This window comes from Bos taurus, chromosome 4 (genome assembly GCF_002263795.3).
Source record: "Bos taurus isolate L1 Dominette 01449 registration number 42190680 breed Hereford chromosome 4, ARS-UCD2.0, whole genome shotgun sequence".
Taxonomy (NCBI): Eukaryota; Metazoa; Chordata; class Mammalia; order Artiodactyla; family Bovidae; genus Bos; species Bos taurus.
In genome coordinates, this window is record NC_037331.1 from 114,976,014 (window position 1) to 115,086,935 (window position 110,922).

The following is a 110,922-nucleotide window of genomic DNA, read 5'->3' on the forward strand; positions in this document are numbered from 1 at the left end:
TATTATATATTGGTATATTTAATCAGGTAAGAATATTTACATGTATGTTCATGAAGAATATTGGTTGACAGCTTTTCTTCTGTAATGTCTTGGTCTGGTTTTGGTAATAGAGTAATGCTGGCCTCATAGAATGAGTTGGGAAGTATTCCTTCGTTTTTGATCCTCTGGAAAATTTTGTATAGAATTACTATTATTTACTTATTCAATATTTGGTAGTACTCAAGTTGAAGTCTTACAAATGTAGGAAAAAATGTTGAAAGACTGAAATGTGCTCAAACGATTACTGGGTGTATCCTGTGTAGCTCATGCTTCTAGGCTATCTTTCTTTGTCGTTGAGCTGTTTTACAGCTTTGTAAACTGCAGAAAACTGATAATAATGCAATTAATTCTTCTTAACTTGAAACTCAAGTTAATCATTGCCCTGCATACAGATCTATTCTGCATATTCTATAAAATCATTTTTATATCATCTCCTGTTCTCTGAGTTATCCTTTGAGTCAGTTGTAACATTTTACTGGTTCCCCATTAGTTAAATAAAAGTTTTGACATATGTTCACTTTAGACTCACCCAGGAATAATAATTTATACCTTTAAAATAATAATCTTTTAAATTATCTTTTAATACAGGAGTGATGAGAGTTCATGGTATAGGCTTTGTTTAATCAAAGCATCATATAAGGTGGGTTAGTTGCTAATGATATAGGAAGTTGCTGCTGCTAAGTCGCTTCAGTCGTGTCTGACTCTGTGTAACCCCATAGACGGCAGCCCACCAGGCTCCCCCGTCCCTGGGATTCTCCAGGCGAGAACACTGGAGTAGGCTGCCATTTCCTTCTCCAATGCGTGAAAGTGAAAAGTGAAAGGGAAGTCGCTCAGTTTCGACCCCATGGACTGCAGCCCAGGCCCTCCGTCCATGGGATTTTCCAGGCAAGAGTACTGGAGTGGGTTGCCATTGCCTTCTCTGATATAGGAAGTTACTTACTATAAATTGTGAAGATGATGATATCAAGAGAAATATTATTTTAAGATGAAAGAGAGGATGGACATTTGTTTCCTCATCTCTAAAATGAGGTATAGCGTTAGTTGCTCAGTCATGTCCGACTCTTCGTGATCCTGTGGACTGGAACCCATCAGGCTCCTCTGTCCATGGGGTTTTCCAGGCAAGAATATTGGAGTGGGTTTCCATTTCCTTCTCCAAAAATGAGGTGTTGGGATAGGTAATTTCTAAGGTCTTTTCTCATTTTAACTATCCAACTCTGAATTGGTGATTTCATGATGAACTTATTTCAATTTCTAGAGTTCATTACTTGTTAAAATGGGATAGTGACATTTTCTGTACCCATCTCAAATAATCAAATAAGATAACAGATCTGAAGTGTTGAAAGTGCAATACAAATCTAGGGGGTTACCATTTGTGCCTCATGAAAAGCAAAGATAAACGTTCCCAAGCCTCACTCCCTCATTTTGGTCAACAGTTTAAAATTTTAAATCTTGTAATCTTCTAGGAAACCTGATTGAACTGATTTGAATTTAACTTTTTTTTTCATTGAAGAGTCATCATCTTAAAATTAATTCCATCCTCAGTTCAGTTCAGTTCAGTCGCTCAGTCGTGTCCGACTCCTTATGACCCCATGAATCGCAGCACGCCAGGCCTCCCTGTCCTTCACTATCTCCTGGAGTTCACTCAAACTCATGTCCATCGAGTCCGTGATGCCATCCAGCCATCTCATCCTCTGTCATCCCCTTCTCCTCCTGCCCCCAATCCCTCCCAGCATCAGAGTCTTTTCCAATGAATCAACTCTTTGCATGAGGTGGCCAAAGTACTGGAGTTTCAGCTTCAGCATCATTCCTTCCAAAGAACACCCAGGGCTGATCTCCTTTAGGATGGACTGGTTGGATCTCCTTGCAGTCCAAGGGACTCTCAAGAGTCTTCTCCAACACCACAGTTTAAAAGCATCAATTCTTTGGCACTCAGCCTTCTTCACAGTCCAACTCTCTCATCCATACATGACTACCAGAAAAACCATAGCCTTGACTAGATGGACCTTTGTTGGCAAAGTAATGCCTCTGCTTTTCAATATGCTATCTAGGTTGGTCATAACTTTTCTTCCAAGGAGTAAGCGTCTTTTAATTTCATGGCTGCAGTCACCATCTGCAGTGATTTTGGAGGTTTTAAATAATTATAGTAATATTGAATTCTAACACCAGAGGCTCTGAAGTGGTCTGAAAAGTCTGACTTAGCTCTGAAACGCAGGGGTTCCTGAGATGGCGGCCACTTTCATTTCGATGCTGCAATTACCTGGAATGTTATAGAATCCTTCAATACGTGGCAAGTCTCACCTCTCTTCACACTCAGTGCTGCCCATGAGCCAGGGAGGATGATCTGCCCATACCCTCAGCCACTGCCTTGTTCTGGTTCACCGTCCAAACACGTCCTGGAGGAGCATCAGCATGCCCAGCTTGGGTGAGGCAGAAGGCACACACAGCATCTGTGCAGGGCAAGGCAGGCAGACCGGGCACCTTTCTCTAGTGGAAAAAGACCAAATTTATAGTCTAGTCTGTGGTTTTGTTTTTGGCTGTGCCATGAAGCACATGGGCTCTTATTTTCCTGACCAGGGATGGAACTCTCGCCCCCTGTGGAAGACTGGAATCTTAACCACTGGACCACCAGGAAAGTCCCGTCTTTTTTATTTTTTAATTTTTCTATTTTATATTGGAATATAATTAATTTATAATGTTGTACGTATAATTAATTTATACTATTGCATTCATTTCAAGTATACTGCAAAGTGATTCAGTGATACGTATACACGTGCTCATCGCTCCGTGGTGTCTGACTTTTTGCGACCCCCAGGGACTGTGGCCCGCCAGACTCCTCTGTTCATGCAATTTTTCAGGCCAGAGTGGATGTCATTTCCTACTCCAGGGAATCTTCTCAACCCAGGGATCAAAGCTGAGTCTCTTGGGTCTCCTGCATTGGCAGGCGGATTCTTAACCACCAGGCCGCCTGGGAAGCATACATATACATGTATCTATTCTTTTTGGATTCTTTTCCCATATAGATTAGTCTGTGCTTTTAATAGCTGAAATCACATATGTATTCTCTTGTTTCCTAAGATTTAAAATGAAATTAGATTGGGTGATATTGGACTTTCCTGATGACTCAGATGATAAAGAATCCTGCCTGCAGGAGAACTCGGATTCGATCCCTGGGTTGGGGAGATCCCTTGGAGAAGGAAATGGCAACCTGTTCTAGTATTCTTGCCTGGGAAAATCCCATGGACAGAGGAGCTTGGCAGGCTACAGTCCATGGGGTCGCAGAGTCAGACACAACTGAGTGACTAACACTTTTACTTTTCAAGTTCTCTTCCAAGTGAAAGCTTAAAGAAAAATTTACTACGTGGGAAAAAGCTAGAAAGTATGTATTTTCACGTGTCTATTTATTCACATATCCACCCATTCACTGCTTAGGTGTTTTCGGTGTGCAGGGCACTATGCAAGCTGCACAACATGAGACACACACACACACACACAGACACACCCCCACACACACGTCTAAGGCTTTCAGGAGGTTATGGAAATTCTTCTCCCACCAGGGTGTGTGGGGGGGCAGGGGGAGTGCCTCAAAGATCTTTACTAGCCAGTGCTAGGGGAACTGCTAACCCATCAGTTAATTAATGAGCAATCGGCAAATGGCCTCCAGTGGGGGAAGCGTGACTTGGCTTCCAAATGCTAACTATTAGCCCCCTTACGGAGCTGAGACAGGGAGGGCCGATCACCCCAGGCTCCCAGACGAGCTGGCACACACACACCGCAAGGAGGCTGATTCTCATCTGCACCAGCGTGCTTGCCAGGTTTTAATCCGGTGAAATTAATGAGGACTTTCAAAGTGCAAGTTGGAATGATAAAATATTAACATTCATGTCATTGGTGATCTGTAGGTGTACTGAAATAGCCTGGGGTAGTTGTGGGGTCCTTGGCATGACTGGTACCTGGAGGCGGAGCTCTCTGATACCTTCCAGGTAAAGGCCGCTAGTAGACGCTCAGCGGCTCCACTTATTCCCCAAACTGGCCTTTGCCCTTTAACTTCCCCTTGCCTCTTCGCGTTCTTGCATTCGTCTCCCTCACCCCCGTCATGCTTCTCAGAAAGTAATGCTGTCTTGACACATCGGTCGCACACCTACAGCTGGAACCCTAACTGCGACATCTCCAGGAAAGCGTCTCATTCAATGCTCCAGTTGGTTCCTCCATCACCAACAAGACCCGGGACGATCCATTAACTGGGGGAAAAATTGTATTTCCTCTCAGCATGCATGTCCCATCACTAAATTCTCTGTGAAGATGATGCTCACAAAGAACTGGTTCATTTCCTTCCAGCTTTGTACACTGCATTTCCTAAACTAAGAAGTTGCCACTTCAGGCTCTTGCTGCAACTTTGGTCCTTCTGTCAAAACAAAGCACAAGGAGACCAGACCCCCACAGCTGTAACCTCCCCCCTTTCCCTGGTCCTCGTAGTTCAGGGCAGCATCCCTGGTGGTTCGGGGGAGGGTACTAGAACAACTGGCTAGCACGAGAACCAAACCAACTGAAGAGCATGTAACTGGGGACCGGAGTGTTAATGTGGCCTCCTCCCCAGGCGCCCCCTCAGTCACCCGTTTGGCTGTCTATTTCCCTCTACATCTTCGACTACACTTGGGTACCTTTGGTTCCTTCCTAGATAACGATTCAGAGTTTGCTCCTTATCTCTCATGGCCCAGTTGCCCACAAACACTTCAGAGGGATTTACCTCTCTTCCCAGGAGCAAGTATGCTTGTCCCTGAGCAGTTTCTAGATTTGCCTGTGGAGACTTCAGGGAAGATAAACATGGGTGTTTTGATACAAACGTGAGGTCCTGGGAGCTGTGATCTTAACAGTGACTGTGAACATTTCCTCTGGGTTTGGAAGGAGTGATGAAGGCTGGGGCTCTCACCAAGCTTGTGGGGCTGGCTCAGAGACCCAGCATGGGACCCCAAGAGTAGATCTGCTTTTGAAGACATCTTTCAGGGTGTTTCTTGGTCTTTAGAGTGCATCTGAATGTTCACATACATTATTGCTTGAGTGTAGTCTAAAATGGAAAAAAAGCTTGGAAATAACCTAAATGTCCCCAATAAAAAATAAGCTAAATTTATTATGGCCAACTTAGAGAAGACTCTAGGTGTTAGGCAGATGGCAGAAACTTGTGAGTGCGTGCATGCTAAGTCATTTCAGTTGGGTCCTACTCTTGTAACCCTATGACGGTAGCCTGCCAGGCTCCTCAGGCCGTGGGATTCTCCAGGCAAGAATACTGGAACGGGTTGCCATGCCCTCCTCCAGGGGATCTTCTCGACCCAGGGATGGAACCCTCGTCTCTTATGTCTCCTGCGTTGGCAGGTGGGTCCTTTACCACTAGTGCCGCCTGGCGCTAGTGGGAGAAAACTTGGGGAACCACCAAAAACAAAATAGCTAAAACACATAGTTTTAATGGCTGCATAATATCTCATTATATGAATATATTTTAGCTTATTTATCAGATTTTTATTTTTAAATAATAAGGTTGTTTTCAATTATATTTGCTATTATTAGTAATAACTTCAGCATTTTTATATATTATTTTCCACAGTTGAAAAAATATTTTGGATATAGTCTGAGAAGGGGAATTCCCAGATCAAAGGATAGGGATTTTTAAGGATCTAGAAATGGATTTCCAAGGTGCTATTCACATTTGCACTGACTTTCACTTCTACTATAGTACTTGAAAATTTAATTCCACTCTCCCCAAAATTATCATCTTGAATTGACTAAAAATGATGTTCCATATTATTATTTTTTAAATTAAATTTAATTTAGTTTTAAATTTTCTTTTCTTTTTTTTTGCAGTGCCACAAGGCATGCAGGAATTTAGTTCCCTGACCAGGGATTGAACCCTACTCCCTGCAATGGTAGCACAGAGTCTTAACCAGTGGATGGCCAGGAAGTCCCTGTTCCACAGCATTTAAATTTGTATTTCTGGCTTATCAGTTAGTCTCATTATTTTTAATGACTTTTTATGTACTTTCTGAGAATTGTCTGTTTACATACTGGGTTCATTTTTCTGAGTGTTTTTCCTATTAATTTATAAAAGCTTTTAAAAAATTATTTATTTCTATTTTTGGCTGCACTGGGTCTTCATTGCTACGCTGAGCCTTCCTGTAGCCTTGGCAAGCAGGGGCTACTTTCTAGCTGTGGTGTGTGGATTTCTCATTGTGATGGCTTCTCTCGTTGCAGGGCAGGGTGGCGAGGGCATGCGGGCTGCGGTACTGGGGCACACGGGCTCGGTAGTTGAAGCTCGTGGGCTCTAGAGCACAGGCTCAGTAGTTGTAGCACACAGGCTAAGTTGCCCCGAGGCAGATGGGATCTTCCGGACCAGGGATCGAACCAGGGTTCCCTGCATTGCAAGGTGGTTTCTTAACCACTGGGCTAACAGGGGAGCCCTATAAAAACTTTTCGCCGAGGCAATTTGTGCTACTGCACGCTGCCTAACCTGCCCACTGGTCTTTAGAAACCATTTGGTTCACTCGTAGCAAGTGACTACCGCCTTATCCCCACCAGCATGGTTGTAGTCCCAGCGTAAAGACCTGACAGCTTATGCTTGCACGAAGACCCTAAGCAAAGATCGCGAGCGACCAGAATGTGTTTCTCAAACAGTGGGAATAATAAATTACAATTCGTTTAAAATGTGCTCTGCTTGCATAGCTTGATATGTTAAACCTGAAAGAATCAATATCATAAATTTATTTTTTAAGCAGTGATGTAACAAATTTATTTTATTTGGACTCTGGGATTATGAGTAATCTACTGTCTCTGAAAAAGGATACAGTCCCAAAGCCACTCACTATAATTTTGTCAGATTCGACATCAGCAGGATATTTGGGGATGTTTATGTGTGATGAACCACCAAAAAGCAGGGCAAGAAAGAGCCTGGGCTGCCTATCTTCTCCATGAAGAGTAGGATATCTGAGACTCGGGAGCCACTTCAAGGCCTGGGACAGCACACGTGAATTACAGTGAAGGTGCTGGCCTCTGTGAAGATGCTGAGTTCTGCATGTGCATATATATATATATATATATATATATATATAGGCCCTGTGGCATGCAAGAACTTCCCCAACCAGGGATTGAACCGGTGCCCCCTCCATTCGAAGCAAGGAGTCTTAACCATTGGACTACCAGGGAAGTCAAGAGGTGCTTTCTGAACCAAAAAAAAAAAAGTGACTTCTTTAGGCAATGATTCAAAGACTCTGAAACTGATCTTTAAAAAAGGCCAGAGAGTAAACCACCCAGGGAGCCTGGAGTAATGACACCTCCTTTTCCTGCTCAGCTCCTGAGTTCCAAGCGTTGGCTGAAGCAGGTTTTCTGGCTTTTGCTGGGTGAGCTCATTTTTGCTAGTTGTAAACCTAACAGAAGATGCATAATACTTCCTGCTTCCTTTTTTTCCCTTTTTTGTTACACTTGATGAGCCAATATTTATAATTATTAACAAATAACTAAAACCCATAGTTTAGTTTTAACTGAAGTCTGTAGTTCACATTAGCTCCTCTGTGATGTGTATTCTATGCCTGTGCCAAGTGTAGAATGCCATGTATCCACTGTTATAGTATCATACAGAACGGTTTCACTGCCCTAAAAATCCCCTTTGTTCTGGGCACTTAGCATTCCCTCTCTCTTCCCGAATCCCTAGCAACCACTGATCTTTTTATGGTCACGAGTTTTGCCTTTTCCAGAATCTCACATAGTTGAAATTACACATGGGGAAGCTGTTTAAGATAGGTTTTTCCTACTTGGTAATATGTGGGCTTCCCAGGTGGCGCTGCTGGTAAAGAATCTGCCTGCCAATGCGGGAGACATGAGATGTGGGTTGGATCCCTGGGTCGGGAAGACCTGCTGGAGAAAGAAATGGCAACCTGCTCCAGTATTCTTGCCTAGCAGACTATTCTCGCCTGCCAGGCTACAGTCCATGGAGCCACAAAGAGTCAGACACTACTGAATGCACACACAGGCTTCCACCATGTCTTTTTTGTGGTTCATTACTTATTTACTTTTATCACTGAGTAATACTCCTTTGTATGGATGTACCATAGTTTATTCACCCACTGAAGGATATTTTGGTTGCCTCCAAGAATAAAGCTGCTATTCACATTCATATGCAGGTTTTTGTGTGGATTTAACTTTTCATCTCACTTGTGTGCACCCCAAGGAGTGTGACTGCTGGATCATAAGCGAAGAGTGTGTTTAGCTTTGTAAGAACAACCTGCCCGCCTTCCAAAGTGGCTGTGCCATTGTGCGTTCCCACAGTTCCCGCAGCTCCACTATCTGGCCAGCATTTTGTGCTCTCAGTATCTTGCTTTCTGGTTTTTCTTTCCATCATCCTATTTGGGCACATGATTACCAAAATAAAAATTTTCATGATTATAAAATCATGGAGCCAGCTTTTGCCTTGTCAATTTTTTTTCCTGAGTAAATATCATCATTTTACTCAGATCAAAAACCCCGGCATCAGGAATTTCCTGGCATGCCAGTGGTTAGGACTCTGAGCTTTCACTGCTGAGGGCGTGGGTTCAGTCTGTTTGGGGAACTAAGATCCTGCAAGCCTCATGGTTACAGACAAAAGAACCAAAACCAAAAACAACAAAAAAACAAACCCCAAAAAACTATGGCATCATTTCTGACTGAAGTTCGTTTTTCTCTCACATTCTACATAAAATCCTCGGCACAATATTACAAGGGCTTCCCTGGTGGCTCAGACAGTAAAGAATCCACCTGCAATGCAGGAGACCTAGGATTGAACCCCTGGGTCAGGAAGATCCCCTGGAGAAGGGAATGGTTACTCACTCCAGTATTCTTGCCTGGAGAATCCCACGGACAGAGGAGCCTGGCGGGCTGCAGTCTGTGGGGCTGAGTGCACGATGTCTCTTTTTCTGCCCTGCCACCAGCTGTCCGAGTCACTACCGCTCATCTTTCCTGTTGAGCTTGCTTCCTAGCCACTCCCATGCCAGTCCTGCTCCTGGGCATCTACGCTCTGCCACGTCGACTGACCTTCTAAAACGTGAGCCAAACAACGTGACTGCCCAGGCCCACACTCTCTAGTGCCTTCTGCTTATGGTTAACGTACAATCCTCAAATCCTTACCATGGCCCCCCAGACTTTCCATCAACCTCCCACCGCCCTCACTTTTGCTGATGAAGGCCTGCTACTCCTGGAGCATGTGAACCCATCAAACCCCACCCCACCGCCCCCGGTAGGCCTCTGCACTATCTGCTTCCTCTGCCCGGAAGGTTCTCTTCCCACGTATTTGCAAGATTCTCCAGCACTGCATCTAGGGTTCTGCTGAAATATCACCTCCTCAGAGATGTCTTCAGTTCAGTTCAGTTGCTCAGTCCTGTCCTCTGCCACCCCATGGACCGCAGCACGCCAGGCTTCCCTGTCCATCACCAACTCCCAGAGCTTACTCAAATTCATGTCCATCGAGTTAGTGATGCCATCCAACCATTTCATCCTCTGTCATCCCCTTCTCCTCCTGCCTTCAATCTTTCCCAGCATCAGGGTCTTTTCAGATGAGTCAGTTCTTCGCATCAGGTGGCCAAAGTATTGGAGTGTCAGCTTCAGCATCAGTCCTTCCAATGAACACCCAGGACTGACCTCCTTTAAGATGGACTGGTTGGATCTCCTTGCAGTCCAAGGACTCTCAAGAGTCTTCTCCAGCACCACAGTTCAAAAGCATCAATTCTTCACTAACCACATTATCTAAAACAGGAGTTCCCTGGTGGTCCAGTGACTAAGACTTCGTGCTCCCCATACAACAGGGGGCCTGAGTTCGATCCCTACTCAGGGAAACAGATTCCACACGCCACAGTGAAGATCCCATGTGCTGCAACTAAGACCTGGTGTGGCCAAATAAATAGAATAAAATAAAACAGCAATTTCAGGGAATTCCCTGGTGGTTCAGTGGCTGGGACTCGGTGTTTTAACACCTGAGGCTCCAGGTTCTGTTTAGATCCTGGTAGGGAAACTAAGATCCCGTAAGTTGTGTGGCTTGGCTAAAAAAATAGAGAACTAACTGAATTTTATTTTATTTTACGAAACAACTTTATTATCACCTGTCACCTCTCTCTTCTTTACTACAGCATTTGTTACCCTTGGACATCATATCATACACCTACTTGTTTATATATTTGCTATTATCTGTTTACTGCCAATCCGCCCCCTCTTCATCTGTTTACTCCTGTACCTACACGAGGTAGAACATCATCTGGCCATCTCATGTGCTCCATAAACTCAGGGCTAGTTGAATGAATTTCAGAAACTACTTATGATTTCCACTTTTAAGTCTGAGTGGATAGAAGCTGTGTCAGTCATGGAGTAAACTATGTGACAAGACAGATGATAAGAGAATTCCACTTCAAAGAACAACATCCAAATGTGGAAAGTCACGGGCAACGTGTGTGAAGAGGCATTAAGCAAGGCAGCAGCATTCAAGTAAGTAGGCAGCCAGAGAATCAAAAGGAGAAAGTCCACTGGAGAACCTTAAAGTTAGGAACTTTGTTTTAGATGATGTCAGCAAAGTGAAGTGGATTTAGAAGATTTAAGATAGTTTCATTGATGATGTTGCCATTGTCATCATTTTGCTTAAGAGAATCTGTTAAGTACTTATTTGTATACAGTGTTTTTCCATTTCACTATAAACACAAGCTAAAGCAATATAGCCAATAGAAAAACAAAATGAATTAGAATTACTAAATTGAGGGGGCAAAGGAATATAGAAAATTAGATTAATGCAGCAAAAGCCAGAAGGGAGAAAAGCAAAACTATAAAAAGCAAGATAAACACGAAACATGAAGATATTAAAAACCAGACTAGCCATATCAAGGATCATTAAAAATTTTAATAGATTAAATTCTATTAAAATTCCCTAAAAATACCAAGAATCTCAGATTGCATTAAAAAAAGCTATAAGCTTTTTACAAGACATACACTGAAATAGAAAACATGAAGATATTAAAAATCAGACCAAGTATATCGAGGATCATTAAAAATTTAAATAGACTAAGTAAAAAATTAAATAGACTAAATTCTATTAAAATACAAAAAAATCTTATATTGCATTTTAAAAAGTTATATGCATTTCATAAGAAGTACATCCAAAACAAAATTCCACAAGAAGGTTGAAAAGCCAGGGATGGATAAAGACAAGGAAAAACAAAGAAAGCAGGACGTACAAGGATTAATGGGACTAAAAACAAACACTTACACTAACAAAAGATATTCCACTACGAAGATATAACAATGATTCTTCATGAATTGAGCAACATAGCTTTAAAAATCATAAAGCAAAAATGATTTAGTATTCCTAGCAAAGAATACTAAAATTTGACAAGGCAATGACAAGTACAGACATCAAATCTTTAAAAAATTTAATAAGCTTGAAAACATAGATATGGTTTTTTCAAAAATTTTAGGAAAACATGAACTATTAAGTATAGAAAAAATTGAAAGTGTGGTCACAGATTTATCTCCACAAAATTCTCCAGCCAGGTTCATGTTATAATAGGTAAATTATCCATTAAATCTTCCAAAGTTATAGACACTATAATTTTTTTTGGTATTCAACTGTTTCAGATAATAGAAAAAAGAAAGAATTTCAATTCATTCTACAAGCCTAGTGAAACCTTGATCAAAAAATCGGCCAAAGATACAAAAAGGAGAGCTACAAACATAGAGGAGACTTGCCAGGTAGCTCAGTGGTAAAGAATCCACCGCCAACGCAGGAGATCCAGGTTTGATCACTGGGTTGGGAAGAGTCCCTTGGAAAAGGTAATGGCAACCCATTCCAGTATTCTTGCCTAGGAAATCCCATGGACGGAGGAGCCTGGTGGGCTACAGTCTACGGGGTCACAAAGAGTTGGACACAACTGATGAGGAATGCCAAGTAAAATATTAGTAAATAAAATCTACCAATCAATTAAAATATTAGTAAATACCATATGACTTCATTTATATGAGGAATCTAAAATATATAAATAAATAAAACAAATTAAGAAAGCAGAACAGAAACAGATTCACAGATATTGAGAATAAACTGGATACCAGAGAGGAGTGAAGTGGAAGGATAGGCAGAATAGGGGATCCAATACACAGAATAGGAAATATTGTCAATATTGTGACAAATTTAAATGGTGACAGATGGTAACTAGCTTATTGTGGTGATCACCTTGTAATGTATATAAATGTTGAATTGCTACGTTGTACACCTGAAATTAATATAACACTGTATGTCAATTATACTTCAATGGAAAACAAAAATAAAAAGATTAATATGTAGGGTGACATAAAATTGTGAAATCTACTACTGATTCACTGCATTAATAAAGAAAAGCAGAAAAACAAAAGTATTTCAATAGATTCAACAATCATTCCCGAAAAACACATAGTGAACCGTGAACTTCCAGATGTTCAAGCTGGATTTAGAAAAGGCAGAGGAACCAGAGATCAAATTGTCAACATCCACTAGGTCATAAAAAATCAAGAGAGCTCCAAAAAACATCTGCTTCATTGACTTTGCTAAAACCTTTAACTGTATGGATCAGAACAAACTATGGAAAATTCTTAAGAGATAGGAATACCAGACCACCTGACCTGCCTCCTGAGAAACCTACATGTAGGTCAAGAAGTAACAGTTTGAACTGGACATGGAACAACGGACTGGTTCCAAATTGGGAAAGGAGTACATCAAGGCTGTATATTGTCACTCTGTTTATTTAACTTATATGCAGAGTTCAGTTCAGTTCAGTCACTCAGTCGTGTCCGACTCTTTGCGACCCCATGAACTGCAGCACGCCAGGCCTCCCTGGCCATCACCATTTCCCGGAGTTCGCTCAAACTCACGTCCATCGAGTTGGTGATGCCATCCAGCCATCTCATCCTCTGTTGTCCCCTTCTCCTCCTGCCCCCAATCCCTCCCAGCATCAGAGTCTTTTCCAATGAGTCAACTCTTCACATGAGGTGGCCAGAGTACTGGAGTTTCAGCTTTAGCGTCATTCCTTCCAAAGAACACCCAGGGCTGATCTCCTTTAGGATAGACTGGTTGGATCTCCTTGCAGTCCAAGGGACTCTCAAGAGTCTTCTCCAACACCACAGTTCAAAAGCATCAATTCTTTGGCACTCAGCTTTCTTCACAGTCCAACTCTCACATCCATACATGACCACTGGAAAAACCATAGCCTTGGCTAGATGGACCTTTGTTGGCAAAGTAATGTCTCTGCTTTTTAATATGCTATCTAAGTTGGTCATAACTTTTCTTCCAAGGAGTAAGCGTCATGCTAGGCTGGATGAAGGACAAGCTGGAATCAAGATTGCTGGAAGAAATATCAATAACCTCAGATATGCAGATGATACCACCCTTACGGCAGAAAGTGAAGAACTAAAGAGCCTCTTGGTGAAAATGAAAAAGGACAGTGAAAAAGCTGGCTTAAAACTCAACATTCAAAAAATGAAAACCATAGCATCCGATCCCTTTCCTTGAGGGCAAATAGATGGGGAAAAAGTGGAGACAGTAGCAGATTTCATTTTCTTGGGCTCCTAAATCACTGCAGACAGTGACTGCAGCCATGAAATTAAAAGACAGTTTTTTTGCTCTTTGGAAGAGAAGCTATGACAAACCTAGACAGCATGTTAAAAAGCAGAGACAGTACTTTGCCGACAAAGGTCCGTCTAGTCAGAGCTATGGTTTTTCCAGTAGTCATGTAGGGATGGGAGAGTTGGACCACAAAGAATACTAAGCACTGAAAAACTGATGCTTTTGAATTGTGGTGTGGAGAAGACTCTTGAGAGTCACTTGGACAGCAAGATCCAACCAGTCCATCCTAAAGGAAATCAGTCCTGAATATTCATTGGAAGGACTGGTGCTGAATCTGAAGCTCCAATACATCAGCTAGCTGATGCTAAGAGCCAACTCAGTGGAAGATTCTGATGCTGGAAAGATTGAGGGCAAGAGTTTAAAGGGGGCAACAGAGGATGAGATGGTTGGATGGCATCACTGAGCAAACTCAGGGAGATAATGAAGGACTGGGAAACCTGGCGTGCTGCAGTTTACAGGGTCGCAAAGAGTCAGGCACAACTTAGCGACTGAACAGCAACAAACCCAGGAATAGATAATTGATTAAAAAAAAAGTCAACACAAATGCCATACGTAAAGCTGAAAAAACCCTGCTAGGAACAAGGCAGGAGTGCTTGTCATGACTACGGCCATTATTTCGTTGCAGGACCAACTCCAACTGTAAAACAAAAAGAGGCAACAACAGCTACAGGAGGAAGTGACTTCTGTATCTTTATTGACATATGACATGATTGGCCATTTACAAAATCTGTGGAAATCCACTGAAAAACTAAGATTTTCAGGTAAAAAGATCACAGTAGGATAGCTAGTTATAAGTAAAAAAACATTAATAGTCATGAAAATAATAAAAATAAATTAGAAAATCTAATGGAAAAGAAGAATTGTATTCAATTGCAAAAACAAAACCCACAAAAAATATAAAATAAAGTATCTCTGAATAAGTGTAATGATAAGTATGTTACTTCTGTTACCTGTAACATGTGTGCTCAGTCATGTCCCACTCTTTGCAACTCCGTGGACTGGATCCCACCAGGCCCCTCTGTCCATGGGGATTCTCCAGGCAAGAATACTGAAGTGGGTTGTCATGCCCTCCTCCAGGGAAGATGACTGGAGTGGGTTGCCATTTCCCACTCAAGGGGATCTTCCTGACCCAGGGTTTGAACCTGAGCCTTCTGCGTCGGCAGGTGGGTTCTTTACCACTAGTACTACCTTGGAGGCATTACCTGTAAAGGAACTCTCTAAAACTTACTCAAGAACATGAAGAATACCTTTAAAAATGGTGATTTATTTTGTTTTCTAAACAAGAAGACTCATTATTAGGAAAATATTAATTACTTCCAAATTGTCCCATAAATTCAATGCCATTTTAAATAAAGTTCTAATTAATTTTTAATTGTGTCTTTATAAGTTGATTCTAAAGATTAATTGGAACAGCAGAGAGTGGAAGAACAGAAAAATACATTAAAAAAAACAGGAATGATGGCAGGGGAAACTTATCCTCCTAAATATCAAATTTAGTATAAAACTATGACAATGAAAACTGGCATAGGAAGAAATAAAGAATCACACAGAAGAAATTAGAAACAAGTCAGTTCACAGTAGGAACTTAGCATTTGATAAAGATTAAATTTGAATAATAAAAACAAAATTTCAAATTAGTGGGGAAAAGAAGGTGGACTCAAGCACTTTTTTCCCTTCTCTTTTTTAAAAAATTGAGGTATAACTGACATATAACATTATATCAGTTTCATGAAGTAAAGACTTAAACACTAAAAATAAAAATAAAACTGCAAGAACTTTCCTGGTGGTCCAACGGTTAGGACTCCGTGCTTTCACTGCGTGGGGTATGGGTTGGGTCCCTGGTCAGGGAAATAATATCCAGCAGGCTGCGAGGAGTGGCCAAAAAAAAATTTTTTTTTTTCTTTTTGTTTGGGGGTATAGGGAAGGCCCGGCTCCTGCAGGACACCACTCAGAAACCATAAAGAAAAGATTTTTAGATGTTGCTACAGAAAAAAAATTAAGCTCTGTTCAATGGGAGATACCATAAATAACGTTAAAAATGACAACCTGGGGGAGGACTTCCAGTTCAAGATGGTGGAGTAGAAGGACGTGCACTCATCTCCTCCTCTGCGAGTACAAAATCATAACTAGCTGTTGAACAGCCATGGACAGGAGGACGCTGGAACCTACCAAAAAAGATGCCCGGTGTCCAAAGACAAAGAACAGCCCACAGCAAGACGGCAGGAGGGGCATAATCACGATAAAATCAAATCCCGTACCCACCAGTGGGTGACCCACCAACTAGAGAGCAATAATACCACAGAAGTTCTCCCACTGTTGTGAAGGTTTGGAACCCAATGTCAGGCTTTTCCAGCCTGCAGACCCGACAAAGGGACTGGGAATCCCCAGGGAATCTGATCCTGAAGCCCAGGAGGATTTTACTACAAGACTTCCACAGGACTGGGGGAAACAGAGACTCCAGGCTTGGAAAGTGAAAGTGTAGTCGCTCAGTCATGTCCGACTCTTGGCGACTCCATGGACTGAGGGCACAAACAAAACCTTGCCTGCACCAAGATTCAGAGGAAGGAAGCAGTGACTCCACAGGAAGCGAACCAAACCTACCTGCTGGTGTTGGATGGTGTCCTGTGGAGGCTCGGGTCAGCAGGGGCTCACCACAGGGACGGGGGCACTGGCAGCAGCTGTCTGGGAAGGTCCCCTCTGGCACACTCTTGGAGGTCACCATTAACCCGACCAGAGAGCCCGTAGGCCCCAGGGCTGGGCCACCTCAGGCCAAAAAGCTACCAGGGAGGGAGCACAACCCCATCCATCAGCAGATCGTTGGATTAAAGCTTTACTGAGCAAGGCCCTGCCCAGGGCAAGACCCATTTTTTCCCACCACCAGTCCCTCCCATCAGGAAGCTTACACAAGCCTGTTAGCCTCCTCCCTCAGAGAGCAGACAGAAGAAGCAAGAAGAAGCACAATCCCACAGCGACTAAAACAAAACCATGTCACAAAAAGTTAATCAGCATGAAAAAGCAGAAAGTTAAGTATCAGATGAAGGGACAAGATAAAACCCCAAAAAACAACTAAATTAAGTGGAGGTAGGCAACCTTCCAAACAAGAATTCAGAAAAAATGATAGTGAATATGATTCAGGATCTCGGGAAACGAATGGAGGCAAAGATTGAGAAGATGCAAGAAATGTTTACCAAAGACCTATAAGAACTGGGACTTCCCTGGTGGCTCAGACAGTAAAGCGTCTACCTACAATATGTGAGACCCAGGTTCAATCCCTGGGTCAGAAAAATCTCCTAGAGGAGGAAATAGCAACCCACTCCAGCATTCTTGCCTGGAAAATCCCATGGACAGAGGAGCGTGGTAGGCTACAGTCCAAGGGGTCACAAAGAGTCGGACACAACTGAACGACTTCACTTTCACTTTATAAGAACTAAAGAACAAACAGAGATGAATAATATATACTAGAAGGAATTAGTAGCAGGATAACTGAGGTGGAAGCACAGATAAATTACCTGGAGGACAGAATGGTAGAAATCACCGATGCAGAACAGAATTTAGAAAAAAAGAATGAAAAGAAGACAGCCTAAGAGACCTCTGGGACAACATTAAATGCACCAACATTTGCATCATTGGGGTCCCAGGAGAAGAGAGAAAGAAAGGACCTGAGAAAATATTTGAAGAGATAATAGCTGAAAACTTCCCTAACATGGGAAAGGAAATAAACAGCGAAGTCCAGGCAGCACAGAGAGTCCCAGCCAGGATAAACCCAAAGAGGAACACACCCAGACACATAGTAATCAAACTGACAAAAATTAAAGATAGGGATAAAATATTAAAAGCAACAAGGGAAATATGACAAATAACGTATCAGGGAACTCCCATCAGGTTATCAGCTGATTTCTCAACAGAAACTCTACAAGCCAGAAGGGAATGGTATGACATATTTAAAGTGATGAAAGGGAAGAAACTTACAACCAAGAATACTCTACCCAGCAAGACTCTCCTTCAGATTTGATGGAGATATCAGAAGCTTTCCAGACAAGCAAAAGTTAAAAGAATTCAGCACCACCAAACCAGCTTTACAACATGCTAAAGGAAATCCTCTAGGCAGAAAACCAGAGAAAGAAAAGCCCTACCTATAGAAAATAAACCCAGAACAATTAAGAAAATGCTAATAGGATCATACATATTGATAACTACCTTAAATGTAAATGGATTAAATGCACCAATCAAAAGACACAGACTGGCTGAGCAGATGAAACTTGTGCATGCATGCACTTCCACTTACCACATCAGTCTGCTTGACCCCCTAAATTACACGTAATTATTTTATATTGTTGGGTTAATCATATTCCAATCATGGCTTGCAGTTGTAATTATTTATTTTTCATCTGGTTATTGATTGTGAAGACTGGTAAACATCTTTTACTATTGTGATTATGTACCTATTACTCCCTTAATACCACTGTATGCTCAGATGGTAAAGAATCCACCTGCAATGCGGGAGACCTGGGTTCGATCTCTGAATTGGGAAGATCCCCTGGAGAAGGGAAAGGCTACCCACTCCAGTATTCTGGACTGGAGAATTCCATGGACAGAGGAGCCTGGCAGGCTATACAATCCATGGGGTCACAAAGAGTCGGACACGACTGCTGCTGCTGCTGTTGCTGCTAAGTCGCTTCAGTCGTGTCCGACTCTGTGCGACCCCATAGACGGCAGCCCACCTGGCTCCCCCGTCCCTGGGATTCTCCAGGCAAGAACACTGGAGTGGGTTGCCACTTCCTTCTCCAATGTATGAAAGTGAAAGGTGAAAGTGAAGTCGCTCAGTTGTGTCTGACTCTTAGTGACCCCGTGGACTGCAGCCTCCCAGGCTCCTCCCATAGGATTTTCCAGGCAAAAGGACACGACTGAGCAACTTGTTAAAAAAATAAATCATGATTGGTCAACAGAAAAATGATAGAATTCTATATCATCAAAACTACCATTTAATAGAAAAACCTATAATCACTTTTTTAAAATTCAGATGCATATCAGAATTATCTTGGAAGTTTTTGAAAAATACAAATACCCAGGTATTCCTTTTTTTTTTTTTTTTGCCAGAGCTCCAGATATATTTCTAATGAGCAGCCATGTTTAAAAACAACTGGACAACATAATGAACTTTTACTTTTATCTAGTTTGTTTCACTTTTTCCATTTCATATTCAGTGCTCCCATTTCATTTAGTTTATGTTTTCCAATTTCTCCATCTTTTTTTTATGTTCTTTCTCAAGCCTTTATCAAGCATAGTAGGAAAGCTTTTGTATACATATATATAAATAATATGTATAATGTGTATGTTTTAGAAAACATGAATTTTTGCCTAACTAAAAAAATAATGACATTTTGATTCCACTTGTTTGATTTAGTATGAATAGATTGCTAGGTTTCTAACTTAAAAAATAGATACGCAACAAGTAACAAAAATTTACTGTTATCACAGGGAACTACAGTAAATGTCTTATAATAACCTATGATGGCAAAGAGATAAGCATTACTAAATTTAAGAAAATAGAATTCTTTTTTGTATGTGTAATTCAGTTACACGGACATGACTGACTGACTGAACTGAACTGATGATGGGAAATAATTTCAAAAATAAAATGTGTATAACTGAATTACACATACAAAAAAGAATTCTATTTTTTTAAATTTAGTAATGCTTATCTCTTTGCCAGTTTTTCTAAATGTCTTATGGACATCTAATAATGTAGGAGATACAAAATTTTAAATGTATTTGTGTAGGATATGATTAATATTAACTAAATATAAATCTATTATATTTAAATTATCAATGACATCCAAGATGCTCTTATTCTTTTTTCTGCACTTGATAAAATATTCTCAGAGAAATGTTAATATGTCTCACTATGAGTATATATTCTTTTCTTTTCCCTCATATTTATTCTGATTTTTGCTTTATGTATCTTTGTTTCTTTGTTATTAACAAGTGTAATGGTTTATGATGTCTATCTTCTTCAAGAACTGTACCTTTTATCATTAAAAATATTCATGTTTCATTTAAAGTAAATTAAATAATTAAAAAATTAAAACAAAAAGGTACATTGTATAGCTCAGGAAATTATAACCATTATTTTATAAAGAAAAAAAAAGTAGTTTTATTGTTCTAGAACTTCACATAAATAGAAAAATGCAGTATAAAAAAATGACCACCTAGGAAAAATATACAATGATTAAAAGATAATAATAGCCAAGATATAGTAACAAGGGTTACTATATGCCAGGAATTATGCTAAGTATTTTATATGAATTATCTAACTACAATTATTATTGATGGGTATGGTTACGATTTTGATCACTCCATTTTATAGGAGGGGAAACTGAGGCTTAGAAAGGTCACATGTCACATATATACTGAGAGGACTGATGTCTGTAATAGGTTGGGCTGTTCAGGACCCCATTCTTTTGTCCCATCACTCCTCAGACATTTGAATCGTTAGTTAATTAGAGTCTTGGCAGGCTACAGACTACGGAGCTGCAGAGTCAGGCACCACTAAGTGACTGAGAGCACGCACAGCACAAGCCTTGGAGCTACAGAAGAACGTTTTCCTGTTGGCATCGATGTTTCTGGGTACATACGGAAAACCTAACTCCAGAAGGATCAAACCAAGGTAACAGAGGTAAGCAGACCTGAAAGGTAAATGCAGAAGAGTCCTGCCTAATTGTCTGGGTCCTTGCATTCCCCTGCGCCAGAGTTTAGAGCTACTCTTGGACTCCCAATTAGGAGAGTCCAGGAGTTCACTCTTTTCTTAAGCTAATTTGATGGGTTGTCTGCCCTTGGCATACAATAACCACAGCACATAAAGACTCCACCTACTAATTAAGGAGGAAAAAGACAAATCAATAGTATAATGGGTAAAGCATGTGATTAGAAGCTCAATGAAGAAACAGCAGTGGAGGTTAATTCTGGAACTCCTATCTGGGGGGCCCATGCCTCTTTGCGGTGGAAGACTGGGTGCTATTTTATCTGCTCCTCTCGAGGTCTCGCCACTGCTAGATGCACACAGGACATCTATAGGTGGTGTCCAGCGGCTCTCTGGATATATAGCTGGTTTATCTTGGGATCATCTTATTTGGCTCCATCAAATAATCTTCCTTAGGAAATATGAGAAATCGTTAATGATACATTGTTCCTGGAATATCAAGGAACAGAGCAAAGATCCCCCCACCCCATTGGTTTCTGGCAGCCCCGTGGAGGTGCGGGCGGGAGTGTGCTTCAGGAGGGCTGGAGGTCATTAACCAGCCCCTTTCCACAGAGCCTGCCTGCCCTCCCACGTGGCCTGCCGTGGAGCCTGTAATGAAGCCGACAGCTCCTCGAGGCACGGTCTCTCCCCCTTAATGCATGGCTTCTTTGGAGCAGAATCAATTACAGAGTTTTATTTTATTCCATCTCTATAAAATGGTTGTGGAATGATGCTTCTTTTGTGTTGGGGGGAAAAAAAAAAAAACACCAACCCAGTCCCTGGATGGGAGATTGATTGATGTAAAGCAGAGAATTTGCAGCACAGATTGGGATCTGTGACAATTAACTGCAAAAGTTTATTGAAAACCTACTCTGTGCTCAGCATTATGGAGGACTCCCAAGTGAGTAGAAATCATTATTGCTTTCAGAGAGCATTCATTCTAGCTAGCTTGGGAGGGAAGCTAGGGGACAGAGGAGCGAGTGGCTGTCCCTGACTCACTGATAGAGAAGGCAAGGATGACCAAGGAGGCAAGTGAGGAGGGAACTGACCATGTGTCCTGGAACTGGAGATGCCAAAACCAGACACTTGTTGCTTTGGGACAGGAAGGAGGAAGTTTAAGATGAGTACAGTTGGGTATCGCTCCGTAGGAGACTAATACCAACCTGAATTCAATACAGCTTCATTTTGTCTCTTTAAACATAGTGCGTTGGACTAGAAGCAATGACAATCCATTAGACAGAATACCCATCATTCCCAGTTTACTAAAAGCAACCAGGGCTCCTTGGAAAACTATTAGTCCAGGCAAAGGGCAGAAAAGTTTCCAAGGCTAACAGAGACAAATAAAAAGGGTACAGAATAAGTTTGAAAAGCACCACTGAATAAATCTGAGATGATTAAGCATTTAAAAAACTAGGACTACTTTGGATTAAAACACATCAAACATATAAAAATCCAAAACTTTGTTCATAGTTACATTATGAGGTGGCTTAGGGAATCAATCTGATACAAGAGAAAGGAACCGAGTTATTTATCCTGCCTTAAAAAACACGAGGGGGGAATTCTTCTCTGTAAGAATCATGGCTAATATTAATACATGGCAAAGGAATGAAAAGATTAGAATGCCACCACTTAGTAACCCCAAATGAAAGAATCATTCTAGGCAAGGATTATTAATGTCTGCTGAAACTATCACGTAAAGTTAATGGGAGAACTTTGTGATGGACGCATCAGATTGACGACATTTGGACTCAGTGGTCAATCCTAACATCACTGAGATTGGACAGTTAGACATTTGTGCCTCCTGAGGAAGAAGTGATAGAACTTCATAGCACCACCTATGAAGTATTCTTGGGGAAAAAAACCCAAACCTAATTCTCATGAAGCTTCTAGATTTTACTGTGGATTTACAGAAAACATGGGGAAGACATGAAAGTACACCTTGAGGATATAACCTACCATATTTAAAATGTGAATTGTACAGAACAAATGGTCACCTCAATCACAACTATATACATCTGACTTTGACTAGATCCTTGAAGCAGACACATTCAATGGAATTATTAATTATTAGCTGTTCTGTTGAGTGTAGTAAATTTTGTGGCTATATTCCATATATATTAGAATCATACACTAAAGCACTTAGAAAAGAAGTCTGAGAGCTGCTTTAAAATATTCCAGTAAGCTGAGGAGCCCTGGGAGCACTGATGAACCGGGGCAGGGGGCCCAGGGTAGGGGGCAGTGATGTCCTGGACGGAGTGACGGTCCTCCCAAGCAGAAAGATCAAGTGGATTCTGGTGATCTGCCGAGGTCTGTGGGCCTCTCGAGCAAGTCTGTTCTGTTCTGGAAACCAAAAGGGTCCTTCTTCATCTCTGGAGACATGTCACTGCGCCACCCTGGTTTTCAGACTGTGCTGTCTCTACTGCTCAGAGGTTGGAAATCCATTATGAAGTCACTTTTCAGAATTTGGTCATCTGCATTTGTGTGAGGTGGTTGTGGGGATTTCTGTGGGTGGGTGGGGAGAAAAATTGTCATCCCTCTAAAATACCTATCATGAAAAAAACAGGACAGAATGTAAAGAAAAGAGAGGTGGCAGCTTTTATGAAAAAAGGAACAGAAGAACTGTGAACAAAGCTCACTTATTTCAAATAAACATGTATTAAGAAGTAAAAAAAAAAAAGCAACTACAATACAAACAAAAACGGAGATGGGAAATAAATGAAAAAGAATGGCAGCATGTAGAGTAGTATTTGATGGATGTATGGGCTTATTCCACTTCTGTGAATTTTTGATGATTTTCATGATAGAGCTTTTAAAAAATCCTGTTTCAGTCCCTCTATGAATTTCCGCTGTAGAGCAGGGTTATACAGTTCACCCCTTATCCTAAAGTATCTTTGGAGATAAAGTAATCCAAGCTTCTCAGTGCAGTTTTCCAAATAAAGATAACCCACCGATCCCCACACGTGCCGCAGTTTTGCCGGGCCGAGCCTCCGTGTGGAGCTCGGGACACAGAGGGTTAACAGCCGGTGCCCCGCAGCTGCGCGTGGGGCGTCCCCGCAGCTGCCAGCAATTAGGCTAGTTGGCAGTCCCCCCCAGACACTCCTGCTGCCTGATTAGGACTAATTGCTAGCCAGCATCTAGGTCCCGATCGATGAAATGGAAATCCATTAGGAAAAGGCGGTGCAGGAAGACACTGCCTTCTGGAGAGCGCGCGTACGCGGAGCTGTAGGCGTGTTTACTAGAGTTCACCGAGCGCGCCAAGGGAACCCCCACCCTGCCCGTGTTCCTGGGAAACTACACTATAAAAACACTCTCGTGGTTCCCTTTTGACCCCCGAAGAGAGCCTTCTTTCCCCCTTGATTTTGGTCTATCACTGAAAGAAACTTGTGTCCGCCAAGAATAGCCTCATGCGGGAGGTTTCTTGGAGATGCCGCATGCAGCCCGAGCGCGCAGCGGGCAGGAGTCCCCGGGAAGGGTTCCGCCCGGTGCGGGGTTTCAGCTGACCTCTGAAATTTACTCAAAATAGCTGTTCTGCATCAAGTAGATTCAGTTCTCAGACGCACTGGTAGCTACTGAAAAAACTCACTTTAGATCCTTGCCAGTTTGAAATTGTGTGACTGAGCACCAGAGGATGGCGGTTTTCATGGGAAGAATTTCAACTGACTACACGGCTGGGCTCCGAGAGTGCAAAGATTGTTAAGATCTGGTCCTGACACCCAAGGAAGCCTGTGATCTATGCGAATTCAAAAACAGACATCACAGAAAGGCTACTTAAACTGCTTATGAGAACGAAATAAGGAGGATTTTTAACCCAGCACTGTATTTTTTCACTTAATTGAAATTTTTGTTAAAATGAACCATACATATGCACAAGGAGTTTTGAGTTTTTACTTATTTGCAAGGATATTATAAATTCAAGGATATTATAATGAAGTCTGGATAGTATTATCTGAGAAAATACATTCCTGAGCTTACTTTAGGTACGTTTCACAAGCAGGACAAAAAGTCCTTGCTTATCTGGTATTCAGGAACTAAAAGTCCCTCCATGTATTGGACATGAAGACTAAATTCAAGCTGTGACTGTTTCTCCAGAAATAAAATGCCTCTTTTAAAAAGCTTATGAAAATCAGACAAGAGAATAACTACACTGTTATTTTCCAACTTGGTGCAGAGGCAAATTCTTAATCTTCTTGGACTGAATGCAAAAGTCTGAAAAGCATTAAAGAAAAACTCGTTTTTTTAAAAAAGATTACTATATGTTCTTAACTTATTTACCTCAAATATAATCTAGAACAACCTTTTAAAGCACTTCAGAGTATTCATTTGCTTTAAAATCAGATTCATTACAAGTGATCCATTTATTCAAGTCAGCAGCGACTCGTTTAAGTTGCTGTGCATATTTAATAATTAACTGCATTTCTGTTAAAACAATAATTCAGATGTTCCCAAAGCAGTACTGTATAGCTGTTTAATTTAGACTTGAGATGACTTCAAATGCCGTAACCATTTTATAAAGAAATCTTTAAACTTCCTAGAGGGCTTTGCACCACCCCCCGCCCCCAAGGACAAGTGCCACGGAAAGGGACAGAAAGATCCCAGGGGCAATGATCTGGGTTACACTGTTCAGTTATGTCTCTAAGGTAATCAACACTTTTCGTTTAGAAGACTTTCTGATAGGAGGGGATTCTTACCATTACTTTGTGTTGTTGAATCCGGACGAAATCACGCAGGACACTGAGAGTGACAGATAAGTCTCAGTGACTGGGTTCAGGGAGTCATCAAAAGAATAGAGCTTGTCAGTGACTGGCAAATTTACCTTTTTTAAGTACTATATTTTTTTTTTCAGAGAGTGTTTTCATAACAACTATATAGTAAGGAGACAAACTGCAAAGGAAATCAAATCTCATTTTTTAATACTTAGAACTCATACTCATTTGATCCCAAAGACCAGTATCACTGATTATATGGGCCCATAAACCTGGGAGAAGGGAAGGGCTGTGACCAAGACTACATAATTTACTAACAGTAGAGCTGGTCCCAGAATCAGATTCTCTGTTTCTAATCCATTGATCATCCTTTGCTATTCTTTTGACTTTGCTATTTTTTTCCCTAAATTTGTCTATTTCCTTTTTGTTTCCCATTCCCTATTTATCCTTTATCTCAGTTGGATGCTTTTAATTTCTCCCCTCTACTTTTTCTTCTCTTTTCCTTTCAGTTATGTAAATTTCCTGTAATCCAGAAATTGCTGCGAGTGTGCAGGTTCAGTGGATCAGTTGTGCCCAGCTCTTTGTGACCCCATGGACTGTAACCCACCAAACTCCTCTGTCCATGGAATTTTCCAGACAAGAATACTGGAGAGGGTTGCCATTTCCTACTCCAGGGAGCTTCCCAACCCACGGTCTCTTGTGTCTCCTGCATTGGTGAGTGAGTTCTTTACCACTGTGACACTCGGGAAGCCCAAGAAATTGCTGAGCTACCTGGAAGTCTGAGTATGAGAAGGTGCTGACAAAGCAGTGGGCAGACGTATCTGGTGTTACAGCCTTTGCTACCTCAAAACTGCGGGACGGTTTTCCCGTTTAGTAAGTAGAATCCCATTTTAGTAATTAGAATATCATTCAAACTTGATACATTTGATTGTGCCTAAGTTTTGTGCAGTTAACAAGGAAGAACTCTGAAATAAAAATCTAGATCCTAAGAGGTCTTGATCTTAAACGTTCATATTCTATTTTTACCTAACTTTTAAAGGAAGTTCTCCTACTGTAGGATTTGAGGAACTTGGGCAATCTCAGTGTGAAGTGGAGAATTCTGAATTCCAGCTGGTAGTTCAATTGCTCCCGTCTTAGGAGTACTTCTGGGCTTCCCTGGGGGCTCAGATAGTAAAGAGTCTGGTTGCAATGTGGGAGACCCAGGTTTGATCCCAGGGTGGGGAAGATCCCCTGGAGAAGGAAATGGCAACCCACTCCAGTATTCTTGCCTGGAGAATCCCATGGACAAGGGAGAATGGTGGGCTATAGTCCATGGGTCAAAGAGTCGAACACGACTGGGTGACTAACACTTTCTATACCTTCTTTCTTAGGAGTACTTCACCTTCCTTGGTAGAGCAGGACTTGCTGGCTATTTGTTATTCTGCTTTGGTTCCATTGTCCTTATTTGAACTCTTGTCATTCTAAGAATCCCAAAATCTTCCTTACAGCCCTGGTTTGATTTCCCAGTGAATAGGTCTCTAAACTTCAAAATATCCAAGCCAGTGTATGAAGTTAAGAGACAGCAGTAGACTCAGGAGTTAATGAGAAAAAAAGTATTAGAAAAATCACACTAAAGTCACAAAGCAGAGACCCTGGGACCAAGCCCTGGGTGCTTTCAGATAAACACAGAGTATCTGACTCCATCCTTGGAAAGGCAACTTCAACATCAAAAAACTGGAATCCTGGCAAAACACTCATCTTCCATGTTTGAGTATAAAGTGGAACACTTTAATAATTAGGTAATACCTTTCTACTGTTTAAACATTCTCACATGGTATACTTCTACTTTCTTTTTCAATAGCTTTATAGAAATATCATTCAATCATATAAAGTACAGAATTCAATGGACTTTAGTGTATTCACCAAGTTGTGCAACCATCACCACAAATCAATTTTACATTCTCACCAACCCAAAAAGAAAGTTCACACCCATTGGAAGTAACTTCCCATTTCCCACCCACACTCCACCCACAGGTCAATCACTAATATATATATTTTTTGGCTGTGCCACAAGCTTTCGGGATCTTCATTCCTGGGCCAGGCATCAAAAACAGACCCTCAGCAGTGAAAGTGCCAAGTCCTCCTATCTTATAGATTTGCACATTCTGGATATTTTATGCAAAGGAAATTATGTGACATGTAGCCTTTAGCAACAGGCTCCTTTCACTTAGCACTATGTTTTCAAGGTCCATCCAGTTTATAGCGTGTATCAGTACTATCCAAGAAAAGTTCATTCCTTCGCATTGTCAAGGAATAGTAAATCACATGGATATACCACAGCTTATTTATCCATTCATCAAGTTGATGGGTTGTTTCCATTTTTTGGCTATTATGAATAATGCTCCTAAAAACATTTGTGTGGGCTTCCCCAGTGACTCAGTGGTAAAGAATCCGCCTGCAGTGCAGGAGACGAGGAGGCAGACTCGGGTTCGATTCCTGGGTCAGGAAGATCCCCTGGAGAAGGAAATGGCAGCTCGCTCCAGTATTCTTACCTGGAGAATCCCATGGACTGCAGCTTGGTGGGCTGCAGTCCATGGGGTTGCAAAGAGTTGGACACGACTGAAGCTACTAAGCACAGCACACACAGCACACAAACATTTGCGTACACTTCTTTTTGTTTTTTCCAAAAAGTTATGTATTTTTTCTGTTTGGCTATGCTGGGTCTTTGTTACTGCCAGGGCGCTTCTCTAGTTGCAGAGAGTGGGGGCTGCTCTCAAGTTATGGGGCACAGGCTTCTCACTGCAGTGGCTCCTCCTGTTGCAGGGCATGGGCTCTAGGGTGCGTGGGCTTCAGCAGTTGCGGGTCACGGGTTCTAGGCTGTAGGCTTGGTAGTTGTGGTGAATGGGCTTAATTGCTCTGCAGCATGTGGGATCTCCCCAGATCAGGGATCGAATCTGTGTCTCCTGCATTGGCAGGTGGATTCTTTACCACTGAGCCACCAGGGGAGCCCTGTGTACAAGTTTTTCTGTGGACATATGTTTTTGTTTCTTATATTCTGAGGATTAGAATTAGAATAATCTTAGAATTGCTGTGTCCAGAGGATTGAACGAAGAGGACTATTTTGAAGATTTCACGTGTTTAAACATATGAATTGGTGAAAAATAACATGGTTATCCAACAGATGGACACAGCGAAACTTTTGTAGGTGATGAATATGTTTAATACCTATATTGTGGTGTTAATAATATGGGTTTATACAAATGTCCAACCAAACTGTATCCATTAATTGGCTCAGAAGTAAAGAATCTGCAGGAGCTGATGGAGGAGGTGTAGGAGCTGTAGGAGACACAGGTTCCATCCCTGGGTTGGGGAGATCCCCTGAAGGAGGGCATGGCAACCCACTCCAGTGTTCTTGCCTGGATAATCCCATGGACCCAGGAGCGTGACTGGCTACAGTCCATAGAGTTGAAGAGTTGGACAGGACTAAAGTGACTGAGTACACATGCACGCACAATGATGTACAATAATACCTCAATAAAGATGGAATAAAAAAAAAAAAAAGAGTTGCTGGGTCCTGACTGCAGCCATGAAATTAAAAGACACTTACTCCTTGGCAGGAAAGTTATGGCCAACCCAGACAGCATACTAAAAAGCAGAGCCATTACTTTGCCAACAAAGGTCCATCTAGTCAAAGTTATGGTTTTTCCAGTAGTCATGTATGGATGTGAGAGTTGGACTATAAAAAAAGCTGAGCACAGAAGAATTGATGCTTTTGAACTGTGGTGTTGGAGAACACTCTTGAGAATCCCTTGGACTGCAAGGAGATCCAACCAGTCCATCCTAAAGGAGATCAGTCCTAAGTGTTCATTGGAAGGACTGATGCTGAAGCTGAAACTCCAATACTTTGGCCACCTGATGCGAAGAGCTGACTCATTTGAAAAGACCCCTGATGCTGGGAAAGATTGAGGGCAGGAGGAGAAGGGGACGACAGAGGATGCAATGGTTGGATGGCATCACCGACTCAATGGATGTGGGTTTGGGTGGACTCCAGCAGTTGGTGATGGACAGGGAGGCCTGGCGTGCTACAGTCCATGGGGTCGCAGAGAGCTGGACATGACTGAACAACTGAACTGAACTGATAGAAACTCCCCGCTTAACCTTTTGAGGAACTCCAGAGTGTTCTCCACAGCAGACACAGCTCTTTACACCACCACCTACGATGGACAGTTTCCATTTTCTCCACATCCTCTACAACACCTGGATTATCTACTTTTCAACAGGATGAGAAGTGCCATCTCACAATGGTTTTTACTTGCGTTTCCTTGATAGATAATGACATTGAGCAGGTCTTCGTGAGATTATTAGCCAGTTTTTTTGAGAAACGTCCACTCAGATCCTTTGCCTATTTTTATCATTTAAATTTTTTAATTTGAAAGCAGCCTCTGTTTATTAACTGACCAGATTACAAAAATAATCACAGTAGATACCTTAGTTCATCCTTCTAATAAGCCTGTTGATCTGGTCTTCCCGATTGCCAGCATCTCTACCTTCTACAAAATGGGTGGTCTCTTCCTTCATTCCACCTCGTGGAGAAGACAACTTGAAGTGCCACAGGAAGTTGCACGCGTCTTTGAAACATTTTCCAACGGTACAGATCTCATGAATCTGATTCTCCATGCAGATGATGCCATCTTTGCCAAGAGATCGAGCAATCACTGTGTTATCTGTCAGGTCAATTCACTTCTTGTTGGTTTTGCCATAAGCACACTTGTAGATCAATTCATTTACTGACCGCAGGTCTGGGGACTCTCATGCAGTGTATGGTTCCACAGTTCTCAGCGTGGTAACTGAAGCGTTGCTGAGCTTCACACAGGTGCCACTGAAGATCTGACAGAGGCGAACAAGCTGCAATAACTTTCCAACCTTTCGGCAAATGCCACCAATACTTCTGATCCTTATGACAAGCGCCAGTTTGGATTCAGAGGGTACATAGATGTTGCTGGCTTTTCTTGCCATCCTAGCCATTCGAAACTTTTGCAGGTAATGGATATGATTACCTATATTCCTGTGATACCATCTGCCTGTATTCCTGTCATAATGCTTAGCTTTTTCATAGAACTTTTTCATAGATGAGCTTTCTCTTTGCTTTTCAAAGCATCTTTAGGGCAGACTTCTTTCTCAAGCTCTTGATCTTAAGCTCTGCAAAAATCTTTTATTTGATCTAAGGGTTTCTGGCATAGCAAAAACCTTCTTTTTCTTATCTTCTGAACCCTCCATGGTTCCAACCAGGAAAGAGCTGCTGCTCCCCCTCTTTTTTTTGGCTGCACCACAATGCATGTAGGGGATCTTAGTTTCCAGTGTGTGTGCGAAATCACGTCAGTCGTGTCTGACTCTTTGCGACCCTAGGGACTGTAGCCCAGCAGGCTCCTCTGTCCATGAGATTTTTCAGGCAGGAATACTGGAGTGGGTTGCCATGCCCTCATCTAGGGCATCTTCCCAAACCAGGGATCGAATTCACATCTCTTAAGTCATCTGCATTTGCAGGTGGGTTCTTTACCACTAGGGCCACCTGGGCCAGGGATCTAATCCGCATTCCCTGGGTGGCGGAAGCGCAGAGTCTTAACCACTGGACCACCAAGGAAGTCCCCAAAGAAGTCATTTTGACCTAAGTATGCCTGCAATTGATAACACATTTTAAAAAAATTATTTATTTTTGGCTTAGGCAGCAGCTGGGCTCTTTGCTGCGGCACGTGGGTTTCTCTCTAGTTGTGGCGCGTGGGCTCAGAAGCTGCATGCATGGGCTCAGTGGCTGCAGTGATGGGCTCAGCAGCTGCAGTGCATGGGCTCAGTGGCTGTAGTGATGGGCCCAGCGGCTGTGTGTGGGCTCAGTAGTCGTGGTGTGTGTGCTTAGTTGCCCCGTAGCATGTGGGATCTTAGGTCCCTGACCAGGGTTCAAACCCATGTCCCCTCCACTGGAAGATGGATTCTTAACCACTGGACCTCCAGGGAAGTCCCAGTAACATTTTTAATAGCAAATAAATTATCTAATTATTCTTGTGTTAAACAGTTCTTCAAATATTCAAGACCAGGCATCAAATCTCCCTTTGTTTCTTTTTAAAATTGATTAACCAGTTTCTTTAAATGAGGAAAGGTCTGAATCTCTAAACATCATAACCACTTCAAAAAAATGTCTCTCTAAATTAAATGCAAAAACCTAAATGTGATCCAAATAATTCAGTGTATGAGATTATTATTTTCAGTACAGAGGGATAGGAATTAAACAGATGGATAAACAGAGAAGTAAACATGGACACATAATTAGATTAATACCTTTCAAAAATATATTTACTCAAACTTCAGGGGGCAAAAGAGGAGAGGCAGTGAACATAACATTTAAAGATGGAATCTGGAGAACTCAGCTCTTCAACAAACTCATTTAAGTCTTTCAAAAACCTCTAGGTAAATGAAATGTGCCCCTCCCTTACTTGAGAAACAGGTGGGAGGTGAGTGTGAGAGAGGCCAGGAGAACAGTGCTCACTTTGCACTGACAGCAGCAGAAATGCAAACGGAACTTCTTTGGGTGTGTGGTCCTGGAGACCGTTTCAGTTACAGAATTCAGACCAGCATGTGAGGAGTGCTACCACAGGCACCGGATTGGGGAAAAAGTCTAGCCCAGGGCTTTTGTAGTCCATGAGAAGTAGACTGCCAACTTTTCTGGTAGGCCTTAGATTTAAATAAATGAGCTTCCCTGGTGGCTCAGATGCTAGAGAATCTGCAGGCAATGCAGGAGACTGGCTTTGATCACTGATTATGAAAATCCCCTGGAGAAGGAAATGGCAACCCACTCCAGTATTCTCGCCTGGAGAATTCCATGGACAGAGAGGCTGGCGGGCGACAGTCCATGGGATTGAAAAGAGTCAGATATGACGGAGTGACTAACACTCACTTTTTTTTTCATATTTAATTCAATTTACTAGTTGCTGTTCTTGGATAAATTATATAATTTCTGAATCTAGACTGCCAGAGGGTATTGTTTTCAGAAGCTTGCTTGGTGGGTTGAGTTCACTTCAGTTTAGTTGCTCAGTCATGTCTGACTCTTTGTGACCTCACAGACTGCAGCATGCCAGGCTTCCCTGTCCATCACTAACTCCCGGAGTTGACTCAAACTCATGTCCATCAAGTTGGTGATGCCATCCAACCATCTCATCCTCCGTCAGCCACTTCTCCTCCCACCTTCAATCCCTCCCAGCATCAGGATCTTTTCCATTGAGTCAGTCTTCGCATCAGGTGGCCAAAGTATTGGAGCTTCAGCATCAGCATCAGCCTGTCCTTCCAATGAACACTCAGGACTGATCTCCTTTAGGATGGACTGGTTGGATCTCCTTGCAGTCCAAGGGACTCTCAAGAGTCTTGTCCAATACCACAGTTCAAAAGCATCAATTCTTTGGTGCTCAGCGTTCCTAATCGTCCAACTCTCACATCCATACATGACTACTGGAAAAACCATATCTTTGACTAGGTGGACCTTTGTTGGCAAAGTAATGTCTCTGCTTTTAATATGCTGTCTAGGTTGATCATAACTTTTCTTCCAAAGAGAAAGCGTCTTTTAATTTCATGGCTGCAGTCACCATATGCAATGATTTTGGAACTCCAAATAATAAAGTCTGACACCATTTCCATTGTTTCCCCATCTATTTGCCGTGAAGTGATGGGACCAGATGCCATGATCTTAGTTTTCTGAATGTTGAATTTTAAGCCAACTTTTCACTCTCCTCTTTCATTTGCATCAAGAGGCTCTTTAGTTCTTCTTTACTTTCTGCCATACATAAGGGTGGTGTCATCTGCATATCTGAGGTTACTGATATTTCTCCCAGCAATCTTGATTCCAGGTTGTGCTTCTTCCAGCCCAGTGTTTCTCATGATGTACTCTGCATATAAGTTAAATAAGCAGGGTGAAAATATACAGCCTTGACGTACTCCTTTCCCTATATGGAACCAGTCCATTGTTCCATGTCCAGTTCTAACTGTTGCTTCCTGACCTGCATACAGGTTTCTCAAGAGTCAGGTCAGGTGGTCTGGTATTCCCATCTCTTTCAGAATTTTCCACAGTTTATTGTGATCCACACAGTCAAAGGCTTTGGCATAGTCAATAAAGCAGAAATAGATGTTTTTCTTTAGGGCTGTTTTTTCATTCTGTTGGCTTCTCTTCACTATTTCACACTAAAACATGTTTGAGGGGACTCCCTAGTGGTCCAATGGTTAATAAGATTCCCGCTTCCAAATGTAAGGAGCACAGTTTCAATCACTGGCTGGGGAACTAAGATGCCACATGCTGCACAGTGTGGCCAAGAAATTTAAAAGATAAAAGAACTTTAAAAAATATTTGAGATTTATATTTGAAGCCAGAATTTTAAAGGGCATCATGGATGTTTTCCATTTTGTATGTTACTATAGTATGGCTGGAGTTCTTGTCCAAATGAAAACCAGCAGATAACAATCCTCTGGTTACTATTCTCCAAGGATTCCCATTTTCCATATGAACAAAACCATACTGTGTGACAGAATTTTGTCTTGAAGTTTCATCACAGTAACTGCTATTAAATTTTACTAAGGGTTAGAGACAAATCCTTGCCCACAATGTAAAACATGCAACATTTTGTCTCGATAATCTCAGATGCGGTGGATTCTTGCCTGGGAGCATCTGATACTTCACTTCGTCATCTTGTTCCATTTTCCTGTCACAAACAGCTTATTATCAAAAAGGAAAGGAGTGAGTCCTATTTTGCGTTGGTGAAATGACAGGGATCCCTGGGAGGGAGGAGGCACAGTGGCCCCATGGGCTAGAACACCAAAAGAAGAAAAGGATAAAGAGCTTCAGGAAGAGGGTAGATTCTAGCGTAGCAATGAGGGGTCTGAAAGCCCCAGCTTCTCTAAGGCAATGATGATCACCGTGCAGCCCCAGGAGCACCACTAGGGAGCTTATTAAAAGGACCCACAAAATCAAAATCCACATTTTAACAAAATCCTCTGGTAATCTGTGTATACAGTAAAGTTTGAGGATCACTGGTTGAAAAATACCAAGAGTTTTATCCTTTTATGCCACAATACTCTTGCCTTACTTCAGAGCTCTTAGAGTCACCCTAAAATGCACCTGGACTCAGGAAGTACTTGGAAGGGGGTTCATGTCACAGAAGACAAAGTGGTCCCTTGTGCTGTCCCCGTGTTAGCTCACAGCTCACCCTAATGACTCAAGGTCAAAGAATTTTTAATCGAATCCCATGAGCAAAGCGTTGAGTTCGCCAAAAAGTAAGATGTTGAGGAAAAATCCAAACAAACCTTTTGATATGTGTTATGAAGGATGTGCACTCTTTAAAATCCTTAATTTTTATTACTGGGAGACAGGCTATCCTTAAAATAGGAAATAGTCTACATATTCTGTTAGATTCAACTCTAGTTCTCTGCCGTATTAGACTTCTTTAAGATTCTAACTGGCTCCATGAAAAGCAAGGCATGCTGCTTTAATAAATGCTTCCCTTAAACAAATGTAAAAATGCATGTTATTATATGGAATTAGATTTGTTCTCCCTGTGCGCATCCTGCTCTTCATTAGACGAGTCAAATTTAAATACTGCATCGAAAATTCTAGAGCAGTTTCCTAAGCTCTCTGCTCAGCAAGCACAACTCCAGCTCTGAGCACTGTTGTTGTTGTTCAGTCGCCCAGTCGTGTCTGACTCTTGCGACCCCATGGGGGCAGCACACCAGGCCTCTCTGTCCCTCACCGTCTCCCGAAGTTTGCCCAAGTTCATGTCCATTGCATCGGTGATGCCATCCAGCCATCTCAATGTCTGATGCCCTCCTCTCCTTCTGCCCTCAGTCTTTCCCAGCATCAGGGACTCTTTCAATGAGTTGGCTGTTTAAGCATAGTGCAGTATAAAGAAAACAGCAATAATGGCTGTGGAGAGTTTAAAAATGCCATACAGGAGACTGCATGCATTACTTCAGGATCTTCCAGAGGAATAACTGTATCATTTGCCAATGAACTTGGTTATCTCAGGGAAAAAAAGTCAGGCTATAGCACTTTTCTGCCTACACTGGCCAAGAGTAATCTGCTCTCCTGTGAACCCACCAACAGATACTGATTACTGAGCTGCTACTATATAACCAGGAGGTGCTAGTGGTAAAGAACTCGCAAGCCAATGCAGGAGACATTAAGAGACACAAGTCTGATCCCTGGGTGGGGAAGATCCCTTGGAGGAAAGCTGGACAACCCATCCCAGTATTCTCGCCTGGAGAATCCCAGGGACAGAGGCGAATTGTGGGCTACAGTCCATAGAGTCTCAAAGAGTTAGACATGATTAAAGCAACTTAGCGTGCACACACTATATAACCAACACTGTGAAAGATATAAAAGTGTGGGAAACAAAACTTGTTCCCCAGGAATTTATGGCCTAGACTGAGAGGAAAAACTAGATGCACATAAAAATAATGGTCAAGAGAGTATATAAGTCTCAAATGAGGACTACAAACAAGTGTGCAGAAGTTAACTTTGGTCTTGGGTGATCAGGGAAGCTTACAGAGCACACAGGATTTGACACGGCACTGAAGCTCAATCGAAGTTGAATAAAATGACAGAATTGATAGTTGGTTGGAATAAAATATTCTCCATCAGCCATAGGTCTCACAGTGATTTTCCCAAAAGAAACATTTCCTTGGGACTCTCATATCTGATTCTAAGGACCAAATGTGTTAGTCTCACTATGTTATTAACAATTCAACTAAAACAGCCCAACAACAAAATGATCATTTTTGGATGTTTGGATGATAATTTAGCTAATGGAGCTTTCTTTCTTTATCTGGCAAAATGTTCCCGTGTTATCTTCATTTCACCATCCTGATGGATATTTTACCTCCTGCTGCGGCCAAGCAGGACTCCAGTTGAAAATAACATGAAACCATGCAGCAACATCCCCACTTTTGCTGCAAGTTCACTGCATCCTCCAGGGCCATGCTCTTTACACACGGGGCTTAACAAATGTTGTTCGCAGATGGAGTCACAGAAAGAATGATTCTGTGCGGCTTTCTAGCCCATCTTTTCTAGGTTACAAGCAGAAAAAGTATTTAACAGTGAAAGAAGAAGGAGGGGGGGGAAAAAACAGACTGGGATCTGATTACCAGCTGACTTGCTTTTGTTTTTGTTAATAATAGTGTATTTTATTATTTACCGAGCAATCTAAACTACTTGGCAGCTACAGTAAAAATGAGGGGTCCTAAAATAATGCTGGAGAATAATTTTCAAAAGGCTAAAAAGATGATCTCATACCTGTATAAAATAAACATGTGGTGAATGATTTTATTCAACTCAGTTAATAAGGGAAATAGTAAAAGACTGGGGTTGAATTAGACTTGGAGGAGCTTAAGTATTTATAAATTTAAAAAGGAATGTTCGTATTGCTTAAGATACTAAGTTAGATGCAAAATTACTTAATGTCCTACAGGGCCACGGGCCACAGCCTAGAGGGTTATCCTTCCCACTGAACAGAAATCATCTGCATCTCTAACCAGACAGGAATACACATGTTAACCTCTGCTGCTATGGAGCTGTCAAATGACACTGTCAACAGACAGTTAAAGGAGCAATCTGGGCAGTGCACTGGAAGAACACCCAGAAACCTCCTCTCATGTCTCTAGCCTGAGTTTTGAATAATTGTCCTGACACTCGGAAGAGGCTCTCAAAAGGGAATGACAAATGCCCGACATCATACTAGAATAGCATGCAGATCTCACTAATGCATATGACATTGTACCAGTTAGAAAAGAACACTCTTAGGGCTGGTGTTCATTCTGTACAGTTTGAGGTAACATGACTTGATTTATGTAATGACAAGACTCAGAGACGTACGGCTCACAAAAATATGTTCCAGTGAATATTAATGAGCACAGAGGTCATCTACATGGCAGCCTTGGTGATCTGGAACCCAGTTGGGAACCAACCTACACATAAATTTAAAGGGCACTGAAGTCCAGTTTTAGAGTTAATTCTCACAGCCTTTCTCATATGGAGAGTACTGGACACAGTGATTTATTAGCAGAGAGGTGCTTTTAGAGAGGAATACATAATCCATAAGCACCCAGGGCCACTTAGTTACAGGCGGCAGCTCTCTAAACCTCTGAAGGTATCAATGTCTAATAGTAAAGTTCTACACATCATCTTTATAGAAGCATCAGTTATCAAAAACCCTAAACTGTTTTAATAAACTCTCCTAAAGAAAGTGTCAGTTAGTCAGTTCAGTTGCTCAGTCATGTCTGACTCTTTGCGACCCCATGAACTGCAGCACGCCAGCCCTCCCTGTCCACTGACTCCCAGAGTTCACTCAAACTCATGTCCATTGAGTCGATGATGCCATCCAACCATCTCATCCTCTGTCGTCCCCTTCTCCTCCTGCCCCCAATCCCTCCCATCATCAGGGTCTTCTCCAACACCACAGTTCAAAAGCATCAATTCTTCAGCGCTCAGCTTTCTTCACAGTCCAACTCTCACATCCATACATGACCACAGGAAAAACCATAGCCTTGACTAGACGGACCTTTGTTGGCAAAGTAATATCTCTACTTTTCAATATGCTATCTAGGTTGGTCATAACTTTCCTTCCAAGGAGTAAGCGTCTTTCAATTTCATGGCTGCAGTCACCATCTGCAGTGATTTTGGAGCCCCAAAAAATAAAGTCTGACACTGTTTCCACTGTTTCCCCATCTATTTGCCATGAAGTGATGGGACTAGATGCTGTGATCTTAGTTTTCTGAATCTTGAGCTTTAAGCCAACTTTTTCACTCTCCTCTTTCACTTTCATCAAGAGGCTTTTTAGTTCCTCTTCACTTTCTGCCATAAGGGTGGTGTCATCTGCATATCTGAGGTTATCGATATTTCTCCTGGCAATCTTGATTCCAGCTTGTGCTTCTTCCAGCCCAGCGTTTCTCACAATGTACTCTGCATAGAAGTTAAATAAGCAGGGTGACAATATACAGCCTTGACATACTCCTTTTCCTATTTGGAACCAGTCTGTTGTTCCATGCCCAGTTCTAACTGTTGCTTCCTGACCAGCATACAGGTTACTCAAGAGCCAGGTCAGGTGGTCTGGTATTCCCATCTCCTTCAGAATTTTCCAGTTTATTGTGATCCACACAGTCAAAGGCTTTGGCATAGTCAATAAAGCAAAAATAGATGTTTGTACAAATGTATAATTCAAAACAAATTCTGTGAAGAACAGTTTAAAGTGTAAATGTGTTGTTATTGAAAGAGCTAAGAAATCAATTCAACTCCCACTACTGAATATATGGGCTTCCCTTGTAGCTCAGTTGGTAAAGAATCTGCCTACAATGCAGGAGACCCGGGTTTGATTCCTGGGTTGGGAATATCTCCTGGAGAAGGAAATGGCAACCCACCCTAGTATTCTTGCCTGGAGAATCCCATGGACTGTAACCTGCAAGGCTCCTCTGTCTGTGGGGTCACAAGAGTCAGACATGACTTATCAACTAAATTACCACCACCACCACTGACTATATATTATGGGCAGGATACCTTACTGGGCCCTGAATTGTGCTAATAGGAATAAAATATTGTTCCTGCTTTCAAAAAGCTATGATTAGGGAGATGTGCAAACACATTTAATACAAGAAAGGCTGAATAAAGCATTAGTGCCCATGTAGAAACATGTAGGCGAGAAAGAGTCACTCAGGACTAAATTAGATGAAGTCACGGAAGACTTCATGGAGAAAGGAACATTTAGGTTGTGCCTTGAAGGATTTACTATCCATTTGACTGAAAAATTCTCTAAAAGGAATGACTGTGAATAAATGAAGGGTTGCTATTTTTTTTTCCTCAAAATAACTCCAATTATGTAGAAAAATACATGTGATATTATAAACAAAGATGAGTGACAAGTTGAGATAAAAACATGACAAAAGACAGACCTGTATCGTGGACGATTAACAAAAGAAACGGTACTGGCCAATGAACATCCAAAACTGTATTTGACCTTGCTAATAACCAGAGAAATGCACAGGAACATGAGATACCCTTTTGCAGAGAGCAGCATACAAAGATTAAAGCAGGAGACAATACTTGCAGTTGGCAAGTGTGCAAAGAAACCAGTGTCCTCATATACAGTTATTAAGAATTTAAACTGGTACAACCTTCCCTTTAGAATTTATTTCCACTGCAAAGGAGTTATCCTATGAAAATAATTACACAGTAGTACAAAGACTATATCTGCATGAATGTCACCAAAACACAAAACAATGTTTAAAAGGAGAAAGCAAAGAAATATCCAACAGTTGAGCACTGGTTGATAAATTATGGAACCATGAAATATCATGTGGCCTTAAAAATATAATCATAAAATTTAATGATGTGGAAAAAAATTACAAAATATTGAGGGGAAAAAAGTATGTTATAAAAGTCTATCAGTCAATATGGTCCTAGTTTTGATTTTAAAAATGAAACAAAAAAAGGATCTTTGTCTTCCTGTTCATCTCTAGGTTATACCTTTAGGTCTCATCTCTTAGATTTAACAATGATCTAATTCTAAGAAGATAGATTTTTCTTTCCTTATGAGAAACTCTGGAACAAACTAGTAAAATACTGCTTAAAAAAAAAAAAAACTATTATAATGCTTAAGAAAATCTTATAGAGTATATACACCAATAAAGCTTGCCACAGCATCCTAACAGAGTCAGCCTGGTCTCACAGGGTGTCTTCAGTATGTTGATATAAAGAACTGAGTCTAGGAGTAGTCCATTCATGGAGAGGAAGGGAAAATAACTTATAGAGCAGCTCACTTCCTTTCCTGAACTCCTGATCATTAGTCCTGAGTACACATTAAGGCACCTCAAGTGCCAGGTGGTGTTAGGTGGCCTCTTCAGGCAGTTACTGGGGAAGCACAGTTCCCAGTTACTGGCAGGCATAGCAGATGCTCTTCATTGTCAGGATGGTGGGTGGCGCTCCCTGATTTCCAGGGCTGTGGTGGCAGCATCTCTTACTGGGTCCACGACCACAGAGAACTATGAGCCACTGCTGGTGTTGCTCCATGTGTGTGTGTACGTGTGTGTGTGTGTGTGTGCAGGGGACAGGTAGCAGGTATGAGGTGAAACAGGCATGGCCACGCAGTTTGGTTCGTACAGAACAGAGTATGATACAGTCAACCGCTTGCACCACCTGGATCTACTCATATCCTCTTACGGTATCCAGATTGCGTCAGATGCCCTCACTTCCTCTCCAGAAGAAAACCAAGAATCATCTTAACGCTAGTAGTCACTCATTCCCTTGACGCACACCAAGATCCACTCCCTACTGCTGTAGCTCGCTCCGGGTGTGTAACTAGTGATGGTGTCATTTCCTACCCTATTCCAGACCGCCCTCCCTTTCACATGGCTCTTCTCTTGGGTGTGCAGTTTGTGGGATCTTAGATCCCCAACTAGGGACTGAACCCTGGGCCACAGCAACAGTGAGAGTGCTGAGTCCTAACTGCTGGACTGCCAGGGAATTCACTACTCTTTTTGTTTCACACACAAGAGATTAAATGATTTGCACAGAGTTAAGATTTAGTTGGCTGTAGTGCGTTAGAGAACCAGAGACTCCTGACACCTGAGAGACTTTCAACCAAAGATTCTGCTGTCCATAAATTTTATATATTCATTTCAACTTTAACCACACAATCCACGTATAATCTGAGTGAATATTTACTTAGTGCAGTCAAGATTCCTTTGTAATAAAAAAGTACCCTATATCTCTGGCATGAGTTAGATTTTTATTATCTATAATAAACTTAAATAGATGAATCTGTATTTGGTAATATTGTGTTTTGTTTTAAGTAAGATTAAGTGTATCCACCTATAAATGATTGGTATACTAATATGGATTTATTGAGGTGGGAGAGGCATCTGAGGTCATCGAGTTTGAAATATACAGAATAAATCAAGGCACCGTGAAGTAAATTGCCCCCAAATAGCCTTCAGAAAATTCTGAACCGTATTTGAAATGTCAAAGACATGAGTTATGTGGCTATCCATAAATATTTCTTAATCTTTTAAAAGGGATCCTTTAAGAAACTTCAAAATAAATGAATGAAATCCAATAATTTAAAACTCAAGTGCTGTTATTTCTACGAGATCTTGGATTATATGTTCATTTGTTCACTGGAAGAAAAATCACATTTTCATTTCTTATATTTTATTTATATTAGAGAGGGTACTTCAATATTAATTCAAATATCTATCTATTAAATGCAAAAATGTTAATGTAATATTAAAAATGAAATTTAAATGAAAGCAAGGGGTTATCACATTAAGGTTCCCATGGCAACTCTCACTACACTTTTCAGCTTCTGAATTGTAATATAGTCATTTATTACAGGCTCATATAAAATATAATTTTGCAAATATTTAAAGATGTATAGGCTAATTCATGTCAATTTAAGACTTCATATGTGATGTAATATATCAGGCTAAGAATACTCTAAATATTAACCCATATTCTTAATTTAGACATACTACATAAAACAGATGCAAACTTCCTAAATATTGAATGATTTGTTATTGAATAATTTGTGTTTTGAATAGCATTCACATGAATTATAGCATTTTGCAGTTCCCATCAGGGTTGAAATCTGAACTTTATGTTATGAAAATATGAATATAGACAGGGTCAAGTGCCCCTCTCTTTAGCTTAGCAAGAGTTTGAAATTACACATTACACATTTTGCCAGAGTAGGCCAAGTGTAAATTCATTAGTTCACACAAGTTAAAAGTACAGGAATTGAATGACGCAGATCAAACAATACTGTCGGAGCCTTCCTGGCTCTGCTGTTTCTGCAGCCTTCAGCAGTAAGTAGTGGACGAAGAACTCCAAACAGTAAACATCTGCTAACCAAGCAGTGTCTCTTTATTTATCTAAGGGAAAATGTGTATTACCTCAAAGCTACGTGTCTGCATCTTTTCCTACATCCTTAAACAATCTGAACATCCCTCGATGGGGCAGCTTAAGCAAGCAATGGTACCAGAGCTTTGACAATGACTTATCAGTACTGCTGCGGCACGGTGTCCACAGCGCACTGCCAAGTAAGCAGAGCAAGAACACGACCAGAGCGAAGCAAAACAAAGCCAAACGCTGCCTCACAGTGCGCACACACATGCGGAGAGAAGCCCAGAATGCGCTCCAAATACTAACAGTGGCCATCTCTGGATGGTGGGGTTATGACTGCTCTGTTTCTTGATAGTATTTTCTGAGTTTTTTCAAATGAATATAATTAGAAAATAAAGTGTACAGTGTAAATAAAGTAAGTACTCTCTGTTGTCAGTGTGAAGATACTGGTATTCTCCACTGAGAGCAGGAGTATAAACTGGAAAAAACCTCCTCGAGACATTTGATAACATAACATTGCAGTAAATATATTTCTAAATTCTATTTTTAAATATTCAGGAAATTGGAAGCACTCACATATTCAAGCATGATTAAATAATTGTGCATCTATAAGAGGAAATACTAAATACCATGTCATAGAATATTTCTGTGTGGAAATACTGTCGATAACATCAGGATGCCATTAGCTGCAAGCAATAAGAAACCCAGGCTCAAAAATCTCTGGGTAACCTCAGCAGTTGAACATACCCATTTACCTCCAATTCCTCCTGGAGCCGAAATACAGTGACAGAAAAGTGGGGGAGTAGCAATCCATAAAGACAAGGAGAGGGGAGGAGACAACAGCAACAGTTTTTGAGGCTAGAAAGCTGGGTGGGTGGGGGTACCCTGTGGACCAGTAACACAGGTGACAGAGAAAGCCAGGCAGGCAGTCCAGAAACAGGCCGATTCAGCCGTCAGAACTCAAAGTGCTCAGGAAATGAACACACCTGGAAAGTGGAAAACGTACTTGGGAAATGAGAAGAACCCAGGTCTCCCTCAGAAATCAAAACCTATTGCAGATTTTAGAGGCCAGCATCTCCCCACATCCAACCATCAGACTTTTACAGACTGTTGAGGCCTGAGCACCCTATTCCTATGCATTTGGGTGTATATGTTCTAACTACTGTAACCTATGAACACAAGTTATGAGATGCATTAAAAATGAACCTTAGTGGGCACTTCCCTGGTGCTCCAGCAGTTCAGACTCCACACTTCCACTGTGGGGGCAGGGGGGTGGTGGCCGGGTATGATCCCTGGTCGGCAAGCTAAGATCCCACATGCCTGAGATGCTGCCAAAAAAAAAAATATGGAACATCCCTAAATCTCATTTTGCCGTCCCCTTCTTTTTCTGACGTTAGCACACGTTTCGTTTTGTCTTTGAACCTTTTTTTCCCCCGCTCCTGCCACAACACACAACATGTGGGATCTTATTTCCCCTACCAGGGATGGAACCCACGCCCCATAGAGTGGATGTGCGACGCCCAACCACTGGACTGCCAGGGAAGTCCCTCTTTGAACCTTATTTTAAAAGAATCTCCAAATATAAACGCAGCAGTGTTCATGGCAGCATTATTCATGAAAAGTGAAAAGTATTAGTCTCATTTGACTCTTTGCAACCCCATGGACTGTAGCTTTCCAGGCTCTTCTGTCCGTGGGATTTTTCGGCAAGAAAACTGGGCTGGGTAACCACTCCCTTCTCCAGGAGCTCTTCCCAACCCAGGGATTGAACCCTGGTCTCCTGCATTGCAGGCATATTCTTTACCATCTGACCTAAGTGTTATTCATAGCAGCCCCAAATTGAAAGCAACCTAAATGTCAATCAACTGAAGGAATTTTTTAAATGGTATATACTTCTATAATAGAATATCATATGGCAATAAAAAGTAATGAAGGACTGACACTGCAACATTGAAAACGTTATCCTAAGTGACAGGAGCCTCAGAGAAGGCCACCGATTGTGCGATTCCATTTACAGGAAATGTCCAGAATAGGCAAACCTAGAGCCAGAAAGTAGACTAGTGGTTGCCAGGGGCTGGGGAGAGTGACTGACAGTGGATATGGAGTTTCTTGTTAGGGTGATGAAAATTTTCTAAAATTAAATAGCTGCAGAATTCTAAATATTAAACTAAAACCCACCAGAGTATACTCTAAATGAGTAAATTTTATGGTATGTGAATTATACCTCAATAAAGCTATCAAAAAAGGTATTTTGCTGAATGTATTCTTCTGCAGTCTTTTAAGAAAATTCAACACGATGCTTCTAAGATTTATCTGATGTTTATGTATCATGCAGTAGTGCATTCATTTTTAATGCTGTTGAGTGCTCCATAGTATCAATGCTACCATTTGCTTACTCATTCTGTAGTGAGTGAAAGTTTTACTTGACTCTAGCTCTTGCTGGTACAATGCTAATAGATGTATACATCTCTCCTGCTGTACGTGAGCAAGGATATATACCAGACTACAGAGATTTGTGTTTAACTTTATAAAACAATGCTACATTACTTTCCTAAGTGCTGTTCCATGTGGGTTTGCATTCCCACCAGTACTGAATTGGACTTCTTTTTATTGCCTGCCTTCTTCAGGGCTGTCATCCAGGTGTGTATGAAATGACACTTTACTGAGATCTTAACCTGCTTTTCCAATTACCAATGAGATTGAACTTCATTTCATATTTTTTCTGACTATTCCTGTTTCTCCTTTTGTGAAGTAAAGTGAAGTCGCTCAGTCGTATCTAACTCTGTGACCTCATGGACTGTAGCCTACCAGGCTCCTCTATCCATAGGATTTTCCAGATAAGAATACTGGAGAGGGTTGCCATTTCCTTCTCCAGGGGATCTTCCTGACCCAGGGATCCAACCCAGGTATTCCACATTGCAGGCAGACACTTTACCATCTAAGCCACCAGGGAAGCCCTTCTGTGAAATGCCTCCAAATGTTTTGCCTATTTTTCTATGCATTAATTTTTTCCTGATTGATTTGTGTGTACACCATATGTATGCTACTGCTGCTGCTGCTAAGTCACTTCAGTCGTGTCTGACTCTGTGCGACCCCATAGACGGTAGCCCACCAGGCTCCCCCGTCCCTGGGATTCTCCAGGCAAGAACACTGGAGTGGGTTGCCATTTCCTTCTCCAATGCATGAAAGTGAAAAGTGAAAGTGAAGTCGCTCAGTCCAGTCTGACTCTTCACTATCCCATGGACTGCAGCCCACCAGGTTCCTCCATCCATGGGATTTTCCAGGCAAGAGTACTGGAGTGGGGTGCCATTGCCTTCTTTGACAACATATGTATAAATGATTTATAATGAATTAGAAAAGCTAATGAACAGGAAAAATTATAATATGTATATTCATATATATATATATGCCATATATGTATATAATTTGGTTTGGGTATTAAACATGCTCTTTACATGGGTTTTACAAATACACTTTCAGTTTGTAGCTTTTCACTTTATCTTTCAGTGAATAAATGTTCAATTTTTTAAGTTTTTTATTGGAGTATAGTTGCTTTACAATGTTGTGTTAATTTCTGTCAAAGTTTTAATGTCAAAATTTTCTTTGTTATGGTTGATTGCTTTTTATGTCTATTTGAATAAGTATTTCCTTCTCCAAGATCACAAGTATATTCTCATAGTCTTCCCTAGTTTTTAATGTTTTGTTTTTACATTAAGGTCTTTAACCGCTGGAATGGGTTTCTAAATATTTTATACACACACACACACACACACACGATTCAGTTTTACTTTTTTCCATGTGTCAACTATCCTTACTGCCATGTGAAGAGTCCATCCTTCCCACAGTGATTTGCTACTTCTGACCTGTATTAAGCTCCATACATGGGTGGGTTTGTTGAGAACACCGGCACACTGATCAATTTTCTTTAATTGGCATCTGCCACAAGGGGTGGGGTTAGTTGACAGCCTCCACCTAAAGCATCTTCTGGATCAGCCGCGATTGAAGCAAGGTAGCGCCCCTCCTGTGCAGCTAACCAGGGCCTGAGCAGGGAGGGGACTAAGGCTGGCCCAATTGAGGACCTCTCTGCCATCTCTGCACCAGAGCTCGCTGTGGTCAGGCCAAGATTTTCTCAGGGTTGTGTGGCCAGTACCAAGCTCTCCCTGTCAGCCCTTCCTTCCCCCATGGGCATCAGACCGGCGGCACACTCTGAAGGCTACCCCCCGCCCCACACCCTAGCCACCTTCTCCTGCTCCTTCTCTTTATCCTTCACATCTTTTACTTCTAACCACATTTGGCATCTGTCTCCTGAAAGACCTGAACTGATACAAGGCTCTTGGCTATTCTTGGTTCCTTGCTCTACTAAATTTAAGAAATTAAGAATCATTTAAGTTCCAAAATGAAAAGGAAAAGTCAGGATTTTGACAGGAATTGCACGCGATTAATGTCTCAGTTGCAGAGCTGATGTCTATAACACCGAGTCTCTCACCTTACGAGCATGCCACCTCCCTCCACTCGTTTCAGTTTTCTTTAGCTTCTTTCAACATGTGCTGCTAAGTCGCTTCAGTCGTGTCCGACTCTGTGCAACCCCATAGACGGCCTCCTACCAGGCTCCTCTGTCCCTGGGATTCTCCAGGCAACAACACTGGAGTGGGTTGCCATTTCCTTCTCCAATGCATAAAAGTGAGCTTTGTGATTCTCTCCCAAAGGGGTTTGCGTATTTTTGTGAGATTTTTAAGGTATACTTTTAGTTACAGTTGATATTGTACACTTTCAAAATTCCATTTTTCTAATCCCGTTGCTGGTATTCAGAAAATATTTAAATGTTGATCTTATAACTAGCAATTTTGTTAAACTCAATTCTAACATCTCTTTATAGATGGCTTTTGGATTTCCATGTACACAACTGTACAATCTTACAATAATGACAATTTTATTTCTCCCTTAAGCCTTTTATTCATTTTCCTTGCCTTACTGTGCTGACCCTTTTCGTACAATATTTGAAGGGACAGTACCCATTTTTGACTTGTTCTTGATTTTAAAGAGACCACTTCTACTATTTCACTATGTAGGAATCTTTACAGTGGGCTTTTTGTAGCTACTTCTTATTCAAGGAAATTATCTTCTGGAGTTAATATTGTGAAAAGATGTTCAATTTTATTAAAAGCTTCTCTGTATCTACTTATGCACTCACATTTTTAAAACTTTAATCTGTTTGTGAGAAAATTACAGTGATTTATCAGGGAATAACTGAATTCTATCAAACACTTTTCTGCATTGTTATTGTAACTTTCCCCCCTTTAATCTAGTTTACATAGCAAACTTTACTGACATTCAAATGCTAGACCCGCCTTGTGACCCCGGAATAAACCAACTTGGCTGCGATACTATTTACCTTTCATTGAATTGTTTGTTGATTGTCTTTAGTGCCAAACAGTGGTTGGCCAAAGAGTTCTCTCAGTTTTTAAGTAAAAATAAGAGGCATAGTTTTCATTTTCACCAAGAACTGTATTGAACAACATGCTCTCACCACTGTGTGCCACTATCTTCTGCCATTTTTCAGGCAGCTTCATAATTCCATCTTCCCCAAGCTTTTTATCTTTTTGAATTGCGCCAGGTGCCTTTTAGAGTCTTCCAGGGAACTGAAATTTTTTTCCATTAAGAGAATTTTGCAAAGACCAAAATAAATTAATGAAGGAAGGAAGGAAGCAATCAGCCAAGCTTTCTAGTCAAGCTGTAACAGTTTCAGCCTGGTCATCAAAGAAAAATGCGGTCTTGCACTATCCTGATGGAAGATTATGTGTTTTCTATTGACTAATTTCAGATGTTTTACACGGACTGCTGCTTTCGGTTGGTCTAACTGGGAGGCATGCTTGTTGGAATTAGTCATTAGGTTTTCCAGAAGGAGCTCATGATAGAGGACTCCCTTCCACTCCCACAACATCACCTTCTCTGGATCTAGACTGGGCTTTGGTGTGGTTGGTGGTGGGTCATTTTGCCTGCTCCATTATCTTTTCCATTCACATTCTCACACGGTATCCATTTTTTTTTTTTATCGCTTGTCACAATTTGTTTTAAAAACGGAACATTTTCATTACATTTAAGTAGAGCATCCCTTGTGGAAAAACAAGTCAGAAAGGTTTTATTCCCTTAACTTGTGTGGAACCAAAACATCAAAGCAATTATCAACCAGGCTGGTGCAAACGATTTTCAATGCTTTTTGGATATTTTGAATATGTGGGCTCTCTCTTGAGTAGTATAATGTTGATGGTTCTCAATTAAAGTCTCGATTTGACCACTATCAACTTCAAACTGGTCAACCAACTGTGGAGCATCATCCAGCAAATTTCCAGCAGGAAACTGCAAACTGCACATTTAATCAGTCACACCACCTCCATACACGGCAAATTTTTTTCATTTCAGCTGTGCTTTTACCTCTCTTGAAATAATAAGCCATAATATGCCAAAAATATTGCTTTGTTTCTTCCATCTTCAATCTTAAAATGGCTACACAAATTTTTTTTTTTTTAATACATGGTCATATGACAGCTGTCACAATACAATCTAACAAAGTTGTTTTGCATGAAATTAAAGAAAACTAAGCACTAGACTGTGAAGTCAGGTGGGCCTTAGAAAGCATCACTACGAACAAAGCTAGTGGAGGTGATAGAATTCCAGTTGAGCTATTTCAAATTCTTAAAGATGATGCTATGAAAGTGCTACACTCAATATGCCAGCAAATTTGAAAACTCAGCAGTGGCCACAGGACTGGAAAAGGGCAGTTTTCATTCCAATTCCAAAGAAAGGTAATTCCAAAGAATGCTCAAACTACCACACAATTGCACTCATCTCATCTGCTAGTAAAGTAATGCTCAAAATTCTCCAAGCTGGGCTTCAGTAATATGTGAACCGTGAACTTCCAGATGTTCAAGCTGGTTTTAGAAAAGGCAAAGGAACCAGAGATCAAATTGCCCATATCCGCTGGATCATCAAAAAAGCAAGAGAGTTCCAGAAAAACATCTATTTCTGCTTTATTGACTATGCCAAAGCCTTTGACTGTTTGGATCACATTAAACTGTGGAAAATTCTGAAAGAGATGGGAATACCAGACCACCTGACCTGCCCCTTGAGAAACCTGTATGCAGGTCAGGAAGCAACAGTTAGAACTGGACATGGAACAATAGACTGGTTCCAAATAGGAAAAGGAGTCCGTCAAGGCTGTATATCTTTACCCTGCTTATTTAACTTATATGCAGAGTACATCATGAGAAATGCTGGGCTGGATGAAGCATAAGCTGGAATCAAGATTGCCAGGAGAAATATAAATAACTTCAGATATGCAGATGACACCAGCCTTATGGCAGAAAGTGAAGAAGAACTAAAGAACCTCTTGATCAAAGTGAAAAAAAGAGTGAAAAAGTTGGCTTAAACCTCAACATTCAGAAAACTAAGATCACAGCATCTGGTCCCATCACTTCAAAGTGACTGACTTTATTGTTCTGGGCTACAAAATCACTGCGGATGTTGACTGCAGCCATGAAATTAAAAGACGCTTGCCTCTTGGAAGCAAAGTTATGAGCAACCTGCTGCTGCTGCTGTCACATCAGTCGTGTCCGACTCTGTGTGACCCCATAGACGGCAGCCCACCAGGCTCCCCCGTCCCTGGGATTCTCCAGGCAAGAACACTGGAGTGGGTTGCCATCTCCTTCTCCAATGCATGAAAGTGAAAAGTGAAAGTGAAGTCGCTCAGTCGTGTCCGACAATTAGCAGCCCCATGGACTGCAGCCCACCAGGCTCCTCCGTCCATGGGATTTTCCAGGCAAGAGTACTGGAGTGGGGTGCCATTGCCTTCTCTGATTTGTATGTTAGTATTGTTTAATTGTGAATAGAACTTATGTGAATTGCTATTTAGAAATTAAATGTTTTTCTAAATTTGGAAGCTTTCTAGCTATCCTTTTTGTTGTTGACTTCTGACAACTGCACTATAATGAAGAAAAATTAGCTCCATATTGATTCTTTGAAATCTGATGTCTTCTCATAGCACATGATCAGTTTTCATAAATGTTCCTTTTGTATTCAAGATATGCATTCTCATTTTGTCTGTAGAGTTCTATGTATGTCCATGAGATCAAGTCTGAACTTGTGCTTAGATTCTCTACCTTTAACTAACGTTTTTAACTGATTGGTCTCCCACGTACATTAAAATATCTACTATGATGGTGATTGTTGATTTCTCCTTGTAGTTCTTGAAATTTCTGCTTTATGTTTTTGAAGTTATCTTACAAAGGACATATAAACTTAACCTTCTATCATTAGCAAGTGATCTTCATTAAAAAAAGAAAATATTACCATAGTTATAAAGTCTGCTTTCACAGCTCCTATCTTTCTAGTCTTTTTCATCTTTAGGCTCTCAACATTTCTGTATTTTTGTTTTAGATTTTTTTTTTTTAATTGGAGTAAAACCACTTTACACTGTTGTGTTAGTTTCTGCTCTACAACAAAGTGAATCAACTATTTGCTGTGTGCTGTGCTTAGTCGCTTAGCCATGTCTGACTCTTTGCAACCCCATGGACTGTAGCCTGCCAGGCTCCTCTGCCCATGGAATTCTCCAGGCCAGAATACTGGAGTGGGTTGCCATGCCCTCCTCCAGGGGATCTTCCCAACCCAGGGATCAAACCCAGGTGTCCCACACTGCAGGCAGATTCTTTACCAGCTGAGCCACCAGGGAAGCCCAGAATCAGCTATATGTACACATATATCCCCTCCCTCTTGAGCCTCCCACCCACCTCCCTAGTAGCATTTCTTTAAAAAGGACAGGGAAGATTATTAAAAATCTAGTCTAACGATCTAAGATTTCTCACAGAAGAGTGCAGCACATCTATAACCGGATTTACCTCAACCCCAGTATTTTGGGCTCATTTGTCCTATCCGCTTTTTCTCCTGTGTTTGTTCATATTTTGTTTTCCCCTTTGTTTCAACATATACTACTGGAGCACATATTAATTTTAGAGGCAGTTCTTCAAATTGTCAAGTTAAAACTTAAGTCTAAAGTTGGCCCATCTTTACTTTCCTTCAGAGTAATACAAGCCATTTAGACTGATGTAATTTCAGTTACCTACCTTACACATACTAGGCTTATAGGCAATGGGATAACTAGAATGTTTATATTGTTTTCTCCTCCCATAAATTAGACATTGTTTTACACTATCAATATTTCTTTAGATTTGCTCAAGGACTTACTATTTTCTCTACTCACTATTACTTCTTACATTTCAGACTTTGGGATAACATTCTTCCTCCATGAAGTCCACCTTTTAGAAGTTCCTTTAATGAGGCAATTTTTATGGTAAATTCTTAGTTTCTGTACATCTGAAAATGTCTGTTTCATCCTCATTCTTAGGTAATCCATACAGAAGAGTAGTCTGCATCAAAGTTTTCTGGAATTACATTAATGATCCAGCATTTGAGAGTTTAAAGCTGAAAGGAAGTGGTAAGGTAAGCAGTACATGGATTTTTGTATAGCATTTATCAGAAGAATGTCTGAAATATCTTTCAAACACATTTTTTGAAAACTAGATTCTCACAGTGATCTTCATATGGACTATTTTATGATCCCCCTTCTCTTTTAAACAAGGAAATGGAATAAATACCCTAAGTTCTGTACTCCCTCACCCCCGTTACTCTCCTGCTTCTACCCAGCATCGCGTTATCTGCCATCTGGGACTCGGGATGTGCTGCTTCCTTTGCTTTAATTTTTTTTTTTTAAACAAGTATTCATTTTTCTAGTGTTCAAGAAATCCCACCGGTATAATTTTTAGTTTAAAAGAATTTTTTATTAACCAGGATTCTTAATTCCTTCCAACATGTCAGATAACAAATCTTTTTAAGATAACTAAGTCTTTGGTCTGACACATTAATATATAATTGATAATTTAAGTTAATAATAAAAGTTCATTATTTTTTAATCATGTTCCTGAAGAATAAGTTATAAATCTGTGAATAACAGTCCATGAAATTAGCACTTCCTTTATACAGAGGAGAAATGGAAGCTCCTATCACAGTCAAGGCCAGAGTCCTGCTAAGAGTTGCTAAGTTTTTCATAAATGTGTGTAACACACATCCAGAGCTTGATAACGAAGGTAACAGAATTTTCACATCTCAACAGCTAAAAGGAGAAGTCCTCTCAAGTAGAGCAAGAGACTGTCACTCTTATTGATCACACACTCTTTATGGGGAGGAAAAATAAGCATATTCCCCCAACATACAAATATTTATAGATTAAGAAGAACTAAAAAGCCTCTTGATCAAAGTCAAAGAGGAGAGTGAAAAAGTTGGCTTAAAGCTCAATATTCAGGAAACTAAGATCATGGCATCTGGTCCCATCACTTCAAGGGAAATAGATGGGGAAACAGTGTCAGACTTTATTTTTTTGGGCTCCAAAATCACTGCAGATGGTGACTGCAGCCATGAAATTAAAAGACGCTTACTCCTTGGAAGGAAAGTTATGACCAACCTAGACAGCATATTATAAAGCAGAGACATTACTTTGCCAACAAAGGTCCGTCTAGTCAAGGCTATGGTTTTTCCAGTGGTCATGTATGGATGTGAGAGTTGGACTGTGAAAAAGGTGAGCGCCGAAGAATTGATGCTTTTGAACTGTGGAGTTGGAGAAGACTCTTGAAAGTCCCTTGGACTGCAAGGAGATCCAACCAGTCCATTCTAAAGGAGATCAGTCCTGGGTGTTCATTGGAAGGACTGATGCTAAAGCTGAAACTCCAGTACTTTGGCCATCTCATTCGAAGAACTGACTCATTGGAAAAGACTCTGATGCTGGGAGGGATTGGGGGGGCAGGAGGAAAAGGGGACAACAAAGGATGAGATGGCTGGATGGCATCACTGACTCGATGGACATGAGTTTGAGTAAACTCTGGGAGTTGGTGATGGACAGGGAGGCCTGGCGTGCTGCGATTCATGGGGTCGCAAAGAGTCAGACACGACTGAGCAACTGAACTGACTGAATTGAACTTACGTGTAACATGTACTACATGTAATAAAATACACAAGAATATAAAATGAAAAAGGAACTGTGGATAAAATATGGTAATAAAGTATATTAATAGCAAAATAACATTTATTGAGGGCACACAAGTGGGTGTGAATGACAGTAATATGATCCAATGTAATTTAACTTGATTAACAATTAGAATGCCATCATTTTAAATTCCATAATATGGCTGAAGAGCAAATACTGCACCTAGAAGGGCTGTTAGCCTGACGACTTTTTATTGCCTGCCGACAGTTTGGTTCCCCTCCAACTCACAACAAAAGCAGTCCCTCGACAAGGATTTTGTTTTTTAGGGGGAGAATCCCATGAGGCTGCATGAGAGTGGGGAAGTGAGAGGGAGGGTGGAAGGCAAGAAACACTGAGATAATGAGGAGATGGCTCCTACAGGGGCCACCTGAGAAACACCTTGGTTCTTACCAAGGGGTGAGGAGAGGCGTTACCAACCTACCAAGCCCTGGCCCTCACTGGTAAGGACTGCCCCGCCTGGCCCACACGCCGCCCAGCAGGCTCTGTGTCCAGATGACACTTGCAGAAGTCGCTGGGTTTGGGGAACTGCAGGTTCCCCAAAGCTGGAGGAGCTGCAGGTACAAACAGCATATGCTACATCTGCTATGCCTGCATTATGAAAATGATCTTTTAAGCCCTTACAGAGCAGCTTTGTTAGGTAAGTGAACATACAGTTAATTTTAACTGAACAGGTTACATTTAAATGATCACACCCTTGAGAACACCCGAGTCCATTGTTCTTTCCACTTTTCCTACAGGATACCTCAAAAATACAAGTGACATAAGGCAATCTGATATATGGGTTGAATGAGTGATAGGGTCAATTATCAAATATTGATATGACTCAATCCTTTCTTAGATTAGAATCTATGAATCAAGGTTCTAAATTTTTCTTGCTCCTTCACCGCAGGCTACCTTGTGTGCCCCTGGAGATGCATGCACCCCTTTCTGGCCATTACTAAACCAAGGAATATAAAGCCTCGTCCAGCTCTCAGCTGGCAACATTTCAATTCATTTCAGGGTATGTCTGACCTATTCTAAATGGGTAAGAAAACACAAGTAACGTGCAATTATACTATAGTTTTAGCATTTGCCTCTTACTTAACAAAGGTAGGAGGAGAAAGGGGTGACAGGACCAGATGGCTGGATGCCATCACAGAATTGATGGACACAAGTTTGAGCAAACTCCAGGAGATGGTGGACAGGGAGGCCTGGCGTGCTGTGGTCCATGGGGTCACAAACAGTTGAACATGACTGAGCGACTGAACAACAAACAACAAGTTACTTAACAAGAAAGATGAAAATTTCAACCTTCACAGAATTCTCTGAATGGGTATCTCATTTCCCCGTGATTTAACAATTATACAGAAACCCAACCACAATGCAGCTGTGTCCTGGGATTCGGTATAACAGATCAGAATGCTCTGACTTCCCGTAGTCTTGGATGTGAAAGGCAGATTGGGTAGGCTCCTTGCTTTCATCCTCTTTACAGAAATAACAGCTCCAGAGAAACATTTTCCAAGTTCACAGCTTCTTAAAGGAGTTACATATGAAAAATCAGAAAGGCGTTTCAACTTTCCTAAACAAGTATTTAACTGAGTTCCAGAAATGTGACACAAAGTTAGAAAACTCCATTTTATTTGGACTGAAATGTGTATCTTATTTATTTAGTTTTAAAACAACTTAATATAGTTTAACTATTATTGTTATCACTCTGAATAATCTTCAACAACCCAGGAACAGAACAGTCTAAGGTTCCAGTTTAAGAACTCCATTCTGTGTAGAAACGTGGTTATGTTAGATTGCCTTAGAGTTTAAAATTTTAGAATCAAATCATTTTAGCCTATTAAACACTTTTTAAAACTTGCATAACATCTGACAAAAGACTGTTTTATGATACACGTCAACAAAACTCAACACCACTTTCTCCAATAGTAAAAAAGTGTTTTTTTACATTGGTACTTTTTAAATGACGTGAAAGTAAAGAGAACTGGTTGCCGGCTCTGGAGTCATTTTGCTTGGAGAAGAGTATTCTGTGCTTCACCACCCGCTGCCACGCCTTACAGAGATAGGGCCTACAGTCCACATCCACGTCACTCAGGCAATTACGGGCGCAGGAAGGCCCTTCCTCCGGGTTTGAGGCTTTCTGCATTATACTTTGTGTTGTTGCAAAGAGAACCAACCGATACTCGTTTACAAGCTTCTCCAAGAGCTGAGAACACTTCCTCAGAGTAGACTCCTGCAGGTTAACACTTTCTCCTCCATTGACGCGGTCTATCCAATAAAAAGCTGACAGGCTATCCAAAATCAAAAGGCAGACAGAGGGATGCCTACAGAGCATCGTTTCCAGCGAGCACAGGGTGAGGAGTAACTGGGTGCTGCTACTGCAGTACACCAAAAACAACCGCCCAAGGCAGTGTTTGACCATCTCCTCAGAGCTCTGCGGCAGTCTATGCTCAAGGACCGTAACAAGCCGGAGCATATCAAAGTGGTAATCTGTATCAATAAACACAACTTCTACTTCCAGTCCACCTTCCGATTTTGGAAGTATACATCGTGCTGTCAAATGATAAAGCATTTCTGTTTTTCCTGTTCCTTCTGGACCATGAAATTCAAGAACATCACCTGTGTAAAATTTTAAAATGTCAGTCAACATGTAGCAGCACAATAATGACAGGATACAAAATGAAGTCTGCAAAAAATGTTTTTTATAAAGACATTTATGGAAAGTTTTCTCTTTTGAAAGAAAATCTAAACCCATTTGCCAAAAGGAATTTGTATATGCAAATACAAATAAAGACATTAAACATAAATCATTACATTTCACCTCTGAAAAAGGTGTTCGCTGTTAATTAGCACCAAGAAAATCTGACAAACAAAATGAGATGGTTGAAATGGGCCTATGGGCATCTCCTGGAGATGGGTCCTCATACATTCACAAGCGCTCTTACAGCACTGCGAATAAAGTGCCTTAGACCAAGCATCTTTTAAAAAGATACTGACTACTGGTACACAACATTTCTAGTCGTTAATTACCCAATATCTGGTTTCTCCTTTTTCTTTAAGTGTAAAACCCCACTTTGGGGGGAAAAGCAATGTGCACAGCTTAAAAGCGATTTTCCCAGTCTTCCTTGCAAAGAGAGGCCACCAGGTACCACAGTGTAGCCACAGGTGGACGTCTGCTGGGGTTTTCCAGTTGTGCTGTCCTGACATGGGCGCCACTTCTGCTCTGTTGCTCCCTTCTCGGAAGTGACAGCTATCTAGAAACAGCGAGGGCGACAGGTATACATCGCGGAGGGAAGGCCCTAAGGAGGACAGAGCAGGAAGACTGGAGGTGCCCAGGACGTGGATGACAATACAGAACCCTGCACAGCAGCCATGCGCAGCCTGCCTCCACACCAACATGAAGAACGAAGTCATGAGGCTGGGCTTCTGTTATGTGCAGCTGAAACACTCCCTAACAAGGGCTTCCCAGAGTGGCTGGCATTCTGGGTGGAAGGGCTCTTGACTGTGCATTTTCACACACACAGGCAGTAGGGCCCCCAGCCCTCAGGCCCTGAGTGCCAACTGCATCCGCAGGGGAAACACTCTGCACGTTTCCACACTGCCTTGAGTTGCTCTGTGCTATATGAATACCGCTCGACACCATTTCGTTCAAATGACACCTGCATTGTGAGTTATTTTCTGAGCATTATAAGTCAGGGTCAACTGTTCTGAAGACTCAAATCTCTTTCTTGGCAGGTTCGAGTCACTCTCGTTTACTGAGGACAGCACAAATAAAACACCTGGGGAAACTGTCCTGCCGCCAGACTTTCAAAATCCACTCACAACAGGGGCTTTTCAATTCTTGTCTATTTGCCATTCGCTTTATGGCTGAATAGTATAAGTGGAAACACCACGTTAAAAAGGTAGTTTCTTAGGCTCTGAATCAACTATAAGGTCTGTCTGAGAGTCCAGTTACTTTATTTCCTGTTATTACTAACAAACCATTGTATGTTGGAACACTCACAAATAATCTCTAAGAAATCTAGCAATCTGCCACCATACCATATTTAAGTAGTACAAAACTTCAGCCAATTTTCACTATAATCTTATATACAATTTGCAATTCAAATTTTTAATTAAAAAGATTCTCCCCGCCCCCATTCCCAAGATTTCAGCCTCAGAGAGTAAAATTATCTTCACATTAACAATTGTTCATGGATGCTCTTATAGTGACTAAAATTATGTTCAGTTATGTTCAACCCAGAAGTTCAGGTTACTCCCTCCTACCATATAGCTAAGGAAGAACTAAGTGGAAATCCTCCCCATGCCCCCAGATAAAACTCTTTTATCGCCCTATATTATAGAAAGAGAATAAACTACATCACTAGATGAAGGAACATTAACATTGAGCCAATATTAACAATAGGGAAGGAAAGCTGAAAACACAGATAAGCAAGGTTAATGGGAAAGTGGCTGTGAGGACGCAGTGGGCCACGAAGAGACGCAGTGGGGAGATAAACAAGCAGACCACACACATGCGCCTCTTTTTCCTAGGAACTTGGCCCACAAGGCTGAGGAGCAGCCATCAACACTTCCACAGGGCCTTCCAACTGAAAAAGGGAATCCTAATAATAACACTCAGAGGTAGGAAAAGCAAACTTTATCATCAATCATCATTACATTTACATGGTATGTCATCTCTGACGATTTACTTGGTAGATTTCCTGTTCACTACTTTAAGGTGAGGACTTGAATACTCTATCCCTAGTGCAAAGTACAGAATCTTTTGAATGCATTTCATCAGATTCTTTTCTTCTTAAGAACATCTTGAAAGAAATCTAAAAAATGAAAATGTAAGTTCTCATTCCATGCACAAAGTCAGTTTTGGAACACAGCATTTTGAAAGGGAGGAGGTGTGGCAGGGAGGCGCAGGTGGGGTGCGGCTTTGGTTAGCAGAGTGGGCAGGTGTGAAGGCCACTGACCGAGGCGTGGAATGAGGGGCCAACACCAGAGATAAGCCAGGACAGGAACCAATGGTCCAGGGCCAGTTCAGCCCCCGCCAGCTGCCCTGGGCCCAAGTGTGCTGATGCTTCATTTCTATCAAGTCTTCGGCCTCCTTCACTTACTCAGAAGGTAAGGGGAAACCTAGCGTAGTGACTTAAAAGTTCTCAAAGACAGGCTTGGAAGTGCCGTGTAAAGAAAGAAAAAACCAAAACTGAGTAGAGATTTTTAATCCACATATCACATAAATATTCTAACAAGAATTTAGCTTTCAAAATGGTATGTTAAGATGTATCTCTAGGTGTCAAAAATAAATATATCCTATGGCCACTAGGATTCAAGATTCATGACAGTAATAAGAGCTACACAGAAACAGAGAACAGAAAACTCTTCAGGGGAGTGGGAGTGAACCTAAAACTAAGACAGAGGCCGAAACTCAAGTCTCAGGACACATCCACAGCTAGAGAAGCCAGCATGAAGGCAGTTAAGACACAAATTTAATAGAAACATTACTAAATAATAGTAAATGCAGCAGAAAAGTTCTAAAAATTAAAAAATGGCAGGGGAGAGGTAAGGAACAGATCACCGAACTGTCGTGGAAATGTACAGTCTGCAAAAGCACCTTTAACATAAACATTATTTTATGAACCAAACTTTAAAAACAGAGATACTCAGTCTGAAACAGCACCACAGGGAGCAGTCACTATCTTTAGGTAAGAGCAGGATGGAAATCAGACTGGAGGAAGGGAGGCATACATGAGGAACCAGAAAAATAACAATGGTTTAGGCTCGTTTAATGGAGAAGGAAATGGCAACCCACTCCAGTGTTCTTGCCTGGAGAATCCCAGGAACGGCGGAGCCTGGTGGGCTGCCGTCTATGGGGTCGCACAGAGTCGGACACGACTGAAGCGACTTAGCAGCAGCAGCAGGCTCGTTTAAAGAGTAAAAATTCAACAGCAATTTCATGTGGCTGGAGAGTCAAATGAAGATAAGGTAAGAGAAATGTAACATATTCTGAAGCAACAGAGGAGGGACTCCGCAGGGAGCTAGAAACCCATGATATTGGTGAGACGGTAACTGTGAGACCTCTCCGGGTGTTTTCTGGAGTTCTCAGAACAGAGGGAAAATGAAAACTTTGCTAAGTATTTTCTTGGATAGAGAGGGGTGGTGCTCATAAACATTTTTTCAGTGTAATTCAAAAGAGTAAAGCTTTGAAAGCACTCTCCTACAAGATCTAACAAGGCTTTCTAAACCCATGCATTAATTGAGGAACAGCCAGTGTGGTGTGAATATGGATTCTTCAGAGCCCTGGTTCAGCATGAATGAAACTGAGGCAAAGTTTAAGGCTGTCTAATTGCCAACAAAGGTCCGTCTAGTCGAGGCTATGGTTTTTCCAGTGGTCATGTATGGATGTGAGAGTTGGACTGTGAAGAAGGCTGAGCGCCGAAGAATTGATGGTTTTGAACTGTGGTGTTGGAGAAGACTCTTGAGAGTCCCTTGGACTGCAAGGAGATCCAACCAGTCCATTCTGAAGGAGATCAGCCCTGGGATTTCTTTGGAAGGAATGATGCTAAAGCTGAAACTCCAGTATTTTGGCCACCTCATGCAAAGAGTTGACTCATTGGAAAAGACTGTGATGCTGGGAGGGATTGGGGGCAGGAGGAGAAGGGGTCAACAGAGGATGACATGGCTGGATGGCATCACTGACTCAATGGATGTGAGTCTGGGTGAACTGCGGGAGTTGGTGATGGACAGGGAGGCCTGGCGTGCTGCGATTCATGGGGTCTCGAAGAGTCGGACACGACTGAGCGACTGAACTGAACTGAAGAGACTATCAGGTAGGTAGAAGCACTCTTCCCCTTTTACAGATTAGTAGCAAAGTGGGGGGGGAAAGGGCATTTTTAACAACTGGGTGAGTAAAATCTGCCAACTTGGAAATTAAAGATGAATATGATCATTAACTTCTTGAACTAGATTCTCTACAAATATGTTTGTTTAATGATGAACTAAATTTCATTGATTTTTATAAACATTTACTACCTAATCATAAGATCAAAAATAATATTCAAACATAATGTTCTATAGAGAGACATGGTCCTTTTAACTGCATCTGAAACACTATCTTATAAGTTTCTGTGAGCTGTTAAGAGAAATCTTGCCCCAGTCCAGTCAAAGTATTGAGTATGACAACTGGTAGTTAAAGGAAAAACCCAAACCAAAAAAAAAAAAAAATTACCTCTACAGTTTGACAGTTGACAAGTTAAACTAAATCAGAAAATCTGGATGGTTTGGCCTTGATAGTTACTATCACAAATAGAATGCTGTAAGGGGTTTGGGTAACAGATTGTCAGAGTGAGTTTAAGAATCTAAAGAGCCTTCAAAATAAGGAAAAGAGAGAAAAGCCAAAAAATACATCCTCTAGGTACCAACTTACTTCTTTGGTGGCTCAGTCAGTAAAGAATCTACCTGTAATGCAGGAGACCTGGGTTTGATTTCTGGGTTGGGAAGATCCCCTGGAGGAGGGCATGGCAACCCACTTCAGTATTCTTGCCTGGAGAATCCCATGGGCAGAGGAGCCTGACGGGCTACAGTCCACGGGGTCTCAAAGGGTCAGACACGACTGAGCAATCATGTAAGAAATATGCTGAATTTGCAGAGCAATCACTATAGTGCTGAAGAGATAATGAGTTTGCATATGGTACTGAATAACTCCTATCCAAAAAAAGCATTAAAAACGTTTCACAACAGTACTGGAGATGCTTGTAACCCCTCAATCTCTTACTGCTTCAAAATGAACTTCCCTATAATACTCTGTTAAAGTGCTGTTGTTGATAAATAACCCTTATAATCCTAGTTTTATGTCTGCTGTTGCTCTAAAGAATATTCACCTAACCAGATATTTTTTTCCATCTAACTAGTTTTATAGCTCTAAGGTCTATCATAATTTTAAGTAAACTTTTTTGTTAGTGACTGAACATAATGGTTTTTTTTAAAGTTTCTATAAACATAACATTCAAATGTTTAAGCTATGCTTCGAATCCATGTTTTAATGTCAGTTCCATAAGGTTCAATGTAATAATATCCTTTCTGATAGAATAAAAAGATAGTTGAATCTTTTGTCTAATATGTTTGACCAAAATTTGTCATTTATTATTGACAGTTTAGAATTTTTTTGACTAACACATATGCTCTATAGGAAATACTAAAAGGAGTCCTTCAGGATGCATGAAAGGATAGCAGTAGACAGTAACTTAATTCCAAATGAGCAAATAAAGAACAGAGGTAAATATAACTATATAGGTAAATATAAGAGTTATGTGTGTTTTATATTTGTAATTATTTTTTCATGTGATTTAAGAAACAACTGCATTAAGTAATTTTAATTATTTTAACTAAGCAAAAATTTAAGTGTGAAGGGCATCTACTGTATAATACATAATTTATAACAGCAAGAGGAAGGGGACAGGAATGGAGCTATATGATAGCAAAGATTTTTTACAAAAAATATAGAAATTAAGACGGTATGTAGCCCAAACTAGACTGTTATAAATTAAGACGTTGATCGTAATCCTGAGGGTGATCATGAGGTAACTAACTCAAAAAAAGGTAAAAATAATGACAAGGAATTAAAATGATACACTAGAAAATATCTTTTTAACACAAAGTGAAAGTGTTAGTTGCTCAGTTCAGTTCAGTAGCTCAGTCGAAAGTGAAAGTGTTAGTTGCTCAGTTCAGTTCAGTAGCTCAGTCGTGTCCGACTCTTTGCAACCCCATGAATCGCAGCACGCCAGGCCTCCCTGTCCATCACCAACTCCCGCAGTTCACTCAGACTCACATCCATCGAGTCAGTGATGCCATCCAGCCATGTCATCCTCTGTTGACCCCTTCTCCTCCTGCCCCCAATCCCTCCCAGCATCACAGTCTTTTCCAATGTGTCAACTCTTCACATGAAGTGGCCAAAGTACTGGAGTTTCAGCTTAAGCATCATTCCCTCCAAAGAAATCCCAGGGCTGATCTCCTTCAGAATGGACTGGTTGGATCTCCTTGCAGTCCAAGGGACTCTCAAGAGTCTTCTCCAACACCACAGTTCAAAAGCATCAATTCTTCGGCACTCAGCTTTCTTCACAGTCCAACTCTCACATCCATACATGACCACTGGAAAAACCATAGCCTTGACTAGATGGACCTTTGTTGGCAAAGTAATGTCTCTGCTTTTTAATATGCTATCTAGGTTGGTCATAACTTTTCTTCCAAGGAGTAAGCGTCTTTTAATTTCATGGCTGCAGTCACCATCTGCAGTGATTTTGGAGCCCCAAAAAATAAAGTCTGACACTGTTTCCCCATCTATTTCCCATGAAGTGATGGGACCGGATGCCATGATCTTCGTTTTCTGAATGCTGAGCTTTAAGCCAACTTTTTCACTCTCCACTTTCACTTTCATCAAGAGGCTTTTTAGTTCCTCTTCACTTCCTGCTCAGTCAGGTCCAACTATTTTTTCTTTACTTTTTGTGTCCAACTCTTTGAGAACCCCATGGATGGCAGCCCACCAGGCTCCTCTGTCCATGGAATTCTCCAGGCAAGAATACTGGAGTGGGTTGCCATGCCCTTCAAGTGATCTTCCTGCCTTGGGGATCGAACCCAGGTCTCCTGAACTTCAGGCAGATTCTTTACCATGTGAGCCACCACTGAAGCCCATTTAACACAAAAGAAGACGGTAAAGGATGAATAGAGGAACAAAAGAGATGTAAGACACATATAAAACAGATAGCAGAATGGCAGCCATAAACCCTATCTCAACTAATAATAACAAATGGATTAAACAGTCCAAACAAAAGGCAGAGACTGACAAAAGGGAATAAAAAAACATGATCCAACTACAGGTTGTCTACAGCGGGCATACTTTATATCCCAAGTCACAAGGTTGATAGTAAAACAACAGAAGAAGAAATACTATGCAAACGTAACCAAGAGAGACCACAAGTGGCTAGCCTGTCATCAGACAAAATATATGTTAAGACAAAAAACTGTTATTAGAGACAAAGGACCTCTTTTTCACTGTGGTAAAAGACATAACATAAAATTTACCATCTTCATCATGCAGTTCAGTAGTGTTAAGTACATTCACACACCTGTGAAGCAGATCTCCAGAACTTTATCACCTCACAAAACTGAAAATCTGTACCCATTAAACGACAATTCTCTCTTTCCTCCCCAGCCCCTGGAAACCACCATTCCACTTTCTGTTTCTATGATCTGACTATTTTAGATACCCCATATAATATAGGGGATTCAGGAAGTATTTTTCTTTTTGTGACTGGCTTATTTCACTAAGCATGTCCTCAAGATTCATCCATGTTGTAGCATGTTTCAGAATTTCTTTCCTTTTGAAGGCTGAATAATATTCCATTCTATGTACAGACCACCTTTTTTTTTATCCATTCATCTGTTGATGAGCACTTTGGTTGCTTTCATCTTTGAGCAATTACTGTGAACAGTGCTGCTATGAACACAGGTATGCAAATAAATACCTATTCAATACCCTGCTTTTGATTCTTTTCGACTGTATACCCAGAAGTACAATGGTAGTTCTATATTTTACTTTTTGAGGAACCTTCAATCTGTTTTCCATAATGGCTGCACCATTATTATCCCATTTTTATGATCCCAACATTTTATGATCCCATCAATAGTGCACAATGGTACTAATCTGCTCCCCGCCTCACCAACACTTGTGAGTTTGTTATGACAGTAGCCATCTTAAAGGGTGTGAGACGACAAAGAGAAACATTTTATAATGATTAATAAGTCAACTCATTGATAAGCTATAATAATGATAATAAATATACATGTGCCCAACACTACATGAAACCCACAAAAACTGACAGACAGGGAGAAGCAGACAATTCACCAATAGTTGGAGACTAAAAGACTAAAATATCCAACTTTCAACAACAGACAGAACAACAAGACAGAAGATCAGCAAGGAAAAAAATACCTGAACAACACTAAAAGCCAACTAGAACTAAGAGACATCAATAAAACACCTGGCCCAGCTACAACAGAATGCACAGTCTTCTCAAGCACACGTAGGACATTCTCCAGGATGGACCATATGTTTGGCCAGAAAACACATCTCAATAAATTTAAACAGACTGAAATCACAGAAGTATGTTCTCTGATCAGAAAATAATGAAAACAGAAACCAGTTACAATAATACCAAAAGCCCTAAATCTTTTTGACCTTGGATTAGGCAATGGCTTCTTAGCTTTGATACTAAAGACAAGAGCAAGAAAAACTGGATAAATTGATGGACTTAATCAAAATTAGTAACTTTGTGCCTCGATGGAGAAAAGAAACTATAAAACAGGAGAAAATATCTGCAGATCACATATTTAATAAAGGCTTGTAGCTAAAATATATAAAGGACTCTTACACCTCAATAATAAAAAGACAGCCCAATTTTATAAATAGGCAAAAGATCTGATATTGCCCCAAATTACACACACAAACTGCCAAAAAGCACATGCAAAGATGCTTAACACCATTAGCCATTAGGGAAATGTAAATCAAAACCACAATGAGGTATCACTTCATTCTCACTGGGAAGGCTATAATCAAAAAGACAGACAATAGCTGTGTGCAGGACCTGGGTAGACTGGAACCAGGACACACTTCACTGACGCTGACAGGTGAAACGTGGGTTTCCCAACAGGCACTTTAAACAACAGCCTGGAAATTTTGCCAAAGGTTAAACACAGAGCTACCATACAACCCAGCAGCTCCTCTCATAGGTACTACCCAAGAAAACGGAAAATATTTCTCCAGAGAAAAACTTGTACTCAGGACGATCATGGCAGCATTATTCTTAATAACCAAAAAGTAGAAACAACCCAAATGGCCATCAACTGATGAATGGATTCAACAGAACATTAGTCAATAAAAAGGAACAGACTACTTGATGCATGCTACAGTATAATAAATCTTGAAAATATGAAGCAAAGTAGACATCAGTGACAAAAGACCATATACTGGATGGTTCCAACGACATGAAATGTCCAGAAAAGGCACATCACTGAGGCAGAAAGTAGATTAATAGGTGCCTAGAGCTAAGGGATACGAGAGGAATTGAGGAGTGACTACCAACAGGCATGGGTTTCTTTTGGGGGTGAAGAAAATGTTCTAGAATTGACTGTGCCAATAGACGCATAAGTGCAAACTGTACACTTGAGTGAATTGTATCTCTTTAAAGCTATTACAGTGGAAAAGAAAAACACACACACACACATCTAAGCACACCACCTTCTTTTTTAAGTTTTCCCTAGTGGAGAAGTGTTAGCAGAATAAGCGGCTATCATTTTCCCTATTGTAAAAATATTCACAGAACTACCAAGTACCTAAGAACTTTCCTGTGATCCTCAAACTTGTACGGAAACAAAAAATAAGTAACAAACTCCCACAGTTACTGTGCTGGGATAAGAGAGGTTTTTACACTGAAGACTTACTGAAGGTAAGCCAGGCTCCATCTCAGCTGGCAGACAACGAAGGTTAAAAAGTGTGCCGCCATCATCTCTGTCCCGGTTTTTAATTTCACGTTTAATCTATGTAGGCTCTTGCTAGAAGTATGAGTATGTACATGAATGTGTGTGTGTGGGTGTGTTAGTTGCTCAGTCGTATCCAACTCTTTGCAACCCCGTGGTCTGTAGCTCACCAGGCTCCTCTGTCTATGGAATTCTCCCAGACAAGAATACTGCAGTGGATTGCCTTTCCCTTCTCCAGGGGATCTTACCAACCCAGGGGTCAAACCTGGGTCTCCCACATTGCAGGCAGATTCTTTACCATCTGAGCCACCAGGGAAACCCATATATGGATATATGCAGGGGAAAAACTTGTCTTATAAAACTTCATTTATGACACTGTATTTTGGCTTGAGACTGTGTTTTTACCATGCACAGGTGACTCTTCATCAGCAAACAGATGTGGTTCTATCTCTTTCAAGGAACTTCTACCTTCCAGTCGGGCAAGGAGCTTGCAAAAGGCAGGAAAAAAAGAGAGAGAAGGAAAATTTATTATCTAAAAATTTAAAATCCAACATACACACACACACAACAAATCAAAATTTATACAATTTACCAAAAGTCTGTAAGAAACTTTTCACCAGCATTTTGAGGATTTGGAGGAAATTATGAAATAGAAAATATAATTTAGAAGAAAAGTTGTGTTCATTTACCCAGAATATACTTTATTTTTTACGTACCAAGTACTCTTGGTATAAAATGAGTCTCTGCCTTCAAAGAAGCCGATAGCATAGTTTGGGACACAGAATCAAACTAATTGCAAAGTATTTACCTTCCTTACTTGCTATAATTATCTTTCTCACTATGCCTACCACACTTGTCACACAGGTATCAGCTTTCATCTGTCCATTATAGTGCCAGCTCCTTATCTGGTGGAGGGGATGGGAAGGGAAGGGACAATGGAGAAAAACTCTCCCTGAGAAGCTCCAAATACTTGAATCTGTGAACAGGGCACATAGGCAGGCATACCTGGCAGATGCAACATCAGCCAAGATGAAAAGGTTATAAACAGCTGTGTGTAGGTAAACTGTAAGGAGATCTGAAATGCCAGAGCTTTCGGCACAAAACAGGCAGGACATAACGAAGTCCTAAAGAACAGAAGTCAGATCACAAAAGATCTTGGATGTCACCTTTATGAGTTTGCTCTCTGGTCTGTAGATTAGAGCAAGGGGTTTTCAGAAGCAATGAATAGACTTCCCTGGTTGTCCAGTGGTTAAGAATCTGCCTCCCAATGTAGGAGACATGGGTTCAATCCCAGGTCCGGGAAGATCCCACATGCCATGGAGCAACTAAGCACAGTTACTGAGCCTGCTTGCCTTAAAGCCTGTGCTCCGTAACGAGAAAAGCCTAAGCATTGCAGTGAAGAGCAGCCCCACTCACCACAACCGGAGAAAGTCCGTGCACTGCAACAAAGACCCAGCACAGCCAAAAGTAAATCATAAGTTTAAAAAAAAAAAAAGCAGCAATTTACAACAGTTAAGAGTAGACAGCTGGGACTTCAGAACCTGACCCACTAGATCCCTGGGCTTGAGGTTTCTCATAGGTAAAGGGAAGAAAAAACCAGTATTTCCTTCACAAGACTGCTAAGGATTCAACGTGTTTCAAGAGAAATTGATGCCTAGAGTGGTGGGGTGAGGGATTGGAGGCAGCTCAACCTCAGTTATTGGTGGGCTGACTATGTCCACATGACAAAGCCCCATAAAGACTCTGGACACCAAAGCTCAGGTGAGCTTCCTCGGCCAGCACACTGTCCTCGCTGCCGCTGGGGAAAGCTAGCACACTGCCCACACCCCACCAGGACAGGACAACCGGAAGCTCCTGTTGGGAATGCTGGATTTCGTCCCACTGTACCTCTTCCCTGGGCTGATTTCAATGTTTCCTTCTGCTGCAGCAAAATATAAGCGTGACTAAGCTTTCAGTGTATTCTGTAAGTCCTTCCAGCAAAATCACTAAACCTGAAGGTAGCCTTGGGAACCGCCAAACATGCAATTAATGTCTGAATGAGTGAGGGGGTGAGGACCTGGAACTCTGCAGACGGAGTCTTGGGGACTTCCCCCAACTTCACACACAAAGAAAGCACTTCTGCTGCAAACTCAAACGCAGTGGGTTTTCTCTAGGAAAAGCACTTGTGTGATTATATGAGATGGATACTTTTTCACAAAACACTTTTATTTGAAGAATGACTGACAAATTATGATTACACAAACTTGGGTAGATGTCAGACATCTTATTGAAAATGAAGGAAGTGAGCCTATCACTTTAAGGAAAAGTAACTGTCAGTATTTGTTGCCAATGATAAAATATGAATTTTGGAAAACTTTTATCTACTACTGTGAACTTGACAGCATCCCAATACTTAAGGTAGTGGTAAAATCACTGGTGATTTTAACAAATGTGATTTTGGGGGGCTAATTATTTAACAAATGTGTAAATACTTGGAAGATCTACATAACTCAGTGAACCACCATTTCCAAATGACCAATCACTGGGTAAAATTCACTCCCAGACAGTTTAAAGTTATAAGTCAATGGATTGTAACATATGAAAAGTTTACTGAAATAATTTCATATTCTACAATGCAATAACTTCACTACTTGTCAAGTTTTGGTATACTGTCAAGGAAGAATATCCACAATTGTCCAAAAATACTTCTTCCTTTTCCAGCTCTGTAAGAGCTGAGATGATCTTCACAAACTTTAACCAGAACAACACATAGTAATAGATTAGATACAGAAGGAGAGATGAGAACCCAGTTAACTTCACTCCTCACTACATTTTTTGTTTAGGAAAACATAGCTATTTTTCATAATAATACTTACACAAATAGGCAATATTAACAACATATAAAAGTCATCTGATGGGATGAAGGATCTTCCAAACCCAAGTATAAAATACCCTAAAAATTTGGCATAAACCTGACCATTACATAAATTTAAGTGAATGATGTCCAGATTTGAGGAGTTGAAAGAAGCAAGGTGTAATCAAACTAGAGCTTCAGAAGTGCAAAAAGTAAGTTAAGCCAAGGTACAAGGAATCCAACTAAATTCTGCTTGACGGGACACTTTAATTCCTTTAGGGAAGATGACCACGTCAGGCAAACAGAGTTTGGTGATGGCAGCTATTAAGATAATTAAACTATTTCTCTTGATTCTCTAAGCACCCTTTCTGAGCCCAAATTTCCTAATTGGGAAAGAATACACAGAGGACACAATCTTCATCTATTTGGCACATGCACTCAAATTGTAAATGAACCGTTTTTGCATTTGGTTTGTAAATCAGTATCTGCCAGGTTTTATCATCATAACAATACCTATCTAAAAACAACTACTATTTGTACTTGCTGTGGTATCAGTGGTACATAACTTCTATACATTATCTCTTTTAATTGTTACATTAACTCTATTTGTTATCATTCTGCTTCTCAGATGAGAAAATGAGTTAGGATTTCACTGAGACCTCTGCCTCCCAAAGCCTGGAGCTCTCCCCTGCGCTACAAAGCCTCGAAGTCTGCATCACTGGACACAGGGACAACGGGTTTGGACTTCCTCAGCGGAAGGTCAAACCAACCTAAGGTCCTGTCTAAACACTTACCTGGGCTCTCTCACCATCTCTCATAACACACCCTAACATCACAAGGATCCCCAAATATTTTCTTTCAACAGCAGAAAGAAAGGGGGTAATACTTAATTATACAAATATTCATTAGTAAACATTCCAGTTGAATATTTCCAGTAAATAGTCCAGTGAATAAGTTGCTGGGCATACATAGATACAACAGACACAGTTTCTATCCTCAAAAAATTGAATGGGGCAGAGTCAAAAGGTTAAAGAATTCAAGAAAGTATTGTAGGTGCTGTAACAGAAATGACATGGGGCTCTGTGAAGGCACTGAAAAGGGAGAGTGGATTCTAATCTGTGTGAGAGGCTACTTTAATTTTGAAAGAGACGTTCATTGATCAAGAAATGTCCTTTCCCTATACTCTCAAATGCTCTAAGGCCCAGACTATTGAATGAATGAAAACTCTATACATTCTTGAGGGCCACCTCCTTCCAGAAAGCTATTCCTATACTTCAGAACACATTACCAGTCTCCCTCATCTGGACGTAAGAGCTTAAAGGAGAGGGCTCTATCTTGGCTCACCACCAATTCCAAAATGCTTTACATCTGGCACAACCTTAGTAGCTGCTTGTTAAGATGAAGGTAAACAGGGCACAGGTAGGTAGAACTGGGCAAAGGCTGGAGTAAAAGGATCCTTAAACTATACAAATTTTTCTATGTTTGGACAACCTATGCAAAGTTCTACAAAAGCCTATGAGTATTCTTCAGTTCAGTCGCTCAGTCGTGTCCGACTCTTTGCGACCCCATGAATCGCAGCATGCCAGGCCTCCCTGTCCATCACCAGCTCCCGGAGTTCACCCAGACTCACAGTTATCGCTAAAGTTATTAATAGTCATTAACAAGAGTCTGTTTTATTGAACATATACCTTCAAGGTATATGTTTATTATATATGCTTATTAAGTAGAATATGTATCATAAAGATGCTTTAAAGCATCATTTTATTTTTATGGAGAAGCTTACACTAGAGCAGGAAGGGGAGCTTAAAGATCAAATTACCAGAAATGAATGATATTAAGGCAAACATGCATATGTAATTGTCATTTGGGTAAAGGCTCATTTCCCCTGACCTTTTGTGATGAAATCTGTTTGCAGATGGACCCAGCAGCAAGGTTTCAAACCAGTTAAGTGTGAAAGTCCATCTACAATCTAAACCAAATATTCACCCCCCTGCCCTATAACAGGCTTGGACTTTCATCTACAAACTGAATACAATTCTTAGTTTTCCTGCATATACAATATATAGAGGAAATTCACTCCAGGCAAATATGTGTAACTATAACACAGAGAGGGTTTCCCAGGTGGCTCAGCAATAAAGAATCCATCAGTCAATGCAGGGCATGCAGGTTCGATCCCTGGGTCACGAAGATCCCCTGAAGAAGAAATGGCAACCCACTCCAGTATTCTTGCCTGGGAAATCCCATGGATTGGTGGGCTATAGTCCACGTGACTGCAAAGAGTCAGACAGACACGACTTAGTGACTCAACAACACATAAAGAGATGAGCTGGAACGTGTAGGAAGGCAAGGAAACAGCACCTATGTTAACATGTATGTGATCAATGCAAAATGTGGCCCTTATCATGGAGTCCCTTAAATCAGAGGACTAATTCTTTTCATTTATGAAATCAGGCTCTTCTGCTACTTAGAAAATTCAACTGCCCTTCAGGGCAGAGTACTAGGCTTGGTTCTTCAATAAAGCTTTTGTCTAAATTACATGGAAAAGACAGCTGTTACTCAGACACTAAATAGTACAATTCCATTGTTTCTAGTATATTCCCTGAGAGCTGCTGCCTTTCACTAATATGTTTTAAAAAGCAATCATCCTATAAGAAAAATTTATTAAAAGTCAGGCGAAAATTACTATACATACCTAAGCAGCATTAATTTCTAGCAAAATAAAGACTAAATTTTAATTTATGACATTTCACAAATTAGTAATTTCATTAAATACACAGTTAAGATTTCACTAGGAAGTCATTATCAGACTGTGCTTCAAAATTTCACTTAGAAAAATCAACTATACACAAGACCTCAGAAAGAGACAACAAAGCATAGACTCAAAACTGCAGAAGCTTAACACTGGAGGAACTCCCTCCCCTGGCCTCCTGCCCCGTTTATGAGACTCCGCTGGAGAAACATGTGAGGTGCATTCTCCTATCCTCTTGTTCTCTCTTCCCCAGGGAAGGAGCGATTTTCCTAATGGATTATTTTAGACACGCACTGATCAGCCTGTGCCGGGGTCCTGACAGCTTGTCTGCACGAAGTGCACCTTCTGCCTTTCTAGTCTAAGACGGGTGCTTAGAAATGAGCATTTGGCAACATAAAGTTTGACGGTAACCTTGAGAAAAGCACTTAGTGGAAGATGGAAACAGAAGCCAGATGTTGTTTAGTAGCTAAGTCGTGTCCAGCTTTTGCGACCCCATGGACTGCAGCCCACCAGGCACCTCTGTCCATGGGATTTCCCAGGCAAGAATACTGGAATGGGTTGCCATTTCCTACTCCAGGGGATCTTTCTAACCCAGGGACCGAACCTGCATCGCACAGGTATTCTTTACTGAGTTACTAGGGAACACCTACTGAGCGCCTTCAGTGAGCTAAATACTGTTCTAAACACTGAGACTTGAAGAAATAAACTCAGCAGAGAACATCTGCAATCATGATTCTTAAATGGCGGGGGTGGGAGGTGGGAAGACAACACATGTACAATGTAAGATGTCAGATGTAAGTGTTCAGAGGGAGAAAAAGGTTAAATGGAATAAAATTACTAGTAGGAAGGACACCTCCCTGGTGGCTCAGTGGTTAGGAATCTGCTTGCCAATGCAGGGGACATGGGTTCAACCCTCGGCCTGAGAAGATCCCACATGCTGTGGGACAACTGAGCCTGTGCTCTAGGGCCGGTGAGCCGCAACCACTGAGGCCTGCACACTCTAGGGCCCACGTTCGGCAACAGGAGAAACCACCGCAGTGACTGACAGACAGCAGCCCCCACTTGCCCCAACCAGAGAAAGCCTGCACAATGCCACGAAGTCCCATTGTAGCCATAAACAAAAATAAATCTTAAAAAACAACAGTAGGAAGGACCTCCTCATACAAGTTGGCTTGTGAACACAAACGACGCAAGTGTGGAAGTGAGCCGTGTCACTTTCTGAGGGAGAAGTTATCTAGGCCGACTCAACAGGAACTGCAAAGGCTCTGAGGCTGAGGCAGATCTGGTACATTCAAGGAAGAGCAAGAACAGTGTGCCTGAAGAAGAGTCAGGGAGAGTGGGAGAGAAGATCACAAAGGCAGGAGAGGAGAGCTGAGGTTATGGGTGGGGCGGAAGGACAAATCACACAGTTTGCAAATCATATAAGAAACAGGATTCCAGGTTCTACTATGAATGATACAGGAACCTCTGGAAAGCTCTGGGCAGTAGAGTCTGCTTATGTTTTGAGTGGAGCATCGTGGACACTACGTGGAATATACATTAGAGGAAGTGTGAACAGGGTGAAGCAGAGACCAGTTAGGAGGTTAGTGCAGTCAAGCAGGTGATGGTTACTAGGAAGAGGAATGGCTGCAGGAAAGGTAGTGAAATGTAGTCAAATCCATGATAACACATTGAAGGTACAGAAGACAGAATGCACGAACGAATGTGGGCTGATATGAGAGGAAAAAGTGGATTCAAGAATGACTTCAAGGTTTTTGGCTTGAGCAAAAGGTAGAAAAAAATTAGTTCACCATTTAACAAGATAGGGAAGGCAGAGGAGGGAGCAGGCTGGGGCTGGGTGTACATGTGTGGTGGTACACCAAGGGCTCAATTTGGGGCAAGGCTTCTCCTATTTTCTTTGGATCCAGGAGTCAATCACGATGAACATGTTAAGTGTGGGAGGCCTATTAGACATCCATGTGGGTATCAAGAAGGTACTAGAACATATGTGGCTGGAATTCAGGCATAAGGTTGGGTTTGATAACAGGTATTTTGTTGAGACAAAGTGAATTAGCTAGGAAAGCACAGGTGGGATTGGGAGTCCACTTGAAGTTGATGGTTATAAATTTAAAAATGAAATCAGTCAGCCTGGTCGTGATTTTCCCTAGCAATATCCAGCTGAGTGGGTAGACAGTAAACAGTAGGAAGTAGGAAGTAGACAGCTGGGTTTAACCATGGTCAGGAAAGCAGTTCAGTTGTGTCTGACTCTTTGTGACCCCATGGACTGCAGCATGCCAGGCTTCCCTGTCCTTCACCAACTCGTGCAGCTTGCTCAAACTCATGTCCATTGAGTCAGTGATACCATCCAGCCATCTCATCCTCTGTCGTCCCCTTCTCCTCCTGCCCCCAATCCCTCCCAGCATCAGGGTCTTTTCCAATGAGTCAACTCTTCGCATGAGTGGCCAAAGTGTTGGAGTTTCAGCTTCAGCATCAGTCCTTCCAATGAACACCCAGGACTGATCTCCTTTAGGATGGACTGGTTGGATCTCCTTGCAGTCCAGGGGACTCTCAAGAGTCCTTCTTCAACTCTTCAAGCCACAGTTCAAAAGCATCAATTCTTCGGTGCTCAGCTTTCTTTATAGTCCAACTTTCACATCCATACATGACTGTCAGAAAAACCATAGCCTTGACTAGACGGACCTTTGTTAGCAAAGTAATGTCTCTGCATTTGTAGGTTAGGATGTAAAAAGACAAGAAATTGAAAGTACTCACAATGGAGTAATGGTAATAATGGAGCACTGATTCGGTTCTGGGTAAGAAGGGATGAAAAGAGAGAAGGGGATAGATGTTGTTCTATCACTGCAAGACCAATTATTATTATTTAAGAAACACTACTTGTCTTATGTAATATTTGCCTCTTGTGGCTCCACATGGGTCCACAACCCAGGCTTCAAGGCCCACCGAAGTGGCCCTCCTATGCGTTACAGCATGCGGGGCGTGGAGGGGTGTTGTTTGGCACACCGGTCCTCTTGTGCCTCTTTGACTGCCAGCAACAGCCAGCTATGGGCCCGACGCTCCAGTGCCATCTATTTTCAGGGCCAGTTGATTTGGCAGGTGAGTTGAACCTTTTCTAAGAAAAGAAAACCAGGGGATTTCCAGGTGGACCAATGGTTACAATTCGGTACTGTCACTGCCAAGGGCACAGGTCAAGCCCTGGTTACAGAACTAAGATCCTGTGTGCAGCACGGTACAGCCAAAAAATAAAGAAAACCAGGTACTACTATTAATAAATATTTATCAAGTGTTCACTGTGCAGGGAATACTGTGCTTAGTGGAAGGATATGCAGAAGTATAAGGACTCACCTTCTAGAAGTACAGCTGAAAGGGAACTGAGAAATCATCATCTATCCCCTCACTTTACAGCTAGAAGACAAGGCTTAATACGTGTGCTCAGCAGTGTCCCACTCTTTGCGGCCCATGGACTGCAGCCCGCCAGGCTTCTCTGTCCATGGAATTTTCCAGGCAAGAATACTGGAGTGAGTTGCCATTTCCTCCTCCAGGGGATCTTCCTGGCCTGGGGATCAAACCCCCATTCTTAGGTCTCCTGAGATGGAAGGCAGATTCTTTATCACTGGCACCACCTGGGCAGCCCCAAGGTTTAACAACTTATACAAAATCTCTCAGCTTGCTGCCAGCAGAGCCAAGACTAGAATCATGATCCAGCACTCTCCATCTCAGCCTCCAAAACAATGACATTGGGAAATTTCTGGCAGGGAATTCCCTAGTGGTCTAGTGGTTCATGTTCTTCACTTTCACTGTGGTGGCCTGGGTTCGATACCTGGTTGGAAAACCGTCCCACATGCTGAGCAGAGCAGCCAAAATACCAAAAAAAAAAAAAAAAAAGAGAGAGAATTTCTGGGAAACCTCACAAAAATCCACCTTGTATGCATGCTAATTGCTTCAGTCTTGTTCAACTTTTTTGCGACCCTATGGACTGTAGCCCTACAGACTCCTCTGTCCATGGGATTCTCCATGCAAGGATACTGGAGTGGGTTGCCATTTCCTCCTCCAGGGGATCTTCCCCACCCAGGGAGCAACCCTCATTGGCAGGTAGGTTCTTTACCACTAGCACCACCCTTGGGACATGATAATTGGGGTGGAGAGGTTTCCAACTTTTCACTTTGTACTACTGGAATGTTCTGCCATAAGCATGTAATACTTTAATAATAAATACAATAGAAACTATCATAATAAAATTAAAGAGAAGAAAGAGTATGTTGTGCATGTCAACCAAAACTGGACAGCAAATTTTTTTATCCCCTGGTTACTTTTACACTTAACGAATACTGGCATTTTTGAGAAAACTCAAAGTACGTCACTACTTAACAACTACGTGCAAATGCAGCCACTTGGTGGGTGATACCAAAATATCGCCAAAATCTCTTCTAATGTTCAGAGGATATAAAAGTAAAAATACCACTGCTACTGTTTGAAAGTAAGGTAAAGAACAGATTATCTACTGTAAATTGCATTCCAAGGTGTGTCTTCTTTAAATCAAGGGCTCACTACGTAAGTTTTCCACTTGCTCTCTCGCCTACCAGAGATTGCATCCCTGGAATCTGCTTAAAAAAAAAAAATCCTCTTTGCAACTTTTGTGTTTTTTTTAAGACCCTGTATGAAATGTCTTTTGCCTCCTAGTCACAAGATGTGGGGGAAAGTTAGCTATTTTATAATGTGGCTATTCTTGTGAATTAAAAAGTAGCTTATTTCAGTTTCTTGGGATAGTCTGTGACCTCAGATATCTTCCTCAACACAAGGACTCCAAGAAGAAGTTCGTGTAGTAGACTAATGTACTAAGAAAAGAAACAAAATCCAAATAAATTCAGCAACGGCCACAGGGTGCCCAGCACTTAAAAAAGAGGCTTGTTTAGTTGGTTTTGTTGACAAAAAGGAAAAAGAATAAGGAAGCATCCTCCCCACCCCCGCCCACCCTGTACTCCAAAGTAATTCTAGCAAGGCAATCTTGCTGAGGATCGCCAGACGGCTGGGGCAGGCAGACGATATGATGAATTTTTTGTTCAGTGATTTGACTGTACTGGGTTCTCAGTTTTTAGATGCTAGCCTTGTTCTGACTGCCAAAGTCATCTGAGTTTAACCTAGGATTCAAATTATCATTTCAATCAGTGAGCTTGTAACTGTGGCAGTTCTTATGGGGAGCGGCGCCTCCACTCTAAAGGAGCAAGGGTTGGCAAACAACGGCCAGCAGACCAAACCTTGATGTTTAAAAAACAAAAGGTTGGGACTTCCTTGGTTGCTTACTGATAAAAAAAAAAATCTGCCTGTCAATGCAGGAGACTTGGGTTCCATCCCTGGTCCAGCAAGACCCCACAGGCCGTGGAGCAACCAAGCCTGTGCGCCACAACTACCACGCCTGTGCTCTAGAGCCTGCAGACAACTACAAGGCCCACTTGCCACAGCTGTCTAAGCCTGCTGTGCGGTACAGGCCGCGCTCCAACAAGAGAAGCCTCAGCACCACAACCAGAGAGCAGCCCCCACTTGCCACAACTACGGAAAGCCAGTACAGCAATGAAGACCTGGCACCAAAAATAAGGTTCCCCAAAAGAACAAAAGGTTTATTGGAACAGAGCCACGCGCATTTGTTTACACGTCTCTGGCTGCCTTCACATTAAACAGCAGAGTTGAGTAGTCCTGACAGACGGAATGGCCCGCAAAACCTAAATACAGACTATCTGGACCTCCGCAGAAAGCTTGCTCATCAGTTTAGGGCAGTGCTACCCGTCCTCCCTCCTCGGTATAAAAGATCCTCCGTAACCTGCACTGCCTACTTTTCAGGGCTGACTTCCCAACAATGTGTCCGCACTAGCTTTGTTTGGCTTCAACTACAAAGAGCTACTTGCACTTCCCCTAAATCAGGGAGCATAAACGTGAGAGTCGCTCGGTTGTGTCTGACTCTTTGCGACCCCATGGGCTATACAGTACATGGAATTCTCTAGACCACAATACTGGAGTGGGTAGCCTTTCCCTTCTCCAGGGGATCTTCCCAACCCAGGGATCGAACCCAGATCTCCCGCATTGCAGGCAGATTCTTTACCCGCTGAGCCACCAGGGAAGCCCAAGAAGACTGGAGTGGGTAGCCTATCCTTTCTCCAGGGGATCTTCCCGACCCAGGAATCGAACCTGGGGTCTCCTGCAATGCAGGCGGGTTCTTTACCAACTGAGGTATCAGGGATGCCCAAAGGCAGAACCCACATACTTCCAACTCCCTGCCCCATGTCACCCCTTCCTTGCCAAGTCACCTTCAAAAGGTCCCTGAAACTTCCGCTGTCGCCTCCCCCTCCCAGTTAAGTCTTCCAGGTTGCCCAAGGTCCTGTAATTGGCGGTCAGCCTCCCTTCTCAGTTCTGCAACAGCGGAAGCTGTTTCCTGCTTGTAACTCTAGTTCTTTCACCCGCGGCTAACACATACGAAGTGCTTGATCCTTGCTGGTTCAATTCCTGAATAAATCCTTGCAGGCCTCACACTCACTGCTTGTGTGGCCCTGGATACTTGGGCTGGATATATATTGTAATAGCGAGGGCAGGACGCCATAAGCAAAGACGTACAGAACAGAAGGCGAAGGTGGCGCCACCTACTCAAACACCCCTGTTCTAGAAAAATCTATGAACGCTCAGCCAGGCGACACCCTGCTTTTCTTAGCCTCTCCTGCAAACCATGTTTGACTGCCGTGCACGGGTTTGGCCCATAACGTTAGAGACTAGACAGCTCCCATTTTACACGCAGTCGTGTACGCAGTGAGCCCTCTGAGGGCCCCAAGTCTCCGGGGGGCGCAAATTTGGGGGACGGGCACCAGGGTCGCCGGGGTCCGGGCCCCGCGCGCCTCCTCCTCCTGAGGCCCCGGGCCTCCCGCGCCCGCTGGCCTCCCGCGCCGACCCGCGGCCCTGTTCTCGTCTCCCTGGCTTTCACCCCGGCGCCTCTCACCTCCGTCCCAGATTCAGCCCTATGGAAGTCACTACACATCTCCCCGGAGGCTCGGCGCACCAGCCACTCAATCTTCCCGCCTACAGCGCCATTTACCGCCCGGCGTCTTCCCCTCAGCCAGTCAAAGACGCTAACCCTTTGACCCCGGCGTGACATGCGCACTGCACCCAGCCTACGGTGGGGCGCCGGCAGGCATGCGCAGTAGGGCGTTCTAGCATGCCGGTTCACTGACGTCAGACCCCCGTCTCCTAGGAGACTAGGAGACAGCTTGCTGCTGCTGCTGCTGCTGCTGCTGCTGCTGCTGCTGCTGCTAAGTCACTTCAGTCGTGTCCGACTCTGTGCGACCCCATAGACGGCAGCCCACCAGGCTCCCCCGTCCCTGGGATTCTCCAGGCAAGAACACTGGCGTGGGTTGCCATTTCCTTCTCCAATGCATGAAATTGAAAAGTGAAAGTGAAGTCGCTCAGTCGTGTCTGACCCTCAGCGACCCCATGGACTGCAGCCTACCAGGCTCCTCCGTCCATGGGATTTTCCAGGCAGGAGTACTGGAGTGGGGTGCCATTAGGGGGTTATTTTCCTCTCTCGTAAACTTCAATATGCTTTTGTTAAGTAAAACTAGCAGCGTGTGCGTGTGGTTCATGGTTGATTCTGAAAAAAAGTACATTAAATTTAAACGAATTTTTAAAAATGTACCAAGCCGACAGATTTATTGAGTTCATTTTGGAGGCAGAAGAATTCTATTAATAAGTTGCTATCAAGTGTCTATCCGTTAAGATGAATATTAGATGAGATGATAGAAAAATGGATGGATATTGAGTATTTGCTATTCTCCAGACCTTGTGCGGAGTCCTGGGAACAGAACAAAGAATAAGATACATGTCTGAATGGAGTTATTCTTGGACTTGCCTCGTGGCTCAGCTGGTGAAGAATCCGCCTGCAATTCGAGAGGTCTGAATTGGATCCCTGGGTTGGGAAGATACCCTGGAGAAGGGAACGGCTACCCACTGCAGTAATTCTGACCTGGAGAATTCCATGGACTGTACAGACCATGGAGTCGCAAAGAGTCCCGACAGGACTGAGGGACTTTCACTTTCACTGAATGAAGTTTACAGCATAGGAAAGTCATTTATTCCAATGTGTCCTTTAAAAAGTCACTTTCCAACAGCTGTATCTGTTGTTTGGTTGGGCAAAACTTTGAGGTTGGCACTCTCCATTCTCTTAATCTTATCCTTACACTTGCAGCTGTGTAATTAAGAAATGATTTTATAATAGTAATGATAGTTAACATTTACAGTGCCAGGCAGTCCTAAGGGCTTTAATATATAATAACTGATTTAATCCTCACAGTCCTGATGTGGGTATTGTAATAATCTGCATTGTACTGGTGAGGAGACTGAGGCATTTATTTTGGCCCATTTTACTGTGTTGTAATCATCCCTGGTGGCTCAGAGGTTAAAGCGTCTGCTTGTGATGTGGGAGACCCAGGTTCAATCCCTGGGTCGGGAAGATACCCTGGAGGAGGAAATGGCAACCCACTCCAGTATTCTTGCCTGGAGAATCCCATGGACAAGGAGCCTGGTAGGCTACAGTCCACAGGGTCGCAAACAGTCAGACACGACTGAGTGACTTCACTTCACTTCACTTCACTTCAATCATCATAGTGGTTGGGACATTAATAAGAAATAGGAAGCAAAGACCATGAATACAGTCAGTTCTTCAAAGAAACTTGGCTCTGAAGGAAGGAAATAACATGCTACATAGAAGAAACATATATATAGGATATAGGAAGAGTCTTTTAAGAAGGTAAAGCCTGGTTCATGTTTAAATGCTGATAGTTAAGAGCTGGTAGACATTTAATGGTTAGAGACACTGTATCTGAGGAAGGATAGTTGATGGAGTTGGACCGGAAGAAGAAGGAGGGTCTGGATATAAGAATCAGCTTTAGATGGGGGAGGGCATCTTCCACTGTGAGCAGGGAGCGGAATCAATAATAGGGGCAGACTATTCACAATAGCCAAGACATGGCAACACCTAAATGTCCACAGACAGGTAAAGAAGAGTTGGTATTCATCCCCACACACAATGGACTATTACTAAGCAATAGAGAAGAGTGAAATAATGCTATTTGCAGAAACAGGAATGAACCTAGAAATTATCCTACTAAGTGAAGTAGGTCAGACAGAAAAAGACCAATGATAACACTTATATGTGAAGTCTAAAATATGACACAAATGAATCTATCTATGAAACAGAAAACTAAGATCATGGCATCTGGTCCCATCACTTTATGGGAAATAGATGGGGAAACAGTGTCAGCTTTACTTTTTTGGGCTCCAAAATCACTGCAGATGGTGATTTCAGCCATGAAATTAAAAGACGCTTACTCCTTGGAAGGAAAGTTATGACCAACCTAGATGCCATATTAAAAAGCAGAGACATTACTTTGCCAACAAAGGTTCGTCTAGTCAAGGCTATGGTTTTTCCTGTGGTCATGTATGGATGTGAGAGTTGGACTGTGAAGAAAGCTGAGCACCGAAGAATTGATGCTTTTGAACTGTGGGGTTGGAGAAGACTCTCAAGAGTCCCTTGGACTGCAAGGAGATCCAACCAGTCCATCCTAAAGGAGATCAGTCCTGGGTGTTCATTGGAAGGACTGATGCTAAAGCTGAAGCTGAAACTCCAGTACTTTGGCTACCTCATGCGAAGAGTTGACTAATTGGAAAAGACCCTGATGCTGGGAGGAATTGGGGACAGGAGGAGAAGGGGAGGACAGAGGATGAGATGGTTGGATGGCATCACCGAGTCAATGGACATGAGTTTGGGTAAACTCCGGGAGTTGGTGATGGGCAGGGAGGCCTGGCGTGCTGCGATTCATGGGGTCGCAAAGAGACCGACATGACTGAGCAACTGAACTGAACTGAACTGATGAAACAGAAACAGATTTACAGACATAGAGAACAGACTTGTAGTTGCCAGGGGGCAATGGGGTGGGGGAGGGATGAATTGGGAGTCTGGGGTTAGCAGATGCAAACTATTATATATAGCATGGGCTTCCCTCATAGCTCAGCTGGTAAAGAATCTGCCTGCAATGCAGGAGACCCCAATTTGATTCCTGCGTCAGGAAGATCCCCTGGCTCCTCCAGTATTCGTGGGATTCCCTGGTGGCTCAGATGGTAAAGAATCCGCCTGCAATGTGGCAGACCTGGGTTCAGTCCTTGGGTTTGGAAATCCCCTGGAGAAAGGCATGGCAACCCACTCCAGTAGTCTTACCTGAAGAATACCCATAGAGGAGCTTGGTGGGCTACAGTCCATAGGGTTGCAAAGAGTCGGCCACGACTAAGCACAAGCCCAGCACATATACAGGACAAATACACGAGAGTGAAAAAGTTGGCTTAAAGATCAACATTCATATATCTACCTAAAGAAACTAAAGACCTATATATAGAAAACTATAAAACACTGGTGAAAGAAATCAAAGAGGACACTAATAGATGGAGAAATATACCATGTTCATGGATTGGAAGAATCAATATAGTGAAAATGAGTATACTACCCAAAGCAATTTATAGATTCAATGCAATCCCTATCAAGCTACCAACAGTATTCTTCACAGAACTAGAACAAATAATTTCACAATTTGTATGGAAATACAAAAAACCTCGAATAGCCAAAGCGATCTTGAGAAAGAAGAATGGAACTGGAGGTATCAACCTGCCTGACTTCAGGCTCTACTACAAAGCCACAGTTATCAAGACAGTATGGTACTGGCACAAAGACAGAAATATAGTCAATGGAACAAAATAGAAAGCCCAGAGATAAATCCACGCACATATGGACACCTGATCTTTGACAAAGGAGGCAAGAATATACAATGGATTAAAGACAATCTCTTTAACAAGTGGTGCTGGGAAATCTGGTCAACCACTTGTAAAAGAATGAAACTAGAACACTTTCTAACACCATACACAAAAATAAACTCAAAATGGATTAAAGGTCTAAACGTAAGACCAGAAACTATAAAACTCCTAGAGGAGAACATAGGCAAAACACTCTCTGACATACATCACAGCAGGATCCTCTATGACCCACCTCCCAGAATATTAGAAATAAAAGCAAAAATAAACAAATGGGACCTAATTAACCTTAAAAGCTTCTGCACATCAAAGGAAACTTTTAGCAAAGTGAAAAGACAGCCTTCAGAATGGGAGAAAATAATAGCAAATGAAGCAACTGACAAACAACTAATCTCAAAAATATACAAGCAACTCCTACAGCTCAACTCCAGAAAAATAAATGACCCAATCAAAAAATGGGCCAAAGAACTAAATAGACATTTCTCCAAAGAAGACATACAGAGGGCTAACAAACACATGAAAAGATGCTCAACATCACTCATTATCAGAGAAATGCAAATCAAAACCACCATGAGGTACCATTTCACACCAGTCAAAATGGCTGCGATCCAAAAGTCTACAAATAATAAATGCTGGAGAGGATGTGGAGAAAAGGGAACCCTCTTACACTGTTGGTGGGAATGCAAACTAGTACAGCCACTATGGAGAACAGTGTGGAGATTCCTTAAAAAACTGGAAATAGAACTGCCTTATGATCCAGCAATCTCACTGCTGGGCATACACACTGAGGAAACCAGAAGGGAAAGAGACACATGTACCCCAATGTTCATCGCAGCACTGTTTATAGTAGCCAGGACATGGAAGCAACCTAGATGTCCATCAGCAGATGAGTGGATAAGAAAGCAATGGTACATATACACAATGGAATATTACTCAGCCATTAAAAAGAAAACATTTGAATCAGTTCTAATGAGGTGGATGAAACTGGAGCCTATTATACAGAGTGAAGTAAGCCAGAAGGAAAAACACCAATACAGTATAATAACGCATATATATGGAATTTAGAAAGATGGTAACAATAACCCTGTGTACGAGACAGCAAAAGAAACACTGATGTATAGAACAGTCTTATGGACCCTATGGGAGAGGGAGAGGGTGGGAAGATTTGGGAGAATGGCATTGAAACATGTAAAATATCATGTACGAAATGAGATGCCAGTCCAGGTTCGATGCACGATACTGGATGCTTAGGGCTAGTGCACTGGGACGACCCAGAGGGATGGTATGGGGAGGGAGGAGGGAGGAGGGTTCAGGATGGGTAACACATGTATACCTGTGGCGGATTCATTTTGATATTTGGCAAAACTAATACAATTATGTAAAGTTTAAAAATAAAAAAAAATAAAAATAAAAGTTGGAATTAGAGTGAAAATGTGGACCTTGCTCTCAGGGCTCCCACAGACTGGAAGGATAGAAAGACCCTCAAATTGACAATTCTAGTGCAGTGAGGCAGGAACACAGATGAACGTTATGTCTGTGGTTTTGAACTTGCAGCCAAACACAGGCATCTAATCTGGACTGACTGCTGATGGGGGTTCTGATGAGGGCAGGGGAGAGCACTCTTCAAGCACTCCATCTCTCCTTGTTCTCTTAAATCATATTTGTAGTAGATTTCATACTTTCAATGATAAGCATTGAATTGAATTTGACTTATTTAAAAAGCAGCCCGTTTTTCTCACTGAACTCAGCCATAGGATAAGTTTGTACATAGAGGGTGTATAATTAAACATATATGAGTCCAATAAATTTGTCCTGAATATATCTTAGTGAAGTAAAAGAAATTAAAAAAAAAAAAGATCAACATTCAGAAAACTAAGATCATGGCATCTGGTCCCATCACTTCATGGGAAATAGATGGGGAAACAGTGGAAATAGTGTCAGACTTTATTTTGGGGGGCTCCAAAATCACTGCAGATGGTGACTGCAGCCATGAAATTAAAAGACGCTTACTTCTTAGAAGAAAAGCTATAACAAACCTAGACAGTGTATTAAAAAGCAGAGACATTAGTTTGCCCACAAAGGTCCATCTAATCAAAGCTATGGTTTTTCCAGTAGTCATGTATGGATGTGAGAGTTGGACTATAAAGAAAGCTGAGCACTGAAGAAGTGATGCTTTTGAACTGTAGTGTTGGAGAAGACTCTTGAGAGTCCCTTGGAAGATCAAACCTGTCAATCCTAAGTTGGCCACCTGATGTGAAGAGCCTACTCATTGGAAAAGACCCTGATACTGGGAAAGATTGAAGGCAGGAGAAGGGGACAGCAGAGGATGAGATAGTTGGATGGCATCACTGACTCAGTGGACATGAATTTGAGCAAGCTCCAGGAGATAGTGAAGGATAGGGAGGCCTGGCGTGCTGCAGTCCCTGGGGTCACAAAGAGTCCGACATGACTTATTGACTAAAAAACAACAGTAGTAGATTTACAGTGTTGTGTTACAATATCTGCTGTACAGAAAAGTCACTCAGTTATACATGTATACATACATTCTTTTTTATATTCTTTTCCCTTATGGTTTATCACAAGATATTGAATATAGTTCCCTGTGTTACACAAAAGGACACTGTTGCTTATCCATCCTGTATATGTCATCTGCATATCTGAGGCTATTGATATTTCTCCCAGCAATCTTGATTCTAGCTTGTGCTTCATCCAGCCCGGCATTTCTCCTGATGTACTCTGCATATAAAGTACTCATATAAAGTTAAATAAGCAGGGTGACAATATACATCCTTGACGTACTCCTTTCCCAATTTGGAACTAGTCTGTTGTTCCATGTCCTGCTCTAACTGTTGCTTCTTGACATGCAATGATGCTTCATTTAAAACATGGATGTAGGTGCCAGATATAGTTTGGGATGTGGAGCTCAAAGAGGTTCAGGAAGTTCTAGTCTGAGCACTTATGTTTTTTTCTCTGAAGTAAATAGCTAGCTAGTAGAAATACAAGATTGGGGTTTAAATTCCTCTTGAGAAGATTAAAAGGAGCACCCAACTCTAAACAAATGTTCCCCACCCTCCCCAGAAAACCACTCTTGATCTACTTGCATATATAATGCAGTAGGTGAGAGACCTAATACTGTGGTAGAGTACGGCACTAATTGTTCTAACTAGGGAAATTTTCCTGTAATTATCTATAATCAGGTTCAATATTCAACACATGTTAGTACTATGGCACCCCACTCCAGTACTCTAGCCTGGAAAATCCCATGGACGGAGGAGCCTGGTAGGCTGCAGTCCACGGGGTCGCTGAGAGTCGGGCACGACTGAGCTACTTCACTTTCACTTTTCACTTTCATGCATTGGAGAAGGAAATGGCAACCCACTCCAGTGTTCTTGCCTGGAGAATCCCAGGGATGGCAGAGCCTAGTGGGCTGCCACCTATGGGGTCGCACAGAGTCGGACACGACTGAAGTGACTCAGCAGCAGCAGCAGTACTATTCTTTCATTGCACAGAGCTCTTCCCTGAGTTACAATGTTCCTGAATTTCAAGATGAATTTTCTGAACTCACCATGGATTCTGATGTCAGATAGATACACGTAGAAGTTTTAACCTGATTCTGTCACTTATTACCCTGATATAAGTTACTTATCTCTCTGGATCTTAGTTAGCATAGAGCTGACTCATTTGAAAAGACCCTGATGCTGGGAAAGATTGAAGGCAGGAGGAGAAGGGGACGACAGAGGATGAGATGGCTGGATGGCATCACCGACTCAATGGACATGAGTTTGGGTAAACTCTGAGAGCTGGTGATGGACAGGGAGGCCTGGCGTGCTGCGGTCCATGGGGTCGCAAAGAGTCAGACACGCCTGAGTGGCTGAACTGAACTGAACTGATGATGACTAAGTGAAACCATGTACTTAAAATGGTTAGCACGGTACTTTGCCCAAAATATCAATTCCTTTCCTACCTCCCTGCCTTTCTTAGATTGTCACTTAATGTAGCACCAAAGATACAATAATACTTGGTAGAGATCTTCCATTCCCCGTGATTGCAGCGATTAGGGCCAGATTAAGAGATGAGCCTGTCTGGGAGTTGAATAAAAAGTGTTGCAACTTCTCTAGGTACGAAAATGCTGCAGACATGTGATATGGGAAAAAAATGTATTTTTATCACAGCTCTTTTCAAGGTGAATACTGTATGAGGTTAGGAGGCAAAGCCTCTTGGAAAGAGGGTGAAAAAGGTGCCAGAAAACATGCGCCTTCATAACATGAGGTTGCCATGTGTGGGCTTAAAGGACTGTGATTGAAGGCGAGGTGAACAAGCTGGTGTGTTCCCACCATCTCCATTTGCCTCCACCAACATCTCTCTCCTCTGCCTCCTCTCCATCCACTACCACACATGGAGTCTCCAGAAAATAAGACAAATACTGTCAAGGTGCCAAATTGTATTATTTGCTCCCTTACCAAGTCCATAAATCTTAATCTGATTCAGATAATATTGATGATGGCAATGATTTGAACTACAACCCATTTTTTACTGAGGTCCTGGATTTCCTAAGCCATTTGTAGAGTAACCAGAGAAAAGTCATGCATACTGCCCATTATAAAAGATTTGGGTTCCCTAAGCCAAAGATTCTTCTCCTGTATGCAGCCCACTCCATGTGCTGATCATGTCTCACCCTTTCCCCACTGCCCTATGGCTACTGGGGCTCTGGCAAGCAGTGAGAGGAAATACTGATTTGCTGGTTACTCCTATTACTATGAGCAACAAAATCTTTTGTGTCTAACTTTGACTTTTGTGTGGTCTGTCAGCATCCATGAAATTGTCATAGGCTGCTTTGTCAGCTTGCAGGAAGAATAAAAGCCCAGGATCTTTTTAGGTCTTGACAACCCACACTAAACAATCTGTAACAGGATAAATTAAAGGTTTTGACTGAACAAAGCAGAAGCTCGGAGAAGCAGAAATATAATCGTAATTGAGAAAGGTGGGGCAACTGTATTTTAAAATGGTGGGAAAGTGTAGCCAATCTAGGTGTATATGTCTTTCATTCCGATCTAAAGATGTTTCATGACTTATTGAACTTTCTCAATAAACTTTTAAATCTAACTTGTAAGACTGAGAGGTCACAAATTTAGAACTACCAATATTAATGCCCACTTTAGTTTCTAAGGGCCTCCCAGGTTTCAATAGTGGTAAAGAATCAGCTTGCCAATGCAGGAGATGTAGGAGATAAGGGTTGATCCCTGGATTTGGGAAAATCTCCTGGAGGAGGGCACGGCAAACCTCTTCAGTATTCTTACCTGGAGAATCCCAAGGACAGAGGAGCCTGGCGGGCTACAGTCCATAGGGTTGCACAGAGTCGGACACAACTGAATCAACTTAGTACATGATAGGTTCTAAAAGGCAAGAATCTGGAACCAGTAGCATCGGCTATTAAGATGACAAACTGTTTTCTGGAATTAAGAAGCTTCATGCAAAAATGTATATCTTTCTGGATGGACAACAATGTCTCACTATATAGCACAGGGAACTATATTCTTGGGATAAACTGTAATGGAAAAGAATGTTAAAAAGAATATATATATATATATATATATATATCATTTTGCTGTACAGCAGAAATTAACACAACATTGTAAGTCAGCTATACTTTGATTAAAAAGATATGTATTTTTCCACATACCTGTTCTTTAAAAAAAAACTAAAGAATATCATGTACTTATGAAACATTTCTTGTAGGTAATACTGAAGCTTCTCATTGCATAAATCAGAATGGTTTTGGTTGCAGTTATAGAACACCCAGGTCTTACTGATTTACTTAATGGGATTTATTGGGTCATGCAGATGGAGACCCAGCGGTAGACAGTTTCATGGTTAGTTTATTGAGAGGCTCAGCTAGGCAAACACATCCTTACTTTCTTTTTTCTCTTGTCAGATTCATATTTTCTACCGTGGTCCTCACCGTGTTATACATCCACACCAGAAATATCAACACAATCATGGAATAAGATTGAGCTGGTTAGGGGACTTCCTTGGCAGTTCAGGGGTTAAAGGTCTGCACTTCCAGTGCAGGAAGAGCGGGTTTGATTCTCTAGTCGGGGAACTAAGATCCTGGAGGCCACAGAGCATGGAGAAAATAAATAAGGAAATTTCGAAAGAAAAGATTGGGCTGGTTAGCTAAGGCCTGAGTCACATGACCCATCTAGACCTTCTAGATCTAGGGGTAGAGGCATATTCTTCCAAAGTAGAAAGGCTCTGGGGAACGAAGTGGATAACAGTAAACAGCAGCACAATCAGAGTCCTTAGGAGAAGTGGGAGTGGCTGGTGGGGTGGCAGTGTGTATCTCATTAAACCTTGTTCATGAGGATGTGTGTTTACAAAGCCACAAATCTGGGTCACCCCACCTCCATCCCTCTCACTTCTCTACAAAGCAGAGCTTCCCTCACACACAAGGAAATCAATATTTGAAAAAGAAAGCTTTCCAATTGAATAGCTGCTCTGTGCTAAACGCTTTCCTTGGTACTCACACCGTCCCCAATGAAAATGACATGTCAGCTGAACTCGTTTAATCCATTAAGGGCGCACCTGTTTGTATGCAGCGTCTTGCACAACATGGTTTTGAAATTACTTCAATCTTCCTACACTACAGACGTCACTACTCTTTTGAAAAAAAGTTTAAGGCACTCTCATAAGTTTCTGGTAGAAATGCAAACACGTCCATTCTTTAGGGGAGGTGGAATTTGGCAATACCTAACAAAATTATCACTGCAGATGGTGATTGCAGCCATGAAATTAAAAGACGCTTACTCCTTGGAAGGAAAGTTATGACCAACCCAGAAAGCATATTAAAAAGTAGAGACATTACTTTGTCAACAAAGGTCTGTCTAGTCAAGGCTATGGTTTTTCCAGTAGTCATGTATGGATGTGAGAGTTGGACTGTGAAGAAAGCTGAGCGCTGAAGAATTGATGCTTTTGAACTGTGGTGTTGGAGAAGACTCTTGAGAGTCCCTTGGACTGCAAGAGATCCAACTAGTCCATCCTAAAGGAGATCAGTCCTGGGTGTTCATTGGTAGAACTGATTTTGAAGCTGAAACTCCAATACTTTGGCCACCTGATGTGAAGAGCTGACTCATTTGAAAAGACCCTGATGATGGGAAAGATTGAGGGCAGGAGGAGGAGGGGACGACAGACGATGAGATGGTTGGATGGCATCACTGACTCTATGGACATAGGTTTGGGTAGACTCCAGGAGTTGGAAATGGACAGGGAGGCCTGGTATGCTGCAGTTCATGGGATCGAGAAGAGACAGACACGACTGAGCAACTGAACTGAACTGAACTAAACTATATATTTATTAACTTTTTCACACAACAATCTTACTTCTAGGAATTTATCCTAAAGTCCTACCTTCAGTTCGAGTCCTAGGTAGATACCCTTGAGATCCATTTAAATAGTTCTCTCTTTTTTTGGCTGCTTGGTGTGGCTTGGGAGTTTAGTCCCCTGACCAAGAACTGGACCTGGGCCACTGCAGTGCAAGTGCAAAGCCCTAACCACAAGATCTCCAGGGAATTCCCTAAGTGAAAGTGAAAGTCACTCAGTTGTGTCCGACTTGAATTTGCCAGGCCAGAATACTGAAGTGGGTAGACTTTCCCTTTTCCAGGGGATCTTCCCAACCCAGGGACTGAACCTAGGTCTCCCAAGTTGTAAGCAGATTCTTTACCAACTGAGCTATCAGGGAAGCCCTGGGAATTCCCTAAGTAGATTTTTAAATATGGATATTTTAAATCCATAATCAACTCTGTTCTGCCTGTACAATCCCAGATAACACCTCCAGCTTCTGTGAGATGGTAGTGTCCATTTCTTTCTCTGGAAAGTGAGGGGTTTGGACTCAATGATTTGTTATTCTTTAGTTGCTAAGTCATGTCTGACTCTTTGTGACCCCGTGAACGGTAGCCCACCAGGCTCCTCTGTCCATGGGATTCTCCAGGCAAGAATATTGGAGTGGGCTGCCATTTCCTCCTCCAGGGGAATCTTTCCAACTCGGGGATCGAATCCATGTCTCCTGTATTTGGCAGGCGGGTTCTTTACTACTGAGCCACCAGGGAAGCCCCCTGGACTTGAGGAGAGCCCCCGTTTATTGAAAGCCAAATGTGTCCCAGACAATCCGCTTATTGTTCTATGTGTGTCATTTCCAGCCCTGCCTTGCAAGGTTTTAATGTACTGTGATTTTATAGGTGAGGATTTTGAAGCTCAGAGAGGTTTAGCAAGCACACAGTCCTCCAGCCAGTAAGAACCCAGGCCTACCTGCCTGTGAAGCCTGTGGTCTTCCTAACACATTAAATTCCTTCCAGAAGATGCAGAGGATCTAAGTCCTTTTACACCTCTAGATTCTGTGATTCTTTATGAAGGAGCAAGAAGAGGAAGGGAACTGACAGATCTGCTAAGGTGCTAACAATTAGACAGCAGCTGATGACATTCCCTTACCCTATCGTCATTTTCAGCTCCACCTGTTTTTTATGCACCTCAGCGTTAGTTGGGAGAAGGCAATGGCAACCCACTCCAGTACTCTTGCCTGGAAAATCCCATGGATGGAGGGTGGGCTGCAGTCCATGGGGTCGAAACTGAGCGACTTCCCTTTCACTTTTCACTTTCACGCATTGGAGAAGGAAATGGCAACCCACTCCAGTGTTGTTGCCTGGAGAATCCCAGGGACGGGGGAGCCTGGTGGGCTGCCGTCTACGGGGTCGCACAGAGTCGGACACGACTGAAGCGACTTAGCAGCAGCAGCAGCAGGTTAGTTGGGGCTTCCCTGGTAGCTCAAGTGGTAAAGAACCTGCCTTCGATGCAGGAGACCCTAGTCTGATCCCTGGGTCAGGAAGATCCCCTGAAGAAGGGATTGGCTACCCACTCCAGTATTCTTGCCGGAGAATCCCCATGGACAGAGGAGCCCAGTGGGCTACAGTCCATGGGGACACAACTGAGTGACTAACACTATGGGACTTCCCTGGTGGCTCAGACAGTAAAGAATCCGCCTGTAAGGCAGGAGTGCAAAAGACATGGGTTTGATTAATTGTACTTGGGATTAATTAATTGTACTTTCTGGTTTGTGAGCAGGTATCTTTGTGCTCCTGCAAAGTCCTGCTCTCGTTTCATTTATTTGTTTGTTATTCCTCTTTAGCCCCATTTCTTACTCCCTCACTCATTCCTACATGGACAATTTCTTTTTAAGAATTTTTTTTTAATGTGGACCAGTTTTTTAAAAAAAAAATTTATTTTGTGTTTTTGGTAGCCCTGGGTCTTCGTTGCTGTGCTCCGGCTTTTCTCTAGTTTTCAGTGGGCTTGTCATTGCAATGGCTTCTTCTGTTGAGGCTTCCGGGCTCCAGAGCACAGGTTCAGTAGTTGTGGTGCATGGGCTTTGTTGCTCTGTGGCGTGTGGAATCCTCCCAGACCAGGGATCAAATCCTCACCCCTGCTGCTGCTGCTGCTAAGTCACTTCAGTCGTGTCCGACTCTGTGTGACCCCATAGACGGCAGCCCACCAGGCTCCCCCGTCCCTGGGATTCTCCAGGCAAGAACACTGGAGTGGGTTGCCATTTCCTTCTCCAATGCATGAAAGTGAAAAGTGAAAGTGAAGTCGCTCAGTCGAGTCTGACTCTTCACTATCCCATGGACTGCAGCCCACCAGGCTCCTCCATCCATGGGATTTTCCAGGCAAGAGTACTGGAGTGGGGTGACATTGCCTTCTCCACTCACCCCTGCATTGGAAGGCAAAATTCCAACCTCTGGATTGACAGGAAAGTTTCATGCATGGACAGCTATTCTCATGTGTTTTCTATGTGTCCTTGAGTTTGTAGGTTCCTTGCAAAATAAGTAGCTATGTTTTGAATGTGTAGGTACTTGTTTTCTGTGTGTGTTTGTGATATTTATTTGGCTGCACTGGGTCTTCGTTGTGGTGCACAGGAGCTTTAGACGCAGCACGTGGGATCTAGTTCCCTGACCAAGGATCCAACCCAGGGCTCCTGCACTGGGAGTACAGAGTCTTAGCCACTGGACCACCAGAGAAATCCCTGAATGTATGCTTCTGCTAAGTCACTGCAGTCTTGTCCGACTCTGCACGACCCCATAGACGGCAACCCACCAGGCTCCCCTGTCCCTGGGATTCTCCAGGCAAGAACACTGGAGTGGGTTGCCATTTCCTCCTCCAATGCATGAAAGTGAAAAGGGAAAGTGAAGTTGCTCAGTCGTGTCTGACTCTTAGCGACCCCATGCGCTGTCCATGGGATTTTCCTGGCAAGAGTACTGGAGTGGGTTGCCATTTCCCTGAATGTATAGGTGTTTGCAGTTTACATGACTAATTGTGTGCCGACTGGTATCTCTGACTCTCATACCTGTTTCTTGTTCTTTCCCTGCTCTGGTTTGTATCACCACGCACTGTAGGGTGGAGTGGAGTGAAGTGAGATGGGGGGCATGGGGGTGGACTCATCTGGGCAAGCTGCATTGCTGGGTTCCCTAGTCACCTTCTGCCTGAAGTGAGCCAGTGGGAGACACGGTGGGAGACGAGGATGGAGGAAGGGGGAGTCCAGTGTTTGCTCCTCAGTCTCTCTCTCTTAGGATATCCTGCAGCAGCTGTGTTTCCCCATGGCTCCAATTCCCCCTGGACAACCCTGCCTTATGGCAGAAAGTGAAGAACTAAAGAGCCTCTTGATGAAAGTGAAAGATGAAAGTGAAAAAGTTGGCTTAAAGCTCAACATTCAGAAAACTAAGATCATGGCATCCAATCCCATCAGTTCATGGCAAATAGATGGGGAAACAATGGAAATAGTGAGAGACTTTATTTTGGGGGGCTCCAAAATCACTTCAGATGGTGACTGTAGCCATGAAATTAAAAGACACTTGCTCCTTGGAAGAAAAACTATGACCAACCTAGACAGCCTAGATATCAAAAAGCTATTAAAAAGCTATGAGAAATCTAGACAACCTAGATATTAAAAAGCAAAGACATTGCCAACTAAGGTCCATCTAGTCAAAGCTGTGGTTTTTCCAGGAGTCATGTATGCATGTGAGAGTTGAACTATAAAGAAAGTTGAGTGCCAAAGAATTGATGCTTTTGAACTGTGGTATTGGAGAAGACTCTTGAGAGTCCCTTGGACATCAAGGAGATCAAACCAGTCAGTCCTAAAGGAAATCAGTTCTGACTATTCATTGGAAGGACTGATGCTGAAGCTGAAACTCCAATACTTTGGCCACCTGATGGGAAGAACTGACTCATGGAAAAGATCCTGATGCTGGGAAAGATTGAAGGCAGGAGGAGAAGGGGATGACAGAGGATGAGATGGTTGGATGGCATCACTGACTCAGTGGACATGAGTTTGAATAAGTTCTGGGAGTTGGTGATGGACAGGGAAGCCTGGCATGCTGCAGTCCATGGGGTCGCAGAGAGTCGGACACGACTGAGTGACTGAAATGAAAACGAAACCCTGCCACAAATCCAGCTTCTCCCAGTGACCTCAGTCCCTGGACTCAGGTCGAACCTGAGTCCCTTGTCCCTCCAGCCTGGGGTGGTGGTGATTACTTCCTGCTGCTGTGAACACCTAGGCTGCCTCACCTGTCTCACGTCAGTGTCTCAAGTTTTCTTCACCTGTGTAACCAATTCCCCATATTAAATTTCCTCTCTGTTTTAAAATGCTTACAATGTTTTATGCATTCCTGCTAATCCCCAGCTAATACACTTGGTTTCCCCCTTTTTATGTGTGTGACACTGTATTTTAAGGTCTGTCTCTGTTCTTATTTGTATATGTAGCTCTCTGACTGCTCATTACTGAGCTACACTGTATCCACCACACTTTACTCATCCGTGTCCTGGATAACATGTGTTTCCAAGTCCTACTCCCACACACAGCATTTTGATGAACATTCTCATGCACTTGTTCCCTTGTGAATCTTGTCTGAGAATTGTTCTGCAATATATACACTGGAATGGGATGGCTGGGTCATAAAGTAAACATATGTTTAACTTGACTAAGTTCCCCCAGTTGGTCAACAAAAGATATTCTTTCCTCATATCCCCAGCTCTTGGCATCATCCAACTTTCCCATTTTTGCTTTATTTAATTTCATAGTAATAGTAGTATTAGGTAACAGCACTAACTATTGTTGAGTGCTTTACTATACACCAGCCACTTTACATCATTTCATCCTTTGGTCTTTATCTCGCTTCTGTGGGTAGGCATCAGATGAATGAACAAAGGATCAGAGAGGTTAAGCAACTTGCCCGAGGTCATACAGCCGAGAAGTTGCAGAGCTGGATTACAAATCTAGGTAGATCAGGTCCAGAGCTTGTGACTCTGACTGTAATAACATACTTCTCTTAGATAGATGGTGATGTCCTCTTTTATAGACAAAGAGACTGGAGGGGGGAAACAAATTACAGGATGAAGTTCACATAGCTGGGAAGAGTTAGAGATTATTTTGACCTTGGGATTTACCCAAAACCAGTGCTCTTGACTTCACACAATACTGCCTAATAGATTCTATGTCCAGAAGAATGAAAGTGAAAGTGTCAGTTGATCCAGTCATGTGAAATTCTTTGTGACCCCATGGACTGTAGCCCACCAGGCTCCTCTGGCCATGGAATTCTCCAGACAAGAATACTGCAGTGGGTTGCCATTTCTTTCTCCAGGGGATCTTTTGAACCCAGGATCAAACCTAGGTCTCTTGCATTGCAGGCAGATTCTTTACCATCTGAGCCACCAGGGAAGCCCCACATTGCTTCAATTATAGAATGGCTTCTCAATATCCACAATGCTTCAGAAACCTGTCTTCAGTAAACATCAGCTCTGTATTCCTGTCTCCAAAGGGAATCTTCCTGGGGCCTTGTTTTACTCCTGTTTTGTAGGTCAATTTCCTTTGTTAACCTTTGCTTAATTTCCATCCGGGTCCTTTAAGGGAAAGTATCTTAGTCCAACCAAACTATCATAAGAAAATACTGTTAACTATGCGGCTTATACACACACACACACATTTCTCATAGTTCCAGGGGCTGGAAGCCTGAGATCAGGGTGCCAGTCTGGTGGAGCGGTGGTGAGAGTCTTCTTCCTGGTTGCAGAGTGCAGACTTCTTGCTGTGTTCTCAGGAGGGAGTTGGACCATAAAGAAGGTTGTGTGTGTGTTAGTCGCTAAGTTGTGTCTGACTCCTTGTGACCCCATGGACTGTAGCCTGCCAGGCTCCTCTGTCCATGGGATTCTCCAGGCAAGAATACTGGGGTGGGTTGCCATACCCTCCTCCAGAGGATCTTCCTGACCCAGGGATCCAACCCAGGTCTCCCACTTTGCCGGCAGGTTATTTACTGTCTGAGACACAGAAGAGAGAACCAAGTCATTGAGTTTGTGACTGTGTGTGGGGCTACTGAACTCTCTAGGTCTTGCTTTCAACTGATAGGGTTATTGAGACACCCTACAGAAAGAAAATTGCCCTAAACTTAATGTTACTATTTAGGAGGGAAAGCTGTTGAGGTTAGCATCCCCATGAGAAGAGGAGTTTTGATGAAGTTGGGTGTTTAAAGCCTGAGATTCTAGAATTTTCCAGTTGACAATCTTCATTTCACAATGAAAAGGCCATTTCAAACTAAAGTCACAATGAGATGCTTCTTCACACCCACCAGAATGGCTAGAATTTTTTTTTTTTTTGGTGAGGGTCTGGAGAAGTTAGAATCTTGGTGTGTTGTTAGCGAGAATGTGGAGTGGATAAGCCCCATTGCAAAACCGTCTGGCAGTTTCTCAAAATCTCAAACATTAAGTTACCATCTGCCCCAGCACTGCCACTCCCAGGTCCATACCGAAGAGAAATGAAAACCCATGCTCACGCAAACACCTGTACATTCATGTTCATAGCAGCATTTTTCAAAATAGCCATAAAGTGGAAATTACACAAATATCCACCAGCTGATGAATGAATACATAAAATGTGGGATAGGCATACAAAAGAATATTATTTGGCAATAAAAAGAAACAATATACTGATTCATGTTACACCTGTGTGAGCCTTGAAAACATGTTCAGTGAAAGAAGTCAGTCCCAAAGGATCACCTACAGCATGACCCCATTTATGTGAAATGTCCAGGATAGTTGCCTATAGAGACAGGAAGTAGGTTAGCGATTGCCAAGGATGAAGAGAGCTGAGTGATGATGGCTAATGGGTACCACATTCCCTTTTGGGGTAATGGAGATATTCTAAGGTTGATTATGTGATGGATGCACAATTCTTAAATATGCTAAAAGCCATTTAGCTATACACTATATATGACATAGGAGTTATATTTCAAGAAAGCCGTTTAAAAAAATGCTGTGAGATCGTGACTTTAGAGAAACAGGAGTTATGAATGAACTAAGAGGATAGTGGAGAAGACTCTTGAGAGTCCCTTGGACTGCAAGGAGATCCACCCAGTTCATTCTGAAGGAGATCAGCCCTGGGATTTCTTTGGAAGGAATGATGCTAAAGCTGAAACTCCAATACTTTGGCCACCTCATGCGAAGAGTTGACTCATTGGAAAAGACCCTGATGCTGGGAGGGATTGGGGGCAGGAGGAGAAGGGGACGACAGAGGATGAGATGGCTGGATGGCATCACCGACTCGATGGATGTGAGTCTGAGTGAACTCTGGGAGTTGGTGATGGACAGGGAGGCCTGGTGTGCTGCAGTTCATGGGGTCGCAAAGAGTCGGACACGACTGAGTGACTGAAGTGAAGTGAAGAGGATGCTATCTTCTCTCTTCTTTTTTGAATCTGTTGGGCTGCACCGCTCTTAGCTGTGGCCTGCAGGATCTAGTTCTCTGACTAGGGGTCAAACCTGGGCCCCCCTGCACTCTAAAGTGCAGAGTCTTAACCACTGGACCACTAGGGAACGCCCTTATTAACCTCTTTTTTTTAAGTAACATTTTAATTACTTTGACACAGAATTCTGTACACTTCAACTGATACCAGAAGAAATTTTTATTTCTCAGGGACAGATTTTTACTCATGTGTGTGTCTTTTCTGGGTTGTATGGGATGGGGCTTCCAATCCCCTTTTACAATTTCCTTTTCATTTATATTTATAGGTATATACAAATGAGTTGTTATAATAAAAACCTATAATATATGAAGATGGAAATAGTGGATAGAATTTTCCCATCTTTGTGAGCTAAAAAATTATTCGAAGCTAAGATAACTAGACTGAATTTGAATAATCATTTGAGTATAATAGCTCTCAGAATTTTGGGGCTGAGGAACTCTTTACCTTCTTAAAAATTAAGGATCCCAAAGAGTTCTTGATTATGTGAATTATATATGTTGATATTTACTGTATTACAAATTAAATTGAAGAAAGTTTTGAATGTGTGTTTATTCAACCTGTTACATGTCAACGTGTTTTATTAAAAAAAAAAAAACTATTTTCTAAAATAAAAAATTAGAGAGGAGAATAGCATTGGTCCACATTTTTGCAAATCTCTATAACGGTTGGCTTAATCAAATGAGAGGTAGAATCTCATACTTGCTTCTTTTTAAAAACATTGATTTATCTGGTGGCGTCGGGTGTTATTTTCCCATGCGGGATCTTTCATCGTGGCATGCAGACTCTCTAGCTGCTGTGCTCGGGCTCAGTTTCTACACAGCACATAGGATCTTAGTTTCCTAACCAGGGATCAAACCCACGTCCCCTGCATTGAAAGACAGATTCTCAACCACTGGACCACCAGGGCGTCCCGCATGCCTGCTTCTGGATCCAATCTGTTGTGATGTGAGTACAGTACCAGTACTGACACCGCGGAAAAAGGAAAATGTCGTTTTAGCCCTTTTATGAACTAGTTTTGATCTCATGAACCTCTGAAAGATTTTGGGGCTCCCCAGGGCACTTAGATCATACTGTGAGAACCGGGGTTTTAGTCCTCACTAAATTCCTGATAGCAGCTCCTCTGACTAGGTTTCATATTTCATTTTAATAGGTTCATTACTTAATAATTACCTTTCAAAATATGTGCACAGATGCCCAGGTATATGTACAAAGATTAGGTAATAAAGCTTGTGCTTCAAAACTAAACATTTACTTTCGCTCTATGAAAACATGGAAACCATTTTAATTGTGGAGGAGGGATGGCTGGCAGGAAAAGAAAACCACTCTCAGTGACCTGATGGTTTGCAGTTAACAGCTCCAAACGCAAAGCTTGCTGCATTTCTACTCCACTTTGGGTATGCTTTCTGGGAAAAGCCCAGAATGAGGCTAGAAGCAGTGGTTTTGTGTAACCAGTCCTTGGGTAACAGGTTGAAAATACAGCAGGGAAGAAGCAGATTTCAGTCCAGGCTAGTTCAGATGTTAGTAATATAGGAGCAGGCACAGCAGCAACATTCATTCCAGTGTTTCAGGGGACAAGATGGCAGGGTCTGAATGAGTCCATATTGCCGTAGCATGTGATATGCCGCGTCTAGACCCTGGGTGCTAAACAAAGTGAACTAATACGTGGATAAGAAATGGGTCTTATGACGTCACTGGGAATGAAGCGTACAAAATTCACGACACAAATGAGGAAATCAGGGAGTACGCTGTGTTCTAAAAATCACATATATTAAAAGAGAGGTGTGACTCTGTACTCTTTGCTCAAAACTTACGCACTTGTTGAGGAAATAAACATTCTAGTAGAGAAATGGTGGAAAGCATTTGGGAAACCAGAATTGAGGAAGAGGGTGCAGGAGGCTTGTTGTCGGGAGACTACCAGACCACATAGAGAAAATGAGTCATGTTTTCCAAAATGGATGTAAAACCAGTGCGAGAAACAGGATTGAATTGTCTCTTCACTGATGAAAATCTCACTCTGTTCGAAGCTGAATATCAGATATGTCCTTAACTGTCTTGGTTGGAAATTAAACGGTTCAGATTTAAATGTTAAATGAGAGGAACTGCCTTATAGATCTTCGTTCTGACCGTGCGGGAAGGCAGTAGTGGAAAATGACCACATTATCTCAGAGGGAATATTGGGCCCAGCCAGAGATGTCCTAAACCTAAGAAGAGTACAATTTTCAAGGAGACAAAAAGCTATAACCCTGTGGGTAGACAATTTAAAAGAAAATAAGACCAAAGGAAGATGTCTCCAAAAATGAGTCCTTTATAATGAAATTATATCACAGAATCATCATAGACATAATACATTTTGATTAAACCAAGCATTTAGTGATTTGTGAATGAAATAGAGAAATGACAGTTGAGTGATGAAACAGGTTCTCTCCTGTGAAATCTTTATTTCTGGAAGGTTGAGAGGAGTGTGAACAATACCCCTAGACTTATTAATTCCCCTGTAAGAATCTGTCCTTGAAAATACCAGCTAAAGGACTAGTGGTCCAGTGGCTAAGACTGTGCGTTCTCATTGCTGGGGACCGGGGTTTGACCCCTGGTCAGGGAGCTAGATCTCATATTCTTTTTTTTTTTTTTTAATTTTATTTTTATTTTTTTTCATATTCTGCAACTATTAATAGATAGTAGTTGCTGCCAAATAAATAGATTTTTTTAAACAACAACTCTTTTGAGTTTTCCTTTTTTATATATTATTTATTTATTTTTCGTTGTGTTAGGTCTTTGTTGCTGAGCTTTTCTTTACTTGCAGCAATCCGGGGCTACTCTTTGTTGGGGTGCATGATTTCTCACTGCCGTGGCCTCTCGTTTCGGAGCCCAGGCTCCAGGGGCACAGGCCTCAGCAGTTGTGGCCCGTGGGCTTAGTTGCTCCAAAACACACGGAATCTTCCTGGACCAGGGACTGAACCCATGTCCCCTGCATTGGCAGGCGTATTCCTATCCACTGTACCATGAAGGAAGTCCTAAAAACCTTTTAAAAATAAAAAACCCAGCTAAGGTGCATAAATATTTGCAAAAATAAATCCTAGAGCTTTGCTTGTGATAGGGGAAAGTAAAATAATACAAATGTCTGAAAACAGGTGGTTAGTTTAATAAATTATGGCTATTTCGCTCACAGTGGTGGCCCTATGTATCGTTATGAAAAAGATATGAACACCATATTGTCCAGGAGAAAAACAAGAGGCCAAGCATGATGTGGTCAGAGGGGCTGAACTCTGCAAGGGCAGCAGCTGTAACTGCAAAGGGAAAGCCTAGCAGGGAGGTGGAGGTGGAGCCTGGGGCAGACCCCAGACCTGCTAAAGTAGAGAGAAACAGAAGAAGGGGGATCCTGGGTGGTATTATTTGAACCACAGCAATCAGCTCACCTGAATCTAGACCTCAACGTTCTGTGATATAAACCAAACCAATTTAAGTTTGCTTTTCTTTTACTTGTAGATGGTTGGACGGCATCATTGACTCTATGGACGTGAATTTGAGCAAATTCCAGGAGATAGTGAAGGACGGGGAAGCCTGGCTTGCTACAGTCCACGGGTCCGTAAAAAGTCAGACACGACTGAGTGACTGAACACCCCCCCCTCAAAAAAAAAATTAACACACATACACATGCACACACTCCATTGACCATGCCCCTTTTATTTGAGGGCTTCCCTTGTGGCTCCGCCGGTAAAGAATTTCCCTACAGTGCAGGAGACCTGGGTTCAATCCCTGGGTTGGGAAGATCCCCTGGAGATGGGAAAGGCTGCCCACTCCAGTATTCTGGCCTGGAGAATTCCATGGACTGCATAGTCCACGGGGTCACAAAGAGCTGGACACTACTGAGTGACAATGTAAACTTTTATTTGAAATGTTTTAGTATGACTGAAAGGAAGAGAAAGGATATGAGTCCTCAAGGGGCTTCAGGTCTTTGATTTTCATGTTCAGCTATGTGAAGTTAGGCCTTAGGAACAGTGATTTTTTTTTTTTTTAAGTTTTTGGCCACACCACCGGGCATGTGGGATCTTAGTTTTCCAGACCAGGGATTGAACCTGTACCCCCAGCAGCAGGAGCATGGAATCCTAACCACTGGACCACCAGGGAAGGCCTGAAACAGTGATCTCTTTGAAAGCCATAGCCAGGGACACAGTTGGAAATCAGCACCCTCCTGTTTTAATCACACATGATGCACTACTCTTCATTTATTGCATCCATGAAAACCTAGATTAAAATTTAAAAATGCGTGTGTGACTTCCTGTTACGGGTCCTATTTCTCAAGTTCTTGTAAGTCGCCACTCTATCCTGACAACAAGAAAAAAGCTGAGTAAATTGAAAATTGGTAACTTCTCCCAGACCTGTGAAAGAGCTAGAATATCAGGGGCAGGGATTTCCCTGGTGGTCCAGTGCAGAGGCAGACTGTGATTCAAACGCAGGGGGCCTGCGACCCATTCCTGCTCAGGGAACTGGATCCCACATGCCACAGCTGAGTTCACAGACCACGACTAAGACGTGGTGCGGCCAAATAAGTAAATGTTAAAATATATATAACACGATGTCCTCAAAGACTAAAAAGTAATAATAATGATTGGTGAAAGATGGGGCCAGATACACAGGGACTCTGTACTGTCTTCCCAATTTTTCTGTGAATGTGAACTTTCTTAAAAAAAATAATCTATTAAAAAATGAATATATACAAAAATGAGAAGATCATGGATCAAAAGATGCCATTAACGTGGCAATTAGGCATTTTTACTACCTTTTGAATTAAAACAAAAAGAATCACAATGTTTAGTAGTTGTATTAAAAAATCCCCAATAACTCTCATGTTAAAAGACTAAAACATTTGATATAAATGATAAGTTCTTCATAATGTAAAAATTTATTTTTAACTATTGGGGGCAAAGGAATTGCCTTGTGTAGATAAAGAATAAGTGGATTGGGAAGCTCACTTTTACCAACTTAACACTCAAAAGTATTTTGTTCCTGCTAATCTCCCAAAAGCTCCTGTTAAGCTGAAATATAGAACATTTTTTTCAGTTTTGATCTTAGCATTTGTAAGGGATAAATAATTGATCAGCACAGGAATTCTGGGACTATATTCAGCTTATGCTCAGCACTAAACTGTTTTCAAATGTCCTTAGGCATCAACCCAAAATGTACATCAAAATGATGTCAATTGGAATTGGGAAGCAAAGTGACATTGTGGATTAGAATTATGAAACGTGAAATGCAACAAGAGGAACAGCAGTTGTCAGTTTCACTGCTAGTTAAACAGTCAGTGTACCTAGCTTATTTTTTTTCTCCTTAGCTGTCTCTCTGGTTAAGACTAAAGCCTCTTTGAGAATAGAATCTTCTCTTCTAATTTCAAAATAATCTGGCTGAGAACAGAAACTTAAAAATGAATTGAAGAAAAAGTAGGATTAAAATTTTTTTAAAAATTTTATTCTGGTAGCGCTTAACAATGAGATCAAAGAACAAAAAAAATGTTGCGTACAAGGCCGTACTGTTAGCTATAGGGACAATGCTGCGCCGCAGGTCTCTAGAATGTATTCATTTTGCAAACTCACATCGTATATAACCACACACTCTTTTCCCCCTTCCTATAGCCTCCGGCACCCACCATTCTATTCTCTGAGTCTATGAGTCTGACTATTTTGGATGGTGCAATGTGAGTGGAATCCTGCACCGTTGGCCCTGTGACTGGCTTCTTACACTTAGCGGAACATCCTCAAGCTTTACCCTCCTTGTCACACTTTCGGAATTTCCATCTCTTTGAAGGCTGAATAATATTCCATTATATCATTTATTTTGTTCATCACGGGCATTTGGGTTGTTTGCACGTCTTGGCTGTTGAGAATGCCTCGATTCTGAGTCTTCAGAACACCTGTACTAATCAGGTATTGGAGTGCTGGTCTCTCTTCAAGGTCCTGGTTTCAGTTCTTTTGGATAAATACCCAGAAGTAGATTTACTGGATCAGACTGTAGATCTATTTTTAATTTCTTGCCGCTCCTCCACAGTGTTTTCCAGAGTGACGGCACTGTTTGCATCCCCACTGACAGTGTACAAGAATTCCCTTCCTCCAACACTTATCTCTTTTTCTTCTTTTTATTTTTGATAAAGGCCACTCTGACAGATGTGAGGTAATACCTCATTTTGGTTTCAATTTGCATTTTCCTGATGATGAGTGATATTGAGCATCTTTTCATACACTTATTGGCCACTTGTTTGTCTTTAGAAATTGTCTACTCAACTCATTAGCTTCATTTTTTTAAAAAAGCCCCACAACATTAGTCTTGGCAATGATTTCTTGATGTGACACCAGAGCACAGGCAACAAACTGAAAATAGACCAGTGGGATTGCATCAAATGAGAAACTTCACAGCAAAGGAAATAATCAATAAAAGGATAAGTCAGTCTACGGGATGGGAGAAAGTATCTGCAAGCCATATGTCAGATAAGGGATACATTTCCAAAATATGTAAGGAACTCCTACAACTCAAGAGCATGAAAACGAATAACCTAATTAAAAAGGATAATCTTTAACACTTGAATTTCTATACCCTTATGAAAGAGTAATCTCTATCTGAAAATTTTTCATTCATAAAATTCCTATTTTTTATCCAGTGCGAAAAGGTCTCAGGCCCCACTCAGGGTGCAACTGAAGCCACGCCACAGACAGGAAGAGCCTCAGTTCCCACAAGCTTCTGAGATAATTCAGCACCTGTATCTCCCCAGCCCCACTCGCTCCCCAGGGAATCTAGGACCCAACAGGGTTGGGTTATGTCCTTCTGCTCGACTTTCTTCTGAGGGATCTTGCCCTGGCCTTTGCTATTGGTGCTCTTGTGTTTTTTATTGTTATGTGCTTTGTATGTTTATTTAAAAATAATATAAATCAAACCCAGGACGGAACCTGGGCCCCCGTGCACTGGGAGCATGGAGTCTTAGCCAAACCCAGGACGGAACCTGGGCCCCCGTGCACTGGGAGCGTGGAGTCTTAGCCACTGGAACAGTAAGGAAACCCGAGTACCCTTGTTTCTGAGCGTAGAGTTTGACTGAGTTCTGCCGTCCTCTGCGGTGGCCACACCGAGTCCTCGGAGAACCAAACGTGCGGACCATAGAGGATGGGCCTCCACCTGGCTCAGTCTGTCAGCTGGTCCCCAGAGCACCACAGCTCTCGGTCAGAGCCTTTTGGGGAGCACATCTCTTCCTCTTTGGGGTCTAACCCCTTAGTCAATAGTGATGCCGAGGTATAAATCAGGAGATCAGGATTAACACAGACACATTACTATATATAAAATAGATTACTAGTAGGAACCCACTGAAGCCATGAAATTAAAAGATGCTTACTCCTTGGAAGGAAAACTGTGACAAACCTAGACAGTGTATTGAAAAGCAGAGACATTACTTTGCTGACAAAGTCCCATTAGTCAAAGTTATGATTTTTCCAGTAGTCATGTATGGATTTGAGAGTTGGACCATAAAGAATGCTGAGTGCTGAGGGATTGATGCTTTTCAATTGTGGTGTTGGAGAAGACTTTAGAGTCCCCTGGACTGCATGGAGATCCAACCAGTCCATCCTAAAGGAAATCAGCCCTGAATATTCATTGTAAGGACTGATGCTGAAGCTGAAGCTCCAATACTTTGGCCACCTCACGTGAAGAGCCAACTCATTGGAAAAGACCCTGATGCTGGAAAAGACTAAAAGCAAAGAAGGAGGGGGCAGCAGAGGATGAGACGGTTAGATAGCATCACTGACTCAATGGACACGAATTTGAGCAAACTCTGGGAGACAGAGAAGGACAGGGGAGTCTGGTGTGCTATAGTCCATGGGGTCACAGAGAGTTGGGCACAACTTAGCGACTGATCAGGGGGAACTCTACTCAATACTCTGCAATGACCTATGGCAAAAGAATGTAAAAAAAGAGTATACGTACATATACGTATAACTGATTCACTTTGCTGTACACCTGACAGTATCACGACATTGTAAATCAATTATACGCCAATAAAAATAAACAGATATTGATGGGACTTGTGCCTAGCCATCCTTACTATTTATCCTCCTTCTGCCCATTCTCCCCAGCCTTCATCTCCCACTAGCCCAGGACCAAGGCCTCTGTTCATACCAATTCAAGCCAATATGGCACTTGCAGGAATTCCCAGATGACTACTTCCATACTCTGAGCTCTAGTTTGAGCTTAGCTGGGACCTGCCATGTATTCCTAAAACAAGTCTTACTTTCTATTTCTGCTGGAGGAAGGCAGGCTAGATTAGCTCATATCAGTGACCTACACTCACCAGTCACTGAGTCTGTGCTGAGCCTGCCATATGCAGGATTTCACTGCAGGCACAGGGATGGGTATGAAGTGGGGAGGTCCCCGCACAAGGCTTTCACAGCACTGTTTATCTTCTCAGTCTTCCGGTTCCTTCCTCAGGAGTTAGCCAATGCCCTGGGAGAGCAGTAGGCCCGAAGGTGGATGCTCCACCCCGGGTTCAAGTCTTGTCTAGATCTCAGCCCCTAAGTCCATGCTGTGAGGTAGCCGCCGCCTCCCATGACTTTAAGCCAAGCATTCGTATATTTGGTGCAGCTTTTTAAAATGTTCTCAGTGAAAGAGTTGTTTCCCATGATCTAGTCTGCCCTTTGCAGAAGATATCCAAATCACTCCTGAGTAAAATTTTATTCTTCCCGGATAACCTAATAGTAAAAAACAAGCAGGCCTTTTCTTTTTTTTTTGAGTGTCGTCTTCTGTTACTTTCCAGTGCTTCTTCATCCCTTTGGCTGTGTCAGGCCTTAGCTGTAGCACACAGGACCTCCGTGTACCGCACAGGCTATTTCGTTGCGGTGCGTGGACGCTCTGCTTGTGGCTTGTGGGCGCAGGAGTTGCGGTGCTCAGGCTTAGTTGCTCTGCAGCATGTGGGATTTTAATTCCCACACGAGGGATGGAACCCTCGTCACCCCTTGCATCTCAAGGTAGATTCTTAACCACTGCACCACCAAGGAAGTCCCCATTTTCTGTCCCTTTACTCATGGGTAGAAATGCTATTAAAGCACTTTCTAAATAACTGAGAAGCAGAAGGCAGATGGCCAAACAAGATAAAGGTTAAGATCTGGTTCATCACAGACTGCAGAGTTCGCCTGAACAATGGAGATAGAAAGAATGGTTCCCCCCATAAGGCTGAACAGACATCCTCCTTTTTCAAAAGCAAGCTCATTTTCAGCGTTTATGTGTAATTTTTTCCCTTGAAGCAAATTTCTGTTTAGGCAAAGCATAAAGGAATCAGGTATTTCATCAAGAGGGACCGAACTTGTTTCTCACTTCTTTGATGACCTGAGGTTGTGCAACACCATATGTCTCACGTGGGGGAGGGGTGAGGGGGACACGGCATCAGGCTGAAGGTGCAAGCCAGGCAGGTGACCTCATCAGAAAGATTGTGGCCAAGTCAGGGATCAGCGCGAAAAATCCATCAGACCTACAGGGCCAGGGCCAGCCCATCACAGTGGACATGAGCTAAGGATGCTCGGTGGCCTTGGCAGTCAGCAGGGCCCGGGGGAAGCCAGCAGACCTGGAGCGGGCCATGGCAGCTGGAAGGATCCGCTGAGACCTTTTAACTGGGGCAGCGGGTTTCATTTCCTCCTTGTCCAGACCCAGCCTCGTTCTCAACAGGACCAGCCCCCAGAGGAGGGCAGGGGAAGAGAATTTCACACTGGTGTCTGCAGGCAGAGAGGGAAGTGGAATTGTATCCCTCTCCTGACAGAGGCAATTACAGCCTCCAGAGGCAAAGCCCAGGCGGCCTCTCCCCAGAGTTGATCCTATTTCTCTCCCTGGGTTGACAACTACCTCAGGACAGGGATAATGGTTGTTGATAATATCTGCCACTGTGCTGATTTGAAACTAAAAGAGGGATTAAATGTTCAAGCAAAAAGCCATAAGGAAAAAATCAACACGAGCTTGCAGGCTCCTGTCTGCCTCTCGTAACCACCGCTGAGTCTGGGCTGTCGGGCATCCGAGAGCCTCACACCCCTTCCCTCCTGGAACCTGGGAGGAAATGGGGTCGCTCAAGGGCTCCCCACTTTCCCTGGTTCCCGCTCCCTGCCTCATCGACCTCATTCATAGTATCCATAAATTCAAAGGCCAGGTACTGATGCTGACACGAGCCGGGCCTTACCCTAAGCAGGAGTTCCTTTTAAAGCGCTCTCCTCATCTCATTGACAAGACTTAGCCTAAGCACCATCAATGGCAGAAAAACTACTGTGTGAATGTCAGAAACACCATTAAACTGTGCTAAAACACATTCCAGGATTCCCTGGCTGTCCAGTGGTTAGGAGTCTGCTTTTCACTGCCGAGGAGGCAGCTCCAATCCCTGGTCTGGAACTAAGATCCTGCGAGCCACGCAGCGCAGCCAAAACAAACAGCAACAGAAACACGTGCAAAACAAAAGCGTGTGCAGAGCAGGTGATTCTCCATCCTGCCTCAGTCTCCTCCCTGCAGAACCACTGTTGTTTTGTCCCAGGAGGGCTTTGTACGTGTGTTCACAAGCATGTAGCACCCTTCCTTCAACCAGCACCACGCACGCCTTTATTTTTTTATACAAATGACAACGTAATTCCATATTAAGTTGCGTTTTTAAGCACTCTAATTCACAGCAAGTTGTACCTAAAATTGAAGAGGAATTTCTGCAGATTTCCAAGGGTCGAGTCCTTGTCTGGATTTCTAGGACTTTAAAGGATGAGCTGAACTCTTGCACGAAGGATGGTTCTGCAAGAATTTCAAGACAGCGAAATTCTTTTATCTTCTCAAACCCTCTGTAAGCAGCTCCTTTGCCCCTTTTCTGTTTGTTTACCTCTGCTGTTTTCCTTAGGCCTTCATCATAAAGATGAGATCATTAGGCAACATTTAACTTAGCTCCTGATTTCAGCTTTTCCGCATTGCGTGCTGTGCTGAGTCGCTTCAGTCAAGTCCAGCTCTTCGCAAACCTATGGGTCATAGCCCACCAGGCTCCTCTGTCCATAGGATTCCCCAGGCAAGAACACTAGAGTGGGTTTCCATTTCCTTCTCCAGGGGATTTTCCCGACCCAGGGGTCAAACTCAAGTTTCTTATGGCTCCTGCATTGGCAGGCGGGTTCTTTACCACTAATACCACCACACGTACATAGCACCTTACCTAACCTGTTGATTCCTTTCCTGGATTAGAAGGAATAAGAATAAAGAATTAAGTAGTTAAAGAATGACTGACTCTCAAGCCCTAGATTTCCCTTAGGAAATTTGCAGGCAGACCACGTGGACACAGATGGACCAGATGGGAAAAGAACAGCCAGTCACAGGTGGGCCTGGCAGGCCAGAGATTCCCAAGGAAGATCAAGATCAGCAAGCCTGCACGCAGTGGAAAAATGATGAAGAATCTGGCCTCCAGCCTTAATGACTCACTGAGATTCTTTATCACGGCTGGGACTTCCCTGGCAGGCCAGTGGTTAAGATTCCGCACTTCCAATGCAGGATCGACCCCTGGTCAGGGAACTAGGATCTCACAAGCCGTGTGGTGTGGCCAGAAAACAACACAACAAAAATAACATCTTGAAAATTGGCACAGCTGAGCAGAATCTTAGGAGCTGGTCTCTTGACACAAGTCCGCCTGCTCCCCAGATCACTGGCTTTTCCGAATAAAACACCTTTCTTCTCTAACGAAGCTTGCCTCTGGATTTATTGGTTGTGGAGTGGCGAGCTGAAGAACCTGTGTTTGGTTACAACTCTGACTTTCCCCTCAACCGCCCCTTTACCGCCTGATTCATCTCAGATCACGGTATTTTGAGTTTCTTTATTCCTCATGGGGCATCGTAGAACTAAAATAACTGTATACATTTCGTGCCAAAGAAAAACTTTCAGAGAAGTAAGCTCGCTCGAAGTTACATAAAATGAGTTAATCACTTCTGTGGAAGATTTGTTTTTTCTATCATAACTTTATTATGCCACTGCATTGCATGTATTATAATATAATGTGCGCTCAGCTGCTCAGTCGTGTCTGACTCTGCGACCTCATGGACCGTAGCCCACCAGGCTCCCCTGCCCATAGGATTATCCAGGCGAGAATACTGGATTGGGTTGCCACGCCCTCCTCCGAAGGATCTTCCCGACCCAGGGATGGAACTGGAGTCTCTTATGTTTCCTACATTGGCGGGTGGGTTCTTTACCACTAGGCCTCTTTATAGATACTATCAAGTTTTCTTATTGAAATGCAAATAAATGGATTCGATTGAAAAACAATTTAAATCCCCAGCTATATAAAATCTCTATGAACTGGAAATCATTTAACTGCAGGAACTAATTCAACTTTCTTCCTCGCAATTTTGAAAAACGAGCTTCAACAGGATCTATATTTATGAAAGAATGTGTGCTTTGACATAAAGATCAAAACACAAGATTGCAGGAGATATTTTAGGACTTTCCCAAATTCTTAAAATGTGTGAGCAGGGAAGAGAAACACTGGATCTGAGTCAGAAGACTTTGGTTTGTGTCCCAGGTTTACCTCTTGTTAGTTTTTTTTTTTCAATCTATTTGAGCTGCAGTTTCCTCACAATACAATGATCTGTATCGCATCATCATAGCTAGTATTTAGTGAGCGCTTAGGATATGCAGCCACGCACTAAGTTCCTTACACAGAAGATCTAGGTAATCTACACATCAACATTGTGAGGATCATATCTGATTAACCTGTGCTACAAATGAGCAACAGGCTCAGGGGGGATAATTAGCTTGCCAAGGTCACAGCCCGAAGTGAGGAAACGGGAATTCATGGGCAAATAGTCTGAGCGGTATTTGGGAGGTAATTTTTTAAAGTGCTTTCTTGCTTGTATTTCCTTCATTCTATTCTACGCATCCTCCTATAAGACACTTATTAAACCATTATTTAAAAAAAAAAATCAGGCTATGCTGGGCCTTAATTATGGCATGCAGTATCTGGTTCCCTGACCAGGGAAGAAACCTGGATCCTCTGCATTGGGAGCATGGAGTCTCAGCCACTGGATCATCAGAGAAGTCCCTCAAATTGTTCTTTTCTGAAAATCTCAGCTGGCCCTTGATTCGCACCATTAAACTCTGCATTTCTAACCTGGCATTCAGCATCTTCATGATAACGCTCCCGCCCATCTCTCTAGGGGCTTCCCAGGTGGCTCAGTGGTAAAGAACTTGCCTGCCAATGTAGGAGATGCAGGAGACTCAGTTTCCATCCTTGGGTCGGGAAGATCCCTTGGAGAAGGAAATGGCAACCCACTGCAGTGTTCTTGCCTGGAGAATCCCATGGACACAGGAGCCTGGTGGGCTACAGTCCACGGGGTCGCAAAGTCAGTCAGGACTGAGCCACTGAACCTGCACGCACGCACATCTCTCTAGACTCTCTATGAGACGCACCCATGTGCTGTCCTTGGACCTGAGCTGTGCTTCATCTGCTGCTGTTTCCTCTGACCCAAAGGCCTTTCTTCCTCAAGGGCCAAGCTTTTGTGAAACTAGATGACTCCTGTCTGGAGGGATTTCTTGCTATTCCGTCTGGAAATTGGGTGGTAGGGACTGCTTAATTTATATTATTTCCTTAAATACACTATTATGTACAGTTATTTGTGTACAGGAATTATTGCCTGATAGGAAAATATCCTGGGAGATGGACAAAAGCAGTGCACGGCTCTTTCTATATCCCCACCTGGGAACTCGATGAGTGTTTCCACAAGACAGGTCTTGCCGGCTTTTTCGGGAAGTGGAACCAGGAGGGATCTGTGGTCCCAGTGAGGGCGAATGAACAGCCTTGGAAGTTTCACTTTTAGTTTTTTTTTTCTTTTTAATTCATTTTTTTATTGAAGGATAATTGCTTTACAGAATTTTGTTGTTTTCTGTTAAACCTCAACATGAATCAGCCTTAGGTATACATATATCCCCTCCTTTTGGGGCCTCTCTTCCATCTCCCATCATTTCTATTTAATTTTGCCAACAAAGATGTTTAGCCTCAGGCCATGAGAATCATGAAGCCAGTCATGGCTACATGGCTACATGGGCTACACCGCCTTCCAAGT

At 42.2% G+C, this 110,922-nt stretch overlaps 1 protein-coding gene, 1 long non-coding RNA gene and 1 pseudogene across 2 annotated transcripts; all 3 read right to left on the reverse strand.

Moving 5' to 3' along the window:
* Positions 1 to 14,349: 14,349 nt before the first annotated feature.
* On the reverse strand, positions 14,350 to 27,113 carry LOC112446458 (uncharacterized). The gene is made up of 2 exons (XR_003034469.2): positions 25,112 to 27,113; positions 14,350 to 22,925 (listed from the first exon to the last, which is right to left on the reverse strand). It is a non-coding gene; the product is annotated as an uncharacterized lncRNA (long non-coding RNA).
* A 38-nt stretch (positions 27,114 to 27,151) lies between these two features.
* LOC132345156 (large ribosomal subunit protein uL30-like) lies at positions 27,152 to 53,047 on the reverse strand (annotated as a pseudogene).
* An 80-nt stretch (positions 53,048 to 53,127) lies between these two features.
* On the reverse strand, positions 53,128 to 78,258 carry XRCC2 (X-ray repair cross complementing 2). Its single transcript, NM_001102354.1, is given in 3 exon segments — positions 53,128 to 55,710; positions 66,016 to 66,097; positions 78,169 to 78,258. Coding segments are annotated over 3 exon segments (843 nt in total). The 5' UTR covers positions 78,208 to 78,258; the 3' UTR covers positions 53,128 to 54,988.
* Between the last annotated feature and the right edge of the window lie 32,664 nt (positions 78,259 to 110,922).